This window comes from Bos mutus, chromosome 7 (assembly GCF_027580195.1).
Source record: "Bos mutus isolate GX-2022 chromosome 7, NWIPB_WYAK_1.1, whole genome shotgun sequence".
Lineage (NCBI taxonomy): Eukaryota > Metazoa > Chordata > Mammalia > Artiodactyla > Bovidae > Bos > Bos mutus.
Genome location: NC_091623.1, coordinates 45956019 through 46096560, shown reverse-complemented (window position 1 = coordinate 46096560; position 140542 = coordinate 45956019). Strand labels below are relative to the sequence as shown.

The 140542-nt window shown below is 51.2% G+C and overlaps 5 protein-coding genes across 10 annotated transcripts; 2 read left to right on the top strand and 3 right to left on the bottom strand.

Annotated features, from left to right (window-relative positions):
* Positions 1–4551: 4551 nt before the first annotated feature.
* Positions 4552–21864, top strand: JAK3 (Janus kinase 3). Of its 3 annotated transcripts, none has more exons than XM_070373294.1 (24): positions 4552–4691; positions 7491–7687; positions 8152–8275; positions 8602–8713; positions 8970–9115; positions 9516–9810; positions 10398–10520; positions 10626–10783; positions 11200–11311; positions 11526–11712; positions 12505–12632; positions 12863–12994; positions 13723–13807; positions 14602–14729; positions 15419–15551; positions 15635–15786; positions 15927–16077; positions 16702–16841; positions 16913–17102; positions 17702–17826; positions 18352–18524; positions 18942–19059; positions 19401–19511; positions 20428–21863. In XM_070373294.1, exons 2-24 carry the CDS (start codon positions 7504–7506, stop codon positions 20533–20535), a joined length of 3315 nt encoding a protein of 1104 aa, XP_070229395.1. In that variant the 5' UTR covers positions 4552–4691; positions 7491–7503; the 3' UTR covers positions 20536–21863. The 3 variants fall into 3 exon arrangements, with proteins under 3 accessions (XP_070229395.1, XP_070229396.1, XP_070229397.1); XM_070373295.1 differs by having other exon boundaries at positions 4676–4691; positions 7495–7687; positions 20428–21864; XM_070373296.1 differs by lacking the exon at positions 4552–4691 and adding an exon at positions 4785–4799 and having other exon boundaries at positions 7495–7687; positions 20428–21864.
* Positions 21865–23500: 1636 nt separating this feature from the next.
* INSL3 (insulin like 3) lies at positions 23501–25100 on the top strand. Its single transcript, XM_005897890.3, has 2 exons — positions 23501–23732; positions 24549–25100. The coding sequence occupies exons 1-2, from the start codon at positions 23540–23542 to the stop codon at positions 24752–24754; spliced, it is 399 nt and encodes a 132-aa protein (XP_005897952.1). The 5' UTR covers positions 23501–23539; the 3' UTR covers positions 24755–25100.
* A 13695-nt stretch (positions 25101–38795) lies between these two features.
* On the bottom strand, positions 38796–62186 carry B3GNT3 (UDP-GlcNAc:betaGal beta-1,3-N-acetylglucosaminyltransferase 3). Its single transcript, XM_070373293.1, is given in 6 exon segments — positions 38796–43481; positions 43484–43775; positions 46434–47050; positions 48720–48779; positions 49591–49694; positions 62137–62186. Coding segments are annotated over 3 exon segments (1116 nt in total). The 5' UTR covers positions 47001–47050; positions 48720–48779; positions 49591–49694; positions 62137–62186; the 3' UTR covers positions 38796–43224.
* Positions 62187–66217: 4031 nt separating this feature from the next.
* FCHO1 (FCH and mu domain containing endocytic adaptor 1) lies at positions 66218–96082 on the bottom strand. 4 transcript variants are annotated; one of them, XM_070373291.1, is made up of 29 exons: positions 96009–96082; positions 91250–91298; positions 90930–91015; positions 90455–90525; positions 84954–85045; positions 83816–83890; positions 82587–82728; positions 80657–80809; positions 80316–80420; positions 79221–79319; positions 79050–79146; positions 77446–77490; positions 77252–77330; positions 76235–76259; positions 75774–75831; positions 74903–75081; positions 74776–74800; positions 74342–74393; positions 73675–73766; positions 73034–73309; positions 71245–71357; positions 71053–71140; positions 70788–70896; positions 69693–69848; positions 69268–69400; positions 68628–68827; positions 67703–67758; positions 67027–67191; positions 66218–66484 (listed from the first exon to the last, which is right to left on the bottom strand). In XM_070373291.1, the coding sequence occupies exons 4-29, from the start codon at positions 90479–90481 to the stop codon at positions 66462–66464; spliced, it is 2664 nt and encodes an 887-aa protein (XP_070229392.1). In that variant the 5' UTR covers positions 90482–90525; positions 90930–91015; positions 91250–91298; positions 96009–96082; the 3' UTR covers positions 66218–66461. The 4 variants fall into 4 exon arrangements, with proteins under 4 accessions (XP_070229392.1, XP_070229393.1, XP_070229390.1 ...); XM_070373292.1 differs by lacking the exon at positions 67027–67191; XM_070373289.1 differs by lacking the exon at positions 66218–66484 and having other exon boundaries at positions 66912–67191.
* Positions 96083–104991: 8909 nt separating this feature from the next.
* MAP1S (microtubule associated protein 1S) lies at positions 104992–138416 on the bottom strand. Its single transcript, XM_070373288.1, has 7 exons — positions 138260–138416; positions 136900–137001; positions 135470–135552; positions 134314–134454; positions 131311–133672; positions 107675–107910; positions 104992–106759 (listed from the first exon to the last, which is right to left on the bottom strand). Exons 1-7 carry the CDS (start codon positions 138378–138380, stop codon positions 106604–106606), a joined length of 3201 nt encoding a protein of 1066 aa, XP_070229389.1. The 5' UTR covers positions 138381–138416; the 3' UTR covers positions 104992–106603.
* Between the last annotated feature and the right edge of the window lie 2126 nt (positions 138417–140542).

The window sequence follows — 140542 nt, the reverse complement described above, 5'->3', positions numbered from 1 at the left end:
GCATCACTTCTCGTTTTCACCAGAAGTGCACTGCCAACACTTGTTATTGTCTTTTTAATTTTTCCCATTTTGTGGGTGTGAGATGGTATCTTCATGTGGTTTGGGTTTGCACTTCCCAGGCTAGCGACGTTGAGCATCTTTTCACGTGTTCGTTGGCCACTCATATATCCTCTTTGGTGAAGTGTCTACTCAAATCTGTTGCCCAATTTCTTATTGTTTATTACTGAGTTGTAAGAATTATTCTGTATGCAGGTATTTTGTTTACTTAATACACACATTGCAAATATTTTCTCCTGATCTATGCATTGTCTTTCTGTTTTCTTGATGGTGTCTTTTGAAGAGCAAAATGATGAACTCTAACTTATAAATTTTCTAGCTAAGACAACTTTGCTTACCAGTTTGCAAAATTTTTTTCTTCTGTTTTTTTTCTGGATGTCTTAGAGTTTTAGGTTATGCATTCAAGTCTCTGCGATCCATATTGAGTTAATTTTGTGTATGATATAAGGTAAGAATTAATGTTATTTTTCATATGATGTCTAGTTGTTCTGATACTGTTTATTGAAAAGAATTTCCCTTTCTCCTTTAATTGCCTTAGTATCTGTGTCAACAGTCAACTGGCTATATTTATATGGGTTTGTTGCTCTAGTCTGTTCTGTCTTATTGATCTACCTGTCTATCTTTTCACCAATACCAAACTGTCTTATTATTCTAGCTCTATAATAAGCCTAGAAGTTAGATAGAATAACTACTCTGATTTTATCTTCTTTTAAAAAATCAGCTTGGCCCTTTGTAATTCTATATGAATTTTAAAGTCAGTGCCAGTTTCTAAAAAAAAAAAAAAAATTCTGCTGAATTTAGATTGGAATTACATTGACTCTATAGACCAGTTTCCCTGATAGCTCAGTTGGTAAAGAATCTGCCTGCAATGCAGGAGTCCCTGGTTCGATTCCTGGGTCGGGAAGACCCCCTGGAGAAGGCATAGGCTACCCACTCCAGTATTCTTGGGCTTGCCTTGTGGCTCAGCTGGTAAAGAATCCACCTGCAATGAGGGAGACCTGGGTTCAATCCCTGGGTTGGGAAGATACCCTGGAGAAGGGAAAGGATACCTCCAGTATTCTGGCCTGAAGAATTCCATGGACTGTATGCCCATGGGGTTGCAAAGAGTCGGACACGACTAAGTGACTTTCACATAGACCAGTTTGGGGAGAACTGATGTCTTAATAACACTGAGTCTTCCAATCCATGAATATGGTATTTCTTTGCATTTGTTACGTATTCATGAGTTTCTCTCAGCAATATCTGTAACTTTTAGTATAACAGTCTTAGACTTCTTTTGTTAGATTTATTCCTAAGTATTTTATCTTTTTTGGTGCTGTTGCAAATGGCATTAAAAATTTTTTTTTCATTTTCAATTGTTTCTTATTAGTATATAAAAATTCAACTGAATTTTATACATTAATTTTTTAAACTGTGAACTTTGAACTAATAAATTCATTTATTAGTTCCAGTAGTTGTCATAGATTTCCTTGGATTTTCAGTATAAACAATCATATCATCTGCAAACAAGGACAAATGTACCTCCTTCTTTTCAATCTTTAAGGCTTTTATTTATTTTTCTAGCCTCATTGCAATGGTTATGAAGTCTAGAACAATGCTGAATAGAAAAGGTGAGAATGGACATTCTTGTTCCCAATCTCAGGACACAATTTAGTCCTTTATATTAAGTATAATATTACTTGTAGACTTTTTTGGTAGGTACTCCTTATCAGATTGAGGAAATTCCCATTTGCACATAGTTTGCTGAGACTTTTTTTTTTTAATCATGAGTAGGTGTTGAATTTCATCATTTCCTGAGTCCATTAAAATCAGCATGGTCTCACTATACTGTTGATCCTTGAGCAACTCTTAGGGGTTAGGACTGCTGACTTCTGTGCAGTCAAAAATCCATGGATAACATTATATACAGCCCTCCATACCCGAGGTCCCGCTGATTCAACCAACTGCAGAATGTGCAATACTGTGGTACATAGTTATTGAAAAAAATCTGTGTATAAGTGGACCATCACAGTTCAACCCCTTGTTATTCGAGGGTCAACTCTACTTTTAATTTGCATTTCTCCTATTATGAGTGAGGCCGAGCATCTTTTTCTGGGTTTAAGGGCCATTTGTACTTCATGTTCTGTGATCTATGGATTCATATTCTGCTAAGTCACTGGCATTTTTTTTTTTTTGTCTTCTAATTGTTGCTTGTGCTTCCCAGGTAATGCAAGTGGTAAAGAACCCTTCTGCCAATGGAGGAGACAAAGTGACGTGGATTTGACCCCTGGATTGGGAAGATACCCTGGAGGAGGGCATGGCAACCGACTCCAGTATTCTTGCCTGGAGAATCCCATGGACCAATGAGCCTGGCGGGTTACAAGGGTGCAAAGAATTGGCCATGCCTAATGCAACTTAGCACTCATGTATGCAGGAATTGTTCATACTATGAAGATATTTTATCCATGACATGAGTTTACCTTTGTCTCCAGTTCCATCTGTTTATTCTTTGCATTTTCAGGATTTATGCCAGGAGAAAATTTAGGATGTTTACATCAACAAAATTTCCAGCTTATTCATGGGCAAATTCTGGGCTGTGCCCCTTGGAATTGCCTCATGGAGACCTCCCACGCCCCTCTCTGGGGCTGAGGGTGCCTTTGCCCTCTCTGCTCCCCTTCTGCTCATTCTCAGTATACCGCAGTGGCCACCCCACTAGAGTTGTCAGTGGCCTAGAAACTCACTCTTTGCATTCTTCTCTGCTGAAGCCATCCCGGAAGTGAAAGAAAAATACTCTGGCTAAGCCCCCATGCAGCACTTCCTGCCACAAGCCTGCTCTGGCTCCTGCTGCACTGAGGATGCAACTCATGTCTCTTCCGTCTCCGCCCGCAAAGCCCACAAAGGCCCCACTGATGCCTCCAAACAAGGCTCAGTACACTTTTCCCCTGCCACCCTGTCCTCAGGAGCACTGTGACCTTACCCAGCTTCTCAGCCTTTGCCTGGGTTGTTCTGCCAGAACTACCCACGCCTCCGGATCACTGGTTAATCCTACTTGACCTCGGGTTTCAGTATATCAAAGTCACTTCCTCCAGGAAACCCTCCCAGACTTAGTGTCTCTCCTAGAAGCCTGGCACCGAGGGCCACTGAAACCCTGACTGGATACTAATTTATTTTCATCTTCCCTGTTGGCTCCACCAGGCAGAGACGAGACTGGATCTGTGCTGTACCCTGCTGTGTGGCCCCAATGCCCTGTACACCGGAAGTGCCCAGGAAGTGTCTGTGGGTGACTCAACTGAAGTCAACAAAATATGTACCAAAGCCAATTTTGTGCCACAGCTTGTGATGGGATTACAGAGATGAAAGTGAAGTGTTGGTTACTCAGTCGTGTCTGACTCTTTGGGACAGTAGCCCACCAGGCTCCTCTTTCCATGGAATTCTCCAGACAAGAATACTGGAGTGGGTAGCCATTCCCTTCTCCAGAAGATCTTCCAGATCCAGGGATCGAACCCTGGTCTCCTGTATTGCAGGCAGATTCTTTACCATCTGAGCCACCAGGGAAGCACAGAGATGAAAAGGTGCTCTAAAATTTATCCCATAGCCTTCAATAAAAAATAAATTAATTAAAAAATTTTATCCCAAAGCTCTACTTTCTGGGGTTTGTATCCTACTAAGGGCACAGCCCTGGCCTCCTGCCTCCTCCACATATGACAGCCTCAGGTGTGTTAAAAAACCTCAAGCAGACCTGGCTCTGTGAGCTGGCTCCTGCTGACTGCCAAACCATCCCCCTCCCTCCCCACTGCAGCCAGTCAAGCCCTCTGAGCCTTAAATAGCTCTACTCACTCTCACCTCTGGGTCTTTGCCCCTATGGTGTTCATCAGGAGTCATTTTTGTCTTGCTTCAAATCCCTGCTTGATCCATCATGTCCTTTACACAGAACGCGCCTCCTCCATCCCCCAAGCTCCCTGCCCCTCATCCCCTCCCTTCAGCCTCAGTCTGTGCCTGTCCCATCATCTTGGTTTTCTTGGTTATCCATAATGATTAATTGCCTCCCTGCCAGACAAGACAGTGAGGTGACCCAGTCTGTCTGGTTTTCACAGATTCTAGGTCTGGGCTTGGGGCATGGAGCACAAAAAGGGACCGCCATACCTTCCAGGGCCTCATTGGAAAAATACTGTAAAGGAGAACTTCACTTTTGTTTGGGGCTACTTCCCTGCCTCCTTCCTGGGCAGATCCAGCCCAGTTCCCTTCCTTAGGTGTGAAATCAGTTCCTCTAGGTGCCCAATACACGCACACACGCCACAAATGGGTAAACTGAGGCCGGAGGAAGCCAGACTGTTGCCAGGGCCCCACGGAGACTGAGTCCTGGAGCCTGCTGAGACCCCTCAGGGTAACCTGGGCCCTTCTCTCCGCTGTCACTCCTTCCCTGAGTTCCAGGGTCTTCAGCAGGGTCTTCAGCAGCCTGAGCAGGACTGCTGCTGCAGAGGCTTCCGGAACTTTCTGCCCCTCCCCGTCCCCGGCCCCCACATGGCCATGACTTTCGGTAAGTGACAGCAGCTCAGGAAGCTGAGGGGCCCACACAGGAAGGAGCAAGTGGGACTTTCCTCCCGCTGCTGCCCGGCTCTGCCCTCCCGTCGCCAGCCCAGGGCCCTCACCTCCAGGTAAGAGCTGGTAGAGCCACTTGGCTCTGGTCGGAGGTGGGGGTGGGGGAAGACTGTGTGGACGGCCGCTGCTGGGGACAGGACGGCCGCCGCTGGGAACAAAGGCAAGTTTGCGTTCTAGGTCTCAGAGAAAAGCCGTCTGACATAAGCTGGGACAGCTGGCGGTGCGGCCTCTGGCAAAGCGCTTCCCCTCTGGGCCTCAACTTTGTCCCGCACACGAGGCCGAGGCCTTGAATTCCCAGCATCCCGGACCTGAAGGAATCCTTGCGCATGCGCCCAGGGCTCCACCCTCTGGGGACACATTTCGCGCCTCCTACACTCCCAGTTCCCAGGCCCGAGCACTGGGTGACCAACCAACCTTCCCTTCTGGGCATGTGGAACTTTTGATGTTAAAACAGGGACGTTTCTCTGGGCACCAAACAGACTTTCTATTTTTACTTTCGATATTTTAAAAATCATGGTGGTTTTTTTTTTTTTTTTTTTAAGATTTATTTTAAACAAAAGACACTGCGCTGTAACATTTACGTAAAGATGCAAAGATCAGGGCGACTGTTTGAAATAAGGTTTTGGGCATCTCTGTGAGAAGTGACACAGCGGGGTGGGGTGGGGAAAGTTCCAATTCCTGGTCTAGGAGCTGGTAACACTGGAGTGTCCCTAGGGGAAAGTTTTCTCTCCCCTAGGTTCTACCTCCCTGACGGTAAGCCTCAAACCACTGTCCTAAGGGACCTTCCCATTTGGTTTGCCTGACATTTGTCAAGTGCTTGCTGAGCATGTCACCAAGGGTTTGTATCATTTAGTGGGGATTAAATGTGTTGATGGGCTTTCCTGATGGCTCAGAAGGTAAAGAATCTTCCTGCAATGCAGGAGAACTGGGTTCAATCCTTGGGTTTGGAAGATTCCCCTGGAGAAGGGAATGGCTACCCACTCCAGTATTTTTGCTGGAGAATTCCATGGACTGAGGAGCCTGGTGGGTTACAGTCCATGGGGTTGTGAGAGTCAGACAACTGAATGGCCAACACTCTCACTTTTAAACGTGTTGACAGGTCGGACTGGACTCCGTAAACTACCTCACTGAAGCAGGTGGGAGTCAGTGCACTTCATAGCCGAGAAAACTGTGTCCCAACTGTGCGAGCCCTGCTGGAGTCACAAAGCCAGGATATGGTGGGGCTGGGATTTGAACCCATAGCCTGAAGTTTTCACGGATCCTCAGTCTCAGGCTTATATTCTGAGTGTGTTAAAATCTCATTTACACTCTCTGCCCCCTCCCACTATTATTTTGGAACATAGTTTTGTTGTTGTTTGTTTTTTGTTTTACATTTTTTGGCCATATCCAGTGGCATGTGGAATCTTAGTTCTCCCACCAGGGATCAAACCCACATCCCCTGCATTGGAAGCACAGTCTTCACCACTGGACGGCCAGGGAAGTCCCTGGAACATAGTTTTTATCCAATATTCTCTTTGTATCATCTTCATTTGTGTCAATTTAAGTAAATCTTCTTCATCTTCCTCCTTTTCCTCTGGCATGTGAAACCCAATTCCTTCCTCTACCCAACCCAGGGTCCTGAGCTCTGGGTCCCCCACGGTGAGAGAGATCTGGAAGGTGGCTGGTGTAGAACTCCTGGAAATAATGTTGGTGGTTTCCTCCTGGACCTAACCCAGGGAGGACTTCCTACTCTGGGGAACTAATGGAACAGAGATGCAGGGATCAGGGGAGACAGAGGCAGAGATCTCTGTTGATTGAATCTGATGATGACTAAGTCTGATGTCTGGATCAGCCCCCGAGGGATGCATTACTGATGCCGCTAAGTCGCATCAGTCGTGTCCGACTCTGTGCGACCCCACAGACGGCAGCCCACCAGGCTCCCCCGTCCCTGTGATTCTCCAGGCCAGAACACTGGAGTGGGTTGCCATTTCCTTCTCCAATGCATGAAAGTGAAAAGTGAAAGTCAAGTCGCTCAGTCGTGTCCGACTCTTAGCGACCCCATGGGCTGCAGCCCACCAGGCTCCTCCATCCATGGGAATTTCCAGGCAAGAGTACTGGAGTAGGGTGCCAAACCAGCTGCTAAAGCTTCTTTCCCCAGCCTCAGAAGTGCTAGAATCCTCCAGCTTCACAAGGAGGGGTGGCCTCTTCTATCTTCTCAAACACCCATGTGCACAGGCCACTGGGCTTCATAGGTGGCGCTGGGCAGTGCAGGAGCCGCAGGAGTCCTGAGTTGGATCCCCAGGCCAGGAATATCCCCAGGAGGAGGGAATGACAACCCACTCCAGTATTCTTGCCTGAAGAATCCCATGGACAGAAGAGCTTGGAGGGCTACAGTTCACGGGGTCGCAAAGAATCAGTCACAACTGAGTATGCACACTTGCACAGGCCAATAACTATCTGCTTGCTGGTTAGCAAATCCCTATATCTGTGATTGATTGATCATGCCTGTCTGGAGAAGGGATTGGAGAGTGGGTGCGTGTGGAGGCTGGAGGTTGACTAGAGGTGTTTGCCCTGGGCACCAAGAGTCTGAAGTGTGTGAATTCACACACAAATTTGTGTGAATGTCTTCCAGCTTCCCAGCACAGCCCTCACTGGGAGTGGTATGGCTCCTCACCCACCTTGCACACTCAGTTCCCTCTCCCTGCCTTTGTCCATGTCTGCCCTTCTCTTTCTGTCCCTCTCTCCTCCTTATTTCTCCGGCTTCATCCCTGCCTCACTCAGTCATATTTCTTTCACCCCCGCCCAACTCCTACCTCAGAAGATCTGCAACCTTGTCCTGTGATCACAACTGAGGGGCTACCTTTTTCTGTGTTCAGGCAGGCTGCACTCATGGCACCTCCAAGTGAGGAGACACCCCTGATTTCTCAGCGCTCCTGCAGCCTCTCCTCTTCAGAGGCTGGTGCCCTGCATGTGCTGCTGCCCCCTCGGGGCCCTGGACCCCCACAGTGCCTGTCCTTCTCCTTTGGGGACCACTCAGCTGAAGACCTGTGTGTTTGCGCTGCTAAGGCCAGTGGTAAGTGAGTCCCTAGAAGGCGTGGTCAGAAGAAGCGTTAGGGTTGTGTGGAACACAGATTGGGAGCTGGAATAGCTGTCAAGCAGAGTCAGCACTGGATCTGGGGATTTGAGGGATGAGTAGGAGTTTGGTAAGGGAGGAGGTTGCATAGGGAACAGCATGTGCATAGACTCAGAGGCATGATAGTCTATGAGAAGAAACAGATGGTCATCCCTCGAGGTAAGCTGTTAGGTAGAAAGAGATGCTCTGGAGAGAGAGGCAGGGAGCCCTGAGAAGCAGGCTGAGTCCATGGCTTTTCTCCTCAGGGCACTGAGGAGCCCTGGAATGGGTGCCAGCAGGGGTGGGACATGATGTCAGAGCTGAAGGTGAGAAAGAGCCTGTGGGGCTGCATGAGGATAACAAGGCAGCCCTACAGGGGGCAGGTGGGGAGATTTGAGAGGGAACTGATATGACCGTCCCCTCAGGCATCCTGCCCGTGTACCACTCCCTCTTTGCTCTGGCTTTGGAAGACCTGTCCTGCTGGTTCCCCCCGAGCCACATCTTCTCCGTGGAGGACACGGGTACCCAGGTCCTCGTCTACAGGCTCCGGTAGGAAGTGTCTCCCCCTCGCCCCCGCCCTCCAAATGTGGGTTAAATGATCCCGGGAGGGCATGCCTTTTGCTGAGGGCTTGGGAAATGGGAGTTTAAAACCACAGTAACCCTTGGATCATCATCTCCCTGCACCTCCTGGTCGGTGCCCCAAGGGAGGGCATGAGCACTGCTCATTTCACAGATGAGAAGACTAATGTCAGAGAGGGTGGTTCACTTGTCCAACATCACACAGCAAGTCAAGGATATAACCTGGACTGTGTGAGGTCTTGGCACAGTCCCCTCCTCATCATATCCCCTACTCCAGGGTTCTCCCCTCCCCACAGCTTTTACTTCCCTAACTGGTTTGGACTAGAGAAGTGCCACCGATTTGGGCTACGAAAGGACTTGACCAGCGCCATCTTGGATCTGCCAGTCCTGGAGCACCTCTTTGCTCAGGTAGGTGTCTGCATGGGGATCAGCTCAGGGGTGGGGGTAGCCAGGGCAATGTCAGGGCTCATGTTTGGGCAGCCTTGGCTGACTCTCCTATAAGTAGAGCTGAGGGAGGAGGTGGGAATGAATTGGGCGGTATGAAGAGGGAGGGGCTAGTTGGGTGGGCGGGGCTCAGAGTGGCAGCCCCAGGGTGAAGTTCAGCCAGGGATGGGGGTCTATTGACGACATCAGGGCTTATGGTTGGGCTGTGACCGGCTCCTAGCACCGCCATGACCTGGTGAGCGGCCGCCTCCGAGTAGGCCTCAGCCTCAAGGAACAGGGTGAGTGTCTCAGCTTGGCTGTTCTGGACCTGGCCCGGATGGCCCTCGAGCAGGCTCAGCGGCCCGAGGAGTTGCTGAAGACGGTCAGGTGAGGGCTTCCAGGCTGTGGCGCCCAGCCTCTACCTGGGAGCGAGCCAACATGGCTCCACCAGGGCATCATGAGTCCGGCTCCCCACCTACAAGCCTACAGTGTGTTCATGGGACCCAACCCCTCTCCTTGAACCCAGCCCCCCTGAGACTCCATAGCCAGACCTCAGGTAGCTAAAAGGACTATGTCCCTGTCTGCCTCATGGACCCCAATGGCCCTTCCCATGGAGGCCCTCCCTACTCCCACGCCTGTCCCCGAGTGTGTTTCTGTGTGTGTTGTGTGGCCCCCTACTGAGGCCACACTCCAACCCTTCACCTAGAGGCTGGGTTGATGTGCCGCCTCGGTCCTCCCTGGCGGAGACCCCGCCCCATACTGAGGGCCCTACTCCTCCCACTTGCAGCTACAAGGTCTGCCTGCCCCCTGGCCTACGCGACCTGATCCAGGGTTTGAGCTTCGTGACTCGGAGGCGCATCCGAAGGACAGTGTGCCGGGCCTTGCGCGGCGTGGCGACCTGCCAGGCTGACAGGCACTCGCTCATGGTCAAGTACATCATGGACCTCGAGAGGCTGGATCCAGACAGGGCTGCCGAGACCTTCCGCGTGGGTCTCCCCGGCGCTGCTGGTGGTCAGGATACGCCGGGGCTGCTCCGTGTGGCTGGTGGCAGTGGCATCGCCTGGAGCCCAGGAGAACACGAGGTGTGTGGCGGGGCCAGGGGGAGGGGCAGGGTCGTGGGCGGGGACTGGGGGCGGGGCCGAGGGAGAGGAGGGGCAGTGAGGGGGCTTGGGACGGAGCGGCTAGCCCCCAGCTGAGTGAGGTGTGGGTAGGGCTGAGCGAGGAAGCGGAGATGAAAAGGGCGGGACGTAGAGGGAGGGTTTAGTAGGGCGTGCGGGGCTCAGAATGGGGCTAACAGCAGGTGGAGCGAAGAGGCAGGACTCGGGGTGGGTGAGGCTCCGAACTGGACTAAGAGACACCAGGAGATAAAGTGGAGTTAAGTGAGGGAGGGACTCGGGGCGGGGTCGGGGACCGGCCGAGAGAAGGACTCGGGGTTTGGCAGAGGTGAGGGGGCGGATATTTGGGATGAGCAGGGGAGGGAGTTGAGAGGGGTGGTGTGGCAGAAGGAGGCGGGGCTTGGTGGGGGCTCGACGGGAGAGGGATGGGACTCTGTGAGGCTGGGAGGAGAGGGTCTCGTGAGTGTGGACTGGTGGGGTCCTGGCTTCCAAAAAAGGACTTGGGGCGCGGAGGGGGCGGGATCCCCAGCTTCAGCCCTCCCCCTTCTTCACAGGTCCTCCAGCCCTTCTGCGACTTTCCAGAAATCGTGGATATCAGCATCAAGCAGGCGCCGTGCATTGGCCCGGCTGCCGAGCACCGCCTGGTCACCATCACCAGGACAGACAATCAGATCCTGGTGGGTGCTGGAACCCCCTCCCCTCCTGCCTTCCCCGTCCCTGACGGCGGGGACGCAGGATTGTCACCCTCGGACCGCGGCGGGCCCTGACACCGGTCCTCACAGGAGGCCGAGTTCCCGGGGCTTCCCGCAGCGTTGTCCTTCGTGGCGCTCGTGGATGGCTACTTCCGGCTGACCACGGACTCGAGGCACTACTTCTGCAAGGAGGTGGCGCCACCGCGGCTGCTGGAGGAGGTGGCTGAGCAGTGCCATGGCCCTATCACGTAAGGACTCACTGGAGACCGAATCTCTGGCACTCCCTTTCTCGGTGCCTCGGTGCCCTTGCCTCTCAGGAGCCCTTCAACAGCACCAGGTGCATAGCTGGCGCTCAGTGAGTCTGCAGTTTCACTTCAGCCGCTTCCCTCCTGTTGGCTCCTTGAGGCCCCAGAGCCATTTCCTGGGGCTGCTCGAGGTGCCCAGGTGTGGAGTTTCACCTGCGGTTTCCTCTTTAATCCCCTAGGCAGAAGCCCAGCTTTCGGTTCATTTTACAAATGGGAGGGAGTGAGGGAATGTTACCTGGTGAGGTTCCCAGGGCTTCAGAGAAACCAAGATTAGAGCTCAGGTTTAGTTTGGTTTCTCTGCCTCCTAGATGGTTTCTCACCATCTTCGACTCTCAGTTCTCTTCCACCTTTCCCCACAGCCTGGATTTTGCCATCAACAAACTCAAGACTGGGGGCTCACTTCCCGGCTCCTACGTCCTCCGCCGCAGTCCCCAGGATTTCGACAGCTACCTCCTAACTGTTTGTGTCCTGGTCAGTCTACCTCCAGGGGCCAGGAGGGCAAGGAGGGCTTCCTGGAGGAGATGATATTTGAGCTGAGAACTGAAATATGAGTCAGCATGGCTTCCTGAAGAAGGGGAGGGAAAAGGCATTCCCAGTGGAGGGAATAGAATATGCAAAAACTTGGAGATTTGAGGAGAAGAGTGCCTCCCACTTCCACTCAGAAACCACTCACTCCTCTTTGCAGACCCCCCTGGGGCCGGATTATAAGGGCTGCCTCATCCGGTGCGACCCCACAGGAACCTTCTCCCTGGCTGGCCTTGGCCGTTCCCACAGCAGTCTTCGAGAGCTCCTGGCAGCCTGTTGGAATGGTGGGTTGCACGTGGATGGGGTTGAGCTGTACCTCACCTTCTGCTGCAACCCCAGACCTAAAGGTGAGCCTGCTTTCTCCCCCAAGCTGAATAGGCAATCTGGGACCCTGCCTTTCTGTATCTGTTCCAGCTCTTGAGTGGCAAGTGACAAAGACTGCTGGTCAAAGTAGTCTAGGAGGGAAAAAAGGTGATCTAGGGCTTGTGGGATACAGGCTGCTTCCAGGGATGGCTGAATCCAGGCACAGCTGGATCTGAGTGATGTTACTAGCACTTAGCCTCTGTTCATCTCTTGCCTCTTGCTCTGGGTGAATTTTGCTCTCAGACAGACCCCTGGGATGAGACAGCTTTGAGATGTGAGTTCTCCAGATTTTCCCAGAATCCCTAGTAGGACTTGAGACCAGGCTGCCCACAGCATTTGCAGGGTTCCTTCCATCTTGTTCTCACTCTCCCTCCCCTCACTGGGACTTCCTGGAGTTTCCTTTCAAATAAGCCGTGTGCCCTGAACCCTCATCTTAGTCCTGGCTTCTGCAGAAGACCCCACGCTGAGACAGTTTAGCATTTGTCACTCACTTGTGGCTCTTTGTGCCTCGGTCTGGCTCTTAGTGACTCCGAGGACTGTAGCCCACCAGGCTCCCCTGTCCACTCTCCAGGCAAGAATACCGGAATGGGTTGCCATTCCCTTCTCCAGGGGATCTTTCTGACCCAGAGATCAAACCCAGATCTCCCTCACTGCAGGCAGATTCTTTATCATCTGAGCCACCAAGGATGTCCCCACACTGAGACAGGGAGTGACCAATCCTTTGAGGACCTTTCACCTTTGACCTCTAGTTTTCTTCCTCCTTCCACTCCCCATAGAAAAGTCCAATCTGATTGTGGTCCGGAGAGGCTGCAACCCACCCACATCATCCCCTGTTCAGCCCCAATTCCAGTGCCAGCTGAGTCAGATGACGTTTCACAAGATCCCTGCTGACAGCCTGCAGTGGGTAAGGGGCCCCAGGAAATGGGGGAAACATACTTCAGGTGGGATCCAGAGACCAGGTGTGCATCCATCTCTGCTGTGTGGCCTCAGTCGTGTGATATAACCTCTTTGTGTCTCTGTTTCATCATCTGTAAAATTGATCCATTACCTGTGCCTTGCTTGGGCCAGGGCTAAGGGACAGGGTCCCATGGGAGCCCTGTTACTGGCCTTTCATGTTGCCTCCTCACTCTCCAGCATGAGAACCTAGGTCATGGGTCCTTCACCAAGATTTATCGGGGCTGTCACCATGAGATTGTGGATGGGGAGGCCCGAGAGACAGAGGTACTGCTCAAAGTGATGGATGCCAAACACAAGAATTGCATGGAGGTGAGCAGGGTTGAACCAAACCTTCTGGGTTAGGGCCTAGCTGGAGAGGGGGTTTTGGATTCATAGAAATTTAAAAACACACAGGGTCGGACTTCCCTGGTGGTCCAGTGGTTAAAACTCCATGCTCCCACAGCAGCAGGTGCAGGTTCGATCTCTGGTTGGGGAAGATCCTGCATGCTGCAGTGCAGCCAAAAAAAAAAACAAAACAGAAAAGAAACCCAAAACCAAAACAAAGAGAATACACACAAGGTCTTAAAATAACAGAAATGTAGCCACAGCGTCTCCATGAAATATAGAAGGGTGGGGAATTCAGATGCAAACAGGCAGAGTATACCAGACAGAGGGAACAGCCAGTGCAAAGGTCCTGAGGCAGGGCCAAGTCTGGCATGTTTAAGGAATAGCAAGGAGAACAGTGGGTCAGAGAGGAATGAGCAAAGGAGAAGAGAGGAACGATGCAGACGGAGGCATCTTCAGGGGCTGGGCAACACAGAGGAAGGTTTGAGCCAAAAGGTGAGTGACTCAAGGTAGACTACAGTGGGGACTTCCTGCCTCCATCAAAAAAATCACGACACAGAGTGCTGTGTGCATTAATGGTGGACTCCAAGGCCAAAGGAAGCTGGCGGCCAGGTCTCCTGAGGCAAGTTTGTGAGCAGCAAGTTTGGGGTTCATTGATCTGACCCAGGAGTGGAAGAAATCCATACATGTTCTCTCCATTCTCCCCCCCTCAGTCATTCCTGGAAGCAGCGAGCTTGATGAGCCAAGTGTCATACCAGCATCTCGTATTGCTCCACGGCGTGTGCATGGCTGGAGACAGTGAGAGACACTCCCCATCTCTGCCCTGCCTCACTGGGCCCACCTACAGCAGCAATAGCAGTACACAATCAGAGCCTGCCCTGGCTGGGGCTCCATTCCACCAGGGTCTATCATCTTGTACTCATGTACCTCCATCATCACTCTTTGAATAAGCAGCTCCTGGCTCCCCCCAATACTTAAGCCCCCAGAATTATCTCAAGTCAGGCAGACCTGGGTTCTGATCTATTGTGTACCATCTCTACAGCTTTGCAAGGTCCATGCTCCCTCTCCAAGCCTTGTTTCCATCAGTTCAGCTCAGCAGCTGTTTATTGGGAGCCCAACATGTGCCAGGAGCTGGGTGCATAGCATAGAACATGACAGGCTGAGCAGGATGATAAATGATTGGGTGTGGCAGGGCAGCACAGGTCATTGTGGGTGATCAGAGGCTGCTAACCCACTTGGAGGTCAAGCAGTGATTCTGAGTAGGTAAGGATACATTCTAAGCTGGAAAGGCAAGAATAAATAGACATTAGGGAAGTAAGAGAAGAGGGGTGTTCCAGTCAGAAACACAGAACTTGCAAAGGGTTGGGAGTGAGTCATGGAGAGAGTGCAACACCTTCTAGGCATTACAGGCAAATGGTTCTGAGATGGGAAGTAGGGAAGCAGAGAGGTGAATAGGGTAAGGATGGAGGAATAGGGGAGGGAAAAGTCAGAGCTGAGAGTTCAAGCGACCCTTGAAGGTGGGGTTGGGGGCAGAGCCTGTTGAATACAATACAGTCCTACCTCCCAACCCTGCCCCTTCCTACTTCCATCAGGTATCATGGTTCAGGAATTTGTACGCCTGGGAGCACTGGACACATATCTACGCAAGTGTGGCCACCTAGTGCCAGCCAGCTGGAAGCTACAGGTGATCAAACAGCTGGCCTATGCCCTCAACTATCTGGTGAGTGCTCCTCTGCCTGCTCCATCCTCCATTCACAGAGTGGACGGGGCTTTGAGAGTGGGCTCTGTCGTATGGATAGGAGTTTGGCAAGGGTGGAGGGCAAGTGGAGGGCATTTGAGACTGAGGGAACAGCATACATACAGGCTCAGAGGTGTAAGAGCAGAAGGAGACAGCTGACCATTCATGGAAGTTGAGGGGACTGGCCAGCTTCCCCAGAAGAAAGAACATTAAAGTTGGGGCCTTGGAGACTGAGTAGAAGTTCATTAAGGAAAAAAAGGAAGGAGGGCATGTCAGGCTGAGAGAAAAGCCTGGGCAAAGGCTTCAGCTTAGATGTGTTGCTTGTCCAGGAGTGTATCAGGTCTGTTCACCTGGCAGGAGACCATAGTGGAGATGTGGGAGAGAGAAGCCCATGGGAAGAGTGACCAAGAGTTAGATTTCGAAGGGCCTTGAGTGCCAGTCTGAGGACCTTTGACTTTATCCTGAAGGGAGTAAGGAGCCATGGGATGAAGGAGCATTGTTTAAGAAGAGGAGGGACACAGGAGGTGTATTGCCAGTAGTGTAGGAAAGATGTTGAAGTATGGTCTGAGCAGTACCAGGTGGGCTTTGAAGGATGTGTAGGAGTTCGCCAACCAGCATATTCATTCATCCCCCCCCCACCCCCGGCATTTCCCTGTGCTTGGTCCACTTAGGAAGACAAAGGTCTCCCTCATGGCAATGTCTCAGCCCGGAAGGTGCTCTTGGCTCGTGAGGGGACTGATGGGAACCTGCCTTTCATCAAGCTGAGTGACCCGGGTGTCAGCCCCACTGTGCTAAGCCTGGAGAGTAAGTGCTGAGGGGTGAAGGAGGGAGGGACCTAGTGGGGCAAGAAAGCGGATCCCTGATCCCATCCTTGCCTCCTGCACCAGTGCTCACTGACAGGATCCCCTGGGTGGCCCCTGAATGTCTCCAGGAGGCCCGAACACTTGGCTTGGAAGCTGACAAGTGGGGCTTTGGAGCCACAGTCTGGGAGGTGTTCAGTGGTGTCACAGTGCCCATCAGCACCCTGGAGCCTGCCAAGGTCAGAGCGCCAGCATTGGCTTCTAGAGCTCTCATTTGACCGAAGGGTAGAATGAAGTCCAGCTTGGGGAGGATGGGTGGGTCTAGGGGGTACCTCTGAGGGTTCAACTGGGGGTAACCAGCCCTTCATCCTGCCTTTAGAAGCTCCAGTTTTACCAGGAACGGCAGCAGTTGCCTGCCCCTAAGTGGATGGAGCTGGCCCTGCTGATCCAACAGTGCATGGCCTATGAGCCAGGCCAGAGGCCCTCTTTCCGTGCTGTCATCCGTGACCTGAACAGCCTCATCACTTCAGGTGCCCACTTGAGCCAGGCAGGGTGGGCAGGGCTGGGATGTCATATTGGACCCAGGAGAAGAGTGAGATTTGTATGTGGAGCCTGCCCTGCATGCCAGGCAAGGTTGGAATGGTTGATGACTGTAACAGTCAGTATGAACTTCAACAGCTATTGTAACAAACAAGCCCCTCAGTTCAAAGCCACATTCAATGAATGTTTGGCTCTCATTCAGTGAGGGTGTCCAAGTCAGCAAGAAACTCTCCCTTTGTGGTTCCACCCATCCTATGGCCTTAGGCCCCTATTGGATCCTCTGCAAACAGGAGAGAGAGTATCGAGGGTCCCACGCTAGGTTTTCATGGGCCAGGTCTAAAGGAGCTTCCAGTACATCTCTCTCCCCTGTCACCCCATGGCAGTGAAGTCTGGGAAATGCCTTTCTGTCTGTGTGCAGCATGTGCACTGCATAAGAGGGCTGCCTTTGCCAAGAGGCACCTTTTCCCAGCCCTACAAAGTACCTCTTGGCTTGCAGTGGCCCTGCCATAATGCACAGAGAGGGTAAGCATAAGATGGAGGTCACACAGCAAGTTAGCTTAGGAGTGGGGGCCCAGGGCCCAGTACACTCCTCACTCACTGCCTGTGCCCCCCAGATTATGAGCTCCTCTCAGACCCCACACCTGGCACCCTGGCGCCCCGTGATGGGCTCTGGAATGGTACCCAGCTCTACGCCTGCCAGGACCCTACCATCTTTGAAGAGAGACACCTCAAATACATCTCACAGCTGGGCAAGGTGAGGTGGGTTAGGCTGGGGTGGGTGGGGGAGCACTCATGCATGTGAACACCAGCCCCATTGTCCCCCAGGGCAACTTTGGCAGCGTGGAACTGTGCCGCTACGACCCGCTGGGCGACAACACAGGGGCCCTGGTGGCCGTGAAGCAGTTGCAGCATAGTGGGCCAGAACAGCAGAGGGACTTCCAGCGGGAGATCCAGATCCTCAAAGCCCTCCACAGTGACTTCATTGTCAAGTACCGGGGTGTCAGCTATGGCCCAGGTGAACCGCTCTTCAAATTACACACCCTCATCCTTCTGCACGACCATTGTAGGTGGTCTGAGAACACCAGCAGCAGGGGCGCTACTGACTGATCTTGTTTGTCCAGATCTGCCTTGTTGTTTAGTCACTCAGTCCTGTCCCACTCATTTGTGACCTCCCTCCTGGATTGTAGCCCACCAGGCTCCTCTGTCCGTGGGACTCTCCAGGCAAGAATGCCCGAGTGGGTTGCCATTTCCTACTCCAGGGGATCTTCCCCATTCAGGGATCAAACCAGTATCTCCTGCAAGTCTCCTGCATTGCAGGCTGATTCTTTACTGCGGAGCCACTGGAGAAGCCTAAGACTACCTTCTCATCGTCAGCTTTCCCACCTGAAAAAAACGGGTCGTTATGAAGTTAAAAAGAATTAATGTATATTATAGAAAGTACTCAAATAGATTAGCGATACGTGTCACTGTGGCCGTTCCCATTTTATAGAAAGAAATATTGAGGCCCAGAGGGGACACAAGGTCCCACTCTGATCGGGGAAGAAGAATGGGGAAGGGAAGGAGAGGAAGTTAGGCCCTGTGGTGACTCCTCCCTGCCTCCCCCGCCACCCCTAGGCCGCCAGAGCCTGCGGTTGGTCATGGAGTATCTGCCCAGTGGCTGCCTGCGCGACTTCCTGCAGCGGCACCGCACCCGCCTCGACGCTGGCCGCCTGCTCCTCTACGCCTCACAGATCTGCAAGGTGCGGGGCGGAGGAGAGCGGGACGACCATGGACCTGCTGCGTCCACAGAGCTGGCTTGATGGGCGGGGTCTGCATGGATTCGCCAGGAAGGCTGAGGGTTGAAGTTTGGGGTCCAGGTTAGGTTGGAAATGCGGTTGAGTTAGGGCTAAGGTCGGGGACTTCTCTTGTGGCTCAAACGGTAAAGAATCTGCCTGCAGTGCAGGAGACCTGGGTTCCATCCCTGGGTCGGGAAGATCCCCTGGAGGAGGGCATGGCCACCCACTCCAGTATTCTTGCCTGGAGAATCCCATGGACAGAGGAGCCTGGTGGGCTACAGTCCATGGGGTCGCAAAGAGTCGGACACGACTGAGCGGCTAACACTTCTAGTAGGTCCAAAACAATAAGAAGGTGAGGACTGGAGTGCAAGATGGGTCAGCAGTAGGGTTAGGCCTGGGATCTGGGTTGGGGCTGCTGCTGGATTCCAAGTCAGACTTGGGGCCCCTGCGGAGTCATCCTGAGGGTCCACACCCCACGCCCTCCCGTAGGGCATGGAGTACCTGGGCTCCTGCCGCTGCCTGCACCGCGACCTGGCAGCCCGGAACATCCTGGTGGAAAGCGAGACGCACGTCAAGATCGCCGACTTCGGCCTCGCCAAGCTGCTGCCTCTCGACAAAGAGTACTACGTGGTCCGCGAGCCAGGCCAGAGCCCCATCTTCTGGTAGGGACCTCCTCCCAGCCCCACCCTTCCTCCGTACTACCCAGGCAGCTCCGCCTCTCGCGCTTTTCGGTTCCCACCCCGCCTCCCGCGGGGAGGGGGCCCGCTGTGGCCACGCCCCCATAGCCCTGGCTCCTCCCCATCACGCTCCTTTTCTGGTTATGGCTCCGTCCCTCCCTGGCCCTGCTCCCCACCCCCGCTCAGGCCCGCCCCTCTCTGGCCCCGCCCCGGCCCTGCCCCGGCACCTCAGAGCTTTGGAGCAATCTCCCATCCCACAGCCAGGGACTGAGACCTCAGAACTGGCTGGGACTGACTTTCTCATAGTCACCTACCGGGACCAGCTACCCAAATCCAGGGCTGCGCCCTTTCCTGTCCTCTGCCTTACTGTCGCATCCCAAGACCTCCCGGGCCCCCCTCCAGGTATGCCCCAGAGTCCCTCTCGGACAACATCTTCTCGCGCCAGTCGGATGTCTGGAGCTTCGGGGTCGTCCTGTACGAGCTCTTCACCTACAGTGACAAGAACTGTAGCCCCTCAGCCGTGAGTTGGCATCCCTGGGTTCCTCATACCCTCTTCCCACTCAGGTCAACCCCTGTCCTCTGTGCTGAGGGTCACCCGGTCCCATCCTTAGATGCTCCAGGAGGACCTCTTTTCACTATGACTGATACCTCCCACTCCTCCCCTCCAGACACAGGCAGCTCCCTTCCCCATCCATCACAGATAACTCCTCCTCCCCAGTAGGAGCGCCTCCTTCCCTTACCACGGGTGGGTGATTTCCTTCCTCCCTTCACTGTGGCTGACCCCCACGATAACGGGCGGCCCCTCCCCTCTCCATGCCGGATGGCTCCTCCCCCACCTCGGGCCCTCCCCCTTGGCTCCAGGAGTTCCTGCGGATGATGGGATGTGAGAGAGATGTTCCAGCCCTCTGCCGCCTCCTGGAGCTGCTGGCTGAGGGCCAGAGGCTGCCCGCACCTCCCGCCTGTCCTAGTGAGGTGAGCTCTGGAGGGCCTGCCTCGGTTTCCCACTTTGTAGATTCACCACGGTGTCTCTTGGGCAAGCCTGCTGATCCCCCTGAATTACTCTCCACCGAGGATATCTCTTGGTTGAGAGCAGGGATCAGGGAATGAGGCTGAAGGGGATTTCTGGCCTCTGCTTTGCTGCTCTCTCATTGTATGGTAAAGCACAAACACTTTCAGAGCCTCAGTTTACCTATCTCCAAAATGGGAATAACAATGCCTTATAGGGTAGGGGAGGACCAATTTGCTAACACCTCTCCAGTGCTCATCTCAGAGCCTAGCATACTGTTGGTGCTCAGTAAATGATGATTCTTACAGTTTCTCATCAGAGCTTTTGTGGAAGTGTCTGACATGTGGTTGGTCACTCACAAATTAATTTGCTCAGGCCACAGACATTTATTGAACTCTGACTGTGTGCTGGGCTTTGTGCTGGGTGCTGGGGACCCAGTGGAGGTCAGAACAGATAATACCCCTCTTTCTTGTAACCACCGGAAGCTAACAAGAATATTCTGGTGGTGATCAATGATTAGAAAGAGATGAGGGAGGTATAGTCAGGAGCAGCTTCCTAGAGGAGGTGGTGCCTGAGGGACGAAGAGGATACCATCCAAGGGGAAAGCTGGGAGAGAGCATTTTCAGTGGAGTACAGAACAGGTGCAAAGGCCCTGAGATGGAAATGAGTTTAGTGTATTTGAAAAATGAGATGGGGGCAGACGTGGCTGCATGGAACACGAGAGGAGGTGATGGAGGACTTTTTCTAAGACCCATAGGGAGCCATGGGAAGCTTTGGAGCAAGAGAGGGATGGAGTCTAGTTTATATTTTAAAACTGCAAACAGGAGTCATGTCCTTTCTACCACTCCCATGTGACCCTGTTGTCTCTTCTCCACCCCTCAGGTTCATGAGCTCATGAAGCTGTGCTGGGCGCCTAACCCTCAAGACCGACCATCATTCAGTGCCCTGGGCCCCCAGCTAGATGCGCTGTGGAGTGGAAGCCGGGGATAGTGTCCAGAGGCATGAGACTCTCATCTTCACTGCTTGTCTAGAGGGAGAGCACCATTCTCTGTCATTTTTCATATCTCCTGCACACGGACCTCTAGGTTCTGGTCTCCATGGACTTGCTGTGTGACCTTGAGCAGGACCCTGCTCCTCTCTGGTCCTCCTGCCTCACAGAGACCCCTCATAGGGCAACTGACATTGCACTTGGGGGAGCAACCCTGGCTTGCAGGGCAACAGCAACCTTGCGGCTTTTTGAACTTGGAAAGATTCAAGGCAGATGTCATGATGGGGTCTAATGAGCTCCATCCACTCCCCAGAATCAAGGGACCTCATTTAAGGCCCTTCCATTGTCCCAGCCTCTCAGAGTCTGGCCTGCAGCTTCCTGTTCTCATTTTCAGAGGAGACTTTATGTAGTTTTAAATATGTCATCTCCGGCTTCTATTCCCTTCTCCCTCTTTAGCTGGAGGAAGCCAAGGACAAGAGCAACTGTCCGGGCTGAAAATCCACTCTTTGAGGGGGAGCCTGCGGGACTGTTTGGAACCATGTAAGAGACCAGGAGAGGCTGAGGTCCCCGCCTCTGAACCTGAGTGTCCCAGGGCTTCTGTACACTGGCGCCCTTTCTGTCTGGACCAGAGGATCATCCAGTTGATAACAATGGAGCCTAACAGGAGCTTTTCATCAATTGAAGGAAGTAAAGGCATTCTTGGCAGAGGAAACGGAATAGCAAAGGGAAAAGGCTGAGTACAGGGGTTAGGAGCACGGGTGTTGGAGCCCACAGTTCTGCCAATTACTTGCTGTGTGATGGTGGGCGAGTTGCTTCCTTTCTCTGGCTTCAGCGCCACCCTCTGTATAATGGGCAATAGTGTTGGCCCTTGGGCTCCACAGAGTCAACTTCTGGAAGTTTGTGCGAAGGCATCTAGTGCAGGCTCAGCCCCCACCACTCCTTCATACCTGCCTGCAAGGTTTTTCTGCCACTTTCGCCTCCCTGGACAACTCTTATTCATCTCTCAAAACCCCAGCTATCACCTCCTTGCCGCCTTCCCTGGGATTCTCCCACTACTCCCATTCAGCCCTATACTTCCAGCTCTAGGGCTGGGGTACATCTATATCCAGCTCTGTCTCCTCTGACCTGGAGGCTCCTTGGGGAGCTGGGCTGGGGTGGGCACAAAGAGAACTCTGGGAGTGTTCATTGAATGAATAAAGAAGTTCAGTGGAAAGGATGGTTTGTTGCTGGACTTGGGCAATGGGAATTCTTGGGGATGTGTGAGCCAGGGAGGAATGTGATCAGAGTTGGGGGATAGAGACCCCTGGGGGCCACAGTGGGAGCCTCAGGACATGCTGGGGGAGGAGGGACAGGAGGGTGAGGCCCTCAAGGACAGAAGCCCTCCCCCAAACCCCAGCTGCTGGCCTTGGCTCTGTCCTGGGGAGCTGATTACAGGCTCTTGGGGGTGGAGGGAACAGGCTGCTCTGGGGGAGATCAGAGGGCAAGGCCCTATTGGGACGATTAGGCTATGGAGATGGGTCCAACATTACTGGGGGCCGAGAGAGCCCCCTGTTTGCTCCTCAGAACTGATGGAAAGATTTGGAGAGTGACAGAGACAGAGAGACACAGAGACTCAGAGAAGGACACAGGGAGCATAGGAGAGACAGACAGAGATCTCTGTACCTACCGTCAAAGTCTGCTTTGGTGAAAAGTGGTAGGGGGCTACAACACAGGGCTTTCAGCTCAGGGTCTCCCCTGAGCTGGATTGAGTAACCCTTATGCCTTAATTTCCCTCCTTGGTAAAACTGACACTCGGTAGAGGCCTCCAGCCCCTATCCAAACCAAAGAGACCCTGATGTGGAGGCGGAACCAACAAACACTCCCAGCCCCGGGGCCCAGCCTCTTGTGACCTTGGGCAAGTATGGGGTCCCCTCTCTGAGCCTCAGTTTCCTTATTTGTACAGTAATAAGGATCACAAGATTCTGAATGTCCTTGTTCTCAGCTGGTTGGATGCTCACCAGCACCATCCCAGGGAATTATTATATCTAAGTTTATTTCTCCTCTTTAAAAGAGTTAAAAAAAAAAAAAGACTCTTCAATGGTCCCCCTGGAAAAGATACACCCAGGAAGACAGACCATGGCCATTTTGTGTGGCTCTCAGCCTATCAATGGGTTTCCCAGGTGATGCTAGTGGTAAAGAACCCACCTGCCAATGCAGGAGATGTAAGAGACATGGGTTCCATCCCTGGGTCAGGAAGATCCCTTGGAGAAGGGCATGGCAGCCCACTCCAGTATTCTTGCCTGAAGAATCCCTTGGACAGAGGACCCTGGTGGGCTATAGTCCATGGGGTCACAAAGAGTTGGTCACCACTGAAGCGACTTAGCATGCACACACACAGCCTATCGATAATCAATGTGGTGGTTAGACTGGCCCTGGGAGTTCTTATTACGATTGCAAGATTCCTTTCAGCAATAACCATTAGAAAAGTTTGAAAAAATAAAGATGTATTACTTATAAATTACACGGCACACTAGGAGCCAGGTTCTCGTAGAGAAAGCAGCGTTGGCCTGGATTCCTGCTTTTGTTAGGGTCAAGCTCGGGAGCCTAGAGGTTTGTGGGCTCACTCTTATTGGTGACTTTAACATGGGTTGGAGTTTAAAGCATAAGAAGAGAAGAACAAACAAAACAAAAACAAAGCAAAAAAGCCCAAGTGGCCCCAGTGGTAAGATACTGAAGTCAAGATGTCTAAAGCAAATGTGGGAAGAGGTGGTCAGGCTCTTTAGTCATATTTATCAGGGAGCCATGGTTGAAGCTAATGCCTCGGCAATCAAAGGATGTCAGGCACTCACATCATAAAAATGAGAAAACTCAACTATCAGAGGTTCCAGGAGGCTTGCCCTGACCCTGCCCTTGACCTCCCTCGGTCGTTCTTTGGGAAGGCTCTGTCCCCCCTCCAAGGCTCCCAGCTGGGGCAGGCCAGGCGCCTATAAGGGGGATCCCCGCTGGGGCCCGGTGCCTCTCACCACCATGGACCGTCGTCCGCTCACCTGGGCTCTGGTGCTGCTGGGCCCGGCCCTTGCAATCGCCCTCGGTCCTGCAGCCGCGCAGGAGGCGCCTGAGAAACTGTGTGGCCACCACTTCGTGCGCGCGCTCGTGCGGCTGTGCGGCGGACCGCGCTGGTCTTCCGAGGAGGACGGGCGACCTGTGGCTGGCGGCGACCGTGAGTGGGGGCGGGCGAGGACTGTGCGCTGGGGTCTCTGGGGCCGGGTAGGGGTGCAGGTGTCTGCAGACAGATTTGCATGCATGTTCTGGCTTCCTGCTCTGGCGTGTGCGAGTCTGTGGGGAGGAGCCCCTGCCTGGCAAGGGAATCAGTGCGAAGCTAGGTAGAATCTTAACAAGTGCAAGGTTAGATCCGAGCCTATCTTTACTTACAACTTCAATATTTTGATCTTCAGGAATTTTACGTTAATTTTACTAGTAAAATATTCAGTTATAATAGGAGTGATCTTGACTGTTGAGTGTTCCTGGCGCCCCCTTAAATTGCTCGCTCTGGGTCAGCGCCTAGCTCTCTTCACCCGACCCGACCTTGGGGCAGAGGCTATTATGCACAATGTCTGTCACAGGCGTCCTATGCGTGTGAGTCTGCGTGACCCAGGTCCAGATGGGTGTGCCGAGATGCACGCGGTGGGGTCGGGGAACTGGGAGGGGCTACGAGGGCGAGTGGCTGTGTCCGGTGTGTACATACATGCACGTGTCACATGCCACCCTTACTGTCTTCTGCTCTGTGAAGCCTCTATGCCTTCTTACCATAGGTGGCATGTGGGAGTGTGCACAGCTGGGGACTTGAGTGTGGGCCTGGGTCGAGAGTGGACATGTCTGGATGGGGTGATTCAGTCTGGGCCTGGTATAGAGTAGGCACTTAATAAATGCTTACTTTGTATTTGTGTGCATGATGCATGTCTGGCTGCCATGCAGACAGTGTGGGTGGGGTCCTCTGGGGTTCCTCCCTCTATGCTGAATTCCTCCCTGTTCCCAGGTGAGCTCCTACGGTGGCTGGAAGGACAACATCTCCTCCATGGGCTGATGGCCAGTGGGGACCCCGTGCTGGTACTGGCCCCACAGCCCCTGGCCCAGGCTTCTCGCCATCACCACCACCGCCGAGCAACTGCCATCAACCCTGCCCGCCACTGCTGCCTCAGCGGCTGCACCCGGCAAGACCTGCTGACCCTCTGTCCCCACTGAATCCTCCTGGGGCGTGGCCTTGGGGGAGCCTGAGACCGACAGGAGTCCAGTTTGGTGAACTCCTGATGCCACACAGCACCATGAAACCCCACATCTAGGGGGATGTTGTTGATTACCTCCTAGGACAAGGTGCTCACCACCTCACCCAGGCCACCTGTCCTCTGGGGGATCAACTAGGGATACCACCAGACCCCAAATCTGGCTTGGAGGATCCTTGGTTTTGCAGAGATGCCAGACACTCTTCTCAAATGTTCTCACCTCAGAGGAGCCCCAGGTGCCCCACTCCCTGCCTTTGACACCCTTCTTGTTGTCTCCTCAATAGTAAATAAATAAGATGCCTGCAGAATCTGAAGCAACGTTGCATTTTCTCACAAGAAAAAGGGACAAGCCAAGGTCAGCCCTCATTTGGGATTTTTCCCTGACAGCTGCAGACACACCAACACTTCTAGAAACTTAATAACAATTGGAGAGTCATCACAATACACAGTGGGGAAACTGAGGCCAAGGGAGCTGGCCGTTTGCCTAGTTCAGACAGGGAGGGAGCAGCCAAGTTCAAGATTCGAATCCAGGTCTCTGTCATGTCTCAAGCCTTAAACTCATGTAAGGTCCACTTATCAGTGAACACGACCCATGAATGTGTGAATGAGTCACAGTGGATTTTTTTTGGCGGGGGGTGGGGTGCTATGCTGCATGGCACATGAGACCTTAACTCCCCGATTAGGGATTGAAACTGTGCCCCCTGCAGTGGAAGCATGGAGTCTTAGGCACTGGACTACCAGGGAAGTCCCCTTGTGGTGGATATATATATATTTTTAATTTCGGGGTGTAGTTGCTTTACAATGTTGTGTTAATTTCTGTTGAACAGCAAAGTGACTCAGCTATATGTATATCCCCTCTTTTTTGGATTTCCTTCCCATTAAGGTCACCACGGAGCACTGAGTAGAGTTTCCTGTGCTACACAGTAGATTCTCGTTAGTTATCTATTTTATACATAAATGTATGTATATGTTGATCCCAATTTCCCAATTCATCCTCCCTTCCCTTCCCTCTTTGGTACCCATACATTTGTTCTCTACATCTGTGTCTCTATTTCTGTTTTGTGGGTAAGTTCATCTGCATCATTTTTCTAGATTCCACATATAAGCGATATTATACAATATTTGTTTTTCTCTTTCTGACTTACTTAACTCTGTATGACAGAGTTAAGTAGGTCCATCCACATCTCTGCAAATTGCACAATTTCATTACTTTGTATAACTAAGTAATATTCCATCGTATATATGTAGCACATCTTCTTTATCCATTCTTCTGTTGAAGGACATTTAGGTTGCTTCCACAGCCTGACTATTGTAAACAGTTCTACAATGAACATTGGGGTGCATGTATCTTTTCAACTGGAGTGGGTTGCCATTTCCTTCTCCAGGGGATCTTTCCGACCCAAGGATTGAACCTAGGTCTCCCACATTGCAGGCAGATGCTTTAACCTCTGAGCCACCAGGGAAGTCCCCAGGTATCACAGTGGGTACTTATTGGTCCAACGCTCACCATTCTTTTCACTTGCATCCTCCTTTAATCCTGAGATGGAAATTATATGATTTGACCCTCTTGGGAAAAAAAAAATGGTATTTGACTATGTGATCTGTTCACATGTATATTTGTTTCCTAAGGCTACTGTAATGGCCACAGATTGGATGGCTTAAAATAGTAGAAACATACTCTCCCAGTTCTAGAAGCCAGAAATCAAGGTATTGGCAAGGGGTTTTTTTTGAAAGGCCCTCAGGAAGATTCTATCCCCTGCCTCTCTCAATTTTTGGTGGCTACTGGCAATCTTTTTTTTTTGGCTGCACCGGGCCTTAGTTGCAGCATGTGGGATCTAGTTCCCTGACCAGGGATCAAACACCCAGGCCCCCTGCATTGGGAGCTTGAAGTCTTAGCCACTGGACCATCAGGGAAGTCAATCCCAGCTACTGGCAATCCTTGGCTTCTAGGTGAATCTCTCCAAGCTCTGCTCCCGTCTTCACGTCATCTTTCTTTCCCGTGTCCCTCTGGGTTTTCAATTCGGCCTCTTATAAAAACACACTCGTTGGATTCAGAGTTCACCCTAATCCCACACGATCTTGATTTCGGACGTGCGCAGCACTCAACAGCAGCTTGCAGCAAACAGCAGCGAGGTGTAACTGGAAGCAAGGTCTTCGTTTCCCAGCCCGGGAGTCCTAACCACTGGGCCACAGGAGCCAGCAGTTAGCGCTGGACTCCCTAGTCCTTGCCTGCCTAGTCAGAACGAGTTCAGGCGAGGAGGCAGAAGGTAAAGAGGAAAGTAAGAAGTTTATTGAAAAGTACATGCAAAAAGGCACACGGGTGAGCTGAGAGAGAGACTTGCACTTTCGGGAAGTTTAAATCCTTTATAAGGAGGAAGTTCTTAGGGTCCTTGTCTTCGCTCAGGCCAGTCTCTTGCTTTGTCCCTCTCCTGGTTATTTGTCTCGGAACCCTCCCCTGGGATGCGATGCACCCCTTAGCCAAGACGGATCGCTAAGTGAATGCTTCTGGGAGGAGCAAGATTCATTACAACTTGGAATTATCCTCTGACTTTTGACCCCAAGGAGCCTTTCTGCGCATGCGTAGTGTCTCCCTTATCCTAAAAAGGGGGAGGTGGAGATCCCTTAACCCTTTACTCCCTTATCCCTTAATCTCTTTACAAAGAGAGGCAAGGTTTTGCCTCTCTGTCCTTTGCTGTTGTTCAGTCGTTCAGTCGTCTCCCACTCTTTGCAACCCCATGGACTGCAGTGCAGCAGGCTTCCCTGTCCTTCACCATTTCCCAGAGTTTGCTCAAACCCCTGTGCACTGAGTTGGTGATGCCATCCAACCATCCTGTCCTCTGTTGTCCCCTTCTCCTGCCTTCAATCTTTCCCAGCATCACAGTCTTTTCCAATGAGTTGGCTCCTCACATTGATAGCTTATGATGAACGATGTCAGATTCATGATCTCTGAAGAAGAAGATTTAGCTTCGGGACCAGGGACCAGGCTTGATCACTCAAGAGCTTTTGCGTAGCAGAGTTTTATTAAAGTGAAAAAGGGAACGCTTCTGACACAGACTTCAGAAGGGGGATGAAGAGTGTTCCGTTCCCTAGTCTTAGCAAGGGAAGTATATACTTTTTCATTGGTTATTACAATAAATCAAAAGAATGTCTCAAGATTGTGAAGATCTTACTAGACCCACTCCCATAATACACATTTTAAGATAACAGGATTAGTCAGAAGGTTTTCAGGAAGGAGAAACCTGTCCTCAAACAGGATACATTATTGTTATATAATCCTTACTAAGGAATGTAGGAAAAAACATTTGTCCTTTCCTCCTCCTTGAGAATTCCAGACCTCTTTCTCCTCCTTGGGGACCCCGAAGACTTCTTATCCACCTGCCTAGGAATTGACTTTCTTAGCATCAGGTGGTCAAAGTAGTGGAGTTTCTGTTTCAGCATCAGTCTTCCAGTGAATATTCAGGGTAGATTTCCTTTAGGATGGACTAGTTTGATCTCCTTGCCGTCCAAGGGACTCTCAAGTCTTCTTCGGCACCACAGTTCAAAGGCATCAATTCTTTGGCATCAGTCTTTTTGATTGTCCAGTTCTCACATCTGTACATGACTACTGGAAAAACAATAGCTTTGACTATTCATCCTTCTGTAGGCAAAGTAGTATTTCTGCTTTTTAATACGCTGTCTAGGTTTGTCATAGCTTTTCTTCCAAGGAGCAAGTGTCTTTTAATTTCATGGCTATAGTCACCATCCACAGTGATTTTGGAGCCCAAGAAAATAAAGTCTGTCACTGTTTCCACTGTTTCCCCATCTATTTGCCATCAAGTGATGGGACCAGATGCCATGATCATAGTTTATTGAATGTTGAGCCTTAAGCCAGCTTTTTCACTCTCCTCTTTCACCTTCATCAAGAGGCTCTTTAATTCCTCTTCATTTTCTGCCATTAAGGTGATTGTCATCTGCTTACCTGAGGTTATTGATAGAACCTGTTGGTTATTGTCAAGGTTATTGTCCTTGCCATGATTATTTCCTTGAGATGCTTACAAGAGACAAAGACTGGCTTTTGACCCTGTTTCTGTTGTCACTTCTATTTTGGAGAGCAAACAGGCAGCTGATTGTAAATTCTTCAACTGCAGTTCATCTGTCTCTTGCCTCAGGAAATGCAAACGGAAAGGTGGCCAATTGTAAACGCTCAACCTGGAGTCTATCTCCTACCTTAGTCTTATCTGAGCCTTACCTTAATGACATCTGCAAAGACTCTATGTTCAAATAAGACCGTATTCTGAGTTTCCAGGTGGATGGGAAATTTTGTAAGACACTGTTCAATCCAGTGTAGCAGGGTTTTGTGGCTTTCCCAAGGGCAATGGGGAGCCACAGAAGGTGGCTCAAACACCACACAGAAGGTGTTTGAGCAGTGGCAGGATGAGGTCAGATCTATCTGGTAGAAACGCCTGCAGCCCCCTGACTCATCCTCCTCTGCTTGGATGCTGTCTCAGCCTCCGCCTTCCTTTCCAACAGTCTCCACAGCAGCCACAGTGCTTCTTAAAACTTGAAGCCAGTCATGCCACAAGCTTCCCTGGTGGTCCAATGGTTAAGACTCCGCCTGCCAATGCAGGGGACACGGGTTTGATCGTTGCTCCGGGAAGGAACCAAGTGGGGCAACTAAGCCCGTGCACTGCAACTACTCAGCGTGTGTGATGTAGAGCCCGTGCTCCAAAACAAGAGAGGCCACGGCAATGAGGAGTCTGCACACCGCAACTAGAGAGAGGCCATGTGCAGCAACACAGACCTAACCCAGCCCCTCCCCTGCAAACAAAACTCAATTGTGTAATTTCCTTGCTCCAAAGGTACCATAACCCTCAAAACTACCCTCTCTCCTCAGCCCACAAGGTCCCATGTGACTTGTCTCTATGATCTGTTCCATCTCCTCCTTACTCACCTAGCTCAAACCACAGCTTCCTGGCTGCAATTCAAATGCTCCTGTTGTAGCCATGCATTCCGGGAAACAAACTCACTCAGAAGGACAATGCAGGTAGCAGAGTGCAGTTTATTATACCGGCGGGGCCAAGGCAGAGTCTCTTCTTAGCCCCAGGACCTCGACCAGTTTTTGTGAAAACCTTATATACCCTAAGTGTATAAGGTTCCCTGAAACTAGTTTGAACAAAGGAAAAAGAAAGATACAATCAAAGTTAACCCGTGATTTATATGTGTTAAGCCTACATAGTTAACAGTGGACAATTATTAATAGGCCTGTGGTCATACCCCAATAAGAATAATAGAATGTATGATTCTGTTTGGTTACACAGATAATTAGGGCAATATGTGAACCGTGAACTTCCTGATGTTCAAGCTGGTTTTAGAAAAGGCAGAGGAACCAGAGATCAAATTGCCAACATCTGCTGGATCATGGAAAAAGCAAGAGAGTTCCAGAAAAACATCTATTTCTGCTTTATTGACTATGCCAAAGCCTTTGACTGTGTGCATCACAATCAACTGTGGAAAATTCTGAAAGAGATGGGAATATCAGACCACCTGATCTGCCTCCTGAGAAATTTGTATGCAGGTCAGGAAGCAACAGTTTGAACTGGACATGGAACAACAGACTGGTTCCAAATAGGAAAAGGAGTACATCAAGGCTGTATATTGTCACCCTGTTTATTTAACTTCTATGCAGAGTACATCATGAGAAATGCTGGACTGGAAGAAACACAAGCTGGAATCAAGATTGCTGGGAGAAATCTCAATAACCTCAGATATGCAGATGACACCACCCTTATGGCAGAAAGTGAAGAGGAACTCAAAAGCCTCTTGATGAAAGTGAAAGAGGAGAGTGAAAAAGTTGGCTTAAAGCTCAACATTCAGAAAACTAAGATCATGGCATCTGATCCCATCACTTCATGGGAAATAGATGGGGAAACAGTGGAAACAGTGTCAGACTTTATTTTTTGGGGCTCCAAAATCACTGCAGATGGCGACTGCAGCCATGAAATTAAAAGACACTTACTCCTTGGAAGGAAAGTTAAGACCAACCTAGATAGCATATTCAAAAGCAGAGACATTACTTTGCCAACAAAGGTCCGTCTAGTCAAGGCTATGGTTTTTCCTGTGGTCATGTATGGATGTGAGAGTTGGACTATGAAGAAGGCTGAGCGCCGAAGAATTGATGCTTTTGAAGTGTGGTGTTGGAGAAGACTCTTGAGAGTCCCTTGGACTGCAAGGAGATCCAACCAGTCCATTCTGAAGGAGATCAGCCCTGGGATTTCTTTGGAAGGAATGATGCTAAAGCTGAAACTCCAGTACTTTGGCCACCTCATGCGAAGAGTTGACTCATTGGAAAAGACTCTGATGCTGGGAGGGATTGGGGGCAGGAGAAGGGGACAACAGAGGATGAGATGGCTGGATGGCATCACTGACTCACTGGACGTGAGTCTGAGTGAACTCCGGGAGTTGGTGATGAACAGGGAGGCCTGGTGTGCTGCAGTTCATGGGGTCGCAGAGTCAGACACAACTGAGCGACTGATCTGATCTGATCTTTAGGTGATGGAGAGCCCTGGGGCTCTTCCTTCCGGGGACCTGGTTTTCCAGCTGGGCCTGGTTTTCCAGTTGGTATGTCATTTCCTTAGATACTGGGCATATAGCTCAAAGTCCACAGTCCAGCCCAAGATGGAGTCCTGCTTTCAAGACAGAGCCTGTTCTGTTTCCTCCTTCACTCCAAGATCATCTCATTTTCGGGCCTTTGTATATGCTGTGCCTTCTGCCTGGAACATCCTTCCTCCCAATTCTCCCCATAGCTTCCACCTTCAGGCCCCATCTTTGCAGATCCAGCCCCCTGACCTCCTGACCCATTACTGTGTGTCCAGTTGAAACTGTTAACCACAGATTGGGACTTGAACTCATGTGCTGGGACTCAAACATAGCCAAAACCCTGCTTGATACTTGAACCCACATGGTTCAACCCAGCCAAAACCCACAGTACCTGGTTTCAGAACCTAATGAAGTTCAGGTTCTTGATGTCTCATTGGAGAAAGAATTCAATGAGAGACAAAGTGATAGGTAAGAAGTGGATTTATTCAGATACAGAGGGAAGCACACTCCAGAGTGTGGGCCATTGCAGAAGGCAAGCACAGCCCTGAAATTTGGTGTGGTTGGTTTATATAGGCTGGGTAATTTCATATGCTAATCTGTGGGAGGATTATTCCAACTATTTTGGGGAAAGGGTGGAGATTTCCAGGATTTCAGCCACCTCCCACTCCTTGGTCTTTTAATAGTGCCTTGGAACTGTCAGGGCACCTCTGGGTGTGTCATTGCACTTGAAGATTAAGAATCAAGGTCTAGTCTTATCTGCCATAAGACTGGTCATGATTCAGTTCAGTTCAGTTCAGTCGCTCAGTCATGTCTGACTCTTTGTGATCCCATGAATTGCAGCACACCAGGCCTCCCTGTCCATCACCAACTCCCGGAGTTCACTCAGACTCGTGTCCATCGAGTCGGTGATGTCATCCAGCCATCTCTTCCTCTGTCGTCCCCTTCTCCTCCTGCCCCCAATCCCTCCCAGCATCAGAGTCTTTTCCAATGAGTCAACTCTTCGCATGAGGTGGCCAAAGTACTGGAGTTTCAGCTTTAGCATCATTCCTTCCAAAGAAATCCCAGGGCTGATCTCCTTCAGAATGGACTGGTTGGATCTCCTTGCAGTCCAAGGGACTCTCAAGAGTCTTCTCCAACACCACACTTCAAAAGCATCAATTCTTCGGCGCTCAGCCTTCTTCATAGTCCAACTCTCACATCCATACGTGACCACAGGAAAAACCATAGCCTTGACTAGACGGACCTTTGTTGGCAAAGTAATGTCTCTGCTTTTGAATATGCTATCTAGGTTGGTCGTAACTTTCCTTCCAAGGAGTAAGTGTCTTTTAATTTCATGGCTGCAGTCACCATCTGCAGTGATTTTGGAGCCCCCAAAAATAAAGTCTGACACTGTTTCCACTGTTTCCCCATCTATTTCCCATGAAGTGATGGGATCAGATGCCATGATCTTAGTTTTCTGAATGTTGAGCTTTAAGCCAACTTTTTCACTCTCCACTTTCACTTTCATCAAGAGGCTTTTGAGTTCCTCTTCACTTTCTGCCATAAGGGTGGTGTCATCTGCATATCTGAGGTTATTGAGATTTCTCCCAGCAATCTTGATTCCAGCTTGTGTTTCTTCCAGTCCAGAGTTTCTCATGATGTACTCTGCATATAAGTTAAACAAGCAAGGTGACAATATACAGCCTTGACGTACTCCTTTTCCTATTTGGAACCAGTCTGTTGTTCCATGTCCAGTTCGAACTGTTGCTTCCTGACCTGCATACAGGTTTCTCAAGAGGCAGGTCAGGTGGTCTGATATTCCCATCTCTTTCAGAATTTTCCACAGTTGATTGTGATGCACACAGTCAAAGGCTTTGGCATAGTCAATAAAGCAGAAGTAGATGTTTTTCTGGAACTCTCTTGCTTTTTCGATGATCCAGTGGATGTTGGCAATTTGATCTCTGGTTCCTCTGCTTTTTCTAAAATCAGCTTGAACATCTGGAAGTTCACGGTTCATGTATTGCTGAAGCCTGACTTGGAGAATTTTGAGCGTTACTTTACTAGCGTGTGAGATGAGTGCAATTGTGCAGTAGTTTGAGCATTCTTTGGCATTGCCTTTCTTTGGGATTGGAATGAAAACTGACCTTTTCCAGTCCTGTGGCCACTGCTGAGTTTTCCAAATTTGCTGGTCATGATTAATTGGTAGCAATTTATTCTAATCATTTTATGTTGTGTCATTCTTTCAAAAGTTATGCCCTGCCCCTTTCCCTCCTGTTACATTCCCGCTCGGAGGTTTCACTCCCATATTCTTATGGGAAGCAGGAGGGTGAAGGTCCATCTTCTGTAAATTGCTTCAAGGGTGAGTAGAAATCCCTACCTAGCCATCATCTTGATGTAGAACTGCTGTAACTAGTTCCTTAGTCTTCTTATGTATCTTTTTGATTGATGAAGCATGTTTGTACCAGCACCGGTATACAGAAATATCTCTAAATGACAGAAGACTCAAAAGGCATGGTCAAATATCTGATTATAGAGTAACATAAAGTTTGGTTACAATAACCAGAATTAGAAATTATCACATTTAACATAACATACCAGATAACCCTAGTTAAATATTTCTCTTTAAGATGACTCAGGAGCCCTCTAAAACATCCCAAAGTTAGTTTTTAGTCAGATAAGATCGTAAGTTACTGGGAGACGGTCAGATCAGATCAGATCAGATCAGTCGCTCAGTCGTGTCCGACTCTTTGTGACCCCATGAATCGCAGCATGCCAGGCCTCCCTGTCCATCACCAACTGCCAGAGTTCACTCAGACTCACGTCCATCGAGTCAGTGATGCCATCCAGCCATCTCATCCTCTGTCGTCCCCTTCTCCTCCTGCCCCCAATCCCTCCCAGCATCAGAGTCTTTTCCGATGAGTCAACTCTTCGCATGAGGTGGCCAAAGTACTGGAGTTTCAGCTTCAGCATCATTCCTTCCAAAGAAATCCCAGGGCTGATCTCCTTCAGAATGGACTGGTTTGATCTCCTTGCAGTCCGAAGTTATAAAGATCTCAAAAGCAAATACAAATTACTTACAGCAAAGAAATTCACCTCAATCTATTTGTCAAAAGCAGCATTTCAGGAAAACTTCAGAGGAAGAAACCAAATACAGTCTTGTCTTAGCCCATTCCTAACAAAATCCATTTACCCAACTAAATTTAATCCGATCTTAGAAAATCCTGATCATGTGTAACTCTTTGCCTATATTAATCACACCAAAAAGCTTAAACCACTTTCAATGCCAGATATCCGTTTTGTCCTGAACATTTTTCAGATAACATGAGCCTGAAATTCATTCTGGCCAGATTATTTTGTATTTTTGAGTATTTACATGAGTATTTAATTTCCTTTAAGTCAATGAAATAGAACTCCTTTATGAATTAACTTTTGGCAATATCATACATCTATAATGATGCTTCCCTTGTGGCTCAGTCGGTAAAGAATCTGCCTACAGCGCAGGAGACCCGGGTTCTATCCCTGGGTCAGGGAAGATCCCCTGGAGAAGGAAATGGCAACCCACTCCAGTATCCTTGCCTGGAGAATCTCATGGACACAGGAGCCTGGTGGGCCACAGTCCATGGGGTTGCAAAGAGTCGGGCACAACTGAGCAACTAACACTTCCTTACTTCCTTATACATCTATAATACACATATAAACACATATGAACACACAGACACAGAGACCTCATAGTTCCTGTTCCAGAATTTCAGCCATGATCTTGAGAACCAAACCATTTTTCAAAAATAGTTCCTAAATCCAGGAGAGGTTCCTTATCATCTTGTATATATTAAGGTAATCTTAAAGGTGGGATTATCCTTTTAATCAAGTTCTTTGTTACTCCTGCCTTTTCTATCTGTATGGCAAAAGTCTCCACCCATCCAGTGAATGCATCTACCTTTCCCAATAAATATTTGTATCCTCTGGACCTGGGCATCTGAGTAAAATCAATTTACCAGTTCTCCATGCTGCTTCCTTGGTGTTGAATGGATCTAAATAATGGAGGAGGGCGTGGCATTGTTCTAGGATTGTTTTGTAAACATGTGTCACATGATTTGGTAATCTGGGCCGCCATCATTTCCATTCCTTTACCCACAATCTTTGTAGTAAATTCCAAAGAGCTTCACATCCATAGTGTGTAGTTTCATATAGAAAGAAAGAAAGGGGAAAGTGAAGTCACTCAGTCGTGTCTGACTCTTTGCGACCCCATGGACTGTAGCCTACCAGGCTCCTCTGTCCATGGGATTTTCCAGGCAATGGTACTGGAGTGGATTGCCATTTCCTTCTCCAGGGGATCTTCCCAACCCAGGGCTCAAATCCGGGTCTCCTGCATTGTAAAGACATAAAGACAGACGCTTTAATGTCGGAGCCACCAGGGAAGTCTAGTTTCATATAAAGCCTTGATTACTTTCCATTGCTGAGCTTGTGTAAACATAATCTTTTCATCTAAGATATACCATCCCTTTTGATTTATTAAGCCTCTACTTTTAGCCCAGTCTTCTTCCTTGGTGTAGCAATGTTGTGACATTTCCTCCGTCAAGCCTAGGACTTTTAAAACTGCCCGTATTTTATCTGCTGATATGTCAGCTGCTTTCTTTGCTTCTTGGTCTGGTGATTTCCCTCTCCAATTTCAGACCTGGGATTCTGAGACTGGTGGGCCCTACAGTGAGCAGCAGCCATTTCTTGAGGGTCTTGCATAGTAACCTGTCAGGGAGCGTTTAACTTTAGGATGTTAAAGCGTTTAACTTTAGGATGTTAGGATGATTGTTTTTTGTTGTTTTCTGTTTCTTGTTAACCCTCTGTTCCTTATCAGTTCCTGGCAGACAGGATTGAGTGGGGCTGCACGCTGTTCCTAGGACTGAGGTCATGGGATGGAACACATGCATGGATTTCCTTCAGTAACCTGTTCCCCTAAGGTAACATTGTTTAGTCACGACCCTCTTACTCAAGTTATGGATTGTCTTCTGGCCTTGTGACGATTGTTATTTCTTGTTATTCCCTTGGTAACGGTTGTTATACGTCTGGTTTTTTGTTCTTTGCCTAATTTTTTACCTAAAGCTTCCTTGTATAACAATATATAAGTGAAAGTGAAAGTGAAGTTGCTGTCGTGTCTGACTCTTCACGACCCCATGGACTGCAGCCTACCAGGCTCCTCCGTCCAAGGGATTTTCCAGGCAAGAGTACTGGAATGGGGTGCCATTGCCTTCTCTGATATATAAGCTCAAGCAAACATGAATAAAGCATCCTTGTTCCACTAGAGACTTGGGTCCCCCGTGTCCTTCTTTCCCTTTCTGGCTAGTTCTTTGGAGCGTGGAGGCCTGCCAAGCTCATTTTCCTGCCCGGGCTTTCAAGACTTCCTCCAGAGAACGCCCTGTGCCTTTGTGAGCGGTACAAGCCCTATTCTAGGGCTTTATTGGTTTTCCACATAACCCAGAGAATATTAGTCTCTCTCTCTTTTGCTTTCTTTTTGTCAACTCCGATCCACCAGGTCCTGGTCTGTAAAAAAGACTGCAACAGTAGCCATTGGCTCGACCTCTTTGGCCAGACCTGGAACCTCGATATTCCACATTCCAGGGCCTATGAAATCTTCTATCTCAACTTCAGATTCAATCTGTCTCTTTCTGTTTTCTGTTAAAATCATTTGACGATGAGGGTGATTCCTTTCCCCTTCCAGAAACAGAGTGGCCGCTGTAAGGTAAAGAACTAGAGAAGGTGAGGTTCGGAAAAAGAACGAGACCAGCACTTTACAGGAACAGATCACCTTTAATGAGGCGAGAAGGGGCAGCAGTGAGATTAGAGAGCTGCTGTGCTAGGTCAAGAAGAGAGTACGTATATATAGAAAACATGTATGTGGAGATATATTGTTTTGAGGGAGTCTGTTTTTCCTCAAGATTATTTTTGATTAGTTAGCTTTAAGCAACTGGGGCAAGAAATTCCTGAGACCGGCCGCAGACTGGGATTGGCTGGGAGCTGAACGTACTCAATCTTAATGTCCATTCCTTTCTTCGGGGGAGAAAGTTCTTTATTCTGTGTAGAATGGTGGGGAGAACCTGGAGGGGAGTTTTAACTACAGGGTATTTTGAGCCATGTAGCTTTCCTTCAGCCCCTGACTTAGTTAATAAATCTCTTCCCATTAAAGGGATGGGACAATCAGGCACAAACAGAAATGAATGTAAAAACAGCTGACTGTTCATTTCAGTTCAGTTCAGTCACTCAGTCGTGTCCGACTCTTTGCGACCCCATGAATCGCAGCATGCCAGGCCTCCCTGTCCATCACCAACTCCCGGAGTTTACTCAAACTCATGTCCATCACTTCGGTGATGCCATCCAGCCATCTCATCCTCTGTCATCCCCTTCTCCTCCTGCCCCCAATCCCTCCCAGCATCAGGGTCTTTTCCAATGAGTCAACTCTTCGCATGAGGTGGCCAAACTACTGGAGTTTCAGCTTTAGCATCATTCTTTCCAAAGAAATCCCAGGGCTGATCTCCTTCAGAATGGACTGGTTGGATCTCCTTGCAGTCCAAGGGACTCTCAAGAGTCTTCTCCAACACCACACTTCAAAAGCATCAATTCTTCGGTGCTCAGCCTTCTTCACAGTCCAACTCTCACATCCATACATGACCACAGGAAAAACCATAGCCTTGACTAGACAGACCTTTGTTGGCAAAGTAATATCTCTGCTTTTTAGTATGCTATCTAGGTTGGTCATTACTTTCCTTCCAAGGAGTAAGTGTCTTTTAATTTCATGGCTGCAGTCACCATCTGCAGTGATTTTGGAGCCCAAAAAAATAAAGTCTGACACTGTTTCCACTGTTTCCCCATCTATTTCCCATGAAGTGATGGGATCAGATGCCATGATCTTAGTTTTCTGAATGTTGAGCTTTAAGCCAACTTTTTCACTCTCCACTTTCACTTTCATCAAGAGGCTTTTGAGTTCCTCTTCACTTTCTGCCATAAGGGTGGTGTCATCTGCATATCTGAGGTTGTTGATATTTCTCCCCGGCAATCTTGATTCTAGCTTGTGCTTCTTCCAGCCTAGCGTTTCTCATGATGTACTCTGCATATAAGTTAAATAAGCAGGGTGACAATATACAGCCTTGACGAACTCCTTTTCCTATTTGGAACCAGTCTGTTGTTCCATGTCCAGTTCTAACTGTTGCTTCCTGACCTGCATACAGATTTCTCAAGAGGCAGGTCAGGTGGTCTGATATTCTCATCTCTTTCAGAATTTTCCACAGTTGATTGTGATGCACACAGTCAAAGGCTTTGGCATAGTCAATAAAGCAGAAGTAGATGTTTTTCTGGAACTCTCTTGCTTTTTCGATGATCCAGTGGATGTTGGCAATTTGATCTCTGGTTCCTCTTCCTTTTCTAAAACCAGCTTGAACATCAGGAAGTTCATGGTTCACATATTGCTGAAGCCTGGCTTGGAGAATTTTGAGCATTACTTTACTAGCGTGTGAGATGAGTGCAATTGTGCAGTAGTTTGAGCATTCTTTGGCATTGCCTTTCTTTGGGATTGGAATGAAAACTGACCTTTTCCAGTCCTGTGGCCACATCTGAGTTTTCCAAATTTGCTGGCATAGTGAGTGCAGCACTTTAACAGCGTCATCTTTAGGATTTGAAAGAGCTCAACTGGAATTCTATCACCTCCACTAGCTTTGTTCGTAGTGATGCTTCCTAAGGCCCACTTGACTTCACATTTCAGGATGTCTAGCTCTAGGTGAGTAATCACACCATTGTGATTATCTGGGTCATGAAGGTTTTTTCTGTACAGTTCTGTGTATTCTTGCCACCTCTTCTTAAATATCTTCTGCTTCTGTTAAGTCCATACCATTTCTGTCCTTTATTGAGCCCATCTTTGCATAAAATGTTCCCTTGGTATCTCTAATTTTCTTGAAGAGATCTCTAGTCTTTCCCATTCTGTTGTTTTCCTCTATTTCTTTGCATTGATCACTGAAGAAGGCTTTCTTATCTCTTCTTGCTATTCTTTGGAACTCTGCATCCAGATGCTTATATCTTTCCTTTTCTCCTTTGCTTTTCGCTTCTCTTCTTTTCACAGCTATTTGTAAGGCCTCCCCAGGCAGCCATTTTGCTTTTTTTGCATTTCTTTTCCATGGGGATGGTCTTGCTCCCTGTCTCCTGTACAATGTCATGAACCTCCGTCCATAATTCATCAGGCACTCTGTCTATCAGATCTAATCCCTTAAATCTATTTCTCACTTCCACTGTATAATCATAAGGGATTTGATTTAGGTCATACCTGAATGGTCTAGTGGTTTTCCCTACTTTCTTCAATTTAAGTCTGAATTTGCCAATAAGGAGTTCATGATATGAGCCACAGTCAGCTCCTGGTCTTTTTTTTTGCTGACTCTATAGAGCTTCTCCATCTTTGGCTGCAAAGAATATAATCAATCTGATTTCGGTGTTGACTATCTGGTGATGTCCATGTGTAGAGTCTTCTCTTGTGTTGTTGGAAGAGGGTGTTTGCTATGACCAGTGCATTCTCTTGGCAGAACTCTGTTAGCCTTTGCCCTGCTTCATTCCGTACTCCCAGGCCAAATTTGCCTGTTACTCCAGGTGTTTCTTGACTTCCTACTTTTGCATTCCAGTCCCCTATAATGAAAAGGACATCTTTTTTGGATGTTAATTCTAGAAGGTCTTGTAGGTCTTCATAAAACCATTCAACTTCAGCTTCTTCAGCATTACTGGTTGGGGCATAGACTTGGATTACTGTGATATTGAATGGTTTGCCTTGGAAACAAACAGAGATCATTCTGTCTGCTGGGACTCAAACCCAGCCAAAACCCTGCTTGGGACTTGGACCCACGTGACTGGGATTTAAACCCAGCCAAAACCCACGATACCTGGTTTCAGAACCTAATGAAGCTCAGGCTCTTGATATCTCATCACAGAAAGAGTTCAGTGAGAGACAAAGAGATTTTAAGAAGTGGATTTAATCATATACAGAGAGAAGCACACTCCAGACAGAGTGTGGGCCATTGCAAAGGGTGAGTGCAGCCCCGGAATTTGGCGTGGTTGGTTTTTGTAGGCTGGGTAATTTCATATGCTAATCAGTGGGAGGATTATTCCAACTATTTTTGGGAGTTCAGTTCAGTTCAGTCACTCAGTCGTGTCCGACTCTGTGACCTTATGGACTGCAGCACACCAGGCTTCCCTATCCATCACCAACTCCTGGAGCTCACTCAAACTCATGTCCATCGAGTTGGTGATGCCATCCAACCATCTTATTCTCTGTCATGTGTGATGTCTTTAATCTGCCTTCAATCTTTCCCAGCATCAGGGTCTTTTCCAATGACTGAGTCTTTGCATCAGGTGGCTAAACCTTTGGAATTTCAGCTTCAGCATCAGTCCTTCCAGTGAATATTCAGGACTGATTTCCTTCACCTCACTTTAATTCTCTTCAAAGTTCTTACCACTTCTGGTAACTTCCTATTTCACTGTTCACAGGTTTGTTTTCTCACTATAAGGTGGCTCAGTGCCCACTGACCTTTCCCAGGGGCTGGAGGAGGAGTACAGGGCAAGGTGTGTAGCATACAGTATGACAGAAGGGGAACTTCCCTGGTGATCCAGTGGTTATGAACCTGCCTGCCAATGCAGTGGACATGGGTTTGATCCCTGGTCCAGGAAGATCTCACGTGCCATGGAGCAACTGAGCCTGTGTGCGCCAACTGTTGAGCATGCATGCCGTCACTACTGAGCCCATGCAGGACAATAGTGAAGCCCGTGCGCCTAAAGCCTGGGCTCCACAATGAAGAGGAGCCCCTGCTCGCCACCATTAGAGAAAGCCCTTGTGCAGTAACAAAGACCCAGTGCAGCCAAAAATAAATAAAATGAAATTGGAAAAAAAAAAAAAAAAAAAGCAGAGACACAAGGAAGGGGACAGAGGAAGGGGACAGAACTGTAGTCCCAGTGGGAGGAGGTGAACCCAGTGAAGAGAGGGAGGGCGGGTGGGAGGATTCACAAGGAGCCTGGCCAGCAGCGGGTGGGTCCAGTGTCCCATGCAGCTAGGAGCACTCTCTACATTGTGTCCCTCTTTCCTGAGCCTGCCACTAAACTGGCAGTGAGAATCAGTCTGGGGAGGTAATATTGTTAGGAGAAAGCATGCTGACTGAAACTGCCCACCCTGGCCAGGCACCATAGCAGCCATTTGCGTGAGTTATTTTATGACAGGAGGTCCTTGTAAGGTCCTTGTAAGGAATGCAGAACTAATAAGCCACCATCAACCAGAAGAATTTGGAAAAGGTCAAAAGAAGACATCACGTGTCCAACCACCTCCCAGAATCCTCGCTGGCATCCATCCTGGCTGAGCAATGTGGGCACCACCAGGAAGGATTCTGAGTCAGAATGATTAGTCAAAGGCAACCTCAACTCATGGGGAACTAACCCCATCGCCATAAAACCTGAGACTGTGAGCCACATGGCACAGCAGTTCTCCAGCATTCCCTTACCCTGCTGCTCTCCACCCAGGTGCCATTTCCCAACAAAGTCTCTTGCTTTGTCAGCACACGTGTCTCCTCAGACAGTTCCCTTCCAAATGTTAGACAAGAGCTCACTCTCAGACCCTGGAAGGTGTCCCTCTTCCTGCAACAATATGAGCTGAAGGCAATAGGGAGCCATGGAGGGTGTGTGAGCAGGTGGGGGGATAACGTGAGATCTGCCTGACAGAAGGTCTATAACTTCTTCTTCATCCATGCCCTATTTTTACTGGGGTATATTTTCTTCTGGAAATAAGATTTTAAGGATGAATGTAGACTGATCTGATTTAAAACTTGTAAATCACTGTGAAAACAAAAGACCTCAAATTCTTTTGTGAAACATTTTATTCCCTGAGGTCTGCTCTCTGCAGTGAGACCCCCCTTGCCACCGTCCCAATTCCTGTGAAGCCCGTTTCAGACACCTGTTTGAGGGTAGCAGGGTGGGGGGTCACCAGTTCACTTGGATCTCCTCAGTGGGAGAGACACACTGGGGTGGGGGCCAGACTGGGAACTTAGGCGTCCCAAATACCCGGATATCCCCCTTCTCTGGGCACAAAAGAGTGTGTATGCAGGACTTGGACCCAGTGAGAACCCCTCTGGCTTCATTACTCTTCCCTGAAACCTTGGGGAGCACAGATGTGGGTGCTGGGCCCTGCCAGGGACACCAGAAACTCTGAGCTCCCATAGCCTGAGACAGATAGCCGCCTCCCTCCGCTGCTCAATATTCCCACTATTAGAGCGATTGACGCCATAAACAGGGAGGAGGCAGTCACGTTCACAGCCTTTCTGGCCCCTCCCACCATCTGAGGGGTCCAAGATCTGGAGAGGCATGGAGAACAGTAACCCTCTCTCCCTAGCTGAAAAATCCCTCTCCCTTCAGCTATGTGTGGACCCAGAAGTTCTCAATTGGCCTTGAACCATGGCCAGAACTCACCTACCACAGCAGGTTCATGACCGAGAAGCGGCTGGCCACTGCTTAGGGTTCAGCCCGTGATGAAAGTTAGGGCTAGGAGGTGGGACATTGAAAAGGAATGGATGTAGCAGCAGTAGCTGGGACCTGAGCAGAAGTGCTTCTGCCCTTAACAGCCATGGAAAGAGACGGTCCCTCCAGCTGAGAATCTAGGGAGGAAGATGGAACATGGTCTAGGTAGTACCAGGTAGGTTTTGAAGGATGTGTAGGAGTTCACTGGCCAGATGATTCACTCATCAAGCCCTCCCTAGTACCCTCCTAGCTCCGCCTACTTAGGAGGACAAAGGTCTCAGCTTCCTGGATGGAAGATGCTGCCTTTTCCATAGGGATGGAGATAGTAGCCTCAAGGCTGGGGGCATTGACACCACCTCAGTAGACCTGTCCCCGCCTGCCACAGGTGACATTGGGCTGGCTCAATGCATCCCACATGAGCAGCATCTCATAGGGTAAGAAGCGGTGCACCAGCAACAGCTCTCGGTAGAAGCAGGGGTCAAAGGAGGACAGGCGGCTGGAAGGGGACTGAACACCAGCTGTGCGAATACCACTGTGTGAGGCAGGCTCCAGGCCCTCCTGCTTCAGGCACATGCCCAGGAAGACATCATCGATGGGGAAGAGGTCCAGGGTGCGGAGGCGTGGCGCAGGGCGGTGGCCGTGAAGCGGGACAGTAGGAAGCCACCACCCCCGCAGTAGGGCGGGTAGTGTTCCTCCTCCATGATCACCTTTGGCACGTAGTACTTGCTCCATGGAATCCGGATGGGGCCCACATCGTGGATCAGGTGGCCCACAAAGAGGTGGTGGTCAGGGTTGTGGCTCTGTAGGTAGGCGACCATGTTGTCTGTGTGGGCAAAGACGTCGTCATCCCCGTTGAGCAAAAAGCTGGCATTGGTGCACCGTGTCTTCTGCCACTGTAGGAAGAGCACCTGCAAGGATCGGGGGTGGGGTGGGGGGGTGGTAGACAGGGCATGAGGGCTTGATGCCTGGGCTATCGGCTTTGGGTCCCTATCGGCCACCCCAGTAGCCCCCAGTCAGGCTAACCTGGGTTCAATAATTCACTCTGTGGGATGGTCTTTGCAACCAACAGCCCCCTCTCGGTGCCTCAGTTTTCAACTTCCCAGACAGGACTTGTCATAAGACCTACCTCCTGGAGTGTTGGGGATCTTCAGAGATGATGCTTTGTAATGTCCCATCACTTCATGGGAAATAGATGGGGAAACAGTGGAAACAGTGTCAGACTTTATTTTTTGGGGCTCCAAAATCACTGCAGATGGTGACTGCAGCCATGAAATTAAAAGACACTCACTCCTTGGAAGAAAAGTAATGACCAACCTAGATAGCATATTAAAAAGCAGAGATATTACTTTGCTAACAAAGGTTCGTCTAGTCAAGGCTATGGTTTTTCCTGTGGTCATGTATGGATGTGAGAGTTGGACTGTGAAGAAGGCTGAGCACCGAAGAATTGATGCTTTTGAAGTGTGGTGTTGGAGAAGACTCTTGAGAGTCCCTTGGACTGCATGGAGATCCAACCAGTCCATTCTGAAGGAGATCAGCCCTGGGTGTTCTTTGGAAGGAACGATGCTAAAGCTGAAACTCCAGTACTTTGGCCACCTCATGCGAAGAGTTGACTCATTGGAAAAGACTCTGATGCTGGGAAGGATTAGGGGCAGGAGGAGAAGGGGACGACAGAGGATGAGATGGCTAGATGGCATCACTGATTCGATGGACGTGAGTCTGGGTGAACTCCGGGGGTTGCTGATGGACAGGGAGGCCTGGCGTTCATGGGTTTGCAAAGAGTCGGACACGACTGAGCGACTGAACTGAACTGAACTGAATGTACCAAGAAGTGCTTGAAAATTGTCTTATTTACATTTATTGCTATTCTTTCTCACTCTGCCTTGCCAAGCACTGCCATCACAGAATTACTTGTATGATTCTTATATAACATCTACTTCCCCTACCATGGTTCAGATGGTAAAGAATCTGCCTGCAATGCAGAAGACCCAGATTCAATCCCTGGGTCTGGAAGATACCCTGCAGAAGTTAATGACTACCTACCTCAGTATCCTTGCCTGGAGAATCCCATGGACAGAGGAGCCTGTCAGGCTTCAGTTCACGGAGTTGCAAAGAGTCAGACATGACTGAGCAACTAACGCTTCAGTACTTCCCCCACCAGACTCTGGACTGCCCCTGGGTGGGAGCTGTGTCTCTCCTATATGCCATCAGCACCCAGGAGGGGGTCAACACTTCGTAGACTCTGGATTCATGTTTGTCAAGTTGACGTTCATCACAGGCTGTTATGTTTTGCATTAAGAGGTTCTGGGTCCTCTGCCCACCTTGGCTTTAGTAACCTTCGTAACAACTATTGCTGCATGCCAGTACTTGCTCAGTGTCTGCCCTACCTTGAATCCTTAATACAATTTTAGGAAGCAGGTGTGGTCTTCAACCCCATTTACAGATGAGAAAATAGAGGCTCTCCAGAGAAAGTGCCTTGAGTAAGGTCACACAACAGAGATGGTGTATTGTTCAAGGTCTTGAACCCAGACCTTTCTGTACTTACTATGAGCAGGAATCTGCACTGGGTCTCTTTCAACCTGGATCTCTACTCAGCTTGCTCCACCCCTCCTACCCCCCAAGCTGGTTGGGTCCTTGGAGCCTTCAATTCCTCCTCTGAGCATGAACAAGATGACCTCGACTTCTCATGGTTTCTCTTCATCAGAAAGGTCTGTGTTGAATATCTACTGCACAGACCTGAGCCTCAGAGGGATTCAGACCAGAACAAAGAAACAAAGTGTGCTCTGTCTGGTGTTCCCCACTGTGGGAAGTCGCTCAGTCATGTCCGACTCTTTGCGACCCGATGGACTACAGCCCACCAGGCTCCTCAGTCCATGGGATTTCTCTGGAAAGAATGCTGGAGTGGGTTGCCATGCCCTCCTCCAAGGGATCTTCCTGAGCCAGGGATCAAAGCCAGGTCTCTTGCATTTCCTGCATTGGCAGGTGAGTTCTTTACCACTAGCTCCCCCTGGGAAACCCTACCTGGCACTGGCCTAGGAACTTTATAAATATAATATCATCTGAGGGACTTCCCTGGCGGTCCAGTGGTTAAGACTCTGAGCTTCCACTGCAGAAGGCGCAGGTTTGATCCCAGATGGAGGAAATCAAGATCCTGCATGCTGTACCACCAAATAAATAAATAAATAAAACCTCATATAATCCTCACTGTAGCCCTCAGAGGTGAATGAGTCCAATTAATATCCCATTTCCTTGATGAGGAAACTGAGGCACAGAGAAGTGAATGATCATCTAGGGCAAACAGCAAATAAGACGTTTGAACCCAGGTCATCAAGGCTTGGAAAGCCAGGCTTGCAAGCTCATACCACACTGTCCTTTCTCCCTGCCTTTCCTGGATAAAGAAGACTTCAGATCACTATAAGGACAGTAGAGGGGCTGGGGGTGAGGGGGATTCTGGTCTCTAGTACCCCTCAGAGGAGATGGTAGCAACTTCGGGCAGGAAGGACAGGTGGCCCCAAGTAGGTGACACCCCGCCCCCCCCGCCCCTCCCCCCACCACCACCCCCAGGCAACCTGCTTGAGCGTGAGGTTGAAGAATGTGTCATAGAAATCCCACTGCAGAATGTCCTCGTGTGTCCGCGCCTCCATGGCCAGCAGCCGGTTGACCTTTCGCGCCTCCAGCGGGTTGGAGTCGGTGCCCACCAGGAAGAGGCGGCGCAGCTGGACACCAAGAATCTGGCGCTCACGGCCCCACGTGCGCCGGACCAGCTCCCGGCGCTCGTAATTGCTGGGCGAGGACTTGATCACTAACAGCAGGAAGACAGGGTCCGCACACTTGTCGGGTGGCACTTCCTGGAGCAACGCGAAGTCGCGGCAGTGTTTGTACAGCAGGAAGTCGCGGATGTGCGGCGGCTGCCCTGCGAAGTCCGGCAGGGACATCAAGGAGGTGTTGGGCCGGCAAGAGGCGGGCGGGGCGCGGAAGTGCGGTGAGGGCCAGTCAGGAGCCTTGGGGGCGCGCGGCGGCTCCTTCAGGTGGGGGCAGGTGGGTGGTGACCAGTGCAGACTTAAGAGAAGGAGGGTGAAGGTGGCTAGAAGCAGAGCCAGGCCCGCCTCTTTCCGCAGGGGACGGGAACACCTCATTGTGGTCCACCGGAGTTCCGGAGTGGTCCGAGGAGACCCCTGGGGAGCTCCTGCAGACAATAACAGTCGCTGAAGGTGCCAGAGGGGCCAAGCGCTTTTCCCGAGCTACCTGTGGACGCCAGCGCCTGGTTGCAGCCTTACAGTTGCTCAAGTCGGTAAAATGCTGAAACCTACCCCGAGATTCCCCTGCCCCCCACCCCCTCCAGTACCCCATTTGGCTCTGACTGTTGCCCAGGGCCTACTGGGGATCAATATTTACAGAGAAAACAGGCACGGAGATGCCAACGGGAGCCTCCTAGATTCAGTGTGCCCAGAATCCTCGACATCCAACCTGGACCTCTTTATGTTCCAGCCTCAGAGATGGCTCAGGAGCCTCCCAGAGAAAGAGACAGAGAACTCCCCTTTTAGTAGCTGAGAGCTGCTGGGATCCTTTCTGCTTCCCTTTTCACTTGCCCCTCCAGGAAGCTCTGAGCTTCTGATATAACCATCACTCATTCTACATTCTGGTAGCAGGGCACTGTATGTGGGATCTTAGTTCCCCCACCAGGGGTTGAACCTGCTCCCCACTGTGGTGGAAGCACAGAGTCTTAACTCCTGGCCCACCAGGGAAGTCCCATGACTATTTTTAATGGTCCTGTGAGCTGAGCATGGACTTTCCTGATGGCTCAGTCGATAAGGAATTTCTTCCAAAGCAGGAAACTCAGGTTCAACCCCTGGGTCAGGGAGATCTCCTGGAGAAGGGAGTGGCAATCCACGCCAGCATTCTTGCCTGGAGAATCTCATAATCAGCGGAGCCTGGTGGGCTCTAGTTCATGGGGTCACAAAGAGTTAGACGTGACTGAGGGACTAACACACACTGAGCTGAATGAACATGGGCCCTGGCTCTTCACAGACCTCTCAGGCTCAGCATGTCTCAAACAATGCTATCTTCTTTGGCAAACTCCTGTTTCTCTTCTAAAGCCCATCTCAAATGATCCATTCTCTGGGCTCAAATGATCCATTCTCCTGGAAGCCCTCTTTGACCCCTCAGGAAGAGTCCTGGTTCCCTATTCACCACCTCTAGTCCCATGGCCCTCTCTGGCTCAGTCATGGTTCCATGAGGGTGTCTGTATCTGACTTTGATTTCTTAAGCCTGAGGGCTCCTTGAGGGTCCTGGCATTGCCCAGCATGAGGCAGACACACAGGGGAAGCAAGGAGTGTCTGAATGAATAATTTATGAATAAAAGTAAGTTCACTTAGTTTCTTTCTGGCAAACTCTTGTTCATCCATCAAAACCCCTCCTCCTAGAAGAGTTCCTTTCCCATATCTATGCAGAGCCCTTGGTCTCCTGTTCAGATCCTTTCCCAGGCTTCCCTGGACTCCCTTGATGTCCTTTTGTCTGAAAAGGTGGTATCTGTGCTGTGTTCCGGCCCTAAATGTGAAGATGAACAGCATGAAAATGCTAAATTAGACCCAAGGCAGGACCTACCGATCCATTAAACGCTTACTGGCTTAAACTGCCCCCTGGAGCCACATTCCTGGGTTTCAATCCCAATTCCGTCACTCCCTGGCTGTGTGCCCTTCATACCTGGGGCCTTAGTATCCTCAGCTATAAAGGAGACACGTGAGCAACCCCCAAGTCACTGGGTTGTGCGGGTGTGAGGAGAGCTCCTGGCACCTGGCACCTAGTGGGCATTCGACCAGTGTTTGTTGAATGACTATGTGAACCTCAGCATTTACCTCAGATTGCTTCAGGAAGTCCGTGCTGGTCTGGGGTCCCCTCGTTCTCCCCTTTGGCACCTGAAACACCGTAGGGCAGTCAGCAGATCCTCCTAGGCCCCTCCAGCTCTAAGCAACTTCAACCAGCTCTTCCCTAAGAGCAAGAGTTTCCCATCTTATCTAGAGCCACAAAAGCGTGCTGGTGCTGGGGACAGGGCTTCCTTCCCTGATCCATGAGGTCGTTTCCCCAATGTGCCCATCATTATCTCTGCACACTGCCTAGCCAAGGACTGTCTGGCCAGGTATGTCCCCAAGAAAGGGCTCAGACTCCACTCTACAAGTTCTACTGTGTGACTTTGGGAAAGAAGCTTGACCTCTCTGAGCTTCAGCATTAAATGGGAATTAACCCTATGTAAGAATGTGATTGGGATTTTAACCTCAAACATGCTGAGGACCTCAGAAATGGTCCTGCCTTAGGACCTCTGCGCAGGCTGTCTCCTCTGCCTGATTCCCCAGATTTCCACACATTCCCTGTCTCACCCCCTTCCTGTCTTTGCTCAAATGTCCCCGTCTCAGGAACACCTCCTCAGGACACATCGTCTCACTGGCAGCCCCTGATCCTCCACCTCAGCCCACTTTTTCTGTCTTCCACAGCGCTTTCCATCTTCTGAAGTGAAGTGAAAGTTGCTCAGTCGTGTCCCACTCTTTGCGACCCCATGGACTATGTAGTCCGTGGAATTCTCCAGGCCAGAATACTGGAGTGGGTAGCCATTCCCTTGTCTAGGGGATCTTCCCAACCCAGGGATCAAATCCAGGTCTCTGGTATTGCAGGCAGATTCTTTACCACCTGAGCAACCAGGGAAGCCCAAGAATACTGGAGTGGGCAACCTACCCTTTCTCCAGCAGTTCTTCCTGACTCAGGAATCGAACCAGGGTCTCCTGCATTGCAGGCCGATCCTTTACCAGGTGAGCTACCAGGGAAGCCCCTTTCATCTCCTAAAATACATGATAAAACTTTAAAAAGGTACTGCTTTTCATCCATCTTCTCCACCAGAACACGAGCTCCATGAAAGGTCTTGTTCACCATTCTATCCCCAGCCCCCAGAACTGTGCTTCGTGCATAGTGGGTGTTCGGTAAATGAGTATTGAATGAATGAATGAATGCTCAAATGCCAAAGATTCTGAAAAAATATTGACTCTTGGGACTTCCCTGGTGGTCCACTGGTTGGGACTACTTGCTCCCACTGCAAAGAGCACAATCCCAGTTGGAGAACTAAGATCCTGGAAACCCCACAGTGTGGCCAAACATACCAACGTATATATAGACTCTCAGAATGACTTTATACATTCATTCAAGCCAATATTTAGTGCTTGTCCTATGTGCCAGGCACCTCCTGGGAGCTGAGGACCCAGTGATGAACAGGCATGGGTTACCTCAACATCTCTGCCACTCTGGGACCCACACTCTCCAGGGGGGAATAAACACTAAATAAAAACGTCAGTGAAATGACTTGGGAGGAAATGGGGTCTGGTGTGTGTGGAGTGTGGACTTTGAGATGACATTTAAGTGGGATGTGAATGGCACAGAGGAGCCAGCATGGCTGAGGTCGGTGGATGTGGGAGGAGGGCAGGAGGATACCAGGGAAGGCAACAGCAAGTGCAAAGGCCTGGAGGTGGGGATGAGTCAGTGGAGTCTGAGTAGCTAGGGACCCTATCTGCTCGTGGCACAGAGCCTGTCTTATTGCTGTGTGTCCCCGGCTTGGCTGCCGGCCTGAGAAGGGGTGGTTTCATCATCTGGAGGGCAGGTCTGTGAGTCCTAAAAGGACATATCACAATCTTGGAAATGACAAATGTGATGCAAGAATGAACAAATCCAAGGACATTTTCCTGAGCTGAAGAGGAGCCTGAGTTCAGAGTGGACCACAAGAAAGGAGTGTTTCAGGCAAACCTGGCAGATTCCTGAGCTCCAAGGATGGGGGCAAAAAACTCAGGAGCTGCAATAGAAAGCCCAAGTCACCAAAAATCAGACGAGAGATGTCACAATGTTCTTTGGTGACACTGGTGGCCAGAGAGGCACAGATGCTGGAAGACACATGGGACCCCAACTTCTAACTCAGACACCTTCATTCAGAGGGTGAATTCATTTACAGTCTAAATCAGTTTTCAACCAGGGATTATTCTGCTCCCAGGGGATATTTACTGGGCAATGTCTGGGGACATTTCTGGTTGTCATGATTGGGGGAGGGTAGAGATATGGGGCTGCTAATGGCATGGAGTGGGCGGACGCCAGAGATGCTGCTTAAATGAACATCCTACAGGTCACAGGACAGCCCCCACAACAGAGAATGATCCAGTTCCAAACGTCAGTGTTGTCAGGATTGAGAAATCCTGGTCTTATTTAAATAAATAAGAAACGGAATAGAGAATTGAAAAGGAGGATGGATTCAAAGAGGGGAATGAGGGCTGGACACAGAACCTTGATATAGGTTTAGATAAATTCCCTGGATGGAGTATTTGAGATTTATTAGTGTTTTTTTCTATTTAAATAGAAAATCAAACCTAAATGGCCAAAGATCCCTTAGCTGGGAATGTGTTTAGTTCCCATAGCAAAGAAAAATAATTCAGTGAAATAGGAATACCTACAACTCAGCAGGCTTCCCTGGTGGCTCAGTGATAAAGAATCCACCTGCTAATGCAGGAGAAAGGGGTTCAATCCTTGGGTCAGGAAGATCCCCTGGAGAAGAAAATGGCAACCCACTCCAGTATTCTTGCCTGGGAAATTGCACGGACAGAGGAGCCTGACAGGCTACTGTCTATGGGGTCAGAAAAGAGTCAGACACAACTTAGCCACTAAACAAGAAAAACAATTCAGCCAAACCTGGGCATTGGGAAGGGGGAAGGAATGAGAAGGGATAAAATGACTAAGTGGCTCATATTACAGGGATCAGTGTCCGGGCAAAAGAGAACCTCTTGAGGGTGGTCATTTGGTTCTAATTAATTCCATTAATGCTTGTTCTTTTCCTTGCACTTTCTTTCCTCTTTACTTGTAAGAACTCTTTGCATATGAAACATTCACTCTTTGTTGGCTACCTGCATTCCCAACTTTTTCTTGCCAGATCTCTTCTTAAAATGGAGGGAGCTTACAGAGACTCCATCTCCCAGTCTCTGTGAGTCTCCTGACTGGGATCTGAGAGTTCAGGTTGGGAGCAGGGGAGGGGATGGAAGTTCATTTCCCCTTCTCCCTACACTAGACCTCTATTAATGCACCCCAGTTCTCCTTCCCTTTTTCATCCACCAAGGTCACCCTCAGTGCTGACTCATGGCCCCTTGAAACTTCAAGCAGGAAATATTTCCGAACTCACAACATCCCACATCCAGATTGGCATAAAAAAGAACCCCTGGGGCTCCCTTTCAGTCAGGCTGAGAGTACTGGGGATTCACTGATCCAGAATACCTTGCTGGGTATCTCAGTGGATGGTACCCCACGTGGTCCCCAATCTCCCCTTATAGGCTTTACTTTCTTAAAGAGGTAATGACCTCACACCTACTGTGGGAAAGACTGGGTCTTAGGGGCCCAGTTGGGGAATCCCTTGGTATTACTTCCTCCAAGCAGCTATGCAGCAATTCTGGGACCTTTGTTGGGGGGCTGGGTGAGAAGTCCTTCTTGGTGAGAAGTTCCTCTCAGGCCTGCTTTCAATTCTCTGACCCTTCACCCCACCCCAAAATTCTGCTGTCTACCCTCTCCAGACTGGGAAGGACCGGACTTGTGGAAACCGAAATAGCTGCTCACTTTGAAGTCTGGGGGTCTGAATAACTCTGGGAGAATCCCCACCCTCACTCCATAGCTGGGGAAGTGAAGCTCAGAGAGTCATCCTAAGGTGGCCCAGCAGGTGACTTGCATTGCCGCAGAAACCCACTTTGTCTCCAAGTTCTTCAGTCCTAAGAAGGGTGTTGTAGTCTCTTACCCCAAAGCACACATATGAAACATTCATTCATTCAACAAACAGATTCTGGAGGAACTGAGAAGCCTCAGCCCTGGGCCTGGCCCTCCAGAAGCTCTCAGACTTGGGGAGACAAATCCAGACACCTGTGGTTTCAGGTCTGGGCCAGAAGAATGGATTGGGGTATTGAGGCTGAGGTTTTGAAGGACGCATATGAGTTCACCAAGGGCGTTCAGATAGGAGGGTGAATGCAAAAGCAAGGAAGAGAAAGAAAACAGACTATTGCAGACTTCCTTGCAAAAGCAAGGAAGAGAAAGAAAAATCATGTGGTTTATTTGGTTGAAAAGCAGAATTTGGAGAGGGGTTGATTTCTGAGGCTAAGAGCTGGGGCCAGACCCCATAAAGACCTTGAATGCCAAACTGAGTAGTGGGGTTCTTTCCTGGGGGTAATAGAGAGCCATGAAAGGTATGTGAGCAGAGAGGCCCGATTCCTTGTTGAAGGGTCCCTCTTTGCTCAGAGTTGAACTTGGTGAGGCACTTCCTCTGGGGCATCTATTTCCTTGCTAGCAGAGGGAAGTACTGAGAACATGCCTTGCCCTATAAACACACAATGGGTCACTTTCTATATTAAGTAGCAGAGGGCTTGGCATACACTGACTATGCGGGGACAACCTCAGTAACCTTGGCTCATGGTCCTGGATCCTTTAATGCCCCCAGAACCCCTACTTACAGATGGGGATAATGAGGCTTAGCATAAGGCAGGATTGGAACACAGAATCCAGATGGGTGGGAACCCTGTAGTTCCCACCTGGACGTCCCTCCAGAATCTGTCACAAGGAACCCATGTGCTAAACATCTGATGTAGGACTGAGAACCTGGTGAGCAGGTGGGGCATGCTGGGGGGAAGGAGGGAGCAGGTGGGGGGGACTGGTGAGTGAACCTAGGAATAGGCAGTAATCCTGTTGTTTCACTTGTTGCACTGACTTGTGGGCCACAGAGTATTTACTCTGCACCTACTATGTGCAAGATGCTGGGGACACAGCCACGCCCAAGTCAGCCCCTCTCTTATGATATCAGCACACGAGGTGGTTCTTTTAGTTGCAACCGTGTTAAATGCTGTCAAAGACAAAGGGATCCGTGGCAGGGAAGGGACCGGACCAGCCTGCGGATTCCCTTAAGGATGAAGGGAAATCACGTGGGCAGAGCCCTGGGAGGAGGACATTCTAGGCAGAGGGCGCAGCAAGTACCAAGGCCCTGAGGTAGGCACAACTTCAGGTTTTTGAAGGGAGAGGCAGGAAGTGGTGTGGCTGAAGCGGAGGAGGAGGAGGAGGAGGGGGAAGATGAAGGCAGGGTTGCCAAGGATGGCAGGGGGAGGAGCAGGAAATGGGGCCTGGAAACAGCTCTTGTGTTGCCGGTGAGGAGCCATGGAGGGTGTGTGAGCAGGGGAGGGACAGAGACTGAGTTATGCTTTGAAGATGTTCCCTGTGGCTGCTGAGCGGGGAAGTGCAATCAGGGCCCCAGTTAGAGGTCAGGGCAGCAAGAATTTGGGGATCTGGATAGGGGCTGGCTGGCAGGGTTCAGGGATGTGGGTGAGTTCAGCAAACAGGATGAAGGGAGTAATCAAAATTTAGAACCTGAGTCTTCCCCGGAGGTGGAGTGGTTCAGAGGCTGTGCTTCCACTGCAGGGGGCATGGGTTCAGTCCCTGGTCAGGGAATTAAGATCCTGTATGCAGCGCAGCGTAGCCAAAAAAAAGAAAACAAATTGAAACCTGGATGTGGGGGAAAGAGAAGAATGGACCAGGCAGAAGAAAATGTGGGAGGTCTCTGAGCCTTTCACAAGGGGATGTTATGGGACAGCAAGTGACCCAGGTACAGGGTCTGGGCAAGAGCCTTTGGCACACGATGCCAGGTACACCAGGAAGACCCCCCGGGTATCTGATGGATGAACACATCAGTCTATTGCTTGCACTTGGCAGGGCCTCCTCCCTCTAGCTCATAGTGCCACTATGTAGAGAGTGATAGCAGTGATGTCCAGGCTGACTCTCAAGGCCCATCACCCAACCCCACACTGCAATACCAGCCAATCCTGCCGGGGGCTGTTTGCCTTCCATGCACCACTGCAAGTTCACCATCACCCAGAGCCTGCTTATTCCACTGCACACGGCAAAGCCTCTTGTTCCCCCTGACTGAGACCCATGGCCTCTGCCTCTTGCTGTTCAGTCGCTCAGCCGTGTCTAGACCTTGGTGACCCCACGGACTGCAGCACACCAGGGTTCCCTGTCCTGCACCATCTCCCGGAGTTTGCTCAAATTCACGTCCACTGAATCGATAATGCTCCCCTCTCTTGGGTGCTCTCAACCCCCTTCTCCCCCCGCCCATGACCTCTGCCCCTTCTCCTCCACTCCAGCTACACACAACCTCTGGTGGCTCAGACTGTAAAGAATCTGCCTGCTGTGCAGGAGACCGAGGTTCGATCCCTGAGTCGGGAAGATCCCCTGGAGAAGGAAATGGCAACCCACTCCAGTATTCTTGCCTAGAGAATTCCATGGACAGAGGAGCCTGGTGGGCCCCAGAGTCCATGGGGTCACCAAGAGTGGGACACAACCGAGCGACTAAACACACACGCACTCAAAACCCAGGCTTGACCCTGCCACAGAGCCTTTGCACCTTCCACTTCAGATGCCCTTCCCTCCTGCTCTTCCCCCTGGTTCTCCTTGATCTTCAGGCCTCCGTCCAACATTATCTCCTTAGAGAGGCCCTGGCCTCCCAACTAAACCACCCCACCTTGGCTCCACCACTGGACAAATCTACTCGCTTCTTTCCTGTTTATTTCCCCAGCCAACATGGAGTCCCAGAAATGGGGCCCAGCGTCTAGGCACTCACAGCTCAGTCCCCAGGTGACACTTGCTGCTGTTTGTTGTATGGGCAAAAATACTAATGATAATTCCCGTATCGGCTATTTCCTTGCGTGTCGTTTCAGCCTAACCCCATGGCAGACAACGACTGTCACCGTTCCCTACTCAGGACCCTAGAGGATGCAGTGATTCAGTCCTGGTAAATCAGCAAGCCCAACCGTGGAGCCAAGGGGGCAGGACCAAGAAGCACTGAATATCCCTGACTCCTTCTTAACATGTGAAAGGGCCAAATATTCCTGGCACTGAAATAGATTCACGGTGTATTTAATGAGCAGGAAGTGTTAAATATGAATGACCACTAACTATACAGGAGACACTCAGTATTTATAAGACATGAAATAGTTATAAGGCAACAATTAAGAGTTGCAAGGTGCATTTGTTATGCATTAATGAATATGCATATTATCATAATTGTATTCGACTGTTTGCGACCCCAAGGACTGCAGCCCATCAGGCCCCTCTGTCCATGGGATTCTCCAGGCAAGAATACTGGAGTGGGCTGCCATTTCCTTCTCCAGGGGATCTTTTCTACCCAGGGATCAAACCTGGGTCTCTTGCATTGCCAGTGGGTTCTTTACCAACTGAGCCACCAGGGAAGCCCTAATGAATATGCATGTTATCATAATGAATATGATATGGACCAGCCACTAAACAGCCCCGAGGCACCAAGAGACATGCTCACTGAACAGTATTGATTCATTGCATATATACATACACAGTACTTCTTGTTAATAACTTATTGAAAATTCATGAGACACTAGATGTGCAAAAGAGGCCAATCACTCAGCAGAATTAATTAGGAACCCCCACTGGTGAAAGGTTGTTGTTGAACCATGAAAAGATGCCTGGATTCTTGGCCTCCGGAGGAGAAGAATTTAATCCGGGGCCAGAAACAAGGCTTGATCGCTCAGAGCTTCTGTGTAATAAAGTTTTATTAAAGTATAAAGGAGATAGAGAAAGCTTCTGACATAGGCATCAGAAGGGGGCAGAAAGAGGATCCCCCTGCTAGTCTTCAGCTGGATGTTATATAGTCACTAGCAGTCTGTTAATTAAAGAAAGAAATGTCTTAAAATTCAGAATGGCACCAGGCCCCTCATCCATAAGATGTATTTTGGAATAATCTTGGCACCAGATGAGTCATCCTGGGCTGTAAAAGGATTGACTTGAATCTTGTAGAAGGGCAGATTACCATACAAATAGTTTCCTTTACATAGATTAGGGGACAATGTCTAACACACTGGTTTGTCAAGTAGGTTCTGAGCCATTAGGCAAACCGAATTGAAGGCAGAGTCTGGGGTGAATGACATTAACATAGCTTAAGACAAACATTTTCATAAGAAAAATACATCGGTTAACTCAAGGTTTGAAAACTTGTTAACTTCAGGTGAAACCAGGTGTCATTATGGCAACACAGTATTTTAAGAGAAACCTCCTTTTAAATTTGTATGGAGAAGGCAATGGCACCCCACTCCAGTACTCTTGCCTGGAAAATCCCATGGATGGAGGAGCCTGGTAGGCTCCAGTCCATGGGGTCACTAAGAGTCGGGCACGACTGAGTGACTTCACTTTCGCTTTTCACTTTCATGCATTGGAGAAGGAAATGGCAACCCACTCCAGTGTTCTTGCCGGGAGAATCCCAGGGATAGAGGAGCCTAGTGGGCTGCCGTCTATGGGGTCGCACAGAGTCGGACGTGACTGAGGCGACTTACCAGCGGCAGCCGCAGCAGAGAAGGAAAAAATATCGCTAGTTTGTTTCCTTCTGTCGCTTAAGATAGAGAAAAATGTCTGACATTTGCAGCCTATCTCCTCCGTTTGGACACTGCTGGCCTTCCTGCCTGTTACCCTCTCACTGGTAACAGTGCTGTAGCCCCCATCCTCTGTCTACACCCCCAAGCGGCAGCCAAGGTGTGGCAAGGTCCGGGCATGTGTGGGTCCAGGCACCTCTATTCTCCTCACCTGTTCTTGTCACTGTCCCTTGGGAGGCCAGGAAGACAGAGAGGCTGAGACACACGTGCTTAGTCACTCAGTCGTGTCCGACTCTTTGCCACCCCATGGACTGTGGCCTGCCAGGCTCCTCTGTCCATGAAGATTCTCCAGGTAAGAATACTGGAGTGGGTAGCCATGCCCTGCTCCGGGGGATCTTCCCAACCCAGGGATTGAAACCAGGTATCCTACACTGCAGGCAGATCCTTTACTGTCTGAGCCACCAGCGAAGCCCTGGGACACGTGGGGAAGTGAGAATGCCACACCATCCAGGTTAGCATCCTTGGGGGTCTGGGCCAGCCCCGCAGCCCCACCCGGCACTAGTTCACAGATGGTGAAGGCGTGCCTGGCGCCAACTTGGAGGTCATGTCAAGGTGATTTCCCACACGAGACTCCCAACTTGCAGATGAGAGTACTGAGGTTTGAAGAGGGTGAATCCCGGGTCCTTCTCCAGACCTGTCAGACACACAGCCACCTGCCCCACTTCCTACCCTCCGGTCCCGGGTGCTCCCAAACAGCCCAGGCCCTGGGCTCCGTTTTTAAGTCAGGAACATGAGGGCTCAGTCCCCTCGCACCCAGCAGGTGTGAGGACCAAGAAAGCTGATGCTTCGGAAGCTGCCATGGTGGCCCCTGGGAGTAGGAAAGCCTGACCCAGCTGCTACTGGCCATCTGCAGACTGGGCAAACAGCTGTCCCTTCCCACTCCAGGCCTCAGCATCCCCTCTCTAAAGCCGCCTGGTGTCAGCTGACCACTCATGGTTACCCTCAGCCCGTGCTAAATATCAGCCACTGGGGCTTTCCTTGTTCCTCCTCTCCCCAACAACCCTCAGCTGGCATCTGTATGGGGATGGGGACCTGAAACATTCTGGGGTGACAGGAGAACCCGATTTGTATATATAGCCCTCTGAGCCCTGGGAGAGGCTAGAGGACCAAGCGGTGACTTTTCCTCCAAGTCACACACACAGTTATGAAGTGCCAACATAGTGCCAACAGTAACAATATTAGAGCAGCACCAGCTATTGATATGACTTGCACACTAGTCACATCTGGTCAGCTCTGAGGTGAACACCCAGTGTATGTATACCAGGCCCTACTCTAGGTTCTAGGCACCCAGCCAAGTCGAGGGAGACAAACCACTGTTACCGTTGTCAGGGAGGCGATGGGCTAATAGGGGACAGAAGTAGCGATTAAGACAATTTTCCAGGAAATCCCAAGGATGGGAGTCGGGGGCGCTTGCAGGAAAGGGTGCGAATCGCTGGCCTGTGGATGGGCCTCTGTAGCTCTCAGTGAGCCTCCCAGGGAGGTCCCAGTTCCTGGGGTGGGGATCAGGTGAGCACAGAGAGGGCATCCACTTACCAGAGGCCAGGCTGCTGGAATTTGAACACTGACCACCTGGACTGTGGGTGACCCCTCACTGGTTCATACCAGTTTGGCCTTCCAGCAATGATAGGCTGGTCCCTTTTTACAAGAACCATGGGTTGCTTTTGTAAACAGGAATAAAAAGGAGCGAAAGCCCAGTAAAGATAATTTCTAAGAATGGCTCATTATGAGCTGACATTGCTTACCAGCTGTATGAGTGGGTTTTATGCAAATATACGCCCAACATTCACTCTGGTGAACCCCTGGGTGTGGAAGAAAGGGTGGGAGGGGGCAACACATGCCCTTTAGACCCTTGAGTCCTGTTTCCAGGTCCCAGGGCTCCTAATGGATGACTCATTGAATGAGCCAGCCCTCACCTGCTGCAGAAACTGCCCGGGGTATCTGGGATGAGCCCAGGAAGGATTCTGAGGCTGGACATAGGCCCCTGATTAAATGCCAGCCCTGCCCCCGGATAAGCCACAAAGGGCATCTCTGGGCTCATTTCTTCAATGGGAAAACTGAGGCTGGGGGAGGCAGGCCATGCATCACAGATCAAGGCTTCAACTCTTCCCATGATCCAGGGCTGATATGGAAACTGAACCCCTGGGAACCTTCTGAAGGACTCTCAAACTAGGTCAGGGCCCTTTTCCGGGCCTTGTTAATTTCTCGCATGCAACGATCAATAAATGTCATGAATGAGAACATAATCAAAGATAGAGTTAACATGCAGGTCTTGCAGGCAGCCTTTCCACCTGCATTGCGCACCTGCGCTGGGGTAGGGCTACGTTAGCGTCATTTCGTTTCCTAGGAGAACTGAAACACAGAGAGGTCAAGGAACTCATTCAAGGGAGGTTAAGTGGTAGCCCATTCCCTGCCTTTAACCACCACCTGGTGGGATCTCCTTTAGTTTGTGATGTTGGTAGTGAGTTTCCCTATCATGGGGGTCAATCAAGCTGAACCAGATTCCCATCAGGTGGAGGGACCACAGTGCATCCTCCTGGGGTCATGGGGGCTGGAGGGCAAACTATTGTCCCACTCTGAGCCTCAGAGGCCATTGGCAGGAAAAGAAGACTCAGTGACACCTTATCTCCTCCCCTTGGGCTAACCCAGCCCAGCCCTAGGGTCCCTGGGCCAAGCCGGCTTGTCTGGATTCCCCACGGTCTGGCTTGGAGGAGAGAAGCTCCAAGGCCCCTCCTCAGAGGTGTGTGGCCCCTCCCCTACACCCAGAGGATCAATCTTCACACTCTGTTGTTAGGGATCAATCTTCACACTCTGGGCTGAGGGAGAGGTGAAGGGAGGGTGTCTGGGCTGGGCTGTGCAAACATGAGCTGTTCACACACGCAGCTAAGAGGTGGGGGCCCAGTAGCCTGACGCAGGGGCCACACCTCTTCCTCTGGACTCTTCAGACCTGTCTGGCATGGTGGCCACCTGGGAAGGCAGCTATACTCACCATTATACCACCAATGCTGGCGGCCACCTTGGGAACAGACAGGGCTGTGGGAGAAAGCTGCGGCCCCAGTTGGAAGTGTGTGGCTAGTCGCTCAGTGTCAGACTCTTTGAGACCCATGGACTGTAGCCCACCAGGCTCCTCTGTCCATGGGATTCTCCAGGCAAGAATACTGGAGTGGGTAGCCATTCCCTTCTCTAGGGGATCTTCCTGACCCAGGGATCAAAACAAAGTCTCCTACATGGCAGGCAGATTCTTCACCATCTGAGCCACCAGGGGAAGCCCATGTGGCCCCAGGGCGAGTTCCAAATCCAGCAAACTTCCCCTGGGTCCTGAATTCCAGATTTGGACAAGGAGGCCCTGGCCCAAGGGATAGGGGATAAGGGTAGGGGTAGGGAGAGGGAGTGGAGAAGGCGATGGCACCCCACTCCAGTACTCTTGCCTGGAAAATCCCATGGACGGAGGAGCCTGGTAGGCTGCAGTCCATGGGGTCGCTGGGAGTCGGACACGACTGAGCGACTTCACTTTCACTTTTCACTTTCATGCATTGGAGAAGGAAATGGCAACCCACTCCAGTGTTCTTGCCTGGAGAAACCCAGGGATGGGGGAGCCTGGTGGGCTGCCATCTATGGGGTTGCACAGAGTCGGACACGACTGAAGTGACTTAGCAGCAGCAGGGAGAAGGGGCAGGAGAGGCCGGGGTAGAGGGTCGGGGGGAAGGGGAACAGGTCCTCAGTTTCTCCATCTGAAAAGTGGCCATAAAAAAAAAAATCGGGCCCAGAGGGAAAGTTGGTGGAGAAGCCATAAAGATGGCTAATGATGCAATGTAATAATTATAGTTACTAATATATTCATGGGGATGGCTAGCTTTCTGTGGCCCCACAGTTTGGCTGCTGCTCTTATTTCACCTTCACCACAGTTCCACATCATGAGCCCCACTTGACATACAGGGAAGCCAAGGCTCAGAGACATACAAGTCAGTTGCTTGAGGTCTTTCAGTGGCCAGAAGCGCCCCCACCATAAAAGCTTTTGCAGGCTAACCGCTCAGGCATCCTCGTGGAAGCTAGGTCATTTTGCTGCCCCACAGAGGGGACACTGAGGTGCATTCAGAGAGCAGGAGCAATCAGAAGCAAGCTATATAGCCAGGCACTGGCTGACCTGAATGAATTAGGCCTGAATGACCAGGACCTGAATGAATCCCAAAGGCAACTGTGAGCTGGGGTCCCACGCGGGAACCAGGTGCAGCGCCTGGCAAGGCTGTTGCTGTTTCTGCACAGACCCTCCCAATCAGCGTGCTAACAATCTCAACAATAACGATAACAGTAATAGTAATGGCCAGCGTGTACAAAGCGCACTCCACTCTTCGTTCGGTTCCCACTCTGTCCTAAGAGGAAGGCGGGAGGTGGGGGTCCAGGGTGGCTTCACTTTGTGCACCACGGCTGCAACGGGACACTTACAGGATCAGGGGCCTCGGTGTCCCGCCATTGCCCAGGCGTGAATGAGGCTTCCTTCGAGGCCAGGACTGATTCGGCCGTGGGAAGCAGGCGACTACTATTACCGATGGGTGAGGGCAACAGGGTTATTGAGACCCGGGGCTCCAGGATCTCCCCCCATGGGATCCGCCCCCATGGGATCGCAAGAGTTGGTCACGACTTAGCGACTAAACCACCACCACACTTCAGGGTACACGCAGCGGGATACCGCGACCCCAGGGACCAGTCCAGGTTTCCCTAGAGCCCTGACTCCGCCCCTCCATCAGAGTTCCACTAGATCCTCAGGGGCCCCAGTACTTACCCCTAGACAACCGTCCAGCCTCCGACCCCTTATCCTGCTCCGGAGCAGGAGGAAGAGTTTCACTTAAGCGCGAGGCCCCGCCCTTCCAGGCTTCAAGCCTCCGGCCGGACCCCACACCCTAGCTGAACCGCGTTCCAGGAGGGCCGGGTTGGTTTTCCGGCCGGCCCCGCCCCTTCCCTCCCCGGCCCCGCCCCTGTCCCTCCACTGGCCGGATCGCGCCAACCCCGCGGCTTCTAACCTCCCCCGACCCTATCCTGGCCCCAGACCCCATTTGAGGGAGCCTGGAGCCAGAGAGTGAGCATTCCGAGGCTGGAGATACGCAAGAGGCGCCTTCCTATCTCTGGCAAAGGGCCCCAGGATTGGTCCAACATGTGTTCGATAAGAAATTATTAAGAGGGTGTGTGTGTCGAGGGGGTGGGGGGGAGCAAGGAGGCGAGTTGATCCCAGTGGCTCTTCAAGGGGTTACAATATTTCAGAACTCCATAATCTATCCGGAGCCCCCAGACGTCCGGGTGCCGCGGGCTGGCATTGGAAGATTCTTGAGGTTGGGGCTGGCCAAGATGCGAACCCTGCCTGTGCTGCGTTTGAGTGTCTAGAACTTTCTGGTGTTGGCACATTAGATGGGTCGGGTTGCGGAGGAGAGCTCCAGTCCACAGGTGTAAGCCAGGTGGTGATTCAAGCCATCCTCTACTTCCTCCCCCATCGCGATTTTCTCCCTAGGAGGAAGAGGAGCAGGTCCTGGCTGCACTTCAGTTTCCTCATCTGTAAAATGGAGGAACTACACCCGGGCTCGTCCAGCTGGGACAGGTCTGGGGAGCAAGGTCAGCACAGAGCAACTGCATGAGCTACTCTGCGGGAGTTGAAGAGCGATGACATTAAATGTCTGCCTCAAATGGGGGCATCAGATCCCTGGGTCGGGAAGATCTCCTGGAGAAGGAAACGGCTACCCAATCCGGTATTCTTGCCTGGAGAAGTCCTTAGACAGAGGAGCCTGATGGGCTTCAGTCCATGGCGTCGCAAAGAATCGGACACAACTGAGTGACTAACACTTTTGGGCCACAGAGACCCTAGCTCTTGCACTTTTTCGCGATGACAAACCTTTGAACTATGGAACCCCTTGAGGTTTCCTGGTTTAAAGTTCCTCTTTAAAGGATGGGGCCCCTCGGGTTTCCTGCGTTCACAAGCCCCGTGTGTGTGCATGGTCAGTCGCTTTAGCTTTAGTCCTGTCCGACTCTTTGGGACCCCCTGGACAGTAGTCCCCCACGCCTCTCAGTCCATGAGACTCTCCAGGCAAGAATACTGGAGTGGGTTGCCATTTCCTTCTGCACAAGAGCCGGGTAGGAGAGCTTAATCAGACAACAGATCTGGTGGGTGTGCCTCTGCCCATCCCCCTCCACATCAGGCAAGGGCCCCCTTCCTGTGTCATCCCTCTCCCCAACTTCCCCTCCCCAAATGTGTGGGCCCTGGGAGCTGACCAGGCTCTCCCAGCCTGGCTGGCCGGCCTGGTAGGAAGTTGGAGTCTCTTATTACAGCCAGGGTAGAACCGTGGGGCTGGAGGGCTTGAGTTCAAATACAGACTAGAATTATCATATGACCCAGGAATTTAATTCCACTCCTAGGTATCCACCCCGCTAAAAATAAAAAACAGGTGTTCAAACAGGTGTACACCCTGTTTATAGTAGAACAAGACAATCACCAAAAGGTGGAGACAACCCGTGTCCATCAAAGGATGAGTGGATGAAAACAATCTGGAATATTATTGAGCCACAACAAAGAAGAAAGCAGTGACACATGCTACAATGGGCTTCCCTGGTGGCTCAGAGGTTACAGTGTCTGCCTGGAATGCAGGAGACCCGGGTTCAATCCCTGGGTTGGGAAGATTCCCTGGAGAAGGCAATGGCAACCCACTCCAGTACTCTTGCCCGGAGAATCCCATGGACAGAGGAGCCTGGTGGGCTACAGTCCATGGGGTTGCAAAGAGTCGGACACAACTGAGCGACTTCATGATGCTGAGTGAAAGAAACCGCCTCGTGTATGAACCCACTTACATGAAATGTCCAGAACAGGCAAATCTCTAGAGTCAGAGAGCAGATTAGTAGGTACCAGGGCCTGGAGGGAATGGGGAGTGGCAGCTAATGGGAATGGATTTCCTTTTGGTGTGTTTGGAATGTTCCAGAACTAGAGGGGACAGTTGACAACATTGTGGTTGTGCTATCTGGCACTAAATTCTTTTGTATTTAAAAAAAATATTGTTTTATTTATTTATTGGGCTGCGGGAGGGATCTTTTCACTGTGGCATGTGGGACCTAGTTCTCAGACCCAGGACCCTGCACTGGGAGCCCTGTGTTTTTAGCTACTGGACCACCAGGAAAGTCCCTGAATTGTTTAAATCATTAACTTTCTGTTATGTGAATGTCACCTCAATTAAAAAAAAAAATATCTCAGGCCATTCACCTACTGGGGGTGGCCTCTGGCTGGTCTCCTAATTGCTTTGTTTGGAGGCCTCCACGGTGTAGAAGACCAGGGCATTGTAAATCACCAAATGACAGGGCCGCCTGCCTGGGGTTGGCCACTTAAATGGGGATCCCACCTTCCCCCCTGGGACTCACCCTCCCACATAGGCACCTGTCACACCAGTTCTGGATGTCCGGGCACTTAAGAGGCCGCACCCAGAAATGCCCAACGTGATTTAAAGGTTGCCCAGCCTCACTTGTGACCCAAGGAAAGCAAATGAAAGCCACCAGGAGGTACCATTTTCCTGCTTCTTATCAGATGGGCCAGAACCCAAACCCAGATAATGCCCAGAGCCGTGATTAACATCAGTGTCTCCTCACGCTCTGCTCCACAGCGTGCATGTGGCACCGCAGCCTTTCAGCCATACAGGACTAGCAAAGGGACTGTTCTGGAGGGCTCAAAGCCACTGAGAATACGCGTACTCATGTATGCACGTGTGCAAATGGAGGGAGGGGACAATCCCACAGGCTGTGACATATGATTCTAGCTTATTTATGGGACTCATGACTTAGGGAACCTAGGGTGAGTGTGGGCTATGAACCTGCAGCTGAGGAGTCGAGGGCCTGTGAGGGGAAGGACCCACCTGTACTGGCTCTAAAGTCCTGCTGGAGGCAGCAAGGTATGTGCACTGGTGCCATCCCTGGGATCTCCATGGCCTTCAGGGTCAGGTACCCAGGATCCCCACATGTCCACCCGGACCCAGGACTTTCCATCAAGCTCAGACCTGCTCCCCACCGCAGTATGCTGGCTACCTCACTTGTTCTGGCCCTCCCTCAGGCCACCCCTTGCCCACCTGCACTTAGGTCCCCACCTTCCCCCCGGGGACCCCCAGTAAATACGAGAACACCAGGACTTCTGGAGTGCTTACTCTGTACCAGGCACTCTTCAAAGTATGTGACCTCCTCACAAGCACCTAGTGAGCTGGGTTACAGATGAGGCCTGGGGAGCTCATTACTGGCTCAGTCACACAGCCGCTGGCTCTAAACCCTGTCTTTTCAGCTTCACAGCCTCACGGCTTCCAAGAGCTTTGTTTTGCTCACAGCAGTAGGTGGCTGCAAGTCCTCGGTCAGTGTTTGTGGGCTGTTCGCTGCCTCACACTAATTGCTTTTTGCACCATTTTCTTTTGGCCCCACAGGGCTGTGTGTGGTTTGCAAAGGAATCCTGCCTCGAGGTCTTTGCACCTCCTGTGCCCACCCCCTGGGATGCCAACTCATATTATTCTGCTTGGCATGTCCATGCCAGCCTGAAAACTTCTACTCAAACCTCAAAGCCCCGTTTATAATGCCCTCTGCTTAGGAAGTCTTTCAGGCATCCCCCACCAGGTTCCTGTAGTCCATGTTCTCTTTCACCAGCCCACGGGACTGGAGGTATCCATAGGGTTCAGGGTGTTCATATCTGGCTTTTTTCACCTCAATATCACCCTGCACTGGCTAGGTAAGGGTGGAGGGGTGGTGGTAAGATCATTAGGAACTTTAGATCTCTGCTACCCATCTGTCTATTCTTCCTCTCCTCTCTGGAAATGTGAAGGAAACTTCCTGGTGCAGGAAAAGTCTTGTTATTTATTTTATTAGAAAATAGAGTGTTTATGTAAAGAACATCAAAAGGTCGAGGACCTGCATGGGAGTTGGTGTGAGCAGGAGTGGATCTCAGGCTCAGCCAAATTGAGTACGGGGATCCTCTCCATGGAGTCAGGGCCTCAGGGGAGGCCAGGTAGGGAGCCCCCGGGGCCAGCAGGAGGGCAGGAAGCAGTCAGTGAGCACCATGATGCAGTGCAGAGCCGGGGCCAGCAACGCTGGTCAGCTTCTGCGGGCTTAACAGCTCACCAGGTACTTCCCTGTGGAGATAGAGTGGTGAGGGGAGAAAAGAGCCCCTAAGCTCTCCCAAACACCCCTGTAACTCACTGTTCCCACTGTCCCATGGACCCCAGCAGCCGCTCATGGGGACAGAGGCATGGGATGGGGCTGCGGTTGGATGCGCCAGTGGGGCTTCCGGCTCCCTGCCTCGGGTTCTTACAAGGATGCCAGCCAGCCAGGGGACACTTCTTTTTTTCTTTCTTTTTTGGCTGCACTGCACATGTGTTGTCTGACTAGGGCTCGAATCCACACCCCTTGTAGTGGAAGCATGGCATCTTAATCACCAGATGGTCAGGGAAGTCCCATAGAGGATACTTCTTGGTCCCTTTCACTGGGGCTCTGACCACCCATCTCTCCACCCGTACCCCCCACCTTGGGTCTCCAGGCCCCAACACCCACCTATCTTTTCCAAACACCCCAAATGTCTCCCCTCCCCCTGCATCCTAGCAGAAGCAATAAGTGGGACTCAGAGCCCGGCCTGGTCTTGGCTCTGGGGATGCGCAGTGGCAGGGCGAGGGCGTACCTGTGGCGAACCTCCTCTTTACCAGCGACATGCGGTAGCCACTCCCCACCAGCTCCACGTCCACGCCGGACAGAGTGGCCCCCTCACTGGTGAACTGAGCAGCCACAGGGCTGGGCGTGCTTGGCCCAGAGCATGGCTCCCAGCTGGCAGACAGGCGGCCAGAGCCTGGGGAGGTCTGAGGTCAGCTGTGCCCTTTTCCTCACCCCAGCCCTCCAGTGACCTGGGCTCCTCCTCAGCCCTGCACCCAAGCCCTTTAACCTGTGGCTGTGTTCCCTTTGACTTCTTCTTGTGTCCTGCACCCTTTCCTTTGGTCCTGCTGGGGTTGTGTGTGGTTTCCAAAGGAATTCTGTCTCAGGGCCTTTGCACCTCCTGTGCCCACCCCCTGGGATGCCCTCTCTTCCCACTTTGTCAAAGCCCTTTTAAGCTTTCCTTGATGCCTACATTTCTCTGCCTCCAGCACATCCCTAGTTTTCCCCTAGTTTACTTACAAAACATTTTTAGCCATGTCCCAGGGCTTACTGGATCTTAGTTCCCCACCCAGGAATCGAACCCCCGCCCTTGGCAGTGAAAGCGTGAAGTCCTAGCCACTAGTCTGCCAGGGAATTCCCTCTTCCCTAGTTTAAATAAGCCTTTCCCATTTGAGACCTCCAAGCCCTTACGTACAACCATAACTCACCCCCTGCCTCAGACACATCTGGAAGCTTCCATAGGAGCCGCTTCTCCTCCAGGTTCCTGGCATTGAGAGATCAGGTCAGGTCTTTCCCAGAAAAGATATTCGGAGCCCAGGGTCCCAGCTCAGTTGCCTCTTGGCTACATGACCCAAGAAAGCCATGTCCCCTCCCTGGCCTCAGTTGCCCCATGTGTGAAAACGGGGGCGGGAGTGTGGAGCAGCTGTTTCCTGAAGGCTCCTCAGCCTTATAGGACTTGTAGGTGATGCATCCAGGCCTATAAATTTGGTTTCTTGGTTGTAGGTTCTACCTTTTGTACAAAACAAAGTGGAACGGTGACTAAAAGCCCGGGGCCACGAGTGGGCGGCTGGTTCACATCCTGGTGTGACCTCCGGTAAGTGAATTTGCCTCTGTACACCTCAGCTCCCCCTCGGTAAGTGGGGATGATGGTGATCCACCCCTCAAGGGATTGCTAAAAGCCCCGCCCCAGTCAGTGTATGCAGAGATGGAGAACAAGCCTGACATGTAGGAAGCCTTTGGTGTCAGACACGACTTTTGTTAATGATATTGCTCTTAGCTCCAAGCAAGGCACGTGCATGCGTGCTCCGTCACTCCGGTCCTCCCTGACTCTTTGCGACCCCGTGGACTGTAGCCCGCAGGCTGCTCTGTCCACGGGGATTCTCCAGGCAAGAATATTGGAGTGGGCTGCCATGTCCTCCTCCCGGGGACCTTCCTGACCCAGGGACTGAATCCACGTCTGCTGCGTCTCCTTGCACTGGTGGATGGGTTCTTTAACACCAAGCTTCTTTGGGAAGCCCCTGAGCAAGGTGAGCCCACAGTGAATGGTCAGGCCTACGGTGGACCCATCAGTTGCTGCATTGAAGGGAGGTCCACTAGGTTCTGAGCCTCCCTCGGCCTCCTGCTCGCCCTCACCAGGTGGCAGCTGGCTGCAGGCGGACATTGGTCACAGGTTCCCCCACGGGCAGCAGGATCTGGACGTTGGTGAGTGGCGTGGGCACGGTTGTGGCACCGGGTTGGTAGCTGTACTCCACCGAGACCTGAGTGAGGGTCGGCCCACACTGCCAGTGGGCGCTCAGCTGCAGAGGCATGGACTGGGGACCGGGGCGGGAGAACTAGGGGGAACAAGAACAGGAAAGAGGATGTGGCTTGAGCTGCCCTGTCCTGCCACACCGCACACTATCCAGCCACGCTGCCCCTGCCATGCCACCCACCAAATGGCCTGATTTTGCACTGCCCATGACACCCAAGGGGCTCCTGATACCCCAAGGAGCTGTTGATGAGAGGTTGTACTACATGACATGTCCAGCAGAGGGCAGTAGAGTGCCTCATTCTAACAGTCTTGGGGACAGGCCCTGGGAAAAGGCCCCTTCTAATTTGCATAATGCAGCCGCCTGCCCCAGCAGAGTCCTGGCCCCCTTACACTGCCCACCCTGCCTACCTCCCACAGCTCACCCCGCTCTCATTGCTCTCACCAGTGAGAGCTGCCTGCTCACCCTGCCCCCACCCACCATCCTCTATGCCCGCTCTGCCCCACCCCATCTACCTGACCCACCTGGTACCGCAGGAGTACTACATTGTAGTAGGAGGCGGCTGGATTCTGCTCTGCCTGGCGCTGCAGAGTTTCAGTCAGAGTCGCCATGTTCAGCCAGAAGTCTTTGGTCTCCGGGTCACTCTGGGAAGGGTCACTGCAGAGACCGAGAATAATCACCCCAACCCTTGGGAGATGCCTACACCAAAGGCTTCCTAAAGATGCAGATTCCCAGGCTAACCTTGGGACCAGTAAAGTGTAACTCCCAGGAAAGGGGGGTGGTGGGAAGCAAAAGAGGGAAGGAAAGTGAGTTTCGGAGAGGGAGAGTGACTTGCCCAAGGTCACACAGCAAATCCCAGGAGGCAGAACAGAAATTCAGAGCCGGGGAGCGCCTGGCCTCCACCAGCCCCTGGTACCACCTAACTTTGCACCCTTTTCTCTAATGGTACCTGAAGAGCAGGTCAGCATTGGGCTGGAAGTGCTCAATGGGGGCCGTACGCACGAGGCGGAAGCTGAGGACGGGAGGGGGTGGGGTCCCGCTGAACACGCGTACGATGCCGGCAGGGAAGGTCATGGTCAGCTCCCCAGTTACTCGAGCCAGGCAGCTGGTGGGGGGAATTGAAGAAACTGGGCATTGGCTTAGGGCTCTACCAGGCCCCTCATCCTCCCCTCGCTCCTAGCTCCACTGTAGCCTGTGGCTCACCAGGTCCATCAGAATCAGCAAGGCCCTGACCACAGCAGCGTCCCAGCCCCAGCTGCCTCCCCTTGTGTCCCTGCCTGGACAGCAATCTGGACACCAGGAAGAATCCACAATGAGCTGAAGGAGACAGGGACACTCCCTTCCCCAGTTCTCTTTTCCCCTAGGCCACCAGGAAGCTCAAAGCAAAACATTCAGCCCTCAGCTTAGGTTTTGGGTCTGATACTCTCCTCCTCTTTGTGGCTTGATCTTATGGTGTCTTTCAGCTGGGCGCTGCCCCCAGATTATCCCTGGTCCCTCGATTCACCCTACCCTTTCCCGCTCTGTGGCTGGCCTCTGGTCTTGCTCCTTCAGTGTGATGCCCACAGCAGCCTCGGAGGAGCTCCTCTAAACCATGGATACATCAGTGCCTGTCTGCCTGCCTGTGAGTGTGTGCACACCTGCTCAGTCACTAAGTCACGTCCGACTCTTTGCATCCCCATGGACTATAGCCCGCCAGGCTCCTCTGTTCGTGGGGTTTTCCAGGCAAGAATACTGGAGTGAGTTGCCATTTCCTTCTCCAGGGGATCTTCCTGACACAGGGAATCTGAATCTCCTGCTTGGCAGGCAGATTCTTTACCACTGAGCCCCCCTGGGAAGCCCACATCAATGCCTTAGCCCAGTTCAAACGCCCTCTATGGTTCCTATTGCTCTCAGGATGGGCCTAGTTGTTCAGCTCCATGTTCGTGGCCATTCCATGGTAAAGCAGATCATAAAACCCCGCTGAACGCTGGCCCTGCTGGAACCCAGATGCACAGCTCCCAGGAAGCCCTGTTTGCTGGTCACCATCTGCCCCACCCCTGTGTACCTGGGGCTGTGGCCACGGAAGTAGGCGTGGACATACTCAGTGAAGGCAGTGGCCACGGGCAGGGCATCCTGGGAGCCCAGGACCACAGGGCTGGGACCCCGGGAGACTCCTGGGGGTGGCAGGGAGGGAATGGGGGACAGACAGAGTGAGCACAGGTCCCAGGCTCCTGAACCCCCACCCTCTGCAACAAAGCCTCCGTTGTATCACTTGGCCACCCACCCGGACTGGAGAAGGTGAACCTGAAGCCCAGAGAGGACCCACATACCATGTCCGGTCTGGGATGCGAAGCTGGGCCGTTCAGGGATAGAGCTGGGAGCTGAAGAGCCCAGTGGGGAGGGGCTCAGGGAACGAGACTGGAAGGGAACAGAAGCCGGCCTGTGAACACCCTAGCAGAAGTGCCCCGATGCTGGTCCTGGAGGCGACCACCCAGCCCAGCTCCTGCTCCCCCCGACCCTACCAGGTCTCCATTGCTGCGCATGAGGGGACAGGATGCCTTCCTGGAGCGCGGTCTCCGGGATGGGGCTGCCAGACCCTCCCTGACTGCAAGGTCAGCAGGTACAGGCATCAAGTCTGGGGAACAAGCATAAGCACAGACGTGGCTTAGCTGCTGTCTGGGCCTCTCGGCGGAAGAATTCAGCCCCAATCTGAGAATCGGGCTTACAGGGGGAAACCCCCTGATGGTCAGAAGTCCTCGGGCTGCAGAGAAGGTGCTGGACACGACTGGAGACACCACATGCAACCCTGAGTCTCCCAGACACTAGACTCGCAGCTCAATAAGGGGTGAGCTCCCGATTGCTGGAGGCATGCAAACAAGGGCTGGATGTTCAGAAGGCAGGCACACTGTTGCGGGGGGTGGATTTGGCAGAGACCTTTTATCCAACATTTGGCAATTCTACGACCTTCATCCTCTCTGAGAGGGTCCCTCACCCTGGCCAGTGTCGAGTCACACCCTTCTAATTTAACTAATCTTGGTGTTAACACCTCAGTTCCCCTTGCTCTCCTGCTTCCCTAGTATTCCTGCTTTACTCCATCTATAAACGCTTACTTGCCCACCTACACCCCAGACTATGCTGTCTATCCCAAGGTTCTCAACAGGGTCAGATCCTCTGCTGTGGTGGGGTTGTCTTCCTCCCTGGCCTCCATCCTGCAAACGTCAGGTGTACCCTGCCCCCAAGTGGTGACAATCAAGTATCAGTGATGCCGTTGCCAAGTGTGCCTGGAGAGTAAAGGGGCAGAACCGGCCCAGTTGAGAACCTTAATTCTACAATAAACCTCTGATAGCTTCATCTGTCTACACTTGTGGTCTACACTCACTCCTCTGAGCCCTGAGCCCTCCCTTGAACCATGTCCAACCAGGCTCTTTCTTTACACCAAGGATGGTACCCTCTGCCCCCACTGCTGGGGATCTCACGTGGCCACAGCCTGCAGCCCCTCTAACTCAGGCCCCAGAAGCCAAGCCATGCCTAATCCCCTCCTCCTTCCCGGCCTTGACACACCCCCACCCCAGCTTCTTCCGCCCCATCCTTTCTGCTCTTTCCGTCCCTCCCTCTCCTTTCAGCTGCTCTCAGGCCCTCCGCCCTGACTCCTCTTCTCTCTGGGCCCCATGTCTCTCAGCAGCTTCTCCCCACTGTTACCCCATCACCACTTACCTGGACTCACCTCCTGGTCTCCAGCTCCCATCCTCACCGACCAAGTGGTCAGAGAGCCTGAAACCCCAGCAGGTTTCACCCCTCTCTGCTCACAGCCCCTCCCTTCTGTGGCTCTGACCTTGTTAGGGGTAAAACTCACGTTTCTTCCTGGGATCACTGGGCCTCATCTGGTCCCATCTCCCTGTCGACATCTCCCCCTCCACTCCCTCCTTCTCCTTGTCATTATTCTGTTTCAGTCACACTGGCCTCCTTGCTCGTTGTTCTTCAAAGGGCCTAGCCCACTTCTACCCCAGGGCCTTTGCACATTCCTCTGCTGAGAATTCCATTCCTGGAGTCCACATGGCTTCATCCTCACCTCCATCAAATCTCAGTTCAGCCTCTGTAGGAGGCCCTACGTTTCAGAGCCATCACCAGGCACCTGTCACCTCCTGCCTTGTTAAACATTCATCTCATTAATGTCCCTGCAAGGATTAGGGTTTCTGCCTGCCTGGGTTCCAGCTGTGTCCCTCAACACCCTGTTCAGGCCCTGGCCACACTAAGAACTCTCTCATCGCCCAGGGCTCAGAAAACTCTCAGACCAGGGGTAGAGGGACTCACCTCCTCCAGCCACAGCCTCCGGCCCCCAGGGGCTCGGGGATGCTGCAAGGGGATGTGGCGAGTCTGATGGCAGCAGGGACTGTGTGCCCCTCGACTCCGGGGGTGACACCCGACAAGTAGGTGGGCTCTGTGGGGTGCCGGGGCGTGGGACCCAGGAATCCGGGGAGGGACCCGGCGCCGCGTGGGATGGTGAGTCCAGTCCGGAGTCCTCCACGTTCTCGGGAGACGAGGAGGAGAAAGGCGAGGGGCTGGAGGTGAAGCCGAGGCTGCTAGAGCCTGGGGGAAGGAAGGGGGCAGCCAGCTGGAGACCCGACTCATACGGAGTGCTGTCAATCCTCCCCCAGGCCACGCCCATGCTGAGATGGTCCGCCCCCATTCAATGTCTTGCCCTCCTCGGCAGGCCTCGGCCATCTCTACTGGTGCCCCGCCCACCCACTATGGTCATCCCACTCCCACAAACGCCGCACCTTCTCGCCAGCTCCGCCCATTCCTGCTGTGGCCTCCCCAACCCTCACTTTGACCCAAAGGATCCCCACCTCCTCCCTCCAACCCGTCCCGCCTATCCGAGCCTCCTACTCTGGTAGTGGCCCCACCCACCCTCCTGTAGCCACGCCCACGCCCCAAAGCCCCACCCCCATCACCTGTAAAGTCTTCGTGGTCCAAGGCGGACTCTAGGGTAGGCCCAAAGAGGTTCTTGGAAGCCTGCTCATCCGATTGCAGCTTCTCCACACAGCTGGGGACACGGATTGGACAGGCGGGGTGCGTTCTATTACTTCCACGCTTCCTCCCTTCCACTTCAGGACCTTGGCATACCCTGTTTTTGGTCTTGAGCTCTGTTCCCCCAAATCTCCCTACAACCACGTCCTGCTCCTCTTCAGGAGTCAGCTCCAGGCCCTCCCCACATCTCCTGCGACCCCTCCTAAAGTCACTCACTCCTATCTTCCATCACGGTCCCTGTTTTAGTTTCTTCACAGCACTTCGAAGCATCAGAGATGCTCTAACATACTTACTATTTAAAAAATCCGGGCCACTAGAATGTGACTCCGAGAAGGAGGATCTATCTAGATCATTTATCTTTGGAGCCCAGAACAGCAGGAGTACACACAAAGCACTCAATAAATGTTCATCAAATGAATGACTAAGTGGTCCCTCAAAAATGGCACGTCCTTAACTCCCTGCCAGGGTAAAAGAAGGGGAGTCAGAGACCTGGGGAGGCAGCAGGGGAGGAAGAGGAAGAGGTGGTGTTGGGGACGGGCCACCCACCTGCCCACTCATGTGGGCCCAATGCCCCACCCCCATGGAACCCACCTGCTGGCCCTTGGGGCTGACTGAGGCCTCTGCGGTCTCCCGGGAGTGTCCCCTGTGAGAGATGGACCTCCTGAGCCTTCCCGTCGCCAGGCCTGCACGGCTTCCCACTCCATAGACCAGGAGACCAAGGCTTGGGGCTGTCCAGTCAGCCGCCCAAAGTGACCAGCAAATCAGGTAGAGAGGGATCTGAACCTGAGCCAACTTGTCTCCAGCTTTTGGCTTCTCTCCCAGCCTCAGTGATCCCTTTTGGCTCTCATTTAATTCTCATGAGGCATGACCCCATGTCATTAAAGGAGAGTGAGATCAGAGTGGGCAAGCAGCTTGCCCCAAGTCACATAGCAGAGCTGGCATTCAAACCCACACCCACACTCCAGGCCCAGTCTCCCCTCTGCGGGCGTCTTGTCAAACTAAAGAACCCTCAACAGACTACTTACGTGAAGAATGGCGTTTCATGGTGCCCTGTGGAGAAAGGGGTGGCGTCAGGTCCAGCGGCATTTGGCCAGTGCCCCTGCCCCACGCAGGGCATCTCCCCACGCCTCACCCCGGGGCCAGGCGCCTCACCCCAGGGCCGGGAGGAAGAATGAGGCTGCCTGCTGTGGCCTTGAGCTGGGCCGCAGCTGCCTTGGGACTGCAGGGTGGGGCCCGGGCTGAGGCAGGCTTGATGTGCACGTAGATTTTGCGGGGCTCCTCGTCATCAAAATCAGAGTCGCTGGATGAGAAGTGGGTGGACTCTGCTGTGCGTGCAGTGTAGTCAAGGCACCAACACTGGCTCCCCCCAGTCAACCCTCACACCTGTCCCTTCCTGCTCGTACCGCTTTGGGGTGCTGCACCATCTCCGCTCTCATCACTTGCCCCCCTCACCTTGACACCACGCATTTGCCACCATGCTCCTCTCCCCACAAGCCTTCATACAAGCGTGTGTGTGTGCTCAGTCATTAAGTCATGTCTGACTCTTCACAACCCCATGCGCTGTAGCCCACCAGGCTCCTCTGCCCATGGGATTTCCCAGGTAAAAATACTGGAGTGGGTAGCCATTTTCTCCTCCAGGGGAACTTCCTGACCCAGGGATCAAACCCGCGTCTCCTCCGTTGGCAGGCAGTTTCTTTACCACTAATGCCACCTGGGAAGCCCCTCATATAAACATTCCCTGACCTAATTAGTAAACTAGCTGCTAAACCCCAACATATGACCACCTCTTCCAGGAAGCCCCTTTTGTTCCCCCCTCTGGGATAACCAAGCCCTCCTCTCTCTCTCTCTGGCTCAGCTCTGACCCCTCAGGGTGAGTGTCTGCATTTGAATCTGCTTGCTTCACAATTGGAGGCTCCACCAAGGATGTTCCCAGAGAGGGTTGCTAATGGTGGGTGGATCCCTGTGGATGGAGCTTTGTCCTTGCTGTGCCAACAACTGCCCCCAGAGGGCGCCAGGAGGATATTGTTCTGGGTGACATCAGGCCTGACGGTGAAACCTTCCTCATCCACCTCTGGACAAGTCTGGGGAGGGACAAGCAAGCAATGCGTTAGGCTCTCCGATACCAAACCTCCCATCTCACCCTACCATGCCTGCCTCCCACCTCGGGGCCCTGACTCAGATAAAAAAAAAAGAACCCCAATGGCAATAACTATCTTCCCGCAGCGTGTGGGCAGGTTCTTAGAGGAAGAGAACATGCCACTACCTGTCCTGAGGGGCAAACTGAAGCGAAAGGAGGGTATTGGTCCCTCCCACATCGTCCACGGGGCTTTGCAGCTGATGTGGGACTGGAACCTGGTCCCTAAGCTGTGTGACCTCTAGCCCCCTGAGCTCCAGGCGTGGTTTCCAGGCATGGGATTGGGGAGCAAGGCAGGACTGGACCCCTCCCACTGGGCAGCGCGGCCCGGCCCGGCCCATGGCACTTACCCCTAAATCAGGTTCCAGGGAATCTCTGCGGATGGAGAGCAGATGTCAGTGTCTGCGCTGCCATCTCCTCTGGCCCTCCCCTCCGCCCCCAACACCAGATATGGAACCTGCAGGCAGTCCCCTGGGCGGCTCTGTGGTCCTGGGCCAGCCCTGCAGGTGGGGCAACCTTGGAGCTAGCTTGGGGCTGGGGCCAGTGAGTCTGAGTTAGCTGAGTACAGGGCATTCTCAAACAGCTTGGAAGGGGAGGGACTTGGAAATCAGTCTGAACGTAGGGCTCACCTTGGCAGGGAAATAACGAGGCCAGCCTTGGCAAAGAGAAGAATTCTGGGCTAGCCTGGGCAAGGCTAACCCTGGTCTAGCCGGGGAGACCATAGGTATAGGGAAGAATTTGGTACTAGTTTGGGCAGAGAGACTCTTGGGCTCATCTTGACAAAGGTAGAATTACCAGGCTAGATGAGATGAGGGAAACAGCAAGCCTAGCCCTGCCAGGGAGAACTCCCGGGCCAGCCAGGGCAGGGGTAATCCTGGGTGGGTCTGGAACAGGCCGCCCCTGGTCTAGTCTTGGCAAAAGGAGAATTCTGGATGGCCTTGTGTGTGTGCTAAGTCACTTCGCTTGTGTCCAACTCTGTGTGACCCCATGGACTGTAGCCCCCAGGCTCCTCTGTCCATGGGATTTTCCAGGCAAGAATACTGGAGTGGGTTGCCATGCCTTCCTCCAGGGGACCTTCCCCACCCAGGGACTGAGCCCACGTCTCTTAAGTCTCCTGCATTGGCAGGTGGGTTCTTTGCCACTAGTACCATCTGGGTAGCCCCCTGGACTAGCTTGGGCACTGGTAATACTGAGCCAGCCTGGACAGAAGGGCTTCTGGGTTGGCCTGGGTAGAGGGGATCCTGGGCTAGCCTGGAATAGAAATTCTCTTGGGCTACCCTAAGCAGGGGGCTTCCAGGAGAGCCTCAGAATGAGGAGGGATCCTGGGTCAGCCTGGGCCAGGGCTGGGGGTCGGGGTGCTTCCTCACACAGCTGTAGGTGGCTCCCGCTCCCGTCGGCTCAGTCCTGGGAGGCGAAAGGCCTTGGCTCCACGCAAACGTTTCATTGCTGAGAACAGAGGAAGGGGTGCAGATGAGCCCTGGGTGGGGGTCCCCTTCCCATTCAGATTTGCCTCCCTCATCCCCATGGTCCAGCCTGGGCATCCAGGCCCAGACGTACTTGCCTTCCTGCAGCGTAGCCGTTCTGTATGCCTCAAAGTCCAAAGGCCCTGGGACAGAAAAAATTGAGAAACTCAGCCAGGCAGGGGGACTGAGCCTGGGAAGAGTAGCAATATACCTTTGGCCACACAGTGGCACCTGGATCTGAGCTTAAGGTGAGTCAGGGTCCAAGGCATGAGCCAAGATGCTGAACCAGTCTCTGAGATAGTCATGAGTGGGATGGGCCAAGGGTTCTTGGTCTTGCCTCGGATGGCTGCCACCTTGGGAAGGACTGGAGGGACTGCCTGAGTTACTTCCACTTCCAGAATTTCTGGGTAGAACTTGGGTGGGTCAGAGGATGGATCATAAATGTCAGTGCAGTGGGCTGAGCCTTAAGTCCCAGGATGAGGACCTGGGACTCTCTCCCAAGGGTGATGGGAAGCCATAGAGGTTATGTGAGCAGGGACAGGGCATGGGAAATCTGGAGCCAGTGAAAGACAAGAATGAAGATTCACACAATGAGAGGTAGCCTGAGCTGGTGCTGAGCTATAGAGACGGGAGGAAGAAAAGACAGACCCTAGTGGTTGTCTATACCTAAGGATGTAAACAGCATTTACTAAAGTGCCTACTGTGTGCCAAGCACACATTTTTGTCCTTTATTTGCATCAAATTAGTGAACCCTGAATAGTCATTGGAAGGACCGATGCTGAAGCTCCAATACTTTGGCCACTTGATGCAAAGAGCTGACACATTGGAATAGACCCTGATGCTGGGAAAGACTGAGGGCAAGAGAAGAAGGAGCCAACAGGGGAGGAGATGGTTGGATGGGATCACTGACTCAATGATGTCCATTGAGTTTGAGCAAACTCAGTGAAGGACAGGGAAGCCTGGCGTGCTGCAGTTCATTGGGTTGCAAAGAGTCGGACGTAACTTGGCGACTGAACAAGAATAACAGTGAACTTTCACGACGCCGTCAGTTGGGCGCTACCAGCCCTGCTTTACAGAAGAGGAAACAAACTCAGAGAAGGCAAGACTGATGCCCAGGGTAACACAATGACTGACAAGGGAAAGATACAAACCCAGACGTGACCCTACAACTTGGGCTCTCAGTTCTTCCTTGACCCTGTACCTGGGACATCTTCAAATGGGCCTTTTGCTCAACAATCCTCAGTGGCTCCCTTGGCCCCTCAGGGAAACAGCTGAAAGGCTGACCCTGGCATTCAAGGCCTCTCTGGCTTAGGCATCAAGTTCTCTCCCTCTGTAGGTTGCTGAGTTAGATTTGTCTTCAGTCCATTTTTTTAAAAGATTGTTTTTTAAAATGTGGACTATTTTTAAAGTCTTTTATTGAATTTGTTACAGTACTGTTTCTGTTTTATGTTTTGGTTTTTTGGCTGCAAGGCATGTGGGAGTTCCCCGACCAGGAATTGAATCTGCACCCCCTGCATTGGAAGACGTCAACCTCTGACCACCAGGGAAGTTCCATCCATCCATTTTTTCCTTTTTTTTTTAACCCCATTTTTCTGGTGAGGAAAATGAAGCTCAGGGAGGTTCATCCTCTAGGCTCTGGAATCCCGTTCCTTCCCCATAGCCGTGGCTCCACAGCCCAACTCCTATAGACGCCCCGACTCACCAGGCTTCTCCTGGCCTGTGCCTTTGCTCTCTGCAAACTTCCTCAGCAGCATCTCCACGCTGACGTTTTCTACATTCTGCTTAAACTCTTCGTGCACCTGGGCCAGGAGGACGGAGTCTGTAACCAGGCAGGGCTTTCTTGCCCAGCACCCCAACCTCATGCCCCACTCACCTGCCCAATCTGCACATGGGTGTCCTCCACTGAGTGGGCGTAGGACCCCATCAGTGCCTTCATTTGCCGCAGGTGGGTCTCTTCCATGGCTTGGAAGCGCTGAGGCAGGAGGGGAGGAGCAAAATGGGAAGGTGTGGCTAGTGACCCCACCTGACCAATCAGAATGTTCCAACCCCCTGGCCTCAGTGATTGATTTGGGTAAGAGCTCTGGCACTTCTGCCGGAATCATAGAAAAAACACCTTCATATCCTGAGTCAATGAATTGGTAGATAAATGGGGCCGCTGCTGGTGGCTACTTTGCTACACACACACACACACTGAGGAGGATATGTTTACCTGGGAATGAAGCCCTCAGGGAGAAAAACAGATTTGAGAAGCAAAGAGGCACAACTTCCTGCCAACATCATTTGGGCACCTGGATCCAGCCATGCCTGAAGCTCTGCCCCACCCTGAACTTTTCAGTTCCCTGAGCCTGTAAGTCTCCTTGTCAGTTTGAATGAAGATTTCTATTGCTTGCAACTTTCTATCACTGCAAAATCAGAAGGAAAAAAAAAATCTAATTCTTAATCCTGAGCTCCCAATCTGCTTTTTAAACCTTTGAGTAGACAGAGACCCAGAGAGGTGCAGTGCCTGGCCAAAGGTTGTACAGCTGGTGACGGACAGAGGCTAGACCAGGAATCCAGGCTTTTCAGTCACCATGACATGTCAGGAGACTCTTGGCTTCTAAATCCTGCCCCATCTTGTTGAAAAACCTCATCAATAATAATAATAATAATACATCTTAGAGTGGTTTCTATGCACCTGGTACTAGTCTGAAAATTTCATATATGGTGACTCATTTAATCTTTACAAGTCTATGAGGCAGGTAGTATTACTGTCCCCATTTTACAAATGGTGAAATTAAGGCACAGAACTGATTTGGTCTTTGAAATAATAATAACAGCAACAACAAGAGCTAACTGGCTCTAGAATTTTACAGTTTTAGCCTGTGATTCTAAGGCTTCTGGGAGTTGAGGGTTTGGAAGGTTCTGGACTTCTGAGGCCCATAGCATCCTGGGCCCAGGAATGTGTAGGTCTCCAAGGCCCGGTTCTTACCAGAGCTGAGTCCAGCATTTTCTGCTCAAAGTCAGAGCGGGCTGAGTTGTATTTCTCCACCAAACGCCGCAGGCTCTCTGCTGCCTTCCTGGTCTTGGTCTCTGCCTAGAGGGCACAGGGAGGGGACGGGGTTGGGAAAGAGACACTCAGGGCACTTTCCCTGGCCCCATCCCCCAGCACATGGACTCCCGGGGTGCCCAGGGTGCGGTTCATGCAGGTTCAATGACCATGGCTCTGTGCTATGTTTTCACTCTCCCATCAGGCGGCCCCGCCACCTCTCGGCAAATCCCTCGGGTCTGTGTGGGCCAGTGGTGGCTGGGGACCTGCAGCTGTGCGCCCACCTTGTCCATCTCCTTCTGGCTGGTGCTCTCCCTCCGCAGCCGCTCCTGGTCCATGCAACGGTTCAGGTAGTTCTCACGAGACTTGGGCAGGAGCTGGCTGACCCCTGTGAGGACCTGTATGGCATCTAGGGTGCCCACTGCTTCCTCTTTGCACTGTGGGGGTGGGGAAGAGCATGAGGACCCCCTGAAGCCCCTGCTGGGGTGCAGGACCTGAGCAGACCCTGGCACACCATGAAATTCCCAGCCTCCCAAACTTGTGGGGTTCCAGGTCCTACAGAATACTTTTTTTCTGAGAATTCTATGAATTTCAAAAATTTTAGCTCTTTAAATAGGTAATATTTACACATAATTCACATTTCAGAAAGTTTTAAGGAGTGAGCTCCTCTCCCACAATTCACATATCAGAAAGTTTTAAGGAGTGAGCTCAGGTAAACCTCCTCTCCCCCCCTTTTTTTTACTATGAAGTCTTTTATTTTTCTTTTGCCCCACTGCAAGGCAGATATGTGGGATCTTAGTTCCCTGACCAGGGATCAAACCCACACCCCCTGCATTAGAAACACAGAGTCTTAACCACTGGACCATCAAGGAAATCCCAAACCTCCTATTATTACCATGATACATTTCCCGAAATAATGGGCATGAAGATCAGTGAATATGCCCATTTTTTATGACAAATGGTGACAGGCCATCCTGTTTAACTGACTGCTTTTTCCACTTAATAATTCATTCTCAAGACTGTTCCGTATCAGTCCAGAGAAAACTTCCTTGTTCTTTCATTTTTTAAAGAAAGTTGTGGTAAAATACACATAACGTAAAATTTGCCATCTTAACCATTATTAAGTGTATGAAGTACTACAACTCTCTTCCTTAATGGGGGTTAAAAACTGCAGATTCTAGGGCTCTGTAAATGCAAACCCTCTATGACTCTAGATTTACAAGCTTCAAATATTTTGGAATCTTGAGAGTCTAAGGTCTGGGTCTTCCAGGATTTTAGTTTTGTCAGGAGTCTAGAAGCCTGGCACTCTGTGACGACATAGAGGGGCGGGATGGGTTGGGCATGGGAGGGAGGTTCAAGAAGGAGGGAATACATGTGTGTTAGTCACTCAGTTATGTCTGACTCTTTGTGATCCCATGGAGTTAGGGTCCTCTGTCCATGGAATTCTCCAGATGAGAATATTGGAGTGAGTAGCCATTCTCTTCTCCAGGGGATCTTCCTGAACCAGGGATCGAACCCAGGTCTCCTGCATTGCAGGCAGATTTTTTACCATCTGAGCCACCTGGGAAGCCCCATGTTATTGTATGGGAGAAACCAACATGACATTGCAAAGCAATTACCCTCCAATTAAGAATAAATTTAAAACAACTTCATTTAAAAAATAAAGTTTAGGCTAAAAAAAAGAGTCTAGAAATGTCAAATAACAAGATCTGTAGCTTCTAACGCTCTAGATCAAGGGTCGGCAGACTTTTGCTGTGAAGGCTCAGGTGGTAAATCTGACACTGAACTCAGCCATTGCAGTTCACAAGCCAGCCACAGAAGATCTGAACGTGAATGGGCATGGCTGTGGCCAACACAGCTTTATTTACTGGCAATAAAATCTAAATGTCCTGTAATAGTCACACACCATAAAATATCCTTTTTTTAATTTTTTCCCCCAATCCCTTAAAAGTAGAAAAACTACTCATAGCTCGAGGTGGTGGTCTAGCCATCGCCCGCTGGCTGTAGTTTGCAGACCCCCTGCTCTTAGAATTTTGAGAGTCTGAAATTCAACAATGCTCAGGTCTGTGAGATTCTGAGTTTGATGTCGTGGAATTAACAGAGCCCTCAGGGGCACACACCAGGAGCTGGGGTTCCAAGGCCCCAGAAGTCCTGGGATCCTAGCAGCCACAGCTGTTCCCCACCCACCGGCCCAGCGGCACCCACGGCACAGACCTTCTTGTGCGCCTTGAGCTGTTCCTCCCCGTGGCGGAGCACATCCTTGATGAGATCCTGAAGCTTCCGCGTCAGCTCCAGGTGGCAGAGCGCCAGCTTGTCTGAGGAGACTCGGAAGACCTCCCAGAGCGGGGCAAAGGTCCTGGAAACAGAGAGGTGGGGGTCACACCCAGGGACCAGCAGGCCCGACCCCAACCCCTTGGCAAGGGACCCCTCACCCAGCATGGCCGGCTTTGGCTCAGACACCTCATGTGTTCTGGGCCCTGCTAAACATGAACACATATGAACTTATTTAATCCCCACTGCAGTCACGGAAGGTGGGCGACAGGGAAACTGAGGCATGGGAGGCCCTGTTCCTCACCCAAGGCCCCTCAGCAAATGAACATCAGAGCAGGAGTTTAAACCTAGGCTGACGCCCGCCGTCCTCTGTCTGGACTCCAGGCCCAGCCTGATACTCCCCTTCCCCTCTCTTTCTCCCCCACCTCATCTCCACTGTGCCCAGGCCCTGCAGCCACGCCTGCCTCCTTGCCCTTCCTCGAAATGCACAAGTGTGCTGCTGCCTAGGGCCTTTGCACTGGCTGAGCCACCTCCCTGGGTCTCTGTCCCTCGGACACCCCCAGGCCTGATCCTTTCTCATTACTGAGATCTCAGCTCCAGATACAGTGCCCACCTTCTAATGCTCCTATTTCATTCTCTTCCTAGCACTGTTCTCTCTGGGAAAGGACTCTGCTCGTGTTTGGTTAACATCTGTCACATATCCCAGACGCACACCCGATGAACAGGGCATGACGGTGGCTGGAGGCTTGATCTGTTTTGATTGCCCCTGGGCCCTCTTGTGCCTCAAACAATGTCTGGCACACAGTATGGGCTCAGTAAATAGCCACTGAATGAATGAATGAATTATAGCCCGTCAGGCTCCTCTGTCCATGGGATTTCCCAGGCAAGAATACTGGAATGGGTTGCCATTTCCTTCTTCAGGGAATCTTCCCAACCCAGGGACTGAACCCAAGTTTCCTGCATTGCAGGCAGATTCTTTACCACTAGTGCTACCTGGGAAGCCTCTTTACCACTGAGCCACCTATATATACATTCATATTCCTCTGTCCAATTAGCCCATAAGCACAGGGATGACTCCACGCCCCACATATCACAAGTGTGAGGAGATGTACAGCCAAGGGCAGCCTCACCCACACCCTTGGCGACTCCTGCCTCACCCACAGCCCACTCACCCCATGGGGGTCCCGTTGCTGGCCAGCTTGGAAAGTTTTGCCATCGCCTTCGAGTAGGTCTCCTCGATGGTGGCCCTGGGTAGGAGGACAGGGAAAGGATGGGGAAGGTCCTGGGCACCTTGGGACAGGCCCCATACCCCTGGGCCTCAGTTTCCCCATCTCAAACATCTGAGCAGAGGCCTCCAGGAGAATGATACAGCCCCCTGGCAGGGGAAGATGCTTGGGAAATTCACGGGAGAGGTTTTCATCCTTACATAAAATTTTACTAACAGCAGTAGTAGTAGCAGCAGCAGCAAGAGCAAGTAAACAAAATTTCGAGCTTCGTATCAATGTTTCATGTGCTTTGTCTCATTTAATTGCAGAAGATAAACTCAGATTTCTTTATTCCCTCTAGACAGACACTGCTAAATGCTTACCTAATATCCACTCACATTTTCATCCTAATAGAATTTCAGTTCTGTGTGGGGTAGCCATGTGCCCAGTTTAAACTAGTTACCCACTGGGGTATCTTTTGAAAGAGGCACCCATGGGGTACCACAGGCAATTGTGGATGGATCCAGGGTCTGAAGCCTCATGAAACGGAGCACGGCTGTGACAGTTCTTGTGTGACAACCTCAGAGAGGAAAAACCTGGTTAATAATCCTTTGGACTCTCTGCCCGGATTTAATGGGCATTCAGCTGCTGAGTGGCTAGGGAGCAGAGGTTGCCTTGCAATTTGAGTTTATTGTGTTTTCAGGGATGTCAGAGCATTTACAAGCTGAAATGTAGATTATTTCATCATACATGTATTTTCTTTTATTGTACCCAGGGCCCGAGATTGAGTTTTCAAATTTCTCCTTATAATTAGGTCATATTATCATCTCTACAAGAGGAGGCCTTAGAAGTCTGGTGATTATTGCTTAAAATGGGGCATAGGGCTGACAGTGTTGAGAACTGTCGGTCAGGAGGGTCTTCAAGCTCATTTGGTTCCTGGAGACCCCAGGGATCAGGACCCTTTCTGGCAGAATGTGGTGCCCCATCAGGGTGGGATGGGCAAGGGAAAAAGCGGGGCAGAGCCTGGGTGGAAGTGCAAGATGGGCATGGCAGTGTGGACTTCAGGTCTTGGCCATGGGGATGGATGGGGCTTGGGGAACCTCACCTCTCCCGGATGAAGTCTGCCAGCTCCTTGGTGGAGATGGGCCCCTGCTTCACAGTGTGGTACAGGACCTCAAAGCCATGGTTCTTCTCTCCCTGCAGGGGGTGAGGATGGAGATTGAGAAAGGGGATGGAGAGGACATCAAGGATGCCTAGCAACAGGGGCCTGGGCTGAAGAGCTAACGGGCAGAAATCCATCCTCTTGGCCATAGGCATTGGTTCTGGCCTGAGCCAATCACCTGTTGCGTTTCCCCTGGTCCTAAGGATTGGCTTATGGACCGTAATTTGGTCTAATGGTCTAATTAGAAAAGACCCTGGGATTCTTGTGCCATAGTTGAGAGAGAGGCAGTCTCATTCACTCTTATCTTCCTCTCTCACTATCTTTCTGTCTTTCTGTGCAAGTGTGTACATATCTCTCTACCTCTGTTTGCTCCTTTCTCTTTGGTCTCTTCCCCTCTGTTTTTTCTTTGTATCTTTCCATAAGTGAGAGATTATGTGGTCACAGGAGATCATGGAAACCACGAATTTTGGAAAGATGTTGAACTTGAAGGTCTGAATAAAAAGCCTGTTGAGGGACTTTCCTGGGGGTCCAATGGTTAAGAATCCACCTTCCAATGCAACGGATGTGGGTTCAATCCCTGGTCAGGGACCTAAGATCCCACATGTCGTGGCGAAACGAAGCCCATGTGCCACAGCTACAGAGCCCAGGCACTCTGGAGCCTGTGTGTTGCAACAAAGGTCTTGGTTGTGAAGTCTCTAAAAAAAAAAAAGCATCTTGAGTAGAGAAGTGCTGGAGCAAACCAACCCTGAAAGCCACACTACTGCACAACTCTTCAGTTTTATGAACTAATACAACCCCTGTCGCTTAAGTCACTGTAGCCTTATTTTCTGTTCTCTTCAACATGAAAATTCTCTGAGGACCCCACAAAGCAAGATGTGGGTCTGATACTCTCTCAGGACCCAGCAATGTGCAGTGCAGGGCGGGGCGCAGAAAGGGCATTTGAGTTGGTTGAATAGAGGGACAAGCTATTTTGCTGTTGCCTGGTACTGGTGGGGACAGAGCCTCTACCCTGGTGTCTGCTGATGCCTTGCACAGAACCCCTTTTCTCCCAGTTCTGGGCTCACCATAGTTTGAGCGGGGGCTAGGGCTACATTGTGTGATCCAGACCAGTCATGTCTCTCATCGAGCCTATAGTGGCTCCTCATTAAGATGGGGGCAGGGCGTCATCTACCTCTCATATGGGATGATCCACATCATGGTCCTCTAAAGTCCCAAAGGCAGCCCTCCTTGTTGAATAAGTCACTAGGTTAGTCACTGTCATGCCCCACTCTTTGCAGCCCCATGGACTGTAGTCCACCAGGCTCCTCTCACCATGGGATTCTCCAGGCAAGCATACTGGAGTGGGCTGCCACGCCCTCCTCCAGGGGATCTTCCCGACCCAGGGATCGAACCCACATCTCTTGCGCCTCCTGCATCGGCAGGCAGGTACTTCACCACTAGCGCCACCTGGGAAGCACAGTGGGGAGGCCTCAGCAAACAACCCCAGCAGCCCCCTGCCCACCCCGCCCAGGGGATCCTGGGGTGAGGCTGCACCAGGCACTGCTGCCCAGGCCGGCATCTGGAGCTGACTCAGAGCCAACTGCTGGCCTGCTTCCCAGACCTGGCAAACGCCCAGCAATGTCTGACCCCCTTGGGCTGGGCTGGCAGCCGAGGGTCCTGGGAGGGGCTGTCTTGAGCCTATGTCTCCTATCAGAACCTCTGGACACCAGTCTTGCTCTCAAGCCAGGCCCAGAGAGATGTTTCTCTCTCTTTTAAACTTATTTGTTTTTGGCTGTGCTGCATCGTTGTTGGTGTGCAAGCTCTTCTCTAGTTGCAGTGCATAGGCTTCTCATTGCAGTGGCTTCTCTTGTCGGGAAGAACGGGCTTTAGTGCGCGAGCGCTCCGGTTGTTGCAGCATATGGTCTCAACAGTTGCAGCTCCCCAGCTCTGGAGCGCAGGCTCAATAGTTGTGGCGCACGGGCTTAGTCGCTCTGCAGTATGTGGGCTTTTCCTGGATCAGGGATCGAACCTCTGTCTCCCGTATTGGTGGGCGGATTCTTTACCACTGAGCCACCAAGGAAACCCAAGAGATCTTTCTAATACAGCTTGATCATGTCCTTCTCTTGCTCATACTTCCCCCGAGTGCCCTCCATGCCTCCAGCCCTGCCTTGGCCCAACAAGACTGGGGCATCCTTGTCTGGCTTGATCTCTCCCAAATGGAGCCTCCTTCAGATCAGTTTTCATTCCAATCCCAAAGAAAGGCAATGCCAAAGAATGCTCAAATGACCGCGCAGTTGCACTCATCGCACACGCTAGTAAAGTCATGCTCAAAATTCTCCAAGCCAGGCTTCAGCAATATGTGAACCGTGAACTTCCTGATGTTCAAGCTGGTTTTAGAAAAGGCAGAGGAACCAGAGATCAAATTGCCAACATCCGCTGGATCATGGAAAAAGCAAGAGAGTTCCAGAAAAACATCTATTTCTGCTTTATTGACTATGCCAAAGCCTTTGACTCTGTGGATCACAATAAACTGTGGAAAATTCTGAAAGAGATGGGAATACCAGACCACCTGATCTGCCTCTTGAGAAATGTGTATGCAGGTCAGGAAGAAACAGTTAGAACTGGACATGGAACCACAGACTGGTTCCAAATAGGAAAAGGAGTACGTCAAGGCTGTATATTGTCACCCTGCTTATTTAACTTATATGCAGAGTACATCATGAGAAACGCTGGGCTGGAAGAAACACAAGCTGGAATCAAGATTGCCCGGAGAAATCTCAATAACCTCAGATACGCAGATGACACCACCCTTATGGTAGAAAGTGAAGAGGAACTCAAAAGCCTCTTGATGAAAGTGAAAGTGGAGAGTGAAAAAGTTGGCTTAAAGCTCAACATTCAGAAAACAAAGATCATGGCATCCGGTCCCATCACTTCATGGGAAATAGATGGGGAAACAGTGGAAACAGTGTCAGACTTTGTTTTGGGGGGCTCCAAAATCACTGCAGATGGTGACTGCAGCCATGAAATTAAAAGATGCTTACTCCTTGGAAGGAAAGTTATGACCAACCTAGATAGCATATTCAAAAGCAGAGACATCACTTTGCCAACAAAGGTTCGTCTAGTCAAGGCTATGGTTTTTCCTGTGGTTATGTATGGATGTGAGAGTTGGACTCTGAAGAAAGCTGAGCGCTGAAGAATTGATGCTTTTGAACTGTGGTGTTGGAGAAGACTCTTGAGAGTCCCTTGGACTGCAAGGAGATCCAACCAGTCCATTCTGAAGGAGATCAGCCCTGGGATTTCTTTGGAAGGACTGATGCTAAAGCTGAAACTCCAGTACTTTGGCCACCTCATGCGAAGCGTTGACTCATTGGAAAAGACTCTGATGCTGGGAGAGATTGGGGGCAAGAGGAGAAGGGGATGACAGAGGATGAGATGGCTGGATGGCATCACTGACTCGATGGACATAAGTCTGAGTGAACTCCGGGAGTTGGTGATGGACAAGGAGGCCTGGCGTGCTGCGATTCATGGGGTCGCAAAGATTCGGACACGACTGAGCGACTGATCTGATCTGATCTGATCAGATCAGTCAGGGCCCCAGCATCATCCAGCAAAGAGCCAGCAATACTAATAATAGATTAAAAGAAACATTAATTAAAAGAAATAGACAGGGGACTTCCCTCACAGTGGTTAAGAATCTGCCTTGCAATGCAGGGGACACAGGTTCGATTCCTGGGCAGGGAACTAAGATCCCACATGCCCCTGAGCAACTAAGCCTGCCTGCCACCACTACTAAAGCCTGCATGCCCTGGAGCCTGTGCACTGCAATTACTGAGCCCACAACTAGACAGTCCGTGCACCACAATCAAAGATCCCGCATGCTGCAACTAAGATCAGACACAGCCAATAAATAGATAAATAAATAAACAAATAAAAGAGAAACAGACATTCTGGGGTGCTCCCTGAGCCCTGGGGAAGTAGGAGCTTCATTCTCCTTTCCCAGATGGAGAAACTGAGTCTTCAAGATGCAAAGTCACTTGCCCAAGCGCTCCCAGAAGAGCCCAATTCAAATCTCAAACTCAAAGCTCTCATCCACTCTGTACCAGGCTATCTTTGGAGGGAGGGGTTGGGGGTAGCTACTATTTTCTCTTTGCTAGTCTGAATTTTCTGCAGTGAACTTGCCTGCCTCACACAATTAAAAAGAATTTAAAATACATGTAGGTGCCCCGTCAGGACTGCAAAATGTGGGCAACAACTGATCCTCAAAAGGTCAAACCCCCTTACACAAAGTGCCACCGGGGTCTCAGAGAGGGGCAGCCCTTGGGTGAGGTCACACAGCCATTCAGAGGCAAATCCAGGGATTGTGACCCTTGGAAAGAAGGTGGAAGTCCAGCCCTCCCCCCAGCCCTCCCACCCCCCTACCCACCACCCGCAGGTGGCAAGGGGGTGCTGCCTCTTTAAGAAAGCAAACGCTAGTAAGAGGAGCCCCAGCTGGGGAGGGAGAAAGGCCTGTTGCCAGGGGCAACTAGTTGCCTAGCAACGGGCTTCCTCTCTGCAAGCTCTGGGCCTGCAACCAAGGAAGGGGCTTTCTGCCCTGAGTCCTACCCTATTCTCCTGTTCACATGTCCTCTGTGTCTCCCCATTAGCCTGGCTCTGCAAGAGGAGTCCTTGTGCCCTCCACTGGCCACCCCGTGTCACGCCTCTTTATTTTTGCCCAGTTGGCTCCCCCTGCCCAGAATGCCTTTCTGGCATCCTGGAAAATCAGCCTTCAAAGCCCATGGCAAACACAGCTCTGCATCCTGCTCCTTCTCTGGCACACACAAAGTTGGGCTCAGTCCTGACTCAGTAGGACTAGAGGTGTCTTACTAGCTCTGTGTCCCCCAGATTTGGGGTTCCTCAGGGTCAGGGTTGGGAGGCAGTCTCCTGGGGGCTCCAACATCTCCTAGAGTGGGCTGGGTGGGTGGTAGTGGTGACAGAGAGGGAGGAAGAGAGTGAACAAGTAAAAAAAACCTGTCTCACTTGGCTCCTTGGGTCATACTATTTGGTCCCCAGTCTGGAGAGCAGACAGGTGAGCCGGTCCCTAGGGGTCAAGTCAAGAAAACCCCCCAACTCTCCAGCATGGGGAAGATGTGGAAATTCCCTGGCTGGAATGATCCTGGAAGCTCGGTCGGGCCCTGGGTTTGAGACCTGACTCTACTTTCTCACTGGGCAACTTCAGGTAAGAGATTCCTACTCTGGGCCTCAGTCATCCTGTTCAAGCTGTGACATGCCCAAGACCACAAGGCCTATGACATCTGGGGCTATAGATTCAAAGCCAGCCTGACTCTTCCCAGTTTTAACTTCTAACCCCTGCAAACCCTCTATCTGCCTAAAACTCTGCCCACAAGCCACCAGGTTTCTCCATCTCCATAAAAGCCCCCACAGCCCTTCCAGGACACCCCACCAAAATAAGAGTGAATCTTACTTACCCAAAAATACTCCCCAAAATATGACATTTTGATGGCCTCTGTGGAGAGCCCTGAAGGTTCCTATCTTGTGCCTATACAAAGAGAGAGGCAAATTTGAGTTGCAGTCACAGCCAGCTCAGGCCTAAGGAGGGGAAATTCCAACTTCTCTCCTTGTGGAGGAAGGAGAAAGAGGATGGAGGAGGAACCAAAAGCCCCAAAGTTGGGAGTATGCCAGGGTCCCTGGAGTGATTCAGCTTTGGGCATGGTCCCCAAGTAGCTCCCAGCCTAGGGGGACAGAGTTGGATACAGATACCCCCAGCCCTGTGGGGTCAGAGCTAAACTAAATGAAGGGATAGGGGCTGGGGGAGCCTAGACTAGAGGAAGGGGCATGGGGGTGGGGTTTTTAAGCATGAAGAGGAGTTCAGGGTGGGGGATGGGTAGAAAACCTCTGGACCATTTCAGAGACAGAAAAACTGAGTCCCCTCAAGCTACTTGCCAAGGTAACAAAGCCAGGAAACGACAATGGATTTGCGCTTGGGTCAGCTGAGTCCCGTGAGCACTCGGCTCCGCACCGGGCAGCTCCTGTCGGAAGAGGGTCTGGTAAGAGGTGGATACTGGGACTGTGATTGGCCACGTGGGAGTTGGGGTCCTTCAAGTGGCCCTAAGGTTCCCTTAGGGTCTCCTGAATCCCTTTACAACAGTCCCCATGCCATGCACATTCCTGGGATGGAAAGTCCAACCCTTGCCACGGTGACTCAGCTGACACTGGTGTGTCCATGAGTCCTGCCCCTGCCCCCTGGAAGCCCGTGTGTTCACCTGGTAGGTATCTGAGTCACTGTCCAGCTCCGTGCCTCAGTTTCCCCATCTGCAAAACACGAGGAAATGCCTAGAAGGGATCTTACTGGAGGACCCCAGACCTCCCAGGTGAGGGAGGGACACTTGGTGTCCTTGGCATGTTGTCAAGGTTGGGCTTGTCACTAGAGCCCACAAGCCTCATCCATAATTCATGACCCCGAGGGCAGTTCAGCAGCAGCTGGGAGCCCAAGAGGCACAGTAGCAGCAGAGATGGGGCTGGTGACTGCAGGGATGGGAAAGCTACCTGGGCCTCACTAGAAAGGACTGAGCAAGGACCTTGGGCAAGGCTGCCCCTCTCTGAGCCACAGTTTTCTAATCTTGAGTTTAATTTGACCCTTTATCAGCTAGCCTCCAGTTATATGACTTCTATAAGTCACCTAGCACCCACCATGTGCCTACCTGGCCAGGACAATACCAGGGTCCATGAGATGATTCGGCTGGGGGACTTGAACTAAAGGAGAGGGCATGGGAGTTGGGATTTTAAAGCATGAATAGGAGTTCACCAAGCAAACAATTATTTTATTCAACAAATATTCCCAACCACCACCCTGTGTTGGGTGGTGCTGGGACCCCTGAGAAACTCCAGCCCCCAGTGTAGCCCATGAAGAAACCTAGTCTAACTGGGGACATACAAAGCTGACATCCCAAGAGGGAAAAGCCCTAAATTCCCATCTCATTTCTTAGATTTTGGCCATGACCTAGACCCTGAGCATCTTCAAATCCCTTGGAGCTATGCTAACTGATCATGGGAACCACTAGCCCCCATGTGGCAACTTAATTTTAAACTAAATAAAATTAACCTCCTACTTCCTCAGTTGTGCCAGCCTTGTTTCCAGGGCTCAGTAGCCACACAAGGCTGGTGGCCACTGTACCAGAAAGCACAGATGAAGTTCTGCTAGAGAGTACAGGCCTAGAAGATCCTAGGAGCCAGAGGGCCTACGTTCCCCCGAAACCAAGAATCTTTGCTACTGTTTTTACAGCTCCCATTGGATTGCCCCTCCCCGTTAGACATACACTGAGCACCAGTGTGAGTGCGACACTGTGTCCAGCTCCTTTCAGGCACCACACACTCATTCAACCTTCACAAGCACAACGTGGGGCTCAATATCAGCTTTACAGATGAGGAAACTGAACACAGAGAGGTCACTGACTGTCCCCAGGTCACTATGGTTTTGTCCCTGACCTGTCTGCCGAAGAACCCCTGTTTGAAACTACCAGATGGGGCTCTGGTTCGCCATATTTCCGCGACTGCCCTGCCATCCATCCTGCCGCTCAGGGTTGTAAAGTCGGGGAGCACAGTGGCAGAGCAAAGGGTGACCCTGCGCAGGCCCAGGAAGTGACACCTACTGTTTCTCTCGAAACCCGGGCCAGGTGTGGGGGGGGTCTCCCTTCTGTCCCTGAGAGGGGAAAGGAGGAGCAGTGGGGGCCTCCTGGCCTGGGCTCAAACTCACCGGACAGCGAGTGGGAACAGAGCCCCTGAGACAGGGCGGGTACCAGGAGATAACCACGTGGCCCCTGCCGCTTCCGTTAGCTGAGGCCCCTGTGCCTGGGGCACAGGAAGCTCACCCAGCCCCGCCCATGGCCCAACCGCCAGCTCACCTCCCCCGCCAGACCAGCACCCCTGGGACCTCCCTAGAACTGCGCAGGTGCTGGCTGAGAAAGCTGAGGCCCCCACCTTGGGGCTATTATTAGTGCGCAAATACAATCTTGATAACAATTGTCAAATAGTACCCACAAATTTGAGCACCAACCACATAGACTAAACATTCCACATCTCACCATTCTCAGGTGGGCCAAGACTCAGAGAGGGGAGTCCACGTGCCCAAGGTTGCACAGCCTGTGAATGGGAGCACCAAGACTCAAACCCAGGACGGGATGAGGCCTTCCACGGGCCTGAGGCACTTTTGCTTTCAGAGTCCCTTCCTCCACTAAAAAAAGAGTCTAAACTATTTTTACAACTACATTTGACATAGAGACGAATATATTAATGGGAGGCTGGTGGCTCAGAGGTTAAAGCGTCTGCCTCCAATACCATATATTAAATGTTTTCTTTGACCCCAAAGCCTGGGTTTTCTTTCCCTTCTGATTTTAAAAGAAGTTAAAAACACCTTTATGGACTCCACGGTTGTGCCTGAGACAGGGTGGTCACCATGTCTGATGGAGAAGTCAGCCCTGTGTGAACCCAGGTCTCCCAGCCTCCTCAGTGCCAGGGCAAAGCCCAGAGATGGACAGGTCCTTGCCCAAGGTCACAAAGCAGGCTGTCAGCTGACCCGGATGCCCCCATCCTCTGGCTGCTGGAAGTGGGGAACAGAGTCCTTCCCAGAGACGGCTGACACAAGCTCCGGGCACTGCCTGGAGATCCAGCCTCCCCAGCATCAATTCCCAAAACCCTGGGGTTTCTCGCCAGTTCAGCATTTGAGCAGGTCCGGGAGCAGATAAAACAAGACAGGAACCAAGTCAGCAAAGAAGGCAGGGCTCCTGTTCCTGACGGGTTGTCTGGAACTCCTGACCTCTCAGTAGGTGGCCTTGGGCTGCCCCTGACATCTCTGGGCCTCTAGGCTTCTGCAAAACAGGATCTATCATTTTGCTCTCCCTCGGACTCCAGTTTGCTCACAGTAGGGCCAGTTTGGGGTCTTTCTCTTCTTTTCCTGTGACTGGCCTCTTGGCTATGCTGCTTCAAGGACCAGCTCTGTCATGCACTTGCTCCCCTCTAGGGCTGGCCACCAGGGTTGTGCCCATTTACACAGTCTGGCCTGATTCTCACAGTGGCACTTGGAGGCGGGGTCTCGACTCAGCCATCACCCCCAGTGAGGCAACTGAGGCAGTGGCCCCATGTCATACAGTAACTGGGTGATGAACAGCCTCTGAGCTTCTGCTCAGGAATTTTTCAATCTTCCCTGCTGTCTCCTCCCTCTCCGTCACTTTCCTTAGCCAACACCTATTGAGCACCAACTGACTACTGAGCTCTGGAGACACAGCAGGCAATACCCTTGCAGATTTCCTCCTTTCCTATCCTGCCCTGACCTGAATCAGCTGTTGACCCTGTTTATGCTCACTAATATTGCAATTAGTATTATAATTACAATATGGTAATGATTATAATACTGTATGATAATGACTATAGTATTACAATGTCTGCATTTACAGCGCTCCCGTTCTGCCAGTTTGCTCTGATCTTCCAAGGGGAATTCAGCCCATTTCATAGAAGAACACACCAAGGTGCAAAGGGGCAAAACCACTCACAGGAAAGCTGGATTTGAACCTGGGGACTCTGGACTTCCACCCCCACCACAGGGACAGAGCCCCAAGGGACAGGGGATAGACTAGCCCAGCACCTCCCACCTCGTCCTGCCCAGGATCCTATCTAGGTACTAGCTTGCCCCTGGCGTGGGTGAAGGTATGTGGGTCAGGATATGCCCTGGGCAGTCCTGCCAGCGTGACAAGGGTGGAGGAGCCCCTGTTCTGAAGATAGCAGCTTGGTAATACGTTTTATTGTCTGGCAAAGCAACTCCTCTGGCAATGCCAGAGTGTGACCATCAGCCCATTTTTCAGTGCAGTAAACCGAGGCTCTGAGCCCAGCAAGGCATATGGAGGGATCTCCAAACCTGTCTCTCTCTCTCCTGCGACCATCGTCTTTAACAAAAGGGTGGAGTCACAATTTAGCAAAAGATGGAGTGGGTGGATTTCAGAATCAGTAGAGTACAAGCTTTGAAGCCTCAATCCCACTTTCAAATAAAAAAATAATAATAATAAAGGCTCAGGGAGGTCTGTCATCTGTCCAAGGTCACCAGTGAGGCAGGTCCATCCGAAGCTACCTCCTGGTACCTACTGCGGATGAGGCAGGCGAATTCTGGGATCTGAAGCAGATGGAGGGGCCGCCCACCCCCCAACCCTCCTCCGCACCCCACTTTCAGTCAGCCTCCAGCAAGATCCTAATTTACCTCGATTTATTTTAATCCCTGGGAACAGATGCTCACTGCCCATCTCCCACTGAAGTAGGGACCACCACTGAGTCCACGCTCCAGGTCTTTCCAAGCCTGGCCCGGCCTGGCCCTGCCAGGCAAGGGACTCTATCTGACCCTCCCCAGAATTCCAACCTTGGGGTCCCTGCAGAGGATGCCAGTGAAATGTCCCTCCATTACCCCATCCTTGTGGTAGGGAGCTAGAAAAAGACACTCTAGAAGAGGGACCAGGGGACCCCCAGCTCCTTAGCCAGGCCTAGATAGGGGTGCACAGAGGAAGGGGTTCCTCATGTTGGTCTCGGGGCCGGGGGTGGGGGTGGGTGGGGCGATCTACAGGCCAGAGCTGGGAAGAGGGAAATTGGGGGTGGTCTCCATTTCATCTGTCTTGAGTCCCAGGCTCGAGGGAGAGCGGCAAGCTCATCTTTGCAGCTCTGGAACCTAGACCCAGATCCAGGCTTAGAATAAAGGGATTTTGGGGAGGGGTCTCGATTCATAGCAGCCCCGCTGCACGCTCCAGTTCTAGGCCAGGAGATGGAGGATTTAGGAGGGGTCTCTATCTCCCTCCGCGGATCCCCGGTTATCACGCGGGAGGTGGAGGAAGGACCGGGTACCCACCGCGCAGCCCCCCACCCTCTGTTCTCCGTCCCTCACATCCCGCCGCGCCTTTGACCCTGGAGCCGCCGGGCTGCCAGGCGCGGTGCGCACGGGGTGCTGCGGGGGCCAGGGGGGTTCGGGGTGTTTCAGGGAACAGCACTCACCTCCCGAGCTCGGGCCGAGCCCCGCGCCCGCCGCCACCTGCGGCTCGGTAGCTGATACCCGAGCCCGCCCCGCCCCTCCCTCCGCGGCTGCGGCGCTGCCGCCGGATGGCCCCGCCTCCGGGGCGTGGCCGAGAGAGTCCCCACCTCCGCGGCGGCCTGGGAGGCAGGGGCGGGCTGCGAGTGCGCGCGGCCAGCCATTGGGCCATTTAGGCGGCCAGTTCCACCAGCCCTGCGTGCTGATAGTCTGGGGGAGCGGCTCCTGTTTTTAATCTCCCCGCCCCACTACCCGCATTCATTTGCATAATTTAAAGCGATAGATCCGGTTCCTTCCACCTGAGACTCTGGGGGAAGAGTCTCCAAATGTGTGACAAGCACTGAGAAGGACTCTTCTGATTCCTCCTACAAGCCTGTGAGCGGCACATATAGATCCTCATTTTACAGATGGGAAAACTGAGGCTCAGAGAAGGCTCCTGCAGGCTACGCAGCGAATCTACAGCCTGATGCAGGCACCCTCAGGATCTGGTCACAGGGGTGGGGGAGAGCCATCCTTCAGAATGTTGTCATGTCATAAACCTGAGAGGCTCCGGTCGCCCTCAAGTGAGTGCTCTTAAAATGAGATTCATACAGCGCCCGTGGGTCCTCCATTCAAATCTCTGTTCCTGGCTGATCTGCTTGCCTCCAGACCTGCTCCTCCACCAGCCTCCCGAACTTAGAAGGGCCGCCCAGGAACCTGGCCAGAGGCCTGGGAGTCTCTGAGAGCCTTCTCTTCCGTTCATCATCCACACTGGTCACAGTTAGCTCATTTCCTGTACCCTGCAGTGGCCTGGGCCCAGGGTGCAGCCTGGATGCTGCCTCGGCTCCCTATTGGTACGTGTGCCTCTTCTTGCCTTTCCCCCTTCCTCCTGACAATCCCTGTTCCGCATGGCAACTATAGGGCTCCCCCCCAGCAAAGATTTACTTATTTAGTTGTTTTTGGCTGCTCTGGGTCTTTGTTGCTGTACAAAGCCTTTCTCTAGTTGCAGCGAGCAGGGATTACTCTCTAGCGATGGCATGTGGGCTTCTCATTGCGGTGGCTTCTCTTGTTCTGGAGCACAGGCTTCAGTGGTTGCAGCGTGTAGCCTCAGTCGTTGCAGCACACAGGTCTAGTTGCCATGCAGCATGTAAGCTCTTCCCAGACCAGGGATTGAACCTGTGTCCCCTGCATTGCAAGGCGGATTCTTAACCACTGGACCACCGGAGAAACCCTATAGAGGTTTTTAAAAATACATTTTAAATTGTAGAGCAGTTTTCAATTTACAGAATTACTATGAAGATATTACAGAGAGTTCCTGCATATCCCACACCCAATTTCTCCTGTTATTAACACCTGACATAATATGGTACATTTGTCACAGTTAGTGAACCAACACTGAGATGTTGTTATTAACGAAAATGCATACATTATTCAGATTTCCTCAGTTTTCCCTAATGTTCTTTTTCTGTCCCAGGACTCCTTCTGGGGAAATCAAGTCATCATATTTTTTAGGCTTTTCTGAATTAAGCAGTTTCTTAGGCTTTTTTGATATTAATGACCTTGACAGTTTTGAGAACTGGTTAGTTATTTTGTAGGATGCCCCTCAATGGGGATTAAAAAATTTTTTTAAATTTAACTGTGTTTGACATATAATATTGTGTGAATTTCCTGTGTAGTACATGTTGATTAGATATGTTTATATACTGTTAAATGATTGCCACAATTGAAATTTGCCTGATGTTTTTCTCTAGGTTTGACTGGGGTGATGGGTTAGAAGATCACAGAGGTGAAACCTCCTCCCATCACAGTGTGTCCAGGGCGCACACCTTCAGCATGAAATTTCAGTGACGTTGAGATTGCCTGGCTAAGCTAGTGTCTGGCAGGGGTTTCCATTATCAGGTTAGTCTCTGCCTCCTTTCCAAGCTCTATCCTTGGGAAGGAAGTGACTATTTACAGCCCACATCCAAGGGATAAGGAATCACTCTCTCCTACCTCGAGGGCAAAAAATTACTTGGAATTCCTCTGATGGGAAATAAGTTTCTTCTCCCATATTGGTATGGAATCATGGATACTTATTCTATACTTTGGGTTATAATCCAATACTACTTTATTGATTATCTTGTTCAAGTTGTTCCAGCCTTGGCCATTGGAAGCTCATTCAATTGGCTCTCATGTTGCTTTGACATGCCCCCATCTTTTGCATTTTTTGTCCTTTTGTCTTTGTCTTTTTTTCTCTTTTAACACTTCCCTTTCTTTGTCACTACGACAAGCTTCAAGCTCATCTGATACATTTCCTGCCCTAGTCCTAGAATCAGCCTTTCTCTAAGGAGCAGCCCTGGTGCCCTTCGTTGGAGAGTACTTTTAGAAAACCAACATTTGGACAGTAAGTGTGCTCATCACTACTGGAGTATAGTTGTTTCTAGGCCCTCTCAGTGGACAGAGCAAGGACATATATGTGTGTATATTAACTTGTGTATATACCCAGATCTATATATATTCCCATACATAACTGTATCTATAGGAATTAAACGTGAATTCATACAGATGCCTTTACATTTACTAAACTGATCCTCCTCACCTTCTACTTTGCCTGTCTATAACCTCCCACTCCAATAGGGAGAAACCTGGCTCCTACCATCCCCTCTCCATTCGCTGAATTATTCCATTCAGGGCTACAGGTATAGAGGCTCAGGATGTTAACTTGTACTCACAGGGAGCAGGTTTCAAACAGAGAGTGATCACCTGCCTCTCTAGCTCCAAACCCTGCCCCAGTGCCCAGGACCCTCAGTAAAGACCCTACACCCCCGCCCTCCCCATCCCTAAGCCCCCCAGGCCAGCGCAGTCTGGCCTCGCTCCTCTCACGGCAGTTCTACAAAGTTGGTCTCACCTCAGAGCCTTTGCTTCTGCTGTCCCCTCCTCCGGGAGTTCTCTCAGTTCCCCATCTGACTGGTAACTTAGCTCTCAGTTCCTGCGCGGTAGCTCTGGTCTGGCTTTCTTTCAGCTCAGAGATAACCCCTCAGGGCTGGGGCATGGTTAGGCTTGGCGCCCGCCCCACCAGAAGCTGGGAGGTCCGTGGGGGCTCTGGCACCACCCACACCAGCTAGGTGGTGTCTGAACTTCATCCATACCCGCATACGTGGCTTCCTCAAGCCTGGGCCAGGGGCAAGGTGGGGAGAGGGCTTTGATTCTTGTTTTACAGGTGAAGGGACCAAGGCTGATAGGCAAGAGGCTGCTCTCTGAAGTCACACATGAAGACATGTCAGAGGCAGGGCTTGGCCCAGGTACACTGAGGCCTAAGCTCTCACCGGTCCTGACCTTGGATCCCAGCAGATGTTGTGAGGATGGGGGAGGACAGGATGCAGAACAGGCCTGTCTGGGGTTGGGGAAGGAATCTCAGGTGTCTGGTCACCACCAATACAGTTCAAGGGTACCCGGAGGCTCATACCAATCTTCTGTGACTGGGTGTGGGATGAAGGTATGGGGTCCAGAGAGCTTAAGTAATATTCCCCAGGCCGCAGTCCCAGTGCTGCCAAGCTGGAACACAACCAACGTTTCCTGAGCACCTGCTGTAGGTCAGGAAGGGAAAAGGCACATGCTATACAGGTAGGGCGCCAGCCATGCCTGTCTCAGCAGCAGCCCTGGTTGCAGACCAGAAGGCAGCAGAAGAGTGACTTACTGGTGGACAGGGTGGTGTTTTAAACTGAACTGTTTTTGACTGTGCTGGGTCTGCATTGCTGTGCATGGGCTCTCTCTAGTTGAGCTGAGAGGGGGCTACTCTCTCGTTGTGGTGTGAGGGTTTCTCAGTGCAGTGGCTTCTCTTGTGGCAGAGAGAGGGCTCCAGTGGTTGTGCTGTGGGCTTAGCTGCCGCTCGCCATGTGGGATCTTCCCAGACCAGGGATCGAACCCATGTCGCTTGCACTGGCAGACAGACTCTTAAGCACTGGAGCGCCGGGGAAATCCAGGGTGGCGTTTAAAAGGGAAGAGCCAGAGGAGGAAGAGGCCAGAGGAGGCCCTGGGCTGGGGGTGGGGACCAGAAAGAGAGGAGGGAGGGCTTCCTGGAGAAGGATCCCTAGGTGGTGGGTTTGGAAGATGAGAGCTTTTATGTTGCTCTCTCGGAGAAAGGCTATCCCTCCCCTCTCCATCTTGGCCTTTCAAGAGTCCACATCTTTCCAGATAAGTGCCCTGGCCACGCCCCACCAGGAACCAGGTCCCCCTAGCCCCGCCCCAAGCCCCTCTGGAAAGACTGCCAACTCTACATGCAAATCCTGGTGTGCTCACTGCTCCCCAGCTTGGCTGGTCTCTTCCAACACCCGGTCCTTTGAAGGGCAAGTTCCATTTGCTCAGTGGGGTGTCCATGAAGCTGTAGGGATGGCTCCACCCCCAGCCTCCCAGTGTTCTTGAAGCTTCAATTTTATGTCTCCTCTCGGTTCCTCAAAAAGACCAAGCCTCTGCTTCTGCGGGTCCCTCTGCCACCCTTGCTCCCAGTCGTCCCCTAATACTGGCTTAATCCTTTGCGTCCTTAATGTTTTTCCCCACCCCCAGGTGTGGTGGACTCCTCTGGCACCCAGTGCCAGCCAACAGGCCCGGCATCGTGGGGTGTTGTCCCCTCCTATGTGTCTGGCTCCCCTACTTGACACTGCTCCCCGACAGGGCAGCAGCCAGTATGCGTTGACTGATGCAAGGCTGGACGGTGGCATTCCAGGGAGGGGACACGTTGGGTGCAAAGGCCTGGAGGCATGATCCAGATGTTGGAGCAACACTGAGAAATCAGGGGGTGGTTGTTGCTCAGGCTCTGGGCAAGTATCGGGGAGGGGCTGCCGATGAGCAGGCAGTGCCCAGAGTGGGTGCCCAGGACAAGGTCACACATGGGTCACACATCTGGCTCCTGCCAGGGCTCTAGGGCCCCCGGTACTCAGGCTGCTGCCGGGGTATTTTTAGTGCATGCTCTGTAGAGGCTGGGCCAGACAGCTGTCAGCAGAGACTGGGGTGGGGAGGGAGGAAGAAGAGAGACGCAGAGAGGAGAGAGAGGAGAAAGGGGGTGGGGAACTCCAGGTCCCTAACTGTTCTAAGAGGTGAGATGGGAAGTCAGAGTAATGCCCGACACCAGCCGTTGGTAAACCACAGCCTTCGTAAGCTGACTCCAGCCCACTGGTTTCTTTCTGTAAATAAGACTTTATTGGAATGCAGCTATTTATTTCCATTTGTTCAGCTATAACAGCAGAATTGAGGTCTGGACAGACTCTATGGCCCACAACACCAAAAAAAAAAATTATTTTTTTAAATAGAACAAGCTTGCCGAACCTCCTGCCCGCCAGAACAAAACTATCTCTTCGGGGGGACTTGTCAGTGGCTATTCATTGATTTCCATCACTATTTCTGATTCTCCTCCTCCTAGGTACAAGAGAGGAGTATGTATCTTTCAGCTCCTGTATTGGGCAGAGTCATGTGACTTGCTTTGGCCAATGAGACGAGAGTGGAAGTGGCACATAACTTCCCGCTGGAAATCCTTAGGAGCTGGTGCCTGATTTGTCGCATCCCTTTCCTGTCTGGCCACCCAATGTTCTGGGTGGTGGAAGCTCCGTCATGCTGGGCTGCTGAGTGAGGGTGATGAGAGTCACAGCAGCATGGGGAATCTGAAGGGCAGGGAAAGATCCGCCAAGTGTTGAGGGCAAAAGCCCAGACCCCTCCCTGCTCGCCACAACACACACACAACTTATTGAAATAAAAATATAAGAAAAGAAATATAATCCAGGTGGAGTTCTTTCTAGGAACGTAAAGACAGATCAATATTGAAAACCTACTGATAGATTAAAAAAAAAAACACAACATTTTGGCCCGCTGCATGACATGTGGGATCTTAGTTCCCCAACCAGGGATTGAACCTGCACCCTCTATGGTGGAAGACTGCCAGAGAAGCCCCTAGATTTTCTTTTTAAAGATAAACTTACTCCCTCTGGTGGTTCATAACTTTGAGGCCCTGTTATTAGATGCATATAAATTTGGAACTGTTACATCCTTTCAGTGAGTTAAAAGCTTTCATCTGATAGTTCTTATTTCTAGTGTGTCTGTGCTAAGTCGCTCAGTCGTGTCCAACTCTTTGTGACCCCATGGACTGTAGCCTGCCAGGCTCCTCTGTCCATGGGATTCTCCAGGAAAGAATACTGGAGTGGGTTGCCACGCCTCCTCCAGGGGATCGTCCCAACCCAGGGATGGAACCCATGTCTCTTGCACTGGCAGGCGTGTTCTTTACCCACTGAGCCACCCAGGAAACCCCTTGTTTCTAGTAATACACCAAAAATAAAACTTTATTAGTGTGGATGTATCAGCTTTAATTTCTTTCTGTAGTATTTTCCAGGTTTATTCTCCCCCACCCGCCCCCCCCATCATTTACTTTCAAAATTTCAGCATCTTCATGTTTAGATGTTTCTTGTAAGTAGCACAAAAATTGAACTAAAACAGTCTGAAAAAAATCTATCTTTTAACTGGAGTTTTCTGCCCGTCTGCATTTACTTAATAACTGGCACATTTTTATGTATGTATTTTCATTATCTTGTGCTTTCTATTTGTACCTGTTTCCTTACGGAAGAATTTGGGACTTTTCTTTTTTTCAGTCTAATTTCTCCCCTCTACTCATCTGGAAGTTATAGACTGCTTCTGTTCACCCAGTATCTACTATAACTATTAATACTGCTACTCTGCTCAACTAAGCATATGTCACTCTCCCCTCAATGTAAAGATTTTAAAAGTTTACTCCACTAACTTTTTACTTATTTGCCACTGTTGCCTAAATGCAATTTTTCATCCTACATACAGGATACTGTAATTCTTGTTAAGGAGGGTGACACTTCAGCTGTTATTCAAACTTCTTTGCTGTTTCCTTGTGCAAGTCAGCTCTTCCACTTGGATCATTTTCTACCTGAAAAAAATTCCCTCAGGATTTCACTCAACAAGGGTCTTCATTTTCTCACCCTCCAAAGATGCTTCTGCTGAATGAGAACTTCTGGGTTGCTAAAGACGGTACCCGACTGTGTCCTGAGTTTCATGCTGTGGGGCTGAGGAGCTCTCTCCGTCTACTATTCTTGCTTTTCTTGTTGACTTTGGTTTTCTGCACTGTTGTTCAGCTGCTCAGTCGTGTCTGACTCTCTGCGACCCCATGGACTGCAGCACACCAGGCTTCCCTGTCCTTCACTATCTCCCTGAGTTTGCTCGAACTCATGTCCATTGAGTCGATGATGCCATCCAACCATCTCATCCTCTGTCATCCCCTTCTCCTCCTGCTCTCAATCTTTCCCAGCATCAGAGTCTTTTCCAATGAATCTGCTCTTTGCATCAGGTGGCCAAAGTATAGGAGCTTCAGCTTCAGCTTCAGCATCAGTCCTTCCAATGAATATTCAGGGTTGATTTCCTTTAGTATTGACTGGTTTGATGTCCTTACAGTCCAAGGGACTATCAAGAGTCTTCTCCAACACCATAATTCGAAATCATCAATTCTTTGGCGCTCAGCTTTCCTTATGGTCCAACTCTCACATCTGTACATGACTACTGGAAAAACCATAGCTTTGACTAGATGGGCCTTTGTCAACAAAGTGATGTCTCTGCTTTTTAATATGCTGTCTAGGTTTGCCAAGTTGTCTTTTTATATATCCTGCTTTGGATTTGGCTGGCTTTCTGAATACGAGTGAATTGACACCTTTCATTACTTTTGAAAAATTCTCCACCATTATCCCCTTCAGAATTTGCCCTGCTCTCTCTCCTCTGCCTCCTCATCCCCCTTTTCCCCTTCCCCTGTTTAGGAAACTCATTCAGTCCCATCTTTCAGTTCACCTATTTTCTCTTCAGCTACCTACAGTTCACTGTTGACCCAACCCAATTATTTGCTTTTTCATTTCTCTTAGTCCTATTTGGTTCTTCTACAAATATTACTGTCTCTTGCACTTTGTTCACTTTTCAGGATTAAACACAGCAAAAACACCAGGATTAAAGACATCAGGTCTTCGCCACTGGCACTGACAGGCTGTGAATTTTGATGCTGGCTCATATGTCCTGGGATGTGACTGGGAGAACTCTTTAAGATTAGGTGAAAGTTCCCCCGGGGTCTCCAGCATCCGGGACTGCTTTAAACCATGTCATCCACCTAAGTCTGCTTTCCATCTTTGAGAAGATCTTATTTTGATATCTGCTTCATGCTCTGAGGTCTCTACTTATCAGACGCACCATCTTGAAGGTCCATGAAAAGAAGATGAAGACCACCTTGTGTAACAGAAAAGCTGTTTCCTTTTTCCCTCCTGGGGTTTCTGTCTGCACTGTTCTGGCCTCTGACTGTTCCTCATTTTCTGGGTGCTCACTGATACATTAACCAACACTTAACTCATTTTCACCCAGCAATTTTAGTTGTTTTCATTGGGACTCTAGCTGCCACTATCTGGTCAGAAGCAGAAGTTGACAGCTTTTCTTACGCATGTGTTTGGGCCCCCTCTGTGAAGGTTCTAGAGCTCCAAGAGGAATGAGAATGTAGAAACAACCTTTTATGAAGGGAAAAAGCAAAATTAAGGAGAAAGAACCTGCCTGATGACCTATTGAGGCACAGAAATCTATACCAGAGAAAGCAAGGAGATGGCCAGAAAAGTTGGCGATGGATTAGTATAGATTCAGAAATAAACAACACATTTGGGATCTTTTTCAGGGAGGAAGGCATGTTTTGAATCTGTACACTGCATTGAAAATTGAACTGTCCAGGTTGGGGCAATCCCTACCTCTCCCTTTATCCCAAAATAAGCCCTATGTGGGTAAAAATAAACAGAAAAAAAAAAAAAAAGACCAAAAAACCAACCTTGGGAGAACTTGTGCCAACTGTGCAAGGACCTCTAAAAGTACAAAGGAGAGACATTTAAAGAACTGAGGTTTGAAAATCAAAAATAAAATGTTTACAGCAAAACTGCTCCTCAATAAAACTGAAAGGCAAATTTGGGGAAAAAAATTTTACAACGCAAGAGTTTATTAGTGGTTAAAATGGCAAATTTTATGTTATGTATTTTTTACAATTAAAAACCTTTAACAAGTTTATTGTCCCTATTTAGAAAAAAAAAAGAATTATGATATCTGAATGAGAAAAAGACAAACGTCTAAATAAAAAAATTGAATTAAAAATAAATATAAGAAAATGTTCCTGGAAAGAAATGAAATGAGAACAGGAGGCTGCACCTGGACTCAACAAGATGAAAAATCAGGGCGACACGGCATAAACAGTAAGCCTTCTTCAGATCCCAGACTAAGAGGCCTCTCCTTGCAGGAAAATGAGGGTAGGTATTGAGGGGTTAGCACTTGTCACATTTTTCTTAGGTCGCCATCCAATCCAGTGAGATGGCATCTTACTGAAAATTAAATCTAGGTGTTCCTATACATGCAGAACAGGGAGATTAGGGAGGGGGGTTCATCGGGAGATTGGTGTTTTGTAGCTTTTAGGTTTCAGACTGCGTTTTAAACACATTGCTGACTGAAGACATATTAATACATCTTTTGTTACCTGAACATTATTGACCAAAGACGTATCAATATTTAGACAGTAATACAATTAACAACACCAGGCAAAGTTGTCAGAGCTTAAAACTGGTCAAGGGTTCATTACACAATGTACGATTGTCGTTACCATTCACGTTTTCCTCCATTAGTTCCAACCTTGTGTATTTTATAAACATAAGTTTGTTACCATAAATTTTTCAAAAATGATGTACTGCTACATTCTGAGGAGACCTTGTCCGCGGGTTTTACGAGATGCCGGCTCTGACTGTCCGAGTGAGATACGCAGTCGTGTCTCCAAAGGCGGCAGCTCTTCAGACGACAGCTCCGATTCAGACGGCGCGAGTGTCAGACCGACGCAAGACGAGAAACCCCAGTGACTGACTTGGACACAGAAGCGAAAATGAAACGCACGGCGCTGGAGAAGACCTCACAGGTGTGTCAGGAGTAACTACTGAACGTAATAACCCACACAGTGTTAGTGAAACAACAGAAGAAAATTTTGGCCGGCCAAAATAAAAATGCTGGCCACGAGCATTAGTGTCTGCAAAAACCTCCCGGTCGATAATGAGTTGAGAGCTTGCTGTAGAGTATAAGACTGTCCTGCCATGAGTGTCAATCATCTCTAGGAACAGAGGGTGATTTCTATTGTAATGGATCGGGAGCAGAGTCAGGGCTCGGATCTCACCTTGGTTTGTGCAGCTGGGGTTTGGCAGCTGCCTTCCTGTCTATAAACCGGGGGACCCACAGGCACAGTTGCTGGGCTGGAGGGCTGATGTCGGCAGCCAGCTCTGCTGGCCTGGGAGGCACTGCCTCCCTGGGCCTGGGTTTTCCATCTGTGACATGGGGGCCAGGGCACATGTGACCTGGAGGCTGCTGGGGATTCCGCAGAAGCTGTCCCTCCCCACACTGGGGACCACCCCTTGGCAGCAGTGGCGTCTGGAGTGCGGCCGAGTCTCCTGCCGGCAGAAGGAACTGAGGCCACGGCTGAGTCGCACCCTGTTTATTTCTGATGCAGGCGCGTCCCAGGACAGTGGCGGGTGCTGGGGGTGCTGTTGGGGGGTGCCTAGAACTCCACCTTGCAGGCGGGGAAGGCCTCGTCCTGCATAGACACGGTGCTGTTGCTGCCCAGCACCGTGATGCCCAGCGCCTGGTGCCGCGTGTGTGTCTCCTCATACCACTCATGCATCGCCACCGAATCGAAGGTGGGGATCAGGGTCACCTGCGGGTGGGACAGATAGACCGACAGTGAGGGGCGCACCCTCTGCCCTCCCGGCCCAGCCCCAAGGCATCGGAGGCCCCTCTTCTCTGACCACGTTTGCGCTGCCTCCGTTCTCCCGCCGAGGTGTCTGCAGCTGGCAGTCGGCCTGTCCCTGAAGTGCCTTTTCTCTCCCATGGCACCCCGAGCGCCCTTTCACAGCCGGGAGACCAGACCACTCCTCTGCCAATTCCTCTCCATGCTTCCCAGCTCCCCCACTCCCCTGCTGTGTCCCCTGCTGTGTCGCCCACACCGCCCGCCAGCTCCCTGCATACAGCGTGCTCCAGCCTCTGCTCGCAAGACGCCCTCCCAGCCGCTCTGTAACCTGGGTGCCTGACCGGGTGTCAGCACACTCGCACTGTGTGGGCGGCCAGGCACTGGAGGCTCCTTCCACCCAAATTTACTTTGTGCTTCAAGGCTGTATTTCAAGGATTCTCATGGGGACAACCCCAGCCGTCAAGGGTCAATTGTCAACACACATAGACACCATACAACCCGTCCCTTCCTCCTGGATGATCCTCATAATATCAGGGAGACTCAATGCTAGGGCTCAGGTGAGGTGATCAAACCAGCCCTGCCCTGCAACCTCACCCAGGGGTGCTGCAGACCAGGAAGTGGCGGTAACAGGAACAGAGCCCTGCGAGCTGGGCGGGTCCTGCATTTGCCCTCATAGCTGCATGGCCTTGGGGACAGGGATTAGTTTCTCTGAGCCCCACTCCCTCTTTGGATGTGGGTGAAGGTCACACCAACCTCACAGGACTGTGTGGGTTCGGCAGGAAGACCCCAGGAAGTGCTGCCCTGCCCAGTGCCAGGAGCTTGAAAATGCCCCAGGGACCTGTGCTGTCATCGGGACCGTCCGACGCCCCGGTCATCACACACCTGGAGCTGCCGATCCCACTGCTGCTTGCCAGCCAGGAGCGCGTCCAGGACAGCCCGCATGCCCTCTTCCTTGTGCTGGTCCTGGCCGCTGATGACGTAGCAGAGCGCACGCACCCGCCGGAAGAACTCCTCATCCACCAGGCGGGCACTGCCCCCGCTGGGCAGGTAGGCCAGGTCAAGGTAGACAGGGGAGCCCGGTGGGGCCGCTGACCCTCCTGACCGATTGCCAGCTGACCCTGTGGGTAAGAGGGATGGGATCAGTTGTGAGCTCTGGGGAACAAGGAAGGGCTGGCTGGAGACCCAGGGCCCAGGACGAGGCTCCCAGCTCTATCTGCACCTCTCAGAGTGGCTCCCTCCCTGGCAGGAGGCCTGATCTCACCATTTCCTGGCAGACAAGTCCTCCCTGGCAGGTGCGGTAACTGGATGAATCCTGCATACACCACAGTCAACCCCTCAAGGACACACCCTGGCCACTCCCTGGACATAGACATCCCCAGCACCTAAGGGGAGGGGTATTCAGGGAGGGCTTCCTCAAAGAGGGGGTTTTGGAGCTTGAGCCCCTGAAGCAGCAGTATCTGGAACGCTCTGCAGCAGCATCCATCTGTTTAATTACTCATGGGGAGTTTATCTGTGGTTTTTCAATTACTCCTGGGCACCACAGCCATCCTAGGGACACAGCAGTGACCAGAACAAATAACAATCCCTGCCTTCAGGGTTGATGGGGAGCCAGAGTGGGTGTGGGAAGGAGAGAGTCGAGAAAGGGAGATGCAGGCTGGGGCAGCTGCAGCAGGGCCTTGTCTGCACCCTGAACCCAGAGCCTGGTGTGAGGGGGACAGGGCCATCACTCCCGGGCCAGTGAACCCATCAACTCTTGAGGATGTAGCCGGCTCCTGGGCACAGGAAGTCTGTCAGATGTCTGATCATCTTAAAATCCTAAACACTGCCCAGACCAGGGCGAGGGACCAGAGGGCTGCTGCACGGTGCGGGGTGAGGAGGGGGAGCATTTGCAGGACGAATGAAACCCCCCAGCTTTCAGCAAGTGGCATCCCTCACTTATGACTGGGTACAGTGGTGCAGCAGGAAGGGAAAGCCACCAGAGCTGAGGAAGGCGAGAGGCAGACGGGAACAGGAGAGGCAGAATGGCAAGGAGAAGACAAGGGGAATGAGGACAGAAGCCAGGGGGCAGGAGGCCGAGGGTAGAGCAGAGGCCAGCAAGCTATGGCCTGGGGGCCAAATACAGCACCTGCCTGCTTTGGCCAACAGTTAGAACACCCATCTGGGTACTCACTGAGCTGCTTCTGTGCTAGTTGAGCTGCTGGGACAGAGACCCTCTGGCCTGCAAAGGTGAGAGCCCTCTGGCCCTTTAAGACAGGCTTGGCTGGCGCTGGCGTGGGCCACTGGTTTGTTAGAGGCAGTGGGAGCAGGAGACCCCAAGTGGCCGAGACGTGTGGTCTCTGAAAGAGGCCAAACACCCCAGCAGAGAGGACCTCAGATGACCCCCCAGTCTCTGGGTGCCAGCCTTGTTCATCGCCCTGAGGGCCACCCTCTCTCCCCTTGTACTGGGAACCCTTGACTTGCCAAAGGTCACAGGAGCCCACCAGGTGCCTCTCTTGTAATCTACCCATGAAAGACAAGAGGTGGTGGCTCAGGGAGGCGCTGAGGCTAGAGGCCCCAGAGACCAAGAGACCAAGGTGGCTAGGAACCCAGGACAGGCCATATGGGGAGAGAAGCTGGAGATGTTTCTCAGCTCCTGGAGGGCAGGGCCACCCCAAGCAACTAGCACACTGCCTAGCCCACAGCAAGCTGGATTCAGAAAAGTCAGAGGAACCAGAGATCAAACTGCCAATAGATCACAGAGAGGGCAAGGGAATTCCAGAAAACAATGATTTTTGCTTCACAGACTACACTAAAGCCACTGTGTAGATCACAACAAATTGTGGAAAATACTTAAAAGAGACGGGAATACCAGACAACCTTACCTGCTTCCTGAGAAATCTGTATTCAGGTCAAGAAGCAACAGTTAAAACTGGACACGGAACAACAGACTGGTTTAAAACTGGGAGAGAAGTACTGTTTCAAGGCTGTATACTGTCACCCTGCTTATTTAATTTGTATGCAGAATATATCATGTGAAACGCCAGGCTGGATGAAGCACAAGCAGGAATCAAGACTGCCAGGAGAAATATCAATAACTTCCGATATGCGGATGGTACCACTCTCATGGCAGAAAGCGAAATAAAAAGCTTCTTGATGAGGATAAAAGAGGAGAGTGAAAAAGCTGGCTTGCAACTCAACATCCAAAAAGTTAAGATCATGGCATCTTGTCCCATCACTTCACAGCAAGTAGAAGTGAAAAAGTGGAAACAGTGACAGACTGTTTTCTCGGGCTCCAAAATCACTGTGGACGAGGACTGCAGCCATGAAATTAAAAGACGCCTGCTCCTTGGAAGGAAAGCTATGACAAACCTAGGCAGTGTATTAAAAAGCAGAGACATCACTTTGCTGACAAAGGTCCGTATAGTCAAAGCTATGGTTTTTCCAGTGGTCATACATGGATGTGACAGCTGGACCATAAGGAAACACCGAGAAAGTAATGCTTTCAAATTATGGTGCTGGAGAAGACTCTTGAGAGTCCCTTGGACATCAAGGAGGTCAAACAAGTCAATCTTAAGGGAAATCAACCCTGAATATTTGTTGGAAGGACTGATGCTAAAGCTGACACTCCGATACTTTAGACCCTGACGCTGGGAAAGATTAAGGGCAGGAGGAGAGGTGGGGAACAGAGGATGAGATGGTTGGATGGCATCACTGACTCAAGGAACTTGAGTTTGGGCTAACTCTGGGAGACAGTAAAGGACAGGGAGGCCTGGTGTGCTGTAGTCCATGGTGTCGCAGAGAGCTGGACATGACTTAGGGACTAAATAACAGCAACAGAGAAAGCACTCAGTGAGATGAGCTGGAGCTACTATTGCTGCCATTGCTGTGGCTGCTTTCTCGCCAGCCTTCCGGGTAGTTGTCGGCCTGCTCTAACTGACGCGTCGGCCACTGAGCACTGGAGCATGGTGCGAGCCAAGCTATGCTGAGGGTGCAAAGCGCGCACTGGGCGCCCAAGATGCAGTATGGAAAAGGGAAAAGGGGACTGCCTAGTGGTGTTCAATGCTGGTTATATGCTGCACTATCATTGTGATACAGTAGCGTGCAGGCAAGAATGGACATAGCAGGATTCTGGGACGATGGCAGAGCAGGAAGCTCCAGGAATCTGTCTCCCCTTCTAGGCAGCTGTGCTGGCAGCCCCGCCCTGTAGGTGTGGAGCTACTTGAAGAAGATGATAAGAAGTCGCTCAGTTGTGTCCGACTCTTTGCACCCCCATGGACTGTAGCCCACTGGGCTTCTTGGTCCGTGGGATTTTCCAGGCATGAATACTGGAGTGGTTGCCATTTCCTGCTCCAGGGGATCTTCCCGACCCAGGGATCAAAGCCAGGTTTCCCGCACTGCAGGCAGAAGCTTTACTGCCCAAGCTACCAGGGAAGCCCCAGGGGCTTACTTCCTACTTACATAGGATTTAAGAACTGCAAATTTTTAATTCTTCTTTTCTTCCCCCTTCATTTTTTTTTTCTTTTTCCCCTTTTGGGAGCCAGACAGTCAAGGACTAGGACACTCAAAAGCAGATACAGGGGAATTCAGAAAGGAACCACAGATGCCCAGGGAAAGGTACAGGATCAGAAAAGGCAGACTGCTGCTGCTGCTGCTAAGTCACTTTAGTTGTGTCCGACTCTGTGTGACCCCATAGATGGCAGCCCACCAGGCTCCCCTGTCCCTGGGGTTCTCCAGGCAAGAACACTGAAGCGGGTTGCCATTTCCTTCTCCAATGTATGCATGCATGCTAAGTCACTTCAGTCACGTCCGACTCTGTGCAACCCTACGGATAGCAGCCCACCAGGCTCCGCCGTCCCTGGGATTCTCCAGGCAAGAACACTGGAGTGGCCTGCCATTTCTTTCTCCAAGAAAAGGCATAAGAACACCTTAAGTTTATACCTCAGACTGATCTCCAGCACAGAGACAGCCCACAATAATCAAACCAAAGAGCCACAGCAAACCCTGGGGAAGAGGAAATTTTGGCTCTCTAGAGTCATCACATTTGTTAGATTCAAGTGTAAAGTTTTCAATTATAAAAAATCACAAGCCACACAAAGAAACAGGAAAGTATGGCCCAGTCAAAGGGAGAAAAAATTAACAGAAACCATCCTTAAGGAAGACGAAAGGCAAGATCACCAGACAAGACTTTAAAAAACTGTCCAAAAAATACTCAAAGAACTAAAGGAAGATGTGGAAAAAAATCAAGAAAAACAATGTATGGACAAAGCACAAATATCAGTAAGGAGACAGAAAACATAAAAGTAAACGAGCTGGGAAGTATAATAACTGAAATGGAAAATTCACCAGGAAGATTCAACTCAAGGTTTAAACAAGCAGAAGATCAGTGGTCTTGATAACAGAACAATGGAAATGATCGAGTCCAAGGAACAGAAAGAAAAATAACTGAAGTTAGTGAACAGAGTCTAAGGGACCTATCAGATACTATCAAGACGATCAACATACACATTATGGAAATCTCAGAAGAAAAAGAAAGAGAAAGGGGCAGAGAGATTATTTCAAGAAATAATGGCCAACATCTTCCCATTTTTAATGAAAGACATGAATAGAAACATCTGAGAAACTCGATGAACTCCAAATAGGATAAACTCAAAGAGAACCACACTGAAACACAATATAATCAAACTGCCCAACAATAAAGATACAGTGATACAGAGATTAAGGGATGTTTAATGGTATAAATGCTGTTATTAATATCTCAGATCAACAACCTAACTTTACAACTGAACCCAAAGGCAGCAAAGGAAGGAAACAGTAAAGATTAGAGCAGAGATTTTAAGAATAGGGAATAGAAAAACATCACAGAAGAAAAAAAGCAAAACCAAAAGTTGGTTCTTTGAAAAGATCAACAAATCTTCAGCTACACTGACTAAGAAAGAAAAAGAAGACTCAAATTAGTAACATCAGATATGAAAGGGGATGTTACTGCCAATCCCATAGAAATAAAAAGTAAAAAAAAAAAGTAAAGAAATAAAAAGCATTGTGAGAAAACTATGAACAATTATATACCAAGAAACTGCATAACTTAGAAGAGATGTATAAATTCCTAGAAACACAAAACCTGCCTAGACTGACTCACAAAGCGTGAACAGAATTAAAACTAGCAAAGAAACTGGATCAGTAGTCAAAAACCTCCTGGGCTTCACTGAGTTTCTACCAAACATTTAAAGAAGAACCAATCCTCAAACTTTCCCAAAAAACTGAAGAGCAGGAAATACTTTCCAATTCATTCTGACAACATTCGGAGGCCAACACTGCCCTGATGCTAAGGTCACACAAAGATATGAGAAAAGAAAACTACTGACCAATACCTCTCATAAACACTGATGCAAAACCCCTCAAGAAGACACTCGCAAGTTGAATTCAGCAGCATATTAAAAGGATTATACACCATGACCAAGGGGGAGCTATTCCTGGGATGCAGGAATAACTAGCCTGACACATAAAAATCAGTGTAACACATTAACAGAAAAGGTATTTGACAAAATCCAACACTTTCATGATAAACATACTCAACAAACTAGGATTAAAAGGAAACCATCTTAACATAATAAAACCATATAATGAAAAACCCACAGTTCACAGATACTCAGTGGAGAAAGACTGAAAGGTTTTCCTTTAAGATCAGGAACAAGACCAGAATGTCTGCTTTAGCCACTTCTGCTTCATACAGCCAGTGAAAACAAGACCAAGAGCTGACAATGGCTCAGACATGAACTCCTTATTGCCAAATTGAGATTTAAATTGAAGAAAAGTACAGAAAACCACCAGGCCATTCAAGTATGACCTAAATCAAATCCGTTATGATTATACAGTGGAAGTGACAAATAGATTCAAGGGATTAGGTCTGATAGAGTGCCTGAAAAACTATGGACAGAGGTTCCTAATATTGTACAGAGGCGGTGATCAAAACCATCCCCAAGAAAAAGAAATGCAAAAAGGCAAAGTGGTCGTCTGAGGGGGCCTTATAAATAGTTGAGAAAAGAAGTGAAAGGCAAAGGAGAAAAGGAAAGATATACCCATTTGAATGCAGAGTTCCAAAGAATGGCAAGGAGAGATAAGAAAGCCTTCCTACGTGAACAATGCAAAGAAACAGAGGAAAACAATAGAATGGGAGAGACTAGCGATCTCTTCAAGAAAATCAGAGATTCCAAGGGAATATTTCATGCAAAGATGGGCTCAATAAAGGACAGAAATGGTATGGACCTAACAGAAGCAAAAGATATTAAGAAGAGGTGACAATAATACACAGAAGAACTGTACAAAAAAGATCTTCACGACCCAGATAATCACAGTGGTGTGCTCACTCACCTAGAGCCAGACATCCTGGAGCGTGAAGTCAAGTGGGCCTTAAGAAGCATCACTACAAAGCTAGTGGAGGTGATGGCATTCCAGCTGAGCTATTCCAAATCCTAAAAGATGATGCTGTGAAAGTGCTGCACTCAATATGCCAGCAAATATGGAAAACTCAGCAGTGGCCGCAGGACTGGAAAAGGTCAGTTTTCATTCCAATCCCAAAGAAGGGCAATGCCAAAGAATGTTCAAACTACTGCACAATTGTACTCATTTCACATGCTAGCAAAGTAATGCTCAAAATCCTCCAAACCAGGCTTGGAGAATAGTATGTGAACCAAGAACTTCCAGATGTTCAAGCTGGATTTAGAAAAAGGCAGAGGAACCAGAGATAAAATTGCCAGCATCCGCTGGATCATAGAAAAAGCAAGAGAGTTCCAGAAAAACATCTACTTCTGCTTCATTGACTATACTAAGCCTTTGATTGTGTGGATCAAAACAAACTGTGGAAATTTTTTAGAGATGGGAATACCAGACCATCTTATCTGCCTCCTGAGAAATCTCTGTGCAGGTCAAGAAGCAAGAGTTAGAACCAAACTTGGAACAACAGACTGGTTCCAAATTGGGAGAGGAGTACATCAAGGCTGTATATAGTCACCCTTCTTATTTAAACTTAGATGAAGAGTATATCATGTGAAATGCTGGGCTGGATGAAACACAACTGGAATCAAGATTGCTGGGAGAAATATCAATAACCTCAGATATGCAGATGACACCACCCTTATGGCAGAAAGTGAAGAGGAACTAAACAGCCTCTTGATGAAGGTGAAAGAGGAGAGTGAAAAAGCTGGCTTATAGCTCAACATTCAGAAAACGAAGATCATGGCATCTGGTCCCATCACTTCATGGCAAATAGGTGGAGAAACAATGAAAACAGTGACAGACTTTATTTTCTTGGGCTCCAAAATCATTGCAGATGGTGACTGCAGCCATGAAATTAAAAGACATTTGCTCCTTGACCAACCTAGGCAGCATATTAAAAAGCAATGACATTACTTTGCCAACAAAGGTCAGTATAGTCAAAGCTATGGTTTTTCCAGTAGTCGTGTATGGATGTGAGAGCTGGACCATAAAGTAGGCTGAACTGATGCTCTTGAGCTGTGGTGTTGATGAAGACTCTTGAGAGTCCCTTGGACTGCAAGGAGATCAAACCAGTCCATCCTAAAGGAAATCAATCCTGAATATTCATCAGAAGGATGGATGCTGAAGCTGAAACTCCAATACTTTGGCCACCTGAAGAGCTGACTCATTAGAAGAGACCCTGATGCTGGGAAAGATTGAGGGCAGGAGGAGAAGGGGATGACAGAGGACGAGATAGTTGGATGGCATCACCAACTCTACGGGCATGTGTTTGAGCAACGTCCAGAAGTTTGTTGCAGTCCATGAGGTCGCCAGGAGTCAGACACGACTGAGCGACTGAACAACAAGCCACTCCGGGTCAACACAGTGCTAGGAATTCTAGCCAGAACAATTAGGCAAGAAAAAGAATTAAAAGGTAACCACATTAGAATGGAAAAAATAAAGTTCTCTGTTCACATGTGATATAATGTTATGGGTAGAAAATCTGAAAGATTTCACACACAAAAAAGAAACCTGTTAGCGTGCCAATGCAGGAGACACGAATTCAATCCCTGATCCGGGAAGATCCCACATGCCTTGGAGCAACTAAGCCCACGCGCCACAACTATTGATCCTGTGCTCTAGATCCCAGAAATGCAAGTGCGGAGCCCACACGCCACAACTACTGATCCTGTGCTCTAGATCCCAGAAATTCAAGTGTGGAGCCCACGCGCCACAACTACTGATCCTGTGCTCTAGGTCCCAGAAATGCAAGTGTGGAGCCCACGCACCACAGCTACTGAAGTCTGGGCGTCCTAGCGCCTGCGCTCTGCAACAAGAGAAGCCGCTGCAGTGAGAAGCCCGCACCACAAAGGGAGGCAGCCCCTGCTTGCCACAGCGCAACCAGAGAAAAGCCCGCGCAGCCACGATTACCCAGCACAGCCAAAAATAAATAGTTTTAAGAAAAAAGACTCCTGTTAGATGAATTTAGAAAATAGCTGGATATAAAATTAACACACAAAAAGCAATTGCATTTCCATACACTAACAATGAACAATTCAAAAAGAACATTAAGAAAACAATAACCTTTATGATAGATAGCATAAAAAGAATGAAATAACTGGAAATTAACTTAAAAAGAAGGTAAAATATTTGTACACGAAAACTACAAAACAGTACCAAAAGAAACTAAAAAGAACATGAATTAACGGAAAGCCGCCCCCTGTTCATGATTGGAAGATAATACTGTTAGGATGCCAACACTACAGGATTTTTTTTTTTTTGGTAGACATAAAAATTTACACTCTAAAATTCAGATGGAATCTCATGGGATCCCAAATAGCCAAGATAACCTTGAAAAGGAAGAACAAAATTGGAGGACTCACATTTCATGATTTCTAAAATTACTATGAAGCTATAGTAATCAAGGCAATATGGTAAGACTATTAAGACAGACCTACAGATCAATGGAACAGAACAGATAATAAACTGTCACATACATGCTCAGATGATTTGTGACAGGGGTGCCAAGAACGTTCAGTGGGGGAAAGGACAGTCTTTTCAGCAAATGGTCCTGGGAAACTGGATATCAACATGCAAAAGAATGAAGTTCAATGTTTATAATAAGCACTATATCTAAAAACTGGGACTTTCCTGTAGCTCAAACGGTAAAAAACCTGCCTGCCGTGCAGGGGGCCCGCGTTCAATCTCTGAGTGAGGAATAGCCTCTGGAGAAGGGAATGGCAATCCATTCCAGTACTCTTGCCTGGAGAATCCCATGGACAGAGAAGCCTAGCAGGCCACAGTCTGTGGGGTTGCAGCATTGGACACAACTGAGCGACTAACACACACACACATATCCAAAAATTAACTCAAAACCGATCAAACAGCAAAATGTAAGAGTTAAAACTATAAAATTCTTAGAAGAAAACATAAGGCAAAAGCTTTATGACACTGGGCTTGGCAATGACACCTACAGCACAGATAACAAAAGAGAAAACAGAAAAACTTGGCTTTATGAAAATTAAAAATTTTTGTGCATCAAAGGATACTAGCAACAGAGTAAAAAGGCAACCCACAGAATGGAAGAAAATATTCATAAATCATGTATCTGATAAGGGATGAATATCAGAATATACAGAGAACTCACAACCTAACCACAGAAAGACAACCTGATTCAAAAATGGGCAAAGGATGTTTTCACAAAGATATACAAATGTCCCACAGGCACATAAAATGGTGCTCAACATCACTAATCATTAGTGAAATGCAAATCAAAACTACCACCAGATACCACCTCACACCCATTAGGAGGGCTACTGTCAAGAAGCTATAAAGCGAGTGGCAGCAAGGATGCGGAGAGACGGAACCCCTGTGCATTGTTGGTGGACTCTAAGACGGTGCAGCCGCTGTGGAAAACCAGGATGACAGTTCCTCAAGAAAATAAAAATCGACTCACCATAAGATCCAGCAGCCCCACTTCCGAGTATGTACCCCAAAGAATCGAAACCAGGGGTCCCAGAGAGGCATCCAGGTTCACAGCAGCCAAAGCCGGAAGCAACTCAAGGGTCCATCCATGGATGAACGGATATGTGGCCCATCCACATGATGGAACATTTTTCACTCTTAAAAAGGAAGTTCTGACATATGCTACAGCATGGATAAAGCATGAGGACAATATGCCAAGCGGAAGAAACCAGTTACCAAAAAACCCCAAGACTCTATGATTCCCCTTACATGAGGTCCCCTGAGGTGCAAAGTAGAACGGTGGGCTAGGGGCAGGGAGGAGTGGGGAGTTCGTATCTCATGGGGACAGAGCTTCCGGTTTCACAAGATGCAAGGAGCTCTGGAGACGGATGGTGGTGATGGTCATACAACGAGTCCAGTATACTTCATGCTACTCAACTGTGCACTGAAAAATGGCTTAAGGTGGTTACTTTTATGTTAATTTTATCACAATTTTCAAAAATTGAAAAGAAAAAGTTAGTACATGAAGCCTGAGACTGCTATCCTTAGAAAGCTGACAAGATGGCCCTTGGCTGCCTTCTGGGAACTTGAATTTCAGAAGGGTTCCCAGCGTTTCCCAAATGGTAAAAGTGGCTCACTGCGCCCACACTGCCTGTACAGCAAGGCAGTTTATGCTGTGCATCTGCTCGTTCCTTTCTGGTGGTGGTGGGGGGATGTCTGAAACTTTGGTGTATACAATTTTGTGATTTATTATATATATACAATTTGATCATTTGCAGATGTATCTGGTCTTTATCCACAGTTCTGCCTCTTCGAGCCCTTGAAATTTTCTGATCTGTAAGAGCAATGTCAGTTATCTGTCACAATAGTTGGTTTCTTGTCTTCACTTCCTGAAACCACTTCAGGGTCATAACAGTGAAGTGAGTGTCTTGTTATTCAAAACAAACCCTTTCCATCACAACTGGGTTTCTGCTAATAAAGGTGACTTTGGCCCCTCTCTGCCCCCACCCCCTGCCAGGATAGGGGCTGGCTCCCAGGAGAGCCAAGCCTGTGATTAAAAAGTTGAAACTTTCAGTCTTGCCCCTTGATTTCGATGGAAGGGAGAGGGACTTGAGGTTGAATCAATGCCCTTGGCCAATGATTTAGTCACTCACAACTGTGTAATGAAGCTTCCATAAAAGCTCCAAAGGACAGCTTTCTGGCCCTTTCCCACATCAGGGAACCCGGAGGCTTCTGCATGCTGCTGTGTGAGCCCCAAGCTCCACAAGGACATCAGATCCCTTGTTGGGGACCTCGTTCTACGTATCTCTTCATCTGGTTGTTGATTTGTATCCTTTAATAGCCTCATATATATAATAAACTGGTAATCTAGTGAGTAAACCTGTCTTTCCCTGTGTTCTGTGAGCTGTGCTACCGAATTAACCAAACCCAAGGAGGGGCCAGGGGAACCACTTATCGCTAGTCAGTCAGAAGCACAGGTAACAAACCAGACTTGCAACTGGCATCCTGAGTTGCACAAGGTCATCAGAACCTCCAGTCTGCAGCTGGTCGAAGCACACGTAGAAACCTGGGCTTGTGACTGGCATCTGAAATGGAGAGCGGCCTTGTGAGACTGAATGGAACACGATTCCATCTCTGGGTAGATGGTGGCGGGACTGAGTCAAATTCCTGGACAGCCTGCTGGCACCCAAGCTTGTTAGTGTGCTGAAACCTACACACTGGACCTGGGTACAGCAACCTTCTTTGGTTGGTGTCAGTAGTGGGATCCACTGGAACGGCCCTGGCTGACAGAAACGTGTTTTTTGAAGAGTAAGGATAAAAAGATGGGGAATGAAGAAACCCTGGTCCCTGGATGGCTACCTAGGCAACCACAATGAAACCGCAGCTGTGCTGCAATCAGTTACTAAAGGTAACTGTTACCAGTGGAACCCAGACACGACAGTAGAGCCAACTTCCAAGCAGTTGGCTCACAGGATATATAAAGAGATGCAAAATTACACACAGCACACAAAATACACAGCTTCCCGATGACCGCTGCAGTGAAAAGGGAAAAAGAGGAATGCGTTTTTCTTTCTTGAGAACAAAGACGATAAAAAGACCAGGGACCAGGCTCGATCACTCCCAGTTTTCACTTCAACCATTCCTCGTCTGCGGTGTGTAAGTCTGCTTTTCTGCCCCCTAACTTGGTGTGAGCTACATTTTGCACCCATCACCCTTTGACTCTCTAATCACATCTTGCATCCAGTGCTCGCCTTGACAGCACTCTCTTCAGACTACCCCTTGTGGTTCTTCTCTTTTTGCGTTACAGAAACAAGGCCGCAGTACGACAGACAGAAGACAACGCACCCAGTTACCAGGTTACCTGATGCCAGCCTACGGCTGTTTCTGAAACAATGCAAGAGAAAGAAGACAAGATCCTTGCGCCTTTGTTCCTCATCACTCACCCGACTGCGTGCTCTCATCTTGTGTAATCCCCCAGATTCCTCACGGAAGGGGAGCTGCAGCTCGAGGCCCGAGCCTACTGCACTCTCCCACTCTGCAGGCCGAGGAGTAAAGCCACCTTTCTATTTCCTCCAAACTCTGCCTCTGAATTTTTTTAAATTTGGCTTCAGTAGGCAGAAAAAGCCAAGATTTTAACAGCAATGTTATCTGTAATAGCCTAAATGAAATTTTTAAAAAGTGCTCACTCAGGCCTTGATCCTGCACCAAGTTCAGATTTAGATAGATCCAAGCTTTGGCCATTAGCCTCAAAGCTGCCCCAAACTATGCAGGGACAACAGCAAGTACCTCTAAGGTCTGTCTCTGGTCACCAAGAAGGTGGTTCATGTCCGGGGAGGGCAAAACCAAGAAACAACTAAAACCAAGGGGTGGAGTGTGAAGAAGCTGACTCACTTTGCGGACTGGTATCGCCGGTTTCCCGGAGCAGCTGTGTCTTTGGTTTTGAAGGCTTCGGGTGGAAGAATACATTTGGGTGGATGCAGGACCCGTAGCTCACTACTGAACAGTCACAGACTGTCCCAGACACACAGGAGGTTATTCCCGAAGGAAGAGCCAGCCTGGTCAACTGGATAAAAGACACTGAAAAGGGTGCTTATCCTGAGAGCGGGGACTGCCCAGCTGGCCCTATAAACGCCGAGTGGGACACCCCAGATGAAGCAGCTGAGGTGCTTCCTGTGCAAGCTACATGGGACTGGCTTCACAGCGGGGACATTCACCACTGACGATGCCTGTTACCCAGGTTTTGGTCAATGCTGTGATTTAGGGACCCTTACTGCATGGGCACCCCATGGAACATTACTTTCCAGTTTACAAAACTGTTCTAGAAGCCTTATTAGATCTGCTATCTCAGCTTCCCCTATGGCACCAAGAATATTCAAGTAATTTAGAAAACAGGGAGAGACAAAGGAGAGTCAAGGGACTCAACCAAGCAGAGTGGGAGTCTTCAGATGGTTGTTGAAATGAAGAGAGAATGAAGCATGGATGGAGCTGAAACAGGGGTCGATGTGAAACCAAGCGGGACCCTGTGGGGCTCCTGGGTACAGAAGCCGCTCTGTGTCCCTCCTTATTTGTAGGGAAAAGACTCCATCCTCCAAGACAGACGTTCCCTGAGGTCCAAAGGGCAGATTCAAGCAGGTGCTAAATCAGGGATGGGAGGGGAAGCGCAGGAAAAGAGAAGCAGCCAAGAAACCAGGTTCTACCTCAAGGGCTACTCGGAGCTCTTTACAGAACTAAAATCAACAAACAGAAGACGTCAGCATTCTTGACTCCAGAGACCACCACCAGATTAAAGGAATTAAAGGATGCTCATCAGGAGAGTACCTGAAGGACTTCCCTGGTGGTCCAGTGGTTAAGAATCTGCCTGCCAATGCAGGGACACAGGATTGATCCCTGGTCTGGGAAGACTCCGCGTGCCCCAGAGCAACGAAGCCCCTGCGTCAGCACTCTGGAGCCTGCGCTCTAGAGCTCGCCAGCTGCAACTGTGTTCATGCACCGCAACCACTAAAGCCCACATGCCCTGGGGCCTGCAAGCCTCAACTACTGAGCCCATGTGTGGCAACTACTGAAGCCCACAAGCCTAGAGTCCATGCTTCCCAACCAGAGAAGCCACCGCAATGAGAAGCCTGCGCGTTGCAACGAGAGAAAGCCTGTGCGCAGCAACCAAGACCTAGCACAACCAGAAACATAAATTTAAAAAAAAAAGAGAGAGAGAGAGACTACCCGACACCAGATTACAGGTGTGCAGGCCCGGCACACACCCTAACCTTATCAGCAACTGTGCCCTGGAACCTCGGCTATAAAACTCATCAAATCCCCCCGGGTTGGGGGACAGTTTTTCAGGGGCACAAACCCACACATCCCCTTTTGCCTGGCAAAGTAGTATAACAGTCCTCTTTCCTACTTCATCCAAAACTGTCTCCAAGATTTAATTTGGCACCGGAGCCCAGAGGCTGAGTTTTCAGCTGATGAAGTTGTCAACTGATGCAGCACTCCCAGATGGGAGTGGACCAGTGTGGACCCCAACATTAAAGGGCCCCAAAGAAGTCCATGATTTACTCTAGAAAATCCCATGGACGGAGGAGCCTGGTAGGCTGCAGACCATGGGGTCACGAAGAGTCGGACACGACTGAGTGACTTCCCTTTCACTTTTCCCTTTCATGCATTGGAGAAGGAAATGGCAACCCACTCCAGTGTTCTTGCCTGGAGAATCCCAGGGATGGGGGAGCCTGGTGGGCTGCTGTCTATGGGGTCGCACAGAGTCCGACACAACTGAAGCGACTTAGCAGCAGCAGCAGCAGGAAGAGTTTGAAAAGCTGGAAGCAAAAAATTAAATAAGAAACCTGACTAGGGATCCCTGGGTGTTCACTGATTAATCAAGATAAAGACTGGAGCCAGGGCCAGGGCCTTCTGGTCCCACGCCTGGGCAGGGACCCAAGGCCGTATGCAAACGAGTGTGTGCTGTGTCACTCAGTCGTGTCCAACTCCTGGAGACCCCACGGACTGTAGCCCGTCAAGCTCCTCTGTCCACAGGATTCTCCAGGAAGAGAATCCTGGAGTGGGTTGCCATTTCCTCCTCCAAGGGATCTTCCCAACCCAGGGGTTGAACCCAGGCGTCTCCTGTCTCCCGCACTGGCAGGCGGGCTCTTTACCACTGGTGCCACCTGGGAAGCCCACGTGCATATGCAGGTGTGGATAAAACGGCCAGGAGAGGAGAGAGGCTCCCCAGGACTCCTAGATACAGGAGCCCGACACACTGTGATTCCAACCCTTGCTGGTGAAGGCTTAGCGGGCAGCTTAGGTTAGACTGGGATAAATGGAGATGAAACGTTGATGGGATTAAGGTGAACATTTGAATGAAAACTGGGGTGTATGAACAGATTTTGTGTGAGGTGGTCACATCTCCTTTACATGAATATATAACTACGATGGAGGTTGTCTTCCCTACATAACACTGTACAGCAAAGACCTGTTAAGTCTGCCCTCTGGCCAGTTTTAATCAGAGACACTAGATGGGAACCTGAGTGCATATAGGTGGCTAATGCAGAATGACCTAGAGTGCCTGGGGAGCAAAAAGAGTTGGCTACTTTAATTCATTACAGACTATAAGCGGAGTGCCGGTGCCAATGAGTTCACTGTACCATACAGCCCTGTGTGGCCTGAAAAAGGCAGATGGTTCGTGGAAACTGCAGACTATTGAGGCTGAAACCAAGCTGTACTGCCCACTGGCTCAGCAGTTTGGACACGGTCTCAACCACACAGAAATTGCCAGGAGGCTGCTACTCAGCAACTCATGTCTCGGATGTTCTTCTCTGTCTTGATCTCAGAAGAGGGCCAGCAGCAACTGGCCTTCACGTGGGAAGGATCCCACCATCCTTTTTCTGCACTGCTAAGGGATCCCTGAACTCAGTCGTAATCTGCTCAGAAGCGACGTGGCCTCGAGGCAGATCCCCAGGTACTCATGCACGCTGCTGATGCCACTTGGTGGCAGTGGAAAGCAAAGAGCAGGCGAGGGCTGATCTGAATGCAATGGGACACACGTGACCAGCTTGTTCAGTCCCTCAGTCGTGTCTGACTCCTTGCGACCCCATGGACTGCAGCACACGAGGCTTCCCTGTCCTTCACCATCTCCTGGAGTTTGCTCAAACTCATGTCCACTGACCAACTAGGGTGCGTAAATAAGCCCAGCACCAGTCCCCAGGCCGGCCCAGTCAAATTTTCAGGGAGGACCTGGGCAGGAGCTGCCTGGAATAATCTCCCAAAGACTAAAAACAAACGGCTGTCACTACTGTCCCCAGGGCTGAACGGGAATCCCAGCATTTGGCTGGGTTTGGGTTTTCATTCGGGAACCGTGCTAGCTCTCATCTGTAAGACCACCCGAAAGACAGGTCTATCTGAACTGGGGACCCAAACGAGCAGGTTGCGTCTGAATTACAAGTGGCGGCAGCCCTCTCAACTTGGCCTTTGGGCCCTGTTGACCCCCCAACTCAGATATGATTTGGGGAGTCTCTGCCACCATACTCTGAAGACTGGAGCTTCTGGCAAAAGTCCACAAGTGCCTTCTAGCAACGACTGTTGGGATTTTGGACCACAAGATTCCAAGATGCTGCTGTCTGAACAAGGTACTTGAGAGACAGGTAGCAGCCTGTGACTGGGCATTCACTGAGCTGGCCCTGATGATTGACAGACATAAAGCAATCACGAGACCTGAGGCGCCCAGAATGTCCTGGGCGATGTCAGAGAAGCACTGATGAGGGGGACAGTGCCCAGGAGAGTTCCAGAATACTTTTTTTTTGGCTACACCGCACAGCCTGCAGGATGTTAGTTTCTTAACCAGAGAGCAAACCCGGGTCCCCTGCAGCAGAACTGCGAAGTCCTAACCACTGGACCACCAGGAAAGTCCTAAGAGCTCCATCATAAAATGCAATTGGTTCAGAGGGCTGCGGGCTGCCAGGGGGAAGCAGGGAGGCACCCACTGTATCCTGGGCACATATCCTCTTTTCCTCCAAGACCGACGTTGAAGCCAACTGAGGAGCTGCTGGAACCAACTGGCATGAGGACAAGCCCCGTGGACGGCTCTCAAACGAATCACAGTGAGCGCTTGCTTTATGGATGGCAGTTTTAAGATGAATGGATAATACCCTGTTTGGCAAGTGACTGCATTAAGACCAGGAGATGGCCAGACTGTGATTGAAGGCAGCAAGAACAAATCGGCTCAGTGGGCTGAAGTGCATGCTGTTTTCCTAGCGGCGGTGGAAGAATTGAGCAACGGTAAAAGCCCCTTCGTGTTTTTACTGACTCCTGGCGGTGTGGTCAGGTATGGGCAATGGAAAGCTGGGCTATAAAAGGGACGTCTGCAAGGGGCACAGCCCTATGGAAAGCACTCTGGGAATTTAAAGGACGTGGTCAAGTAGGACATGTCAACCTCCAACAGAAGAGCCCCTTCTAGATCTGGAAGGTCACTGAACCACAAAGGACATGTTCTGGGGGCCCAAGAATGAGTCAGCATGGGGAGGTGCGCTGCAGCAATTCAGTAGTGAAAGTGTTAGTTGTTCAACTGTGTCCGACTCTTTGCGACCCAAGGACTGCAGCCTGCTAGGCTCCTCTATCCATGGGATTCTCCAGGCAAGAATATTGGAGTGGGTAGCTGTTCCTTTCTCCAGGGGATCTTCCTGACCCAGGGATCAAACTCAGGTCCCCCTCATTGTAGGCAGATTCTCAGCAATGAGGAGGAGGGGGCCAAATCTAGACCTAGATCTAGTCCTCTGGCGCCCTGCGAGGCACAAAAATGCAGGTGAGGACACTGTCAACAAGAGAGAGAAACTGCAGGTGGCTCTGGGGGAAATGCCCCGGGAGATGGAGCTGGCAAGCGGGTCACAGTGGACGGAGGCCAGTAACCCTGGGGGCTATAAATGAGTCCCAACAGGAACAGACCCTCTAGGATTGCATACCTGAAGGTCCAACGCAAATGCTCAAAATACTATTAAGAGTTGGAACAGAAAATACTGTAAGTTTGAGCCACCGAGTTACATTCCTTCGGACAGACAAAGAGATGTACTTTTTCAGCCCATACTGTCCAACAGTGGGGCAAGAGATTTCACATCAGGGATGTTGCATATCATCCGCTGAGTGATGGTTTAGTAGAAAATTTGACTGACTGGCTGGAACATTTGCTGTCTAAAACCAGGGTAGATGATAAAGGCTTGAGAGGCTGGCTTACTCGCATTCCTGAGTGTGTGCTCACACTCAACACGAGGGCTAAGGGAGGGTCCCCACTGAACAGCTTCCTCCACTTTTCTGGAGGGTATGGGGAAGCAGGCGTGGATGCTGGTACATCTTCCCCACACCATGGCAACCCACCCCCGCCCCGCCCAGCTACCTGATGCAGTGGCCCCAGAACCAGGCATGCAGCTGCAGACGCCAGCAGCGTGGCCGAGGCCCAAACAGGAAACTAACTGCACCTTTAAATCTGTCAGAATTCCTAAGGGCCCACTGGGGTGGAAAGCGCCCTCATCCCCTCTGGCGATGTTGGGGCTGACAGTGAATGCTGCTGTGTTGTCTAGAGGTTGTGAAAGCCCACCGGTTCTGTACTTGTGCAACCCTGGGAGGGGAGGGGGCGGGGAGGAGGTTGGGGTTAGCTTCCTGGCAGCAAGATGGACCAGTGTAGTGGCCAAACTAATGTCCCTTCCAAGGGTGCAAAAGTGTGAGCAAAAGAGAAATGACAACTGGAAAGGAGAAAGGAAAAATTACCTCTGAGGGTAAAGGGATGAATAAGTGGGTTATGCAAGGAGGGAAACCCAACATTTTATTAATACCTGGAGAGAGGCTTAGAGCAGAATAATATGATCTCTTAGCAGAAGCATGCCAGATGCCTGGCAGGCTGAAGCTAGTTTGCTGAGACCAGCCCTGATCTGGGGACCTGACGAGATGGAGCAGCAGCCTGCAAACCCGAATGGTGTCACTCTGGGAGACATTCTGGTCCTAAAATATATTAATGAACAGGAAAACTGTTCATGACTAAATGGAATTTAAGCGATGTGCCTGTATCTCGGACTCCTATTTTTAGGCTACATCTACTACACAAAGGACAACATTTGGGAACCCTTTCCTCTGGGACTGCAAACCGCATGGTGCGTGGCTCCCAGCAGACTGGTCTACGTAATCACTGTGTAACCGCAAATCCTGATCATCAACTGCTTAGAAACGTCCCTGGCTATGATGTTCAAAATATAATGGCAGCATGCCCAACATGGGGCTTCCCCAGGTGACACTCGTGGTAAAGAACCTGCCTGCTAATGCGGCAGACTTAGGAGACATGGGTTAGATCCCTGGGTCGGGAAGATGCCCTGGAGGAGGGCATGGCAACCCACTCCAGCATTCTTGCCTGGAGCATCCTATGGACAGAGGAGTCTGGTGGGCTACACAATCCATTGGGTCACCGAGTTGGATACAACTGAAGCGACGTAGCACACACGCACACCTGAGGGTGTGCCGTGCCCAAGCACGTGGCATCCTGTTTTTGCAGACAGAAAACTATTCATCAAAAAGAGGGAAAAATAGTGGGTCCCTGATGGGATTAAAGCAGAGGGCATCACTTGGTGGCTCAAGTTCCTTGGGGGAACGACCCCAGCAGAGACAAGGCAGGCTGTGCGAAGTCTCGTGGCATGCTCCAACTAAACTACATTTAGGCGACTTCCCTGGTGGCTCAGATGGTATAGCATCTGCCTACAATGCGGGAGACCCAGGTTCAATCCCTGGGTTGGGAAGATCCCCTGGAGAAGGAAATGGCAACCTGCTCCAGTATCCTTGCCTGGGAAATCCCATGGACAGAGAAACCTGGTGGGCTACAGTCCATGGGGTCGCAAAGAGTCGGACATGACTGAGCGACTTCACTTTCTTTCTTTCTAGGTATGCTTACCATGCATCTAACTCTAGTCTGGGGATCCAACATTTTGGGGTGCAAAACACGCATGCTCAGTGCACCCAGCCACTACTATACAGGGGCATCAACGTCCCCACTGGATTCAATAATGCACCCACAAGCCAGAGGCTGAGGCTGAACAGGTGCTAATGGGGATCTGAGGACAAGTGGAATTTGCTTTTAATGAGGAGCAGCATTCAGAGGAAAAAGATGACCTAGAATAGGCAGATCAGGGGGAGTTCTCTTCCAGGTGGAAGGCAAAGGATGGCAGCCAACCTGGAGAGATGAGGGGAGAGAGGGAGAGAGAGAGAGAGAGAGTGTGTGTGTGTCTGTGTGTCTGCTCAGTTGTGTTCAATGCTCTGTGATCCCATGGACTGTAGCCCCCCAGGCTCCTCTGTCCATGGGACTTTCTAGGCAAGACTACTGGAGCAGGTTGCCATTTCCTACTCCAGGGGATCTTTCTGGACCAGGGAAAGAGAATGAGGTAGTAGCAAAGTGGGTCAGGCAGATTCAGCCAGCAATGCTGGATACACTGGAACCCAGCGCTGGGAAGGGGCCTGTATCCTGACCTAACAAGCCCAAGGCCTCTTGACTGTTTTACTACGAACAGAGGCTGAAGTGGCCAGGGGCACGTGGCCCTCCGTTCTAGCTACTGAGGCTTGGGGCACACACACTTATTGCAATGCTATGGCTCTTCAAGATTAGAGAAGTCCTCTAGAGGCATTAACAATTTAAACAGATGCACCCAGACTGCTCTCGCCTCCAGGAAAGCTAGAAATAAAATATACCCCGTGGCAGAGCCAGTAGGGACAGGAATAACCTAAATGCCATTTATGTTCTCCTTATAGGAGAGGTGGGCCCTGCTGTAAAACACAGACTCAGTACAAGCCTGTGAGTTTGTCCCTGGTTACCTTGGAATTCAGAGCTAACTGAATCACGATCAACCGTTACAACCTCTAATAACGTCTGGTACACGGGCGAAGGCAGATGCTGTCGGGGAGGCAAAGTGAACACCTCCATGGTTCTTACTGATTTGTTCTGTAATGAAACTGAACCGTACCCTGGCCATACTTTGACACGGTACAACCCTGGCATTGGTAAGCTTCAACTACCTCTTGTAAATGAGTTTATGGTAACCCTGCATGTGTGTGTGCTCACTCAGTTGTGTCTGACTCTTTTCAACTCTATGGACCGACAAACTGTAGCCCCCCAGCTTCCTCTGTCCACAGGATCTCCAGGCAAGAATATACTGGAGCAGGTTGCCATTTCCTCCTCCAGGGGATCTTCCTAAAGCAGGGATAGAACCCTTACCTCCTGCGTCTCCTGCACTTCAGGCAGATTCTTTACTGCTGAGCCACTGTGGAAGCCAGTGGCTTCACCAGTAACACTGCATTTTGATGATCCAGTGTATTGAGGGCCTGAGTTAAGTCTCCTGAGGATGTAACAGTTGTGGAAAATGACTGGCCTGAGAAGGAAGAGGATCTAGCTAATCTACCAGCTGATTTCTGTGCCAAATAGTTCTGTACAAATTGACTGTAAGGTTCAAGGAGCAATGACGTTTCTTTAAATCAATCCCACACTGATTTCTCCCAAACGTCAGGCCTATTTGTGTCGGTACTATTGTTTTATCTGTTCTATAAATGTGACCCCAAATGTAAGTCTGTAACAGGGACCCACAGTTTTCCACTACTTTTGATTAATCATTTTCTATCCACAAAAACAGGGTGTCATTTGCCATAAGGGATCTATTCCACCAGGGGGTAGACTGCAATACTGTGATTTATGAGAAATAAATATATTTGGTCATTCTCAGGTATCAGTACAGTTGCTCAGTTGTGTCTGCTCTTTGCAACCCCATGGACTGCAGCACGCCAGGCTTCCCTGTCCATCACCAACTGCCGGAGCCTGCTCAGATATACTTGGTCTTTATCCCCAGTTCCTGACTCATAGTTCTCAAACTCTTGGAATTTTCTGATCAATAAGAGCAATGGGAGCATCTTTTGCCATATTTGCTCTCTGGTCTTCAGTTCCAAAAAATATTTTAGGGCCAGAGAGGTAAAATGGGTGTCTTGTTATTCCTCAGAAGCTCTCTTCCATCACAACCAGGTTTGGCTAACGGCTTTAGATCCCAGCCCAGGGTGGGGGCTGGTTGTCAGGAGAACCAATCATGTGATTAGAGGGTCAGAACTTTCAGTCCTGCCCCTGAATTTTGAGGAGGGGCATGGCATGAGGCTGAACCAACTGCCATTGGCCAATGATTTAGTCAATCGTTACTATGTAATAAAGCCTCCATAAAACCCTCAAGCTTTCTAGCCCTTTTTCTGAGCTTTCCACCTCAGGGAACCAGAACCACACAGGGCCCCAAGGCTTGTGAGAAAAGAGAATCCCTTGTGCGGTATCTTGCCCTAGGTATCTCTTCATCTGGTTGTTGATCTGTATTCTCTAGGACCCTTTTGTAATAAAATGGTCATCTAGTAAGTACACAGGTTTTCCTGAGTTGTCAGCTGCTCTGGCATATTAACAAATGGAAGGAAGGGGTCACAGGAGCCCCCGATTCGCAGCCCGTGAGCAGCACAGGTGACAGTCTGCACTGGGACTGGCATGGGAGTGGAGAGTGCCCGTGGGACTGAGCCTTTTGCCTGTGGAATGGGATTCTCTCTCCAGGTAGACGGTGTCAACACGCAGGGGAATGTTGGGCCCCCAGCTGGTGTCCAAGATTTGGACCAGGAAGCCTTTTCAGTGTGTGTGTAAGGCGGAAGGTGCCTGCACGCCCAGCGCCACTAGAAACCCTAGGCCCTGAGTCTCTAAGGAGCTGCCCTGGAAGGCGGCATGTCACATGTGTCATCACAGCTCGGAGATCAGGGACTCGAGCATGTGATGTGTAATTCCACTAGGGTTCAAACTATGTGCTGGAGAAGACTCTTGAGTCCCTTGGACAATAAGGAGATCAAACCAGTCAATCCTAAAGGAAATCAGTCCTGAATATTCATTGGAAGGACTGATGCTGAAGCTAAAGCTCCAGTACTTTGGCCACTGGATATGAAGAGCCTACTCATTAGAAAAGACCTTGATGCCGGGAAAGATTGAGCGGAGAAGAGGGCGACAGAGGGTGAGATGGCTGGATGGCATCACCGACACAACGGACTTGAATTTGAGCAAATTCCACGAGACAGTGAAGGACAGAGAAGCCTGGCGTGCTGCAGTTCGTAAGGTTGCAGAGTTGGACGTGGCTTAGCAACTGAACAACAAAGGCTCCAGAAGCTTGTGCCTGGTTTCCCAGACTTCCCCACGCCTCGTCCCTTTGCTGATCCTCTATGTCCTTCTGTTGTAATACATTTACGAGTATGACCACACACTGAATCTTCCTACCCAATCATCAAACCTGGAGGTGGTTTTGGGACCCTGGACACAAAGGGGTTTCATGACAATGTACCATTAAAATTAATTTCACTGGTTTCTTTCTGCTTCAAGTGGCTACTGGAAATATCACTACCACAGATGTACTCACTGGGATGATGTTTCCACTGACGATACTGCTCAAGCACCTAAGAACTGCAAGTGCTTAAGACAGTCAGGCCAGAGCTTCCATTTTATAGAATAAACAGAGGCCAGAGAGGGTGGTGGGTGTGGCTGAGACCACACTGAATATAGGAAACCCACTGCAGGATTCCAGCCCACGGGTACTTACCAGATGGACCTCGAGTGGTTGTCTTGGGGACCGAGGGCTTTCTGGACAGGGATGCCCGATTTCCTTTATCACTGGGCTCGCTGCGGGCGCTGAGTGGCCGACTGGCCCTGTCCCCACTGGCCAGCCCCTTGGTTTTGGCAGCAGTCACTGGAGTGGCTTTGGGGGGAGTAGTGCCAGAGCTGGGGCGGGTAAGGGGCTTCCGGGTACGGCTGCCACCTCCTTTCAGCCGGGCCTGCTCGGGAGGCAGCATCTCCGGGTCCACCATGCAGATACTAGGTGGGGTGGGCAGCGGTGGGGGGATCTTGAGGGGGTCAGGCAGCGGGTCACGGCGGGGGACCCCGAAGCCCTCCGTGTCCTCGTCTGAGTCGGCAGTGCCAGGGGCAGCCGGCAGGGGGTCCGAGTCAGACAGGGTGGGCAGGGACTCGCTGACAGATGTGGGTGGTGTCTCCTCGGCGCCTCCCGGAGCTCCCGCCCGCTCCTGCGACCGGGCGCTGCTGTCATTGGAGCTGCCGGGGGACACGGGGGCCGGCGCCATGGGCACGGCCTTGCGGTGCTCGAACTCACAGGGCGACACCAGGCACAGGTCCACGTCGTGCGGGGAGGCCGAGCGCCGCACCCGAGGGCCGCAGAGCGGGAGGCTGAGCCCAGCTTCACTCGCAGCTGCAGCTGGTGGCGGGAGCACCTGCTCAAAGGAGACGGACAGGGACTCGTCCACCTCTGTGGAGTGTGGGGAGCCCACCTCCGCGGGCAGCGAGGGTGTGGTCACTGTGGGGGAGGCATCTGGCCCGGGCTCCCCACCCCGCAGGGGGCTCAGCGACAGCGGCCCGCTGCTCTCTGTTGGGCCCTGCTGGGCCCCGGCAGGAGAGGGTGTGCACGGCTCGGGGGTGCTGGCGGCCAACAGCAGCTCCAGGGTTTTCTCCTCTAAGCTGCCACCTTCCTCCCCTGCCGGGCTGAGCCCCAGATCCAGGCTGCTCTCTTGGCTGGGTGTGGCCACAAGCTGGGGGGCCGGGGAGCTGCAGGTCTCTGTCGGGGGGCTGGCCTCTCCGCTCCGGAAGCTGGGGGGGCTGCGGGGCCCATTCTCAGCTGGTGGGACCCCTGGGCGGGGTGTGTTGGGTGCTCTGCGGGTCTTGGGAGCCACCTGGGCACCCACGTTCTTGCCACTAACCACGGCAGAGGCTGCCCGGCGCACCTCCCGGGGTTGGGTGCGAGGGGCACTGGGTCTGGGGTCCTTCTTCACCTCCCGGGAGGGCCTGGCTTCTTTCTCAGCCCTGCGAGGGGCCTCAGTCCGTGGAGAGTCTTTCCGGGCCACCCCAGGGCGCTCCTGGGTGGGCCTGGAGGGCACCGTCGTGCGGCCCTCTCTCCTCAAGCTGTCCCGGGAGGCCACGCTCTCCTTGCTCTCAGCTCGCCGAGGCCCCGCCAGGTCTTGGGGCGTCACCACTGGCTCCCGCAGGAACCCCAGGTGCTGCAGGCGGACCAGGCCATCCAGGAGGCGGGCGGGGGGCGTGCAGCCAGGGAACAGCACACGCACCACCTTCTCTGAGGGGCCCGCAGGGTGCCACACCAGCAGGGCGCACACGGAGGCCAGGGTGTGGTCAGTGGTGGCGGCTGAGGGCGGGTGCAGCACATACATGTCCAGCCGGCCCACGCCCATCTTCTGGAAGAGCACGGTGGGCTCAGCAGGCAGTGGCCCTCGGTTCAGGGGCACAGGGGTGATGCCCAGCTGGCTCAGGAGGCTCAGGGCCAGTTCGGCCTCATCCTCGCCACGCACCAGCCGAGAGGCAGCAGCGCGGGCGTTGAGAAACACGACGCCCAGGTTGGGGGAGATCAGCCGGCGGAGCCGGTCGTCCCCGGAGCCCCCGCCGGCAGCCGCCTCGTCGCGCTCCGCCAGCTTGCGTCGCAGCAGACTGTTGAGGCCCGGGAGGCTGTCGGCGCCAGCGTGGGTCACCAGCACAGCGTCCACCCGGTCCAGGTGCCGCACCAGCTTCCAGAAGCTCGACTTGGGGTTGGAGCCGCCGTTGACCAGCACGGTGAAGCCATTGACGGCGAAGAAGGCGGCATCACCTAGGCCACCAGGGAAGATGTAGCAGCAGGGCCGGGCGAGCCTGAGGAAGCCCACAGAGGCCGGAGGCTCGAGCAGCTCGAAGGGCGAGGGCGGCTCCAGTGACTCGGCCACATACTCCAGGAACTCGCGCAGGCCCTCGGAAGCCGGCAGCTGCACCGGAGGGTTCAACCGCAGGTGGAGCACGCCCTGCAGGCCGGGCACTTCAGGGGCCAGCTGGGCCCAGTCACCAAAGGTCGGGCAGGTGATGGTGAGCTTGGGCGGCGCTGCAGGCAGGGGTGTGGAGGCCAGGAGATCCCGGATCTGAACAAGGGGGAATGGTTAAGGGGTCACCCGGAGCCAGGCAACACCCAGCCCCTTAGGAAAGCTAAGCCCCTTTGCCTCCCCTTGTCACCCTCAGGACAAAACCAAGCTCTCCCCACAGCCAAGCAGGGCCCATGGTCCTGTCTCACCACATGTTCCCCTCCGGCCCTCCCCCACCTTCTCACTCTCCCTGCCTCTGGGCCTTTGCACTTGCTGTTCTCACACCCTAGAGCACACTTCCCTGCAGGGAGACTTTCTACACACACCCCGACCCCCACCTCCATCTACTGGCCTTTATCTTACCATCACTACATCACTCACTACAGTACGAAAACATGGTTTCCCAGTTTTCTGCGCATTTGCCCCGCTCAGACTAGGGGTCAGAAACGACCCCATCCAGTTGTGTCCCAGATGGGACCTAGAATCTGGGATGCCACTTGGAGCCTTTGCAACATCTGATCTGAAGGCCCTCACCTTGCAGTGGGCCATGGGACTGAGCCTGACAGTACATGTTGTTACCATCACCCTACATGGGAAGAAGGGACGATGCTCGGGGCGGGGGGACAGTAGGTCACCTAGGCAGCTCAGCCCAGTGGGGATAAGCCAGACTTCAGAGGCAGGATGGCGAGGGGGCAGCTCACCTCTTTGTCCCCCAGGACCTGGAGGAAGTGGCGGGGTGAGAAGCCCCCGGTCTGGAGCAGCAGCTCCCCTGTCTCCTCCAGGCAGGGCCCCGCCAGCACCAGCAGCTTGTGAGAGGCAGGGTCTAGCAGAAGGTTCCGGAGCTGAGAGAGGGGGAGAGTGTTCAAAGCGCTACTCCATGCAGTGAGATGGCCAGCACCCCTCTTTGGGGTGGTCCCCAGCCCCAGATCTATGTATAACCACCCTACTCTTGTCCTATCAGGGCTTCCCTGGTGGCTCAGGGGTAAAGAACCTGCCTGCCAATGCAGGAGACACGGGTTTGATCCCTGGGTTGGGAAGATCCCCTGGAGAAGGACAGGGTAACCCACTCCTATATTCTTGCCTGGGAAATCCCATGGACAGAGGAGCCTGGTGGGCTACAGTCCATGGGGTCACCAAAGAGTCGGACACGACTTAGTGACCAAAACACAACAATCTGTCCCCCAAGTGGCCTGGCTAGTACTAAACTAGAAGCCAGGATTGTAGCCTGTGGGCCTCCTGCTGGAGCTGGCCCCCATCCTCCCTGCCAACTCCTGCTCATTCTACAAAGCCCAGCTCCAGCGCCCCCTCCAAGTATTCCTGGGCCCCCCCAAGCCCACATTTCCCTCTGGCCCAGCCCAGGTGCCATAGGGAAGAGGGGACTGTGTCTGGCTGTTTCCACCAGAGCCTCCTCAGGGAGCAAACAGGGCATTTTTGATCAAAGGCATCAACCTGTACAAGGATCTCTAGAGGGCTCTATCTCATACGAAACTGAGAGAAGAGTGCTGATGTCCACAAGCTAGAATTATTAAGAAGTCAGTTCAGACAACTAGCAGGGCCCAGCCCACAGGAACACATGAGACCCAAAAACACCGGTTGGGTTCTGCCCTCCCACACTCCAGCCCTTCCCTATCCCATTCAATCCTCCCATGCTCCAGCCTTTTCTGACTCCACCTACTCCCATCAGCAGCTCTGAAGAGGGACTAAATTGAGGCTGGAGTCATCAGGGGAGGCTTTGTTGCTGCTGGGTGTCAGGAAGAGAATTTCAGGCAGATGAAGTCAGGGGCCCCCAGAGGCTGGGGCCAGGGGATGGCAGCGGTCCCAGCAGCCCATTTCCCCCAGAAGCCTTCCCTTTCCTACCTCGTCACACAGGGATTTGTCTGATGGATTCAGGAGGACCAGCGTCTCCAGGGTGTCACCACGGTGGTGCAGACTCCGCTGGCCTGTGGGAGAACCGGGCCCTTTAACTTTAGGGCTGAGCCACACAAGCCAGGGTCAAATCCCCCCTCACTGGGTGACCCTAGGTGGCCAGGAGCCCCTCCAGCACTCTGGTTTCCCAGGACCTCCAGCCAGGGGGTCATCCGGAGATTAACAGACATGAGATAGAGCTGCAGGTGAGGATGAGGCAAGAACAAGAAACCGCCTTGGCAGGCCCCATGCTGGAGACAGCAGGGACAAGGCCTCCACTGCTGGCAGGACCCAACTGCAGCTGTCAGCCCTGTGGGGGACAGCATCGTCACCCCATTTTATAATCAAGGAGCCTGAGCCCAGGGAAGGCCAAGGAGGGTACACTAGGAAAAGGGTACAACATGAGCAAAGGCCCTGAGGCAGCACTGAGCTCTCGGTGTCTGAGGATCAGGAAGGGGCGAGAGCGAGGGGCAGCAAGAGGGAGCCGAGGGCAGGGAGGCCTCATGGGTCACGGAGAGGGCAGTGGGGTTGATTCTGGGATCTGAACCCTTACCCTTTATCAGCTTATCACAAGCTTCTTATCATGTGTGGATATTGCCCCATTCAGGCAGGGAAAGTAAGGCACAGAGAGGGGAAGTGGCGGCCAAGGTCACACAGCACAGACGGGATTTCCAGCCCTCCCCAATCCCCAGTCTGATACAGTGAGGGTCAGGAAGCCACCAGGAACCGCTGGGACAATGAGGTGACGGACACTTCCTTCCCCTCCTGAAGCAGCCTGGAGGTGACTCAACAGGCCAGCTGAGCAGGGGCTAGCTAGGCAACACCCAGGCCCCACCCAGCAGCTACTCTGCTCACCCCAGTCACCCCAGAATCCCCAGGGAGCACGGGCCATGTAGGGCTGCCCAAGAGTCCCAACCCCCTCCTCGACCTTGCTTTCTCAGCTCCCCATCTACTGAGCACTTACTTGTACCCTGTGCAAGAATCACAGCCATAAACCACACCCAGTCCCTGCCAGGCTCTGCCCACACGCACCAGCCCCTCACTTTCCAAATGTCTTGTCCCTTTGCTTGGGTATTTCCCTCCACCCTCCCCACCAGCTGCTTCTCATCCAAAAAGACCCTCCTCAGAGGCCTCCCTGTCCCCCACACCACACAGTCTCATTTGTTACATGGGAACAAAAATGCAAGTTCTGACCTCATGAGTTGGTGATGACTGAGGAGTGAGTGCTGGCTCAGGGGCGGCCCCTGCTCTTACTCAGCGGATCTCAGCTGTATTATTACTGTTGTTTACAGCCATCCCTGACGCACATAGCTGGCACTCGGAGAACATCTGCCCACTGAGTGAGCAGCTGGTGCACGCAGGGTCACCTTTCACAGCCTCACCTTTCACAATGCTGGAGAAGGTGGCTGAGTGCCGGGACACGAAGACCTTGAGCTGCTCATCGAGGCTGCAGACGCCAGGGTCAATGTCCCAAGACCGGATGCCTGGTGGGGTGGGCGGGAAAGGGAGATAGGAAATCAGTTGGGCTCCCCAGCTCCCAGAATATTTCAATAACTAGCAAAGGGCAGGCGAGGGCCACCACAGCCCCCTCTTCCCCCAACCTGCCCCCACACACAAAGGCCAGGAGATTCAGAAACATCCATTGTGCCTCTGGATCTCACTGCATCCACCATCAAGGAACCCCAAAAGTCGGGCACTTTACAAAGAAGACTTAGGACCTCAGCAAGAAAGTCCCCACCTCCTAGACAGTCATCTTGTCCCCTTCAGTATCCTCCCACCCCCACCACTGGTTTCACTGATCCTCAGCCCTGCCACGCACAGGTTCCACCTCTAAGCTTTTGCAGGAACTGATCCCACTGCCCAGAGGCCCCTCTCCCTGCCTTCCCATCCTTCAGGTCCTCTCAGCCCTTGGCATCTTCCTCTGAACAGTCCTGAAACCATCTGACCTTAAAACTTGATCCATCTCCCTGCCTCCCTCCCCACCAGACCATTAGTCCTGAGAGTGCAGGTCTGAACATGCCAGAGGTCCCCGCCCTATCCTCGATGCCCTGCGGGGTGACATTCCCTAAACCCATGAGCTGTGTGCTGCCATCCCATTTTCCTGGCCATGGAGGACAGGCGCTGACGATCTGAGAGATGCGGGATGACGGATCTAGGGTGCCCTCCAAGCAGCACGGTGCGGGATGCACCACGCCCGCCGGTCCCACCGTGCCAAGTGCTTGGCAGGTGAATCCTGCAGGTGCATCTATGACTCACATATTCAGGTGCCAAATCCCCTAAGCAGGCCGCAGCCACCCACACCCCAATTAGCAGTTCCTCATGGAGCTACGGAAAGTGGCCCCCGGGGCTCCGGGCCCAACCTCCCTATCCCTGCTCCTCCCTCCAGGACGTCAAGGCTACTAAGAGCCGGGGAATCGAGGCGCGCCCGGAGAGCGGGAAGCGGAGCCGTTGCCCATGCTGCCCAGTCGCGTGGGCCCCCAAAGCCGGGGCCCGTGTCCCCTCCCCGGTCTGCACCAGGCTCGAGGCGGAGCAGCTGAGCCCGACCCCGAACGCTGCTTCCTCCGCGGGCGCCCATAGACTCTGCCTGCGCCCTGCGTCTAACGGTAAGAGGATAGGGGCCCGGGCCACCCCCGCCCCCCGATCCGGCCGGCCCCCGCCCCGACCGCTCCATCCTCCGGCTCTCAGGCCGAGATGCGCGGCCGCTACCGCCTCCCCGGCACCGCGTTCCCGGACCGGTCCGACCTCGTTCAAGCTCCTCCAGCACGTAGGCAAGCAGCCCCCGGCACCCGCACTCGCCGCCTACTACGAGCAGCAGCGAGCTGGGGACCTCGGCCGCCCCGGACCCTGCGACCGTCGCCGCCATCTTAGCGCCGCCCTGACGCTCCGAGCGCCCGCCCTACTGTCCCCGCCCCTTAAAGGGGCCGGACCGGAAGGGCTGAAGACCCCTCCCGGAAGCCCCTCCTCGCTCGTTATCTGCCCCCTTGCGCCCTCTGCGGTAGTGGGACTTGCGGATACAGGCTCCTAAGCGTTAGCCGAGTCTTGAATCTCGGCTTTGGACACCTCTCCCAAATGACTACTGTTTCATTCATTCATTCACTCATTGATTCTTTCACTCATTTATCCAGCAAGTTCTGACTGCGTGTCTACTACTTGCCAATTGGAATCTCTGCCCTCCAGAAACTCATATTACATGTCAGTGGGTCCAGTCTTGAACCAGATCCCAGATGGTCCCGGTTCCCTAGGTCAGGGCTTAAACAAAGAAAACAAGGGTAACTTTGAGGGCTTTGAGAGATGTTTAGGAGTTTTCCAGGTGTGGGTTATGAGATAATGACATGTGAGGCGTAAGTTAGAGCATGTGCAGAGCTTAGAGATTAGGAAAGTACATATGAAGTTGAGACAGATTCCAGAGCACTCTGAATCTGGAGCAGGGCACCACAGTTATTCTGCACCTACAGTTTGCAGGGCATCTTGCTCATTGAAGATATGCATAAATCTATGAAGTTGGTAGTTATGAAGTAGGCTGTGGGCACAGTCATTTCAGAGGAATGGAGAGGAAATAGACTTGGAGAGATGAAGTCACCAGACGCATAAGAGGTAGAGGAGAGATTCAGGTGGGTTTGACTCCAGATCCAGCCTGCAACAGGGACTGGCTGCCTGGTTCACATGGGTAACCCTCCTTCCCCAGTCAATTGCATTCAGCCTTTTTACCCACGGTGGCCACTACTTGAAAAATCATGTTGCATCAAACTTCTTGACAGATGATCATGCCTAGGAAGGGCTAGGTTGCATCCCTCAGGAGTTAGCTCCCCATCTTTGGAGGTATACAAAACCAACCAAGACAAGTGAAAAGATCTGCCAAGAAGGATTAACCTCCCACTGCCCTTCATTATCTATTCAGTCCAACTTCCTCCCTGGTCAGTGTATAACAGTCGCTGGCCACGTGCCGTCCGTCTAACGTTTGAGCGCTCCACTTCCTCTCTCTTTATGGCCCTGGCATCCTTCCTCTATCCCAGTCCCTCCCCCTTGGCTCCCTTCCCTGTTTGCTGGCTGCCTGTGATTTCTTCTATTATTGCTCTCAACAGTAATAAAAATGGGAATGTCTGTGTCAGGTTCTATCTTCCTCAGCAGGATAGGAGATTGTTGGAGGCCAGACTAGGCTGAGATTTCTCTGGGATCCCAGTTTTTTTGCAGGACAAAGCTGAGCATCTGGGAAGTGCATGATAAAGGGTGTGAAATGGGAGCGAAAAGCTCCTTCATCCACCATTCACTCATGTGTATTGATTGATTGGGTCAGGACAGGAACCTGGGACCTTCTGCTCGAAGTCTATGCTCTCTCTTTTGCCCAAGGCTGTGAATTATGATGGGTAGTGCTCATTCTGAAGGTGAAAGTGGGAGTGGCAAAGTCATGTCCGACTCTTTGCCATGGAATAATCCTTAGAATTCTCCAGGCCAGAATACTCGAGTGGGTAGCTGTTCCCTTTTCCAGGGGATCTTCCCAACCCAGGGATCAAACCCAGTCTACTGCATTGCAGGCAGATTCTTTACCAGCTGAGGCACCAGGGAAGCCCAAGAATACCTGTGTGGATAGCCTATCCCTTCTCCAGTGGATCTTCCCTACCTAGGAATCGAACTGGGGTCTCCTGCATTGCAGGTGGATTCTTTACCAGCTGAGCTACCAGGGAAGCCCTAGTGTTCATTCTAGTGGGTCTTAAAGGGCTCTGAGTTGCCAAGGCATCTGGGACCTGATGTTCTGAGTGTTCTGGAGTCCTGAGGTTTTCCTGTCCCAGAGTGTCTCTCAGTCTGGAGACCCTAATGTGAAGAGTGGGGGGAGCATCTCCCAAGAGATGAAAGAAGCGTCTGGGGACCATTTCTGAAATCCCAGGCAACAGACTCCAGTCACTGCTCTCCTGCTTTTGTCCATGCCCAGCTCCATGCCTCTTTTCAGGTCATCAGTTACCAGAGGGATCAGGTGCTGAAATTATGGGGGAAATGGAAAACCCTCAACTGTCAGGACTGCTGGATGCC

Coding starts and splice junctions, on each gene's coding strand:
- MAP1S (XM_070373288.1), bottom strand. CDS start 138,380: ATGGCGGCGACGGTCGCAGGGTCCGGGGCGGCCGAGGTCCCCAGCTCG. Junction 137,002..138,259: donor GCTGGAGGAGCTTGAACGAG/GTCGGACCGGTC, acceptor CCACCCCACCAG/GCATCCGGTCTTGGGACATT. Junction 106,760..107,674: donor AGTGGGATCGGCAGCTCCAG/GTGTGTGATGAC, acceptor TCCCACCCGCAG/GTGACCCTGATCCCCACCTT.
- INSL3 (XM_005897890.3), top strand. CDS start 23,540: ATGGACCGTCGTCCGCTCACCTGGGCTCTGGTGCTGCTGGGCCCGGCC. Junction 23,733..24,548: donor ACCTGTGGCTGGCGGCGACC/GTGAGTGGGGGC, acceptor CCCTGTTCCCAG/GTGAGCTCCTACGGTGGCTG.
- FCHO1 (XM_070373289.1), bottom strand. CDS start 90,481: ATGTCATATTTTGGGGAGTATTTTTGG. Junction 74,801..74,902: donor TTCTTCCTCCCGGCCCTGGG/GTGAGGCGCCTG, acceptor CTTTCTCCACAG/GGCACCATGAAACGCCATTC. Junction 73,310..73,674: donor GGACCACGAAGACTTTACAG/GTGATGGGGGTG, acceptor TCCTTCCCCCAG/GCTCTAGCAGCCTCGGCTTC.
- JAK3 (XM_070373295.1), top strand. CDS start 7,504: ATGGCACCTCCAAGTGAGGAGACACCCCTGATTTCTCAGCGCTCCTGC. Junction 9,116..9,515: donor GAGTTGCTGAAGACGGTCAG/GTGAGGGCTTCC, acceptor TCCCACTTGCAG/CTACAAGGTCTGCCTGCCCC. Junction 12,633..12,862: donor CTGCTGACAGCCTGCAGTGG/GTAAGGGGCCCC, acceptor CTCACTCTCCAG/CATGAGAACCTAGGTCATGG.